The following is a 144,179-nucleotide window of genomic DNA, read 5'->3' on the forward strand; positions in this document are numbered from 1 at the left end:
TATACAGCAAAGTGATTCAGTTTTATATATATATATATATATATATATATATATATATTCTTTTTTTACATTCTCTTCCATTATAGGTTATTACAAGATATTGAGTCGAGTTCCCTGTGCTATACAATAGGTCCTTGTTGGTTATCTATTTTATATATAGTAGTGTGTATATTTTAATCCCAAACTCTTAATTAATCCATCCCTACCTCTCTTTTGGTGATGATAAGTTTGTTTTCTATGTCCATGAGTCTATTTCTGTTTTGTAAATAAGTTCATTTGTATCATTTTTTTTGTAGATTCCACATATAAACAATATCATATGATATTTGTCTTTCTCTGCCTGGCTCACTTCACTTAGTGTTATAATCTCTAGGTCCATCAATGTTGCTGCATATGGCATTATTTCATTATTTTTTATGGATGAGTAATATTCCATTGTATATGTATACCACATCTTCTCTACTCATTCCTCTGTCGATGGATACTTAGGTTTCTTCCGTGTCTTGGCTATTGTAAATAGTACTGCAATGAACATTGGGGTGCACATAGCTTTTCAAATTATGTATTTCTCCATATATATACCAAGACTGGGATTGCAGGATCATATGGTAGCTCTATTTTTAGTTTTTTAAGGAACTCTAGCCTCTTATTTTCTTAACAGTCTTTTTTGAAGAGTAGAAAGTTTTAATTTTGATGAAATCCAACTTATTTTTATTTTTTATTTTATTTTATTTTATTTTTTGCGGTACGCGGGTCTCTCACTGTTGTGGCCTCTCCCTTTGCGGAGCACAGGCTCCAGACGCGCAGGCTCAGCGGCCATGGCTCACGGGCCCAGCTGCTCCGCGGCATGTGGGATCTTCCCGGACCGGGGCACGAACCCGTGTCGCCTGCATTGGCAGGCGGACTCTCAACCACTGCGCCACCAGGGAAGCCCCCAACTTATTTTTTTAAAATAGAATCCAGTTTATCAAGTTTTTTCCTTTATGGTTATTTGCTTTTGGTGTCATAACAAAGAATCATTGCCTACCCAAGGTCAAAAGTATATTCCTGTTTTCTTCTAGCAGTTTTATAGTTTTAGCTTTTACATTTATATCTATGATTCATTTCTATGTCTTTGTTTTGTTTGAGATTGAGGGTTTTGTTTTGTTTTGTTTTTTGTGGATATGGATATCTAGTATTTCCAGCACAATTTACGGAAAGAACTATCCTTTTCCATTGAATAACTTTGGTGCCTTTGCCAAAAATAATTGACCATACATATGAGACTATTTATGGTTACTGTAGCTTTAATATAATGCCTTGAAATCAAGTAGTGTAAGTCCTTCAGCTTTGTTCTTCGTTTTCAAGATTATTTTAGCTAGATTTAATTCTTTGCAATTTCATATGAATTTTAGAATCACCTTTTCAATTTCTATAGGAGTCTGCTAAGATTTTTAGATAAATATAAGGAGAAGTGACATTTTAACAGTATAGAGTCTTCTAATTCATGAATATGGCACCTCTCTCCATTTATTTAAGTCTTCTTTAATTTCTCTCCATAATTATTTTAGTTTTTAGTGGAGAGATACTACATATTTTTTATTTAGTTTATTCCTAAATATATTAATGTTATTCAAAATGGAATTGAACATTATTTTCCGATCAATAGTTTCTAAGATATAGATATACAATTACTTTTGGTATATTGACCTTCTATCTTTTGGCATTGCTAAATTTATTATTCTAATAGTTTGTATTATAGATCTTTTAGGGTTATTTAACATATAGAAGCATGTCATCTCTGAATAAAGACAGATCTACCTCCTCCTTTCTTATCTTTATGCCTTATATTTGTTACTTTTTCTTGTCTTATTGTGCTAGCTAGAACCACTAGTACAATGATGAATAGAAGTGGTGAAAGCACACATCTTTGCCTGTTTCTGATTTTAGTGTGAACATATTTGAGGTAACACAAACATCAGATTATCAAAGCAGACACACCAAATCAGAAATGTTAAGCAGTATTAAACTTTACTAATAATTTAAAGGCTACAAGTAGTCAAATTACATGAATGAAGCAAGCACAGTTTCAGAAACATTGACAGAATTTTCTAGGTACTTTTTTTTTTTTTGCGGTATACGGGCCTCTCACTGTTGTGGCCTCTCCTATTGTGGAGCACAGGCTCCGGACGTGCAGGCTCAGCGGCCATGGCTCAAGGGCCCAGCTGCTCTGCAGCATGTGGGATCTTCCCGTACTGGGTCATGAACCCACGTCCCCTGCATCGGCCGGCGGACTCTCAACCACTGCACCACCAGGGAAGCCCTCTAGGTACTTTTTGCCGCATTAGATTTCCTCTTGTGCTTTTTAAAGTAATGAGTGCCATTCACATTACTTACACATCAGTGCGCCATTTAAGTCATGAAATATGTGCAAATATTTTCCCCCATTGTGTTGTTTTTCATTTTGTTTATGGTTTCCTTTGCTGTGCAAAAGCTTTTAGGTTAAATTAGGCTCCATTTGTTTATTTTGGTTTTTATTTTCATTACTCTAGGAGGGGGATCCAAAAAGATATTGCTGTGAGAAACATCTCTATTTTATACTCAGATAGTTATATGACATTTTCCAGAGAGCAATGCTCCATAAATCCATAGGCTCTAGGCTGTTTACTACAACCTAGTAGTAAACTACTATCCATCCTTCAAAATGTATTCTATAGGTAAGGATTTCCCTGTCAGCAAATACCATTAGATTCTTTGTCAGGAGTTTTGTTATTTTATGTTTACAAGGAAATTGAATTAGGTCACCTGTCTTCTGTCTTTTCCAGGGGCTTCTCCCAGGTAACAGGGAAGAATGGATTAAAGATGCCACTTATTCCTTTCCTTTTCAGTGTTCTATATCTCATGATTAAGTATCATGTTAGCTGAAGGGTTTTCTTTGGTAGATCCCTTTAATCAAACTGAGTAAATTTTCTATTTCTAGCTTGTCAATAGTTTTATTATGAATTATTTTCAAATGCTTCTTCTGCAATTGTTCATATGATCAAATAATTTTCTCATTTAATTTGTTAATGTGGAAAATTACATTGATTTTCAAATGTTATCTCAACATTGCATTCCTAGGGTAAACCCTATTTGGTCGTGAGATTCTCACCATTTTATACACACACACACACATACACACACACACATATACACACATGTATATGTATATACACACACATTTTGTCAATACACATAATGTACAATTTACCATCTTAACCACTTTTTAGTATATAACACAATGATGTTAACTATTTGCACATTTTTGTGCAACAGATCTCTAGAAGTTTGTCATCTTGAAAAATTGAAACTCTGTACTCACTAAACAATAGCTCCCCATTTCCTCCTTCCTCTCAGCTCCTGGTAACCACATTCTACTTTCTGTTTCTACAAGGTTGACTACTTTAGATACCTCATACAAGTGGAATCATGCATTATTTGTGTTTTTATGACTGGCTTATTTCACTTAGCATAAGTTGTCAAGGTTCATCCATGTCATATAGTATGATAGAATTTCATTCCTTTTTAAAGCTGAATAATATTCCATTGTATGGATATACCAAATTTTCTTTCTTTATTCATTCATTGATTGACATTTAGGTTGCTTCCACCTCTTGACTATTGTAAATAATGCTGCAATCAATATGGATGTGCAAATATCTCTTCAATATCCTGTTTTCAATTATTTTGTATCTATACCAAGAAATGGGATTGCTGGATCATATGGTAATTCTATTTTTAATTTTTGGAGCAACCTCCATACTGTTTTCCATACCAGCCAAACCTTTTCACATTCCCACAAACAGTGCACAGGGTTCCAATTTCTTCACATCCTTGCCCACACTTGTTATTTCTATTTTTTAGATAGTGAGCATACTAATGGGTGTGAGATTTTGATTTGCATCTCCCTGATGATTAGTGATGTTGATGATTAGTGATGTTTTCATATGCTTGTTGACCATTTGTATATATACTTTGAAGAAATGTCTATTCTAGTCCTATACCCATTTTTAAATCAGGTTATTTGTTTGTTATTATGGTTGAGTTGTAGGAGTTTTAGTATAATCTGGATATTTACTCCTTATCAGGTACACATGATTTGCAAATACTTTTTCCCATTCTGCAGGTTGCCCTTTCACTCTGTTGAGTCTTTCCTTTGCTGCACAGAAATTTTTAAGTTTGATGTAGTCATATTTGCCTAGTTTTGCTTTTCTTGCTGCTTATGGTATCATATCTAAAATTCATTGCAAAATCCAGTGTCCTGAAGCTTTTCTCCTATATTTTCTTCAAGGAATTTTATAGTTTTAGATCTTACATTTAGTTCTATAATCTATTTTGAGTTAATTTTTGTATATGGTCTAAGGTGAGGATCCAACTTCTTTTTTTGCATGTGAATATCCAATATTCCAAACACAATTTGTCGAAAGAACTGTCCTTTCCCCAGTATATAGTCTTGGTTCTCTTGTCAAAGATCATTTGGTTATCTATGCAAGGCTTTATTGGTGGGCTCTCAATTCTGTTCCATTGGTCTCTATGTCTGTCTTTATGCAAGTACCACACTGTCTTAATTACTGTTGCTTTGTAGTATGCTTTGAAATCAGGAAGTGTGGGTCCTCCAACTTTGTTCTTTTTTTTTTTCTTTTTTTTTGTGGTATGCGGGCCTCTCACTGTTGTGGCCTCTCTCATTGTGGAGCACAGGCTCTGGACGCACAGGCTCAGTGGCCATGGCTCACGGGCCTAGCCGCTCTGTGGCATGTGGGATCTTCCCAGACCGGGGCATGAACCCATGTCCCCTGCATCGGCAGGTGGACTCTCAACCACTGCGCCACCAGGGAAGCACCTTCTTGTCTTTAATTATAGTCTCCATGCAGTTCTAAAATTACTTAGGTCAACAAGTTTTCTCCCCACTGATTTGCTAATATTCTGCTAAGGAGTTTTGTATCTATGCTTGTGAGACATATTAATATGTAATTTTCTTTCTTTATATTATCGGAGTCAGGCTTATTTGCTTATTTGTTCATTTATTTATGATTGGGTTTATGCCTTATAAAAATAGTTGGGAAGTATTTCTTCTTTCTCTATTTTCTGAAAAAGTTCATAAGTTTGATATTATTACTTTTAAAAATTTTTGACAGAATCTACCATAGTCCAGAGCTTTTTTTGTCTGGGAAAGTTTCCAATTTCCTTTAAAGATGAAGTGCTGTTCAGATTTAAATTTCTTTTTGTATTAGTCTTGTATCTGTGGAGTTAATTTTTCAATTTCACTGGAATAAAGGTCTTCTGCTATTTCTTTAATAGCCTTTCAATGTCTGTAGGATCTGTTGTGTTGTCTCTTCTTTTATTTCTTATGTTTGTAATTTGTGTTTTGTTTTACCTTTTTAAAAATTATTTTAGCCAGTTATTTATTAATTTTCTTAAACTTTAAAGAAAGCCAGGTTTTGGCTTTGTTGTTTTTCTGTTTGTGTTTTTGTTTTCTTGACTTCTGTTCTTATCTTTATTATTTCCTTCTTCCTACTTACTTTGGGCTTAGTTTATACTTTCTTTATAGCTTAAAGTGAAAATTAGATGCTTGATTATCTACCTTTTTCTTCTAATATAAACATTTAAGGCTTTTAAGCTATGAATGCTTATATTAAATCATTATATTTAAAGGGTGGTTATATTCCTCAAATTTTGGCATACTGTGTTTCATTTTGAAATATTTCTGGATGTTTGTTGTGTTTTCTTCTTTGACCATGGGTAGTTTAGAAATGTGTTGCTTAATTTCCAAATATTTGGAGATTTTTCCAGATATACTAGTGTTATTTATTTCTAATTTAACTCTTTTTCTTTTCTTCCTTTCTTTCTTTTTTTATTTTTTCCTAGTCCTTTAAAGATTATTAAACTCATTTTAGGTCCCAGAAGATGATCTTTCTTGGTGAGAAAGTTCTATGTGAACTAGAAAAAAAATAAATGTGTATTCTATATGTGTTTTGTGAACTACTCTGTAAATGACAGGTCTAGTTGGCTTTTGGTGTTGTTAAAATATTCTATAGTTCTATTCATTTTTGCTTGCTTACTTTATCAGTTTCTGAGAAATGTATATTAAGATTTCCAACTATCACTGGGATTTTTTCTGTTTTTTTCTTTTAGTACTCTCAATTTTTACTTCTGCATATTTTTATTTAAATAGCATTCTATTCATGTTTTGTGGACTCAATGTCTTATCTCTCTGCTCATATCAACTGTATTTCTCTTTTAGTTTTCTTCAGCATCCCACATTTTATCTTTCCCTGTAATTTTTTTCCAGTTTGTAGGTTTTGTTTAATGTCTTTCATATCTTCTCCAAGGTCTTGACTTAAGAGTGAGGTACAAAAATGCTAGTTGGAACATGTATGTTTATGGGTGGGACTTCACTGTAGCATGATAGAGTGGGGATCAGGCTCTTTTGTTGGGGACCAGCACATGCTAGTATTTGTGGCAGAATTAATCTGTTCTCTTGGTTTAGGGTTATGATTCTCCTTCTCCTGGGAACAAAGTATTTCAAACGGGTTGGAGTTCTAAAACTTTGGAATGACACTTTCACTTAAACCCTATTTTTCAGCACAGCACACGCTTACCATTTTCAGCAGTATCTTGCATGTATTTTTTGTATTTAAATATTTTCTGAACATTTTCTGTAGATGTATTCTCTGGATGGACACCAGGGTGAGTGAGGAATAGTAGCCTGGCTGAGGAAGCCTCTGGTTTCTAGGGGAGGGGTGTTGATTAAAACTTATAATGACCATCAGTGAATCTCCTTTTCACCCAAGTCCCTTTACCAGCATTTAAGTGTTACCAGTGACTTCAATTTCTGAGCCTTTCCAGATTTTTGTAATGGAAATGTGGACTAAGAACGCTGCCTACCACATCAATAAACAAAGGATGCTGCAGTCATCAGCAATTGCAGCCATCCCCAACAGTGAACCCTGAGGGAGCTCAGGATGGAAACCAGGAATGCCTGCCATTTGGCAGTCAAGTGCTACAGCACCCCACCCCACCCACACCCCTCTCCCCGCAGTGTACCCTGAGGAGACTCAGGATGAGAAAACACAGGATACTGGCCCCAGACAGCTGAGGTGCATATCAAAGGGATGGTTTTAGTGAGCCTGGACTCTTTGTATCTTCCCATACACAGAAAAGCGCTAACTTCCTTAACTTGAGACGTCTGGTTTTCTTTTATTAACAGTAATCCTTTGCTCAGATTACCTGGTGTTGTTACAGAAACTCCTGTATATCCTGGCATCCCCCCTTCCTCCTCAGAACAGTTTTCTCAGCATTATCTGAGAGGCTGTCTCCCGGGCTCGAAGTCCTAAGAATGTCTGCCGAATAGGTTGTGCATTTTTTTCAGTTGACAGAAACCAGTTTGTTTCTTGTTGAATTGCCTCCTAGCAGGCTTACATTTTAGCTTTTTAAAGTTTTGTTAACTCAGTTACTATGCATTGTCCATTTAATTTCTCTCATCTGAAATTTTGTTGATGTCTTTCTTCATCTGTCATATTTTTTTCTATTCTTTTTATCCTATGTTCTTGCCTTTTCAATTTATTTATTGTCATTAAAGTGGTGTTTCCAGAGAGATGAAAGATAAGTTCATATATAGCCATGTTTTAACTGGAAGTCTTATTGCAGTGGGTACATATTTTATATTTTACTGAATACTGTGAAATTGCTTTTCAAAGTGCTGCATTGATTTATGTTTGTTTTGGGTTGGTCTCAGCCTATCCATACTGATGCTATTTTCTAGAAATGGCAGAGGGCACTCCTCTGGGCTACTTGTGGCAAGCCTCACAGACATGTCCCCAACTGAAGCCAATGCTGAGGCTGGACCAGCCCTTTTGGTTCTTATGATTGCAAGACACACCTCAGCAACTACTATCAGGGAACTTAGAAGAAACAAGGTTTATTACTCACATGTCCTGGAGGGTACAAGCCATGTCCTGCACCACTTAGCAATGTTCAGGGGGCAGGGGGAGAGGTGGGAGAGAGAGAGAGAGAGAATATGAATGTGTGAGCCTGGTGTTGCTGGTGAATTTAAGTTTCTTTCTTTGTAGCGAAGGAATTCGGAGATGAAGTGATAGGTAAGAATCAGATTTATTTAGAGAGAAACACACTCCACAGACAGAGTGTGGGCCATCTCGGAAGGCAAGAGGCAAGAGGCCTTGAAAGATGACATGGTTAATTTTTATGGGGTGGGTAATTTCATAGGCTAATGAATGGGATTATTTCAACTATTTTGGGAAAGAGGCGGGGATTTCCAGGAATTGGGCCACCACTTTTGGACCTTTTATGGTTGGCCTCAGTCAGAACTGTCATGGCACTGGTGGGTATGTCATTTAGCAAGCTAATGTATTACAGTAAGAGTATAATGAGGCTCAAGGTCCACTGGAAGTTGAATCTTCTGCCATCTTGGACCCAGTTGGTTCTAACCAGTCTTTGTCATGTACTATGGCTATATCATTCTTTTAAAGGTTGTGCCCTGCCCCCTTCCCTCCTGTTTCACTGGTGCTCTCTCTGCCTTTATTGGGGTTGATGGTGGGGTACTGGGGTTTTGAGGGTTCACTCTTTATTGGTGAAATTAAAACATAAAAGCAGGAATTAAAGCACAGGAAGGGAAAAGCAAGCAGTGGGTCAGTCAGTTATCTAGGTCCACCAGAGCTTTCCAATGAGGAAGACTCATGCGTGGGGCAGCCTGGCTCTTTATCTAGTTGTGTAGATGGAAATGTGTTCTTTCCAAGATGGATGTCTTTGAAATGGATGCCTCAGCAGTCAAAAGCTTAATGTCAGGCACTTACATTATAATCAAAAAAGCTAATTGTCAGGTACCTACACTACAGGGTTCCAACTAATAGTTGAAATTTCCCCAGAGCCACTTAATAAGTCATTTGTTCTTTCCCCAGGGAAGCTACCTCTATTTCTATTGTGTTCACTTACCCATTCAACAGGTAGTCACTGCTTCAGTAGTATAAGAATGACCTAGAATAGTGCCCTAAAGATAAGAGTGCTCAAAAACAAACTGACAAGGTTTTTGTAATTCTAAAGCTTGCAGTCCTAGGGCCATCCTTTAGCTCTCTACTTAGACACATCCCCTGGGCAGTTTTCCCTGATTACACCCTGCCCCACACATCCAGGCCTACCAATGCGATGGTGGTACGAGGGAGAGAATTACCAAATCTATTATTCTGCACTGCATGATTTTAATGATATGTGTATCTTGCCTGCTAGGCTCTTAGCTCTCTAGCACAGGGATTAGGTCTTTTTGGCCTTTATCTCCCAAATCCAGCATATGCTTGTATGTCAAAAATTGTTCAAGAAACTTTGTCATAAATTAACCCAAAATTTGATTTCAAAAGGGCGTTAGAGGTAATAGAGCATGACTCAAACAAAATTAAACTGTATTTTAAATTTATTTTAATACTCAGTTTCAGATATATTATGACATTTAATTACTTATTTGCTTTAATTTAAGTTAGAGCCATAATGTGCAAAAAAAGAAAGGAAATGTGCTTAGCTAGAACAAATATTCAGGATAAAAAAGTAGATACAGAAATATAGTGCTAATCATATACTGCATAGACTATCTTGTAAAAAAATGCATGTATGTGTACACACACACACACACACGCAGAGCAATGAACTAAATTTGGCAATGGGGTAAAATTTGATTCCTCTATAGTAATTTGAAGAGAAGATTTAATTGATTTCAGCTATGACATGGTTATTCACACACACATACCCCCAAGAGAGGCAGTTTTCCAAGTAACTTTGGGAAAATTAAAAATTTTCTGGTTCAAAACTTTTTAAAGCCAATTCAATGAGCTTCATCAAAATATCTAATATTGGCCCTGCTCACAAGCACTTAGTGATAAGTGTTAAAGAAATACAACAAAGTAATGGGAAACCAACTTAAGATTGTCTTATTCATTGTATACTTATTTGTTGTCTGTTTCTCCCACTTAATTCACTGCTATTATTCTAATATCTACAAGAATGCATAGTAATGAATACATATGCAGTACACAAACAAGTGCTTATGACAAGATATTATTAAATATGAGGAAGATATAAACTGATCCAGAATGGAAGTTATTTAGTCAAATGTAATATCTTGAATGAATAGATGCTATAATCAGATAAAGGTAAAATTCCACTACTATATTGAGCCTAGGCAAGCGACACTTTACAACTGAAAATGAAATAATGGTTGAAAAGGGATTAAAACTCTTTGGAATTTAGGCATGCCAAGCCCAAATCACTGGACTTTCAATTACAGATTCAATGACCATCTAGACACTAAACAGAAAAATTGTGTATGAAGACCTTGGTTCCAGCCACAAGTATGTCACTCTAAGATTTTGGCCAAGGAGACATAGTTTCCTCAATTATAAAATGGGTTATGAATACCTGCCCTGCCTTCTTTACAGAATTGTTGTAAAAATCAAGTACAATTGACATTTATATATTCTTATTCTTTAGTAATCAATTACAAGCAAAATGTCCTTATTACAATCAACACTGAAAATTAGAATGTCACTGTGGCAGACATGGAGGTGGGTCCCTTGAATCTCTCTTGAAATAAGAACATGCTGATCAAAAAGTTTTTTGTCGGCCTGCAGCTAATAGCACCTTCTGGGTCTCCCAGAGCATGTGAAGGTCATGTTTTCCTGGGCAGCCTCTGGCAATGACTTGGCATAATGGTGACTAAGACCTGGCCATTTCTGCACAACACGGGGCACTCTCCTCTGTGGGCAGTCTTTGCTCTGGATCTCACCAATGGGCTAGCCAAGCCTTTCCCAGAGCTGCATCTCAGTCTGATGCTTTTCCTGCCCATTCCTCTCTCCTTCCCTGTTCCTCTCACAGGTGTCTCTCCTGTCTATTCCTATTCCATCTTCCCTTGATCTTTCTTAGGCATTGCCTCCAATAAATATTAGCACTTGTAACTCTTGTCTTGGCATCTGAGTTCCAGAAGACTCAACTAACGTGGCCCCCCCAAATTGTCACTATTATGAATGTTATATTTCTTTCCAGAGATTTTCATATGTATAAGCATTGTGAGCATTTTAAGATGGCTCTACTTCTTTTTCCTTTATCATCATCTCATGCACTTATGAATAATAGGTGATAAAGCATTTTTTAAAATGTAAGCCTCATACAGTGCTAACCACCACCTGATGTTCATGGACTTTAACAACAACAGTGCCTGAGGAAACTCTGAAACATTTCTTGCGAACACAGCATTGAATGGCATGGCCCCGGTGAGAAGTGCAGCAGAGTCATCTGTAATCTTTCAATAACTTTTTAGGGTGAGGGTCATATTCTTTCTGCCCTCAAGCCTGTGTCCTCTCTGCAGAGTCTGTTTCTATGCTGGTCCTGGGCTTCATTTGTATTGTTTTCATTGATATCTCTTGCCTTCTCATTCTTTCTGGCTTTACTTCTGCATTAAAGCTACAATTACATAAATACTCCATATATTTCACATGTAGGCTTTGGAAACATTTGAAATCATTGTGTACTATTAATTTCAATCAGCACTTTTTTGTTTTTAAACTTTACACCACTACAAGAGTTTGTTTATTTATATATTTTAACGTGGGTAAATCGGCATTTTCAAATTGTTTCTCTCTGTCTCTTTTAAATTTAACTTTTCAACTTGATTATAAAATTCCCTAGGGCAGAGAATGTACAGGGGAAGATATGCTTGGATGAAACTAGGCACATGGATAAAAATCTGGGATCTCTTCTTATATTGAGTAAGATCAATGACGTCTTTGAGCCTGTTTCCTCATCTGTGTTGTGAAACAGGAAGAAAATGTAATCCTCTTAGCTTTGAGTGGGGACAACATCATGACATGTGTCAAGTTCCTGCAAGACACTAGCACTAATTCGAGGACAGTTCTTTTCCTTTGAATGGAAGTCCACAAATGGAATTAAAAATTTATACTTTCACTCAGACTTAAGCTTCCTCCCTTTCTGTGAATTTGCTAATTCCACTGGGCTTAAAGCTACTCTAAACAGAGTAGGCTGGAGATGGTCCTATGGCCATTTCACACCATACTAAAAATATTTCTGATTTCTATCTTTCAAGTGGTGTTCACAAGTGATTTGTTTTTCCATACCACACCCTTCACTAAAATTGAATTTCCAGAATTACAAATAAAATAGAGCTAACATTCACCAACATCTTTAGCATAAGGAATCATGAAAACATTGTAAATGCACAAGTCCAAACAATTTTGAAATAAAGAAAGGCAGCACCGAGTCCTATAAAAATCACAGATTTGGGACTCTTACCTAGACTTGTCAGTTGCCAGCTGCAAACATTGAAGCAATAGCTTCCTGTAACCTTTGCTGCTCATCTGTAACATGAGCATAAGGACCGTGTTTTTGTTTTTTTCTTTAGAAGATATTTTTTAAAAGCCAGTTTTTATTTTTTCATCTTATAAATATTTCTTCTGCAATTAGAGCTTTCAAAACCACAATTGATTTTCCAATTTCCATGATAGAATGTTTTTCTTTTCTACAGAATCAGAGAAGTAATCCCTTGAAACCACAGAAAACAATCTTTTGAAATAAAGGAAAAAAATGATAGAGGCATTGGATCCACTGAACTGAAGATGAAACAAAGACCAGGCTACACAAATGAGAAGTGTCTGTTGAGAGGGAGGGGCTGAGTCAGGTAACACTGTTCCCTGTGGATCCCAGTTTTATCCTTCCCGTCAATGAGTATAATAGGAAAATACTTGTAGTGTTCGATGATGTCTTCCACTGAGTCAAACTTCTGAAACACAGAAGAGAAAGTTAATGAAAATTTAGGTACCTTTGTGTCTGTCGATTAAAGTGCAGCCTAACATGCTTCGTTTTATTTAGGGAAGAGGTTAACTCATTTAATGTTTTTTAGATTGTAAAGGGGTAACAGAAAATGTTTTTATGTTTTTTTTTTTTTAATGGATGTGACAAAGAAGCCCTTGAAGGATCAGTGATAAGATTAAGGTAACGAAGGTGACCAAAAGTGAGCCCTCCGCAGCTCTCGAAACTTCCCACCCACGGAATGTTCACCAGAATCAGGTTACACTGGACAAGCTCCACTCTGTGGTTACATGTTCCTACCGTAAGCAGTTCGGATGGGTTAATTACACAGCAGTCAGCCACAGAGAATCCCTGGTGCCTCCCTTACCTTGTCCCCAACTGTGACATACTAAAATCTAGAAGATCAGGGCTTGACCTTCACTTCGTAAATTAATGGGGAAGGTCTGTGGTGAAATCTCTCTCCTGTACACCCCTCTTGTTCTAAAGCATTCTAGACTAATCAGAAAGAACACTGATGGGCTTCCCTGTGGTGCAGTGGTTAAGAATCTGCCTGCCAATGCAGAGGACACGGGTTTGAGCCCTGGTCCGGGAAGATCCCACATGCCACGGAGCAACTAGGCCCGTGCGCCACAACTACTGAGCCTGCACTCTAGAGCCCGCGAGCCACAACTACTGAGCCTGTGCCCTAGAGCCTGTGTGCCACAACTACTGAGCCTGGACTCTAGAGCCCGTGAGCCACAACTACTGAAGCCTGCACGCCTAGAGCCTCTGCTCCGCAACAAGAGGAGCCCCCACAGTGAGAAACCCTCACACAGCAGCGAAGAGGAGGCCCCGCTCACCCCAACTAGAGAAAGCCGGCATGCAGAAACGAAGACCCAACACAGCCAAAAATAAAATAAATTAATAAAAAAAAAAAGGAAAGGATACTGATGACCACAGGGCTCCTGGTAGTTCTTGGCCAACTTAGGTTCCTTCCCTGGGCTTCTTGTGAAATAATGAGGTGACAGTGAATCATTACACTTTTATGTTTCTAGAGATGTACAGATAAAGTGCTGGGGTGATTTAATGGAAAGTAAGATGATTTCAAGTGTAGGGGAATCAGGAAGTGCTTTGTGGAAGATACAGACTTGAAATGGGCTACACATTCTGGGTGAGCCAAGTGGACAAAGTGGGTTTAAAGATCCTAAGAGCAGAGGAAGACGAGTGTGCAGGTGTTGAGAACATGTGGGCACAGATAGGAATTCTGATGAGTTTGGCTGAGTTCTTGAAAGGGGCTATTTGGAGATGATCAGGAAGAAAGAGCTTGCACGACCTGCCTTTTGTAACTTAGGGCAACACTGTGAAGTGAACAGGGAGGGAAGAGCGGACCTTCCCTGAAGAGCCAAGGGAACTGCAGCTCAGAGTGAAGACTGGCTTGCTTCACTTGTTACACAGCCAGAGGGCAGGACCAGGAATGCAATCTGGTTTTTCTGGACGTGTATCAGTTTCTTCCCTGATGCAGCTTTGCTTGTGGCTTGTGAACCCACTGTTCCAACAGAGCAGTGTCCAGATGATGCAGCCTGAAGGAGGGAGCTGCATTGGGGACGACTTTGATTCTCTTTAGTTTTGTACATCCTCCCTCTGCCCAGCACAGAAACGTTTGCAAGCCTGAGGGATACTCAAGAGGGAATGAGATTGTCAAGGTCCGTGTCCTCATGGGGATTCATGCATTGCATTCAGGCGGGGGCAGACAGAAAGTAATTCCCTATCCAGATAGATCATTTCATTTAGGGTTAATTTGCTGTGGAAATAATCAACCTGGGGCTTGAGAACCTCACACAGTCCTCCCGGGGCCTTCCTGATATTGACCAGTCCCTGCATCCATTCCATTCCTGTTCTTCTTGGGAACTGAGTCAACAAACCTCCGCCCACACCCTTAAGCTCATTGAGTTGGTTTGTCTTTTCATCTGAAAAGAGTTCTGATTAAATCTGTAAGTAACTTGCCCCTCTGAGCCCGATACTGGATCTGTGGCAGAGTTTTCAATGAGATAACCTATTTGACCACCCCTAGTAAGTACACAATCAATACTAGTCTCTACCTGATGCTAAGGTAAGGTGGTTGTCCAGCAGGGACAGTAATTGTTCTGCTACAGTAGTTGTAAGTGGAGGGCTGTGGAGCCCAAATGCCTGAGTTCCAAGCAAGGCTTTCCCACCCACTAGCGGTGTGTCCTTGGGCAAGTTTCTTACACTCTCTGTCTCAGTTTCTCTGTCTAGGAACAGTGATGGTAATATTAGGACCTACCTCTGAGGGTCATTGTGAGGGTTCATTGAGTTGACATACACAGCATTTAGAAGGGAGCTCTTTCTGCAGTGACTGCTCAGTAAATGTCAGTCATTGCTATGACCTCCTCCCTTCCAAGTTTGCCAAGAACATGATGAAAGAGCCATGAAATCACTGTAGAAGTTTATAGACTCTCATTGTAAGCCTTTAGGAAGAAAGGAAGGACATTTTTGTATTTCATTTCTAGTCATAAATTAAGGATAGAATTTTCTTTCTCTTTCTTCATACTTGGAACAAAAAATAATTTATGAAAAGAGATTTTCCATGCAGAACTCTTCTACAAAATTGGGTAACCCACATGGCACAAAGGAAATTCTCTATCCTGGGATTAATCTTTAGAGGGAAAAAGATTAATCTTGCTTTATAATCTCAGTCCTGTTTTCTTTAGGATGGTCCCAAAATAGTGAACTCAATACTAATTATTTACAGTTACTGCAGGGATGATATTTTATATGAAAGTGTAATTTTAACAAGTAGTAGGAAGCAAACAAGGAAGGAATAAATAAGTTATTCTGTCATTTCTTATTACTGACTTCTAGTGATAGGCTAACAACTGGTATATTACCCTAAAGATTATTTTTAAAAAGATTATAATTAAGCTCTTACTTTTATATTAAATTCCTTTTTTCAGGAGGACAGCAAATACCATCCTAATATTAGATCTTAAAATTTGTTTAAACCTTTTGTGATTGCCCTAAATACCAATGATAGGCAATGTTTCACTGCCAGAAAGCTTAATCAATCTGCTTGGATACACACATGGGAGTGAAAGAAGAAAAGAGAAAAAGAGGAAGATAGAGAGGTGCAAAGACAGAAGGAGGAGAGAGAAGCAGACTAGGGAAGTGAGAAATAAACTCATTGGTTAATTGTCTCTGCTTCCTAGTCTTTGAACTTGAATTTATCAACTAAACGTCTATCATAATTTTTTAGCAACTTATCACAAACACTTGCAGGACAAGGAACGGTCTGATTAAAATTGCTCGCTTCTACTAGACTCCACAGAAATGTTGACAAATGTGATTTCTAAAACTTGGCAGCAGGTAAAGCTCTGCAGGTTATTCACAAGCAGGTGCCCTGCTGGCTGGTCCAGAGCCGCCAGTGTTCTACCAGGTGATAAATAGGTGCGTGCATAGATGGGCAGAGATTAACAGAGTATCCCCTGGATGGCAGGGACTCTGCCTTGCTCTGCTCTGTGTCCTCAGAATGAAGCATTGAATCTAGCATAATGTAGGCATAAAATTAAGGCTTGGCCCCAAAACTGAACAAATGAGAGACCCGGGCTGAAAGGTGGCCTCCAAAAGATATCCCATGTCCTAATTCCTGGAAGCTGTGAATATGACCTTCTAAGCAAAAGAGTGAATATTACTTTACATGGCAAAGTTAGGATTACATTAAGTATCTTGGGAGGAAGGTCTTGAGAGAGGGGCTGATCCTAGGTTATCTCTAAAAGCAGATATCCTGAATCCTGAATCCTCGTAAGATAGAAACAGAGGGAGATTCACATGGAGAAGAGGAGAAGGCGTGTGACCTCAGAGGCAGAGATCAGAGTGATATGGCCACAAGCCAAGAAAGCCACAGTTTGCTGACAGCCACCAGAAGCTGGAAGAGGCCGGAAGGATCTTCCCCCAGAGACTCCAGAAGAAGGGTGGCCTGTCAATACCTTGATTTCAGATTTCTAGACTCCAGAACTTCAAAAGAATACATATTTATTGTTTTAAGCTACCAATTTGTGGCATTTTGTTACAGCAATCTCAGAAAACGAATATACTGGGTGCTCCCTGAATCTAAGTTCAGACACGAGTTTCTAGCCACATGGCTAGCAGAATGACCCAAATTTATAATATACAGCAAAATGGACCTTCCCAGTCTCATTCTTTGCAGGCATGTGTGGATTTGCTGGCCTTCTGTGCTTGTGACAGGTGTCGACAAGCTGTGCCTTCCCAGGGGACCCGTCCAGGTTTCTCCTGCAATTCTCATGGCTCCATGTGAGCTTTTCATCTGTGTCCGGGACACACAGACCCAGTGAAAGGGCTTTAGGGTATCATTTAAGAGAGAAATGATACTTAGCACCTGCCTCTATGTATCTGGCACTCTCTTTACAGCATCTCATCTTACACTCAGAATACCTCCCTTGGAATAGGTGTCACTGCATTGTATGTGGGGATAAAGTCTAAAGTTTGAAAGACAATCAAAAAGCCACAGGAAATCAAAATTATCCTTGAAAACCCTGTGCCTCATTACGTTTCTCCTGCAGAGTTGGACTAAGATGCTACTTCTTTATTCAAACACCAGATGAAGTAGCTAGTAGTACCTGGCTTGCATTTAGCAGAGCCTTGCTGTAGCAAATTCTTTATCTTTTCTTAGAGATGGGAGATTCTTCCTCAGCAAGGCAAAGGGCTCGAACTGTGAAAGGTGTGCAGGAGCTGAGAACAATCTAGATCATCCCCCTCTTACACCAGGGCACGGCTTGTTCAGAAGAGAGGCAGGAAAAACTACCTGTAAATTGTGATTTTTTTCACCCAGGGCCTGGCACACAGTAAGCTCCATGGAAATCTTAGCTTTTTTTCAACTGAAATTCTGGGCTGTTTTCAAATGGGCTGGGGATCATTTGCATTTGCTATGATGCTATCTGAGACTATGTGAGAAAGTCAATATTTTTGCAGACTATATTAAACCTCAGCTTTGGCATGTACTAGCTGTGGCTGTGGGCCAGTTACTTCACATTTCTGTGCCTCTATTTCACCATCTGTTAAATGTATCAACAGCACCTACCCCACAGGGTTGCTATGGGATTAAACCGATCAAGTTAATGAATAATTGTTAACTGCACAGAATAGTGCCTGTGCATAATAAACGTATGTAAGTGTTAAATAAACATATGAAAAGGAGACTTTTGCTTGGGGGTTGCATGAGAGGAGAAAATTCCATAATAACACAAAAAGTGTTAAAATAGACATTTGAATTCTTTTTTTTCTTTTTTTTAGGTTATATAAATGAAAATTTATTTAGATTGAGAAAAAAATCTCAAAATATTACAATATTTTTGGCCTAAAAATACTACAAATATAAAAATCTAGGAAAATGATGTCTATTTTATTTTTTTAATTTTTATTTTTTAATTGAAGTATAGCTGATTTACAATGTTCCAGGTGTACAGCAAAGTGATTCAATTATACATAGGCATTTGAATTCTTAAGGGGTCCTTGGTGACAATAATTAGAGCAGCTCACCTGAAAGCTGGTGGTCTAATCCAGGGGCTGTCATTATGACAACCGGCTGAGGCCTGCAGGGAACTGGCTGGCAATCTGATTCAACACTATTAGGAAGTTATCACAGGGTCACTGTTTCTTCTCTTTTATAAGCAGACCAAAGTATGGCTTGTTGGGAAAAAAGCTTTTTGGTTTTTTTTTAATGAGAACGTCTATGAGCTGGAAGAAAATACAGGAGGATAAAGGGATACTGAGCTGGAAATTCCATTAGCCATATATATCTGGACCTAAGGGGAACCATGTTTTAGTTATTGCCATGACTCAGTGATAATAATGAAAAAAAATCATAACTAACATTTAGCAATATGTCAGTAATCAGTGTTCTGAGTGTTTTACATTCATTAACTCACTAATCCTCATCACAAAAGAAAATATTGGCTACTTCTCTTTTTAGTTTTGCTGTAACCCTTTCTTACTGTGGCAATATTTGACAGATTTATGTATTAATCTATTTATTCACTCATGTTCTCCTTTATGCCAAAACATTCTCAGGCTGGAGCAAAGAATGGTGAACTGATCCTATGGTAGGTAGCCTAGCGGGTGCTGACCATACCTCTCCAGCCACATATGAGTCTCAGAAAAGGACTCTGGGTCAGACCCTGGTTTTAAGCTGGAATCCTCACACACATGCCTTCGTGAAGCATTTTGGTAGCCCTGGCAATAGTCCTTATTTTGATATCTATTGAAGAACAATAGATATTTGTGTGACAGTTCTGGTTTCATACTGTTCCAGTTTTCTTGGGCCTCCATAATAAAGTACCACCGACCGGGGTGGGGGTAGAGCGACTTAAATGACAGAAATTCATTTTCTCACAGATCTGGAGGCCAGAAGTCCAAGATCAAGGTGTCAGCAGGGTTGGTTTCTTCTGAGGTTTCTCCTTGGCTTGTAAATGGCCCTTTTCTCCCTGTGACTTCACATCTGTGTGTGTCTGTGTCCTAATCTCCTCTTCTCATAAGGGCACTACTCATATTGGATCAGGGCCCACCCTAGTGACCTCACTTTACCTTAGTCACCTCTTTAAAGACCCTATCTCCAAATACGGTCACATTCTGAGGTGCTGGGGGTTAGAATTTTTACATAGGAATTTGGGAGGGGCACACAGTTCAGCCCATAATATATACCAACAGATAAAATTGAGGTCTGGAGATGCTAAGGGAGAATCACTGAATTATAGAAGTCTAGACTTGAAAAGAACATTTACAGTTGAAGAAACTAAAGCTCAGACAAGTTAAGTGACTGGCCTGAGCTCACATACTTAGTAAATGGTGACAGAATTTGAGCTCTGCCTTTCCTTCCCTCCCTTTTTCCCTTCCCTCCTTCCTTCCTTCCCTCCCTCCCTTCTTTCCTTCCTTCCTTCCTTCCTAGAAGAATTGAAAGACCAGCCTCCGTTTGCCCTCTCACTACCTGTGCATCTCTAGCCATTTACTTAATTTTCTAAGCCTCAGTTTCCCTACATCTAAGATAGGGATGACCATTATATCGAAGAGTTGTTGAGGGTTAAAATAAGATAATGCAGACAGACCAAGCCTAGCATAAACACAGCGAAAATCAATCTCCTTTCCCTGTTCTCTCTGATTTATTTATACAGTTATTAATTAATGCTTTAATTGAGTCATTCTTTCACCTAGCCACCTGTTAGCAGATGTGTACCAAGCACAGGCATGCTCAGTGTAGCACTGGATGCTGTGATTGAGGTCATATTCAATGTAGGGACACACACCTACCTAACGCCATCAGATGTCATCAGAAATGGCTGCAGTGGGAGTTCAGCGATGGGTGGGGAAGGAGTGTGGCATTAACGTGGGGCTCAGTGGAGGCTTTCTGGCAGGCAGAATGTAGATGTGTTTTACAGAATGAGTTGTCTTTAATGGGCAAAGCAGGATAGAGGGTGCATGGAAGGGTCAGGATTGGCTGCCAGCCCCATGAGCTAAGACATGAGCGGGAATGCTTGTGGAAGGGGCTGGAAGGATTAGATTACATTCTGCACCTCCAGGGTGGCTCTTTCCAGTGCTGCAGTCAGGGGGATATGGGGGTGACTCGGCCAGCATCCCCTAGTTCTCCCCGTGTTGTTGTCCTTAGCCTGGAAAAGGGAAATCATTGGGTTATACACACCTCGTCTCCTCTGAGCCCTGTTCCCAGGGCAAACTGCTGATTCCTCTCCAGGAAGCGGATTTTCACATTGTAGACTTTGTTCCCATAAAACACCACCAACACATAGGGCTCCGCCCTGGATTTTGTGGAACAGTCTCGGACCAAGAAGGTGCCATCCTGAAGCAAAAGGAAGAACAATGATCTTCTCAGGCATCAGAATCAGAATCCAACCTCCCAACCGTGGCAGTAGTGAAGCTTGTATGCCTGAGATTCCCAAATGGCTTTAGTGTTTGGCAAACCAGTTCTTTATTCAATTTAATTCAGTAAGTATTTATTGAGGGTTAGTTTGCCTAAAGGGTTCTTAATTTTCTGAGAAGTGCACCAGTCAGATTACAACACCCCCTACTTCGAAATCTTCCAATATTCCCTACTGTCCTCAGCAACACGCCGACAACTGTAGCATGATGTTCAAGGATAGATGCACCGGCATCTTCCCTCCTTGGGGGTGCCTCCCTCCATCTGCCAATGTTCCCATTTCCTGTTCTGTTGACGTTCAGGTTATTATCCTAGAGACAGTGGGAGCCATCACAGGCTTTGAGCAGGAGAGGCTTTGAACATTATAAGTTGCTACTCTGCGTGGGGAGATGTCAACATAGGACTAGGGTCCCCAAAACAGATGTGGGGCTTCAAAGTCACTGGTGTCAAAATGAGTGAAGAGACTGTATGAAGGAGAAGAAAATATAGGCTGAGGTGAGGTAAAAGGATGTTCAGGGTAAGCAAGAAGAGACAGGAAGTATTCTAAGGAGATGTCTCAAAGACAGACAGAAACCCAGAAGCTTCAGTGTCATAGAAGTGGAGGGGGGGGAGAGCGAGGGTTTCCAAAAGAAGGTCAACAGTATGAAATAGTCTGAGGGATGTGAGTAGGCCAACTATAAATATAATATAAAATAATCAGGCACACCCTGGAGAGTAGCTTAAGATGAAGGTCTGGTCGTAAAAGGCTAAGAAATGGAGCAATCCTCCTAAACATACACACACGTACAAGGTTTAGTTTTGTGGTTACATTGTGTCATTTATATGACGAAAAATACTGAAAAATCTGTAACTGTAATTGCATAGATTTCTGTGTAGGTGGTTATAAATAATCCATAAAGAATAAATCTAATTAGGTGTGTGTGGTACTTACTATCTATTCTTTATATAGATAGATATTATATATGATAATTTATATTTATAATAGCTGTTATATATATTATCTCCTCTATAGAATATATTTCATATCTATATGTTTATATATATCTGTAACTAATATTTATAGATATTATGTGTACATATATAATAATGATTATAATACTGTATAACAATACTATAAGTATATTAAATTTATAAACAATACTATAAAACTACAGTGATGCCATGATGATGCTGGCAGCTAAGGTTTACTGAAAACTGCTCTCAAGATGCCATGCACTTTACACACATTTCATTTGATCCTTACATAAAATTTGAGGAGGTATTTTATCCCCATTTTACAGGTAAGGGAATTAGGGTCTAATTGTCTAAGTGGATCCTCTCACACATCACAGCTAATCAATGGAATACCTGAAAGTCAAGGTGAAATTCTTTCTATAAATATACCAACCTCCAAGTACATAAAGTGGATTCAAGGAATTTTCTGGAACCTGTTCTGCCAAAAACATTCAGCTGTAATTAAAGCCTTAAGACTCAAGCACATTCTTTTTTTTTTTAAAATTCTTTTCCGTTATGGTTTATCATAGGATATTGAATATAGTTCTCTGTGCTATACAGTAGGACCTTGTTGTCTATCCACTCTATACATAAAAGCTTACATCTGCTAACCCCAACCTCCCACTCCATCCCTCTTCCATCCCCCTCCCCCTTAGCAACCACCAGTCTGTTCTCTATGTCCCTGAGTCTGTTTCTGTTTCATAGATAGGTTCTTTTGTGTCATATGTGTATAACTGAATCACTTTACTGTACAGCCGTAATTAACACAACATTGTAAATCAACTATACTTCAATAAGAAAAAAAAATTAAAAAAAAAAAAGACTCAAACACAGAACATTGCCAAAGATCACAAAGGGAGAGGAGGCCAAGACATGTGGCCAGTTTTGGGGTTTATCATCTTAGACTCTGCAATGAGTTTGTCACAATGAATCTGGGCAGTCCTGCAATTTGAATTAAATTATCTTACATAAATGGGAAACACGTTTTGACAAAACTAACTGAGACAAACAAAATAGGAAAATATGAAGTCATTCAACTGAGTTTCTGTTTCTCAGTGCTTTTTGGGAGGAGGCAGAAACAGGCACAGAGAATAGGGCAAGGGAGCGTTGAGAGTGCCCAAACATAGCTGGAAGGACATTATGTGGCATGTACATTGCCCTTTTAGTACCGTCCACACAGGGGCTCCCGGAAGCAGGTCTTCTAAGAGCTATTTTCCCTTGGGAAAGAGGCTAAGAGAGTGTGACCGACCGCTGATTAGCCAAGAAGAGACAGGGTCGGAGCTGGAACCACTGTGCCACCATTAGACCCAGCAGAGGTCAGTTGTGCATGAGATTCCCTGGGGAGAGGGAAGGGAGGGTGCTCCAGCCAAGGCACCACCCAGCCACCTATGACTCCCCTTCCAGAATGTAAAGAACTCTAGTGGCTACTAGAGGCAGCTGTGACTTTGTGAAAAGAGGACTGATCATGAATATAGATTCTGCCACTTTCTCTACCTTGTAATTGAAACCTTAGCATCGGTTTCCTTATCTAGAGCATGACATAGTTTCATTAATTCCTAATGTGTTCAAGATACTTTAACAACTGTATTAATTTCCTACTGTTGCTATAACAAATTCCTATGAACTTAAAGGACTACATCACAAATTTATTCTCTTACAATTCTGGGAGTTGAAGTCCAACATGGGTCTCACTAGGCTAAAATCAAGGTCTCAGCCAAGCTGTTGTGTTCTTTCTAGAAACTCTAAGGGAAAATGCATTTCCTTGTTTTTTCCGGCTTCTAGAAGCCACCACTTGTGCCTTTACCTGTGGCCCTCTATGTCTAACTCTGATACTGCTGCCTCTCTCTTATAGGGACCCTTGTGATTATATTAAACCCTCCCCAATAATCCAGAATAATCTCCCTATCTCAAGATTCCTAACTTAATCCCACCTGCAAATTCCTTTTCCAAATAAGGTGACATAGTCACAGGTATTGGGGATTAGAATGTGGATATATCGTGATAGGGGGAGCATTTTCTGTTTACCATAGTAACTTACATATAATTTATCTTATTTAATTTTTTAATATTAATTCTAAAAGCTAGGCTTTATTAAAATTTTTTGAGGACCTATCATTTATTCAGCCATCCACTAATTAACTAACTCATTCATTTTTGTATTTCCTCATTCAGCAGTGACCATTGTATTGGTTAGTTGAGGATAGGTTTTGGTGTCGCATCAGTCTTGAGAGCCTTTCTACCATTTCTAAACAATCTAGTATAGGTCTCTGCACATAGTAGAGTAGTTGCTTAATAACTATTTTCTATTTGTGATGATGGTTGCAGTAGTCATTTGCTCTGATCACAAATATCACAGGTTTCCTCTTTTTTTGGTCACATGTAGCTTTGTACTTTTTTCACCCTCTTTGAAGTTAGGTCTGGTCATGGGACTTACTCTGGCCAATGAAATGTGAGCAAAGATGTGGCATGTTAAATTTGAGAGGATGTGTTGAGAGGCAGTATGTGATTGGTGTGAGCATACATTGAGATGGAGCCTCTAGCAGTCTGGGTCTACCCACCCAAACCTGTCTTGAGCATGGAGCTTAAACAAAAAATAAAGTTCTGTTATGCTAAGCAACTGAGATCTCAGGGCTGTTTGTTACTACAGCATAACCTATCACATACTGACTATTACAGTATTCACGATCCCTGCTCCTTTCCTGAAGAAGTGAGACATAAAAACCCAACTGTACCTTGGGCAGACATGTAGGAAGGAGATGAAATTTGAACAAAGCAGAAGGATGGCACCTTCCATTGCAACCTCCATTTATACTCCAGCTTCCACATTTGATCTCCAAAATAGTTCCTTAGGGTTGATTTTACTATTTTCATTTAACAAAGAAAGAAACCTGCATTTACAGATATGTAGGAACTTGAGAAAGTCACGCAGCTGATAAGTGGTACAACCAAGTCTCAAATCTAAAACTCTGTTTGAAAGCCCACTTTCAACGACAACCTCCCCAACGATGAGAAATACAGGGTGAGGCAGGAACTACATCAAAGCGCACTGCTTGTTACATCCTGTGACCTATGGGCAGAAAACCATAGGATGACTACAGAAACAACAACAGGAGAAGCCATTACCTTGTTCTTCTTCATCAATGCCTCTTCCACTGCCTGGCGACTGTATTCTCCAATGTACCATTCGTTGTGCCGGATATCCTGCAGTACAGGTTTAAATGATGAATATTTTAGGGTCAAAAGAAACGATTAATTATTAATTAAAATTTGTTTTTATTCCACTAGTGCCAAATCACAGTTGGATTTATGGGAGATACGCAGTATAAAATTTCTGTCCCCGGATCTTGAGTTAGACACAGAAAATGTAATGGCAGCTTAGGAATTACAAAATTGGCATGACAAAATCTGTCTGTCATTGAGAGTAACCAGAAATGTCACTCCATCTACTGAGAAAGGTGCTTTGGCACCAAACTCAAAATGGATAATAAACCATTTATCTGTCAATGCTGTCTGAACCTGTACCTGCTGAAGCTTATTGAGGTAGGATATATATTGTTTATGATCCCTGTGAGGCCCTAGGCACCATAGAAACAGCAGGGGAGGGGAAGACAGGTACAGATTGAGAGCATCTTTATGCCAATTGCCTAAAGTCCCATGTAGTAGTACTGGGATTTGAACCCTCATCTGTCTGGCTTTCTCCTTGTGCCATACTACCTTATTTATACTAATTTATTTCTTTTGATTGTAAAATCCACATAACAGAGAGAAGGAAGGGCAGTCAGAGATGCACCATGGATCTGCAATGCCTTTACCGAGTCCCAAGGATAATAATATTAAATAATCCTTTGCATGAGTCCAACGTCTCCAAGGATATCCCTCATTCATTATCCCAGTCCATGCTTGCAAGAATCCTGTGAGGCAGGCATTGCCAGGACAGTGGAGGCTCAGGAAGTCAACTTCTGTTACATGTGGCAAGAACTAGGGATGTGACATCAGGTCTTTGGTCTCCCAAAGTACCTGGTCCTCCCAGCACAATCTTGATCCTTCCAATGATGGGTACAGCAAACATATGTGAGCGCCACTGGGAAAGGCATGAGTTAGCTTCCCTCCCAACTCTCCAGCCTCACTTCCTCTCCCTGCCCTGCTCCCCAGTCTGAGGACAAGCCAGATGTGCTTGCTGTTGTCTAGACACACACAGCTTCAGGGCTTGGCATGAGCTAGCCCCGCCGCCTGCCTGGAATCCCTCCTTCTCCTCACTCTCCTTCTCCCTGGCTCTGCCATGCTCTTCCATCAAGTTTTGGGGCAAAGTCACCTCTTATATGAGGCCTCCTTTGGAATGAATTCCTTTACCTAGTCCCTACCCCTAGCAGAGGGTTGGTGCTGGAAGGTCCAGAGGCAGGACCTGTTCCACTCCAGCAAAGCCAGGCAACAGGCTCCAGAAACAAAGGGCAGCTCAGAAAGGGCATCTCTCTGCAGAACTGGCAGCTCTCTGAGCTGATAGTGGTCTGCTGCTTCTGGGGGCCTCTCTGCCAGTCCCGGGGCTTGGCAGGGCTCCGTCATGGTGTGCTTCATCTACTCTGATTTTGTTTATTTGTTCAAGCTGGAAGACACTTAGAGGTTTTATAACCCCGTAGTTCTCCAGGTGTGATCATGAGTGCTGGCTGGTGAGTTTAGGTGCTGCTCAAACACAGAATTAGATAACTCTGAATTACCTGGGGCGGGTGGGAAGTGGTTCCCTTTCAGTTCTCTTTCTAGCCCTTTGAATAATCCAAGAGGGGCATTTCATTTTGGTGCTATTTTGTCCTTAATATCTCTCTGGTATTTCTAATCTCTCCTTATGCTGAGACTCATTAGCAAGTGATGGCATCCTGCTACCATTTTTTTTTAACATCTTTATTGGAGTATAATTACTTTACAATGGTGTGTTTGTTTCTGGTTTATAACACAGTGAATCAGCTATACATATACATATATCCCCATATCTCTTCCCTCTTGCATCTCCCTCCCTCCCACCCTCCCTATTCCACCGCTCCTGCTACAATTTAGTAGCCTTGTTTTGTTTGAGCTACAATAAATTTTTTTTCAAAAATGTGATAAAATATACACATCATAAGATTTACCACTTAACCATTTTCAATTGTTCATACAATGCAGTGGCATTGAGCACATTCACATTTCTTTGCAGCCAGCACCACGATCCAGCTCTAAAATATTTTCATCATCCCAAACTGAAACTCTGTACACCTTCAACAACAACTCCCATTATCTCCTCCCCTAGCCCCTTGTAACCACCATTCTACTTTCTGTCTCTATGAATTTACTTATTTTACCCTCATATAACGAGAATCATATATTTGTCCTTTTGTGTCTGACTCATTTCACTTAGTATCATGTTTTTAAGGTTCATCTATGTTGTAGCACCTGTCAGAATTTCATTCTTTTTTACAGCTGAATAATGTTACTACATTTTCTGTATCCATTTATTTGTTGATGGACATTTGGGTTGTTTCTACCACTTGGCTATTATAAATAGTGCTGCTGTCAACATGGATGTACAAAAATCTGTTTGAGTCCCTGCTTTCATTTCTTTTGGGTATATACCTAGAAGTAGAATGCTGCAATTAGTTTTAATATTACTTTCTGGGACTTCCCCGGTGGTGCAGTGGTTAAGAATCCACTGCCAATGCAGGGGACACAGGTTCGATCCCTGGTCTGGGAAGATCCCACATGCCGCGGAGCAGCTAAGTCTGTGTGCCACAACTACTGAGCCTGTGCTCTAGAGCCTGCGAGCCACAACTACAGAAGCCCGCGTGTCACAATTCCTGAAGCCCGTGTGCCTAAAGCCCGTGCTCCGCAACAAGAGAGGCCACCACAATGAGAAGCACGTGCACCACAATGAAGAGTAGTCCCTGCTCACTGCAACTAGAGAAAGCCTGTGGATAGCAATGAAGACCCAACACAGCCCAAAATAAATAAATAAAATAAATTAAAAAAAAAGATTACTTTATATGTATGTAATACTGGTTTTCTATTTGGAATAGTGATATAAAATGTAAAAAGTTAACTTGATTAAGTATAACATTATTATTGATAGTACATGGATAGGCCACAGATCATAAAGGTGAGTTCAAATAGTTGAAATCAGGGCAATCCTTATTTAGTGCAAGACTTTCCCATGCTTGAGGAATCCAGGCTCTGGGAGGGATGTAACTTTTGGATAGACATCTAGTTAGGACCCTGGGATTCCAGCGCTTATGAAGGAGATGATGAGGAAAAGGAAACCAGGTCTGTGAGAAGGGGCAACAAAAGAATTATGTGCAAAACATTCCCCAAAGTCAAACTTAGCTGTATGAGACTTCTTTTAGAATTAAGGTCAAAATTAATGTAAATATAAGGACAACCAATGGCGCTTGGGACGCTGTAGGGATTATGAGCAATTGACCACAGAGGTATTCTATGTACTCTGCTTCTGCTTAAAATCTTTTGCAAGCTCTGTAGCAGAACCCTGAGCATATGAGGATATGGGATGGAGACCCAGACGAAGCATGTCTTTTTGTGCCTTATTGTGAAAGACTTTAATAAGTAATGTTGCAAGATGATTGAGGAAAGAGCATAGAATTTACAAAGAAAGTTTTATCCCCCCATATAGGTAAGTATAAGTGCAACGTGGTCTGAGAACTGATTGTAGGGATGGAGAATATTTTAGAAAGAGACCAGGAAATAAATGAAGGGCAAGCAAGAATCCATCTACTATCTATTTTCATCTCTCCCTCCTCTGTATGTCTCCTCTGGGGCAGAGACCATAGCTTCTAGCAGGTTGTCTGGTATAGAATAAGTGCTCAACACATGCTTCCTAGACTGTTCAAATGAAATGAGCATACAATACGTGGATCTTTTGTTGGAAAAACAATTGCAATATGTAAATACCCATCAATTCTAAAAGATTACTGAACAGTCAATAAATATAAAACAGTCCTAAATCTCTATTTTTTGGATTAATTTTAAAAAAGCACTTTTAGAATCTGGAAATATGCAAGTTAAAGAATCTAGTGAGGGCTTCCCTGGTGGCGCAGTGGTTGAGAGTCCGCCTGCCGTTGCAGGGGACACGGGTTCGTGGCCCAGTCCGGGAAGATCCCACATTGCTGCGGAGCGGCTGGGCCTGTGAGCCATGGCCACTGAGCCTGCATGTCCGGAGCCTGTGCTCCGCAACGGGAGAGGCCACAACAGTGAGATGCCCACGTACAGCAAAAAAAAAAAAAAAAAAAAAAAAAAGTTATATAGCAAAATACTTAAAAAAATATTAAAGCCCAATAATACATAGCCAGAAGGGGAACACTCAGATCCAGTCATAATGATCTCCTTTTAAGCACTGTTCAAGAAAGCTCTCTTTAGATGCTAAGTTCATCTAGAAAAATATTGCAGAGAAGTGTCTGTTTTACCTCTTCGTCAGACCTTGTGGGGAGAGGTTTCTTCCTGCTCGTGTTTTTACAACGTAGCGAATTTTCCAGAGGGCCATAGCTGGCTGAAGACGGACATCTCTGAGGAGGATAGGACTGCATGCTTTCTTTACGATCTGGAAAAATAAATTCACATTTAAATATGACTGCGTCCCTCTGACAAGGAGCTGGAACCCATCCCTCCCTCCTGTGTCTATGGCAACCTTGGTCTGTACCACCATCATCTCACTACAGACAGCAGTCTCCTCTAGACTGTTCTCTTGCTTCAGCTTTTGCCCCTGTCTCTTTAGGGCATCCAGAGTCATCTTTAAAAAATGTAATTCTGACTTTGCCACCTCCCCGCCCCCCAGTACAAATCCTTCCATGATTTCCTTTACACCTGGAAGAAAATCCAAACGTTTTAACTTCTGTCAATAAGGTCCCAGATAATCTTTCTTTTATTTCTTCATCCAGCCCCCATCCTCCACACTGTTTTAACCATAAAGAACTCTGTTCAGTTTCTTTAACAAGCCAAGCTTGTTCCCAACTCAGAAAACACCATTTTTTAAATGTAAAAGAATAAATTTTTGTTTTAATGGAACATCATTTTTAACCTGAAAGAATGACTAACACAGACTATCATTATTCAGACTTGGGCACTTGGCAGATACTTTAATAAAAATGAACAAAGTAAGCCTGTCACTTCATGGAAAGCAACTGGTAGTATTTGTGGCCAATTTTAAAATTAGACTTTTCAAGTGCAAACTGGAATTTGGAAAAACTTGTATCTGCCACCGTGACTGAACAGCATATCCACAGTTCGACTTTTCTGATGAGATTGGAGGTGGTACGTGCAAATGTGATTTAAAACAATATTATGTACTAAAATAAGTTAACATAGAAAATAACTGCTCAGGTCTGTGAACCACTGTTTTCCAAGTGACTAATGTATGATGCTACAAAATCATGCCTGTGTAAAAGATTCTTTAGAAGGGAAGATAGATCGATGGATTTTAAAGTAACAGAATACAACAAGTTCATTGAAACACTTGTCCAGTTTTGATGTGGTATTTTCTCACGTACTTCAATAAAAATAACATTTCCACTGTGTCATTCCAGTAAACACTAATAAAACATGAATTTCAAGAAATTAAGCCCACAAGGAAGGAGTGAGGTGTTAGAAGGAATACTTAAAAAAAGATATTTATAAATATATTAGTAATTTAAAGCAAGGATTAAGTGTATACAAATTATAAGGCTTTGAGGGTATAAAAACAATATCAAAATAAAATATTAGACAGTAATAACATATAAAATGGAAAAGGGGTGATTAGTATTAAGGCAGAATAATAAGCTATTTAGTCTTAATTCAGTCTAGAAAACAGTCTATTACCCAAGTTATAGTTCTGGTTAGTAGATTAATAAGAGCATTGAAAAAAATGGAATAGTTATATTCACACAGTATATTTTTGAGACAAAATACTAAATAAAACATTAGCAAATTTTTATATGCCAGTTATTGTAATGCAAGTTATGTATGTATTTATTCTGCTCTTTGTCATCAAAATGCCAAATTTCTCTGTAGGCTTACTAAGAAGAGCAAAGAATACTCCTGCAACATTGAAAGTTCTATTTCAAGGGTTCCAAGGTTTGTGGCTTTTAATGAGGAGTCTAAGAAGATAGGGAATTACATGTATCAAAATGTTTGTTTTAGATAAGTGTTTGATCAATTAAAGTTGAAATTACATTCATCATAGTAAGTTAATTTCACTCACCAATTTATGACTAAAAATAGGAATAATGCTAAAGACATTTCTGCCTTTTCAAATTTTATTTTATAAGGAAAAGAGCTCTACTTTCAAACACAGTACAGCATCCATACCATCAGAGCAAAATCATCTTAAGTTTGCTGTATTGTTGGGAAGAGGATATGAACTTCAGAGTTTTAAAATTCAAGCATACTATTTATTTATTTAGCTAAACACTGAAGGTAAGCAATGGAAGAATAGAATTTGTATAACTTTCTAGAAAGAGAAAAAAAGAGGAGTAAAGAAATGAATCCAATATATGGCAGGAAAAGAAAAAAAAGTCAATAAAATTGGCAAATAGGAGGCACAACAAAATATAAAAATTGATTAAAAAATATTAGTAATTACAATAAATATCAATGGTGTAAGTTTAACACTTAAAACTCAGGTGCAGATTGGTTTAAAAATTCCAGGTCTGTGCTAATTACACATCTGAAATATAATGGCACAAAAGGATCACTAATGAAAGGATGGAGAACCATAGACCAGGCAAATCCTAACCAAGAGAAAACTAAAAGAGTTATTGAAATATAAAAAAAAGACTTTAACAACTTTATTTTAAATCATAGTGAATCAATACATAAAGACATTATTTAAATGGCCATAGCTATCTTTTCAACATGGATTGAAACAGTAAGAACATACTTCAGAGTAAAAAAATAACCATTATCAGCGTTTCGTATCAGTTTGTGTGGCATATGTAATAAGAGTTCAGTGATTATGAATTTTTCTTGATATTGTGGCAACTGATTTAATATATTTCAACTCTGAGGGCCTTGCTTGAATATTTAAAAATCCTACTTGAAAAAGAATTTGGAAACAGCTATGTGCATTTGTAGTCTATTCAGAGAATGAGTTAAAAAAAACAAAACAAACAAACAAAAAAACAACTTTGCCATGCTATTTCCCCTGAAGGCCTGGATGGATTTTTGCTTAATAAATGAATAAAATTCTGAGTATGTAATCCCCTACAAGTATTTAATTGATTTTGTTCTTAAGTAATGGCAGTAATCTTTGGAAAGTTTTCTTTATATAAAACATTGCATTTGAGTTTTATAACTGCAAGAAATAGGACTGTCCTACTTGGAGAATAGAGGCTTACATTAAAAAAGAGGTTGACACAGCGTAGATGGAAGAACAATAAAGAGAACAATCTGTAGGTGGGCAATAAAATTAGGGTAGTCTAATAAAAACGGTATGGGTTGTAGAACCATACTGATATCAATATTTACTAATATTTGAAAATTCTCATGTATATAAAACTCTTAGTACAGTGTCTGATCCACACTAGTCACTCAATAAATGCTACTGCTGTTAGTGTTATTAAACAGCTCTAGATGTTTCTTTTGAAACTTAGAATAAAACCATTGTTTTAAGCAGCTCTCCATACTTATTAGCAAATTTTAACCTTACCCTTACATAAAATTTAAAAAATAATTTTCTAAGTAAAGAGTCATATATTTCAAAGAACATTTATAAAATGCAGATAGAAAGGAAAACATTAATGAACAAAAACTAAAACAAACAAAAGAGAAAAGAAATCATCCACCACCCCAAATTTAGAGAGTAATGTTACTATTTGGAGTATCACCAAACCTTTCTGGATTCTCTTCCAATATATCAAAATCATTTTCTTTTTGTCCTGAGATCCATCTACTTAGCCTCTTAATAGCTTAGCTTGAATTCATTTATCAGAGAATTGAGCAAAGTCTGTTTATCAAGTAGTAACTTAGCTATCAAGAGTAACTGAATATTTTCTCATTTGTTGGATAAGGATAATGATATCTACATTGACAGAGAAGTAGTTATCATGAGTCTAAGTGAAGAGTACTGTCTCCCTCATCTGAAGTGTTCAACTTAAAACCAGTAAGCTTTAGCGAGCCCACTAGACTCAGAACTCTATGTGTGCCTGGATTGTGTGCTATTTTCTGTACATCTAATTTCTGCAAAGCACTGGTGACCCAAGGGTGAATTTTTACCCAGGAGAATGAACATCACTCAGTAAGCTGATAGCATCACAGAGTTCAAGCACTGGGTAGTTAAAGGATGGGGCTGTCTCTATTCTGTACACTTAGGGCCCAGCCCAATGGGGTATAAACCATGTGCTTGATGGATATTTGGGGTTTTTTTGTTGTTCTTAAAATATTTTTAAAAATTAATTTTTATTGGAGTATAGTTGATTTACAATTTAGTTTCTGCTGTATAGCAAATTGAGATATTTGTTGACTAAAAAAGGAATTAATGGTATTTGAAGGCACTGGAGGCCAAAACATTTCCTTCGTCCACCCCAGGCCATTTCTTTAAGCAGCCTGTTTTTTCTAAGATGAGTAGAGAACAATCTACATGACCCCAGTACTAATGATCCACTCCAGCCAGAGGGTACTTGACTGGACTCATGACTTTGAAGACCGTCCCACTTCACTAACACTGCTGTTCCATTCCTTAATTGTTCTTTATTTTTAGCAATATTTTCTTTTTAACATCTTTATTGGAGTATAATTGCTTTACAGTGTTATGTTAGTTTCTGCTGTATAACAAAGTAAATCAACTATAAGTATACATCTATCCCCATACCCCCTCCCTCTTCTGTCTCCCTCCCACCCTCCCTATCCCACCCCTCTAGGTGGAGACAAAGCACCGAGCTGATCTCCCTGTGCTATGCGGCTGCTTCCCACTAGCTATCTATTTTACATTTGGTAGTGTATATATGTCAGTGCTACTTTCTCACTTCGTCTCAGCTTACCCATCCCCCTCCCCGTGTCCTCAAGTCCATTCTCTACGTCTGTGTCTTTATTCCTGTCCTGCCCTTAGGTTCTTCAGAACCTTTTTTTTTTTTTTTAAGATTCCATATATATGTGTTAGCAGGAAGTATTTGTTTTTCTCTTTCTGGCTTACTTCACTCTGTATGACAGACTCTATGTCCATTCACCTCATTACAAATAACTCAATTTCCTTTCTTTTTATGGCTGAGTAATATTCCATTGTTTATATGTGCCACATCTTCCTTATCCATTCATCTATCGATGGACACTTAGGTTGCTTCCATGTCCTGGCTATTGTAAATAGTGCTGCAATGAACATTGTGGTACATGACTCTTTTTGAATTATGGTTTTCTCAGGGTATATGCCCAGTAGTGGGATTGCTGGGTCATATGGTAGTTCTACTTTGTTTTGTATTGTTGGTAGTTCTATTTTTAGTTTTTTAAGGAACCTCCATACTGTTCTCCATAGTGGCTGTATCAACTTACATTCCCACCAACAGTGCAAGAGGGTTCCCTTTTCTCCACACCCTCTCGAGCATTTAGTGTTTGTATATATTTTGATGATGGCCATTCTGACCAGTGTGAGGTGATACCTCACTGTAGTTTTGATTTGTATTTCTCTAATGATTAGTGATGTTTAGCATCCTTTCATGTGTTTGTTGACAATATGTATATCTTCTCTGGAGAAATGTCTATTTAGATCTGCTCATTTTTGGATTGAGTTGTTTGTTTCTTTGATATTGAGGTACATGTGCTGCTTTTATATTAAAATAAAACATAAAAAAAAAGAAGAGAGCAACCAAACCAATAAAGAAATCCACCAATGATAACAAGCACTAAAAAGCACTAAAAACTATACTAAGATAAACATAGAAATCAGAAACAAGTCAGTCGCAGACAGCAAACCCCAAGTCTACAGTTGTGCCCAGAATATACCGCCTCAATTTTGGGAACATTCATTGTCTATTCAGGTATTCCACAGATGCAGGGTACCTCAAATTGGTTGTGGGGATTTAATCCGCTGTTCCTGAGGCTGCATTGAGAAATTTCCCTTTCTCTTCTTTGCTCGCACAGCTCCTGGGGTTCAGCTTTAGTTTGGGCCCCACCTCTGCATGTAGGTCACCCTCAGGCTTCTGTTCCCACCCAGACAGGATGGGTTTAAAGCAGCGGCTGATTAGGGGTCTCTGGCTCACTCATGCCGTGGGGAGGGAGGGGTACTGTAGTTATAATTGGAATGCAGGTTGAGCCTGAGGTGGCAGAAACCAGTGTGACGTTGCAAAAGCCTGAGGAGTGCCATGTGTTTTCCTGGGGAAGTTGTCCCTGGATCACGGGACCCTGGCAGTGGCAGGCTGCTAGGCTCCTGGGGTCGGTGGGACAGGTGGCACATGTGGATAGTGACCTATGCTTGCACACAGGATTTTTGGGGGCTGAAGTAGCAGCATTAGGGTTTCATGCCTGTCTCTGGTGTCTGAGTTGATAGCTATGGCTTGCGCCCATCTCTGGAGCTAATTTAGGCAGTGCTCTGCCTTCTGTGGACAGACAGGGAAGGAATCCCCTCTCCTCGCACACCCCAAAACAATGGTCTCTTGCCTCTTAGGTAAGTCCAGAGCTTTTTCCACACTCCCTCCCAGCTAGCTGTGGTGCACTTGCCCCCTTCAGGCTGTGTTCACGCAGCCAACCCCAGTCCTCTCCCTGGGGTCTGACTTCTGAAGCTGGAGCATCAGCTCCCAGTCCCCACCCGTCCCAGCGGGTGAGCAGACAAGCCTCAGGCTGGTGAGTGCTGGTCGGCGCTGATCCTCTGTGCAGGAATCTCTCCGCTTTGCCCTCTGCACCCCTGTTGCTGTGCTCTCCTCCATGGCTCCGAATCTTCCCCCCTGTCCATCCCCAGTCTCCGCCAGTGAAGGGGCTTCCTAGTGTGTGGAAGCTTTTCCTCCTTTACAGTTCCCTCCCAGAGGTGCAGGTCCCATCCCTATTCTTTTGTCTCTGTTTTTTCTTTTTTCTTTTGTCCTACCCAGGTACGTGGGGATTTTCTTGCCTTTTGGGAAGTCTGAGGTCTTCTGCCGGTGTTCAGTAGGTGTTCTGTAGGAGTTGTTCCACGTGTAGATGTATTTCTGATGTATTTATGGGGAGGAAGGTGATCTCCACGTCTTAGTCCTCCACCAACTTGAAGGTCCCGACTCTCTATTTGTGCAAGATTTTGTCTTTCAGGTTAAGACTCTGGATTCCTCTTTGATCTATGATTCTGCTTCTCTATCTCTGCAACATTTCCATTCTCAAAACCCCCATCAGTAAAGCCCTTTCTGGGCCCATTCAGGGCTTGAACCTTCCACCTGGATACTCCAAGTCTTTTCATTTTCATACACCAAGATATGGCCTCTAGGACTACTGTTCCTATCATTTAATTTCCAGGGATTGAGCCATTGGGTTAATCACAGCCCCCTTTGTTCATCGCACTTTAGAAAAAGAGTTCTTTCTTGGGAAACTCTTATTAGAAATGTGTACATGGGCCAAATTAGTTTTCAACCTAAGGCCCAGATGGCATAGGGTAGAAGAGAAATAAAGACATGATGGAGGCCAGGGAGGAAACTCTTGGTCTCACAGGATCAGTTAGGTGGAGAATCCCTGGAGAAGGAAAGGGAATGCAAAAAAGAAGGAAGGATATTAAAATGTGTCAGTTGCCTACTATGTGCAAAGTGAGGGCTCTGTGTGTGTGTGGGGTGTGTGTGTGTGTGTGTGTGTGTGTATTAACTCTGAGAGTTAATATCATTATTTGAATTTTATGGATGGAGGAGGGTGAAGCTCAGAGAGGCAGAACTGGGACCAAGGTCAGTAGAGCCCTCGGTCTTCCCACTGTATCCCATGGAGTTCATTTTCTCCAGCCCTAAAGCCCTCTCTTGTGGCTCAGAAGAAAGAGATCAAAAGATTAGACCTGAACACAGAATATCCATGGCATAGGATTGAAGAAAGAAAGAAAAAAGAACATGACAGATCTAGTTTGGGCCAAATAATACTAACAATATCAAAACCCATCATCAACAGTAATATAACACTATATTTATATGCTGCTTTTGATATCTCCATGGACATGGTATGCTTCTGATTTTTATCTTTACAATCAATTAGTAAGAGAGGTCAGTTTTATTTTCTCCATTTCACAGACTCTTCTTAAGATAAAGTTATTTTACACCGAATGAATTGACAAAAACTAAAAGTTTGCCAAAAAACAACTGTTGGAAAGGATGGGGAACGATGGGGTCTCACACGCTTTTGGTGAAACAAAGTGATACATCTACTTTGGAAAATACATCTAGTGCCATTGAAGAGAGGAATATTCTAAGACATGGCCATTTCACTCTTAGAAAAAGAACTTATCATATTAAGTATTTGGGAAAACATGTACATATTATACACAGGGGAAGACATCAATGATATTGTTCACAACAAACTAACATTCATAAGAGGAAAAAACTGGAAACACCTAAGTGATGGTATTTAACTATGGATAAACATTATATTAATGCGATGCAATGTTGCCTATCAATGAAAACAAGCGAATTATATCTACATGCATCAGCTCAGAGACTCTGAGATTCACAAAAGCTAAGTCACGATGCAGGAATATAGCAGTGTATGACTTAACCTACTTATTTCTATAATTCTTTCATAAAGTGTTCTTACCTCTGTTTTGTACACTCTGGTTGTGAGTCACGAATGAAGAGCTAAAGGAAATGTTACAATTGAAAGAACGTTAGTATTTCCCACGCTGGGTCAGTACTCATGGCCTGTCATATTTACAGAGCACTTTATATTTTACTGGATGAAAAATTGTCTGTTTTGTAAGGTTGATAAAATGCTGGTTCCTTCCTTTCTCAATACAGATGAACATTAGATATGGAACAAAGCAACTTAACCACATAAGTTCCTTCCATGTCACTTCAGTGAGCACACATCAAAATTCTTTACTTTTGGAAGCTATGAATTTAGACTTGCGTTGTAGCTACAGTCACTATAGAAAATGCTATGTAGCTGGATGGGGCTCCTACTCTATAGTAGTTGTTTACCAATTGAAGGAGAGTCAGCCATAGCAAAGAAGAAAAGAATAGAAATTATTTTATTCCTTCTTAATGTGAGCTAGGTAAGAAAATTGTGGATTATTACAAGGAAATTGATAAAGAAAAAGGGATTATAAAAACATAATAAAAGGCAATAAAATGATATGCATAATAAAAGGCAATAAAATGATATGCATTTCTAAACACACAAAGACTGTTTACTGGGACTTCCCTGGTGGTGCAGTGGTTAGGAATCCACCTGCCAATGCAAGGGACATGGGATTGAGCCCTGGTCGGGGAAGATCCCACATGTCGCGGAACAGCTGAGCCCATGCGTCATAACTATTGAGCCTGTGTGCCACAACTGAAGCCCATGTGCCTAGAGCCCATGGTCTGCAGCACAGAGAAGCCACTGCAATGAGAAGCCCGCATACCACAGCGAAGAGTAGCCCCTGCTCACCGCAACTAGAGAAAGCCCACGTGCAGCAATGAAGACCGAACATAGCCAAAAATAAGATAAATAAATAAATAGATTTATTTAAAAAAAAGACTGTTTACCAATGGCTTTACTTGGTGCTTTACTTAATGTTTGGCTTTGTGTAACATGCAGCTCTGATTTTCTGGTTCATTTTGTATTGTTGTTGGCATTGTCATTTTAAACTTTAGTTGCTCCTACAGTTAAATCTAATTACATGGAGCATGTTCTATGCCACGACTGTACAATTGAACAAAGCCTCTGGGTTAATTCAATGAAATCTAGCCCTTTTCCAGCACCAATGAAATCAACTGAGTACATATCTGGTTTTTGTTATTTCCACGGAAGCCTGGGGTCTTATGATTTGCTTGGTAGATAAAAATGCCATTAGATCATTGAACCACCACACTGTGCTGTCATCACTGGTTAGACTTCTCCTGCTATCTAAGCCTTCGATTCTGTTAAAATCAGGATCCCTTTACTAGGAGCCAGTGTACAATTTTTTAAATATCTGGAAAAATAATCACAGATAGCAAAATTTCACTGCCCTAATTTTTCAGGATTTTTAGAAAATATTGAGAGAATAGGGATATCCTCTGAGGATATTCTAGGTTTTGTGTACAAAGTTTATAAAAATATAAGTAAAAAAAAAACTACCTAAACTGAAATAAAAATAATTCTTTCATTTTGTAAACATTTATTGAGCATTTACCAAGTACGTGATATGTTTTGGGGGATATCAAATGAATAAGACATGGCCTCTATCCTAAAGCAGCTTAATTTATGGAGGGAAGACATGATTATACCATAATCACAATTTGGGGTAAACACCACAATTGAGGTGAGCACAGCAGAAGATCCTGTGGTAGCAGAAGAAGGTCACAATCCAGACAAAATAGATTTGATTCTCAGGAAAGTCTTCCTGGGACATATGCTAACTGAGCTGACTTCTGAAAGGTGAATAGGAGATTGGTGAGGCGTAATGGTGTGTTTCAGGCAGAGGGAACAGCAGGTGCAAAGGCTCAGAGGCAAGAAAACATGGCTTATTCTTCAAGAGACCAGAAAGTAGTTCCTTATGGATGGAAGGTAGGGTATGAAGATGTATCATTAGAAGGCTACTGTTTCATTAGAAGGCTACTGTTTAAGCAAGAGTTGATGGTGGCTGGTTTATGTTGGGAGCTGGGGAAATGGGTAGAAATGGATAGACTCAAGACCCATTTTGAGTTGAGATTTGAGAATTTTGGGAGTTTTTAATGATTTGGATGGGAAGAGTGAAGATGGGAAAGACAGTATACCATTTACTGAGGTGAGAAAGTTTGTAGGAGGAGAGCGTTGGTCCAGAAATGAAAGTAGAAATGAAGAGTTCAGTTTCTAACACTGAGTTTGAGATATCTGTCACTGATTTAAGGAAAACTGCCCATTGGGTAGCTGGATATATGGGTCTGGGGCTAGGAAGGGTGGTTGGGGCAGAGAATAGAGAGTTAGTAATTATCAACATAGAGTTGACCCTTGACACTGTAGGGATGGATGAACTGCCTACACTCTTACTGATAGAAAAAAGGACATCAGAAGGATCTGAGGAATACCAACATTCAGAGTTCAGTTTTGGAAAAAGCCTAAAAGGGAGACTTAGAAGAAGCAGCCAGTTAAGAGAGGAAGAAAAATCAGGAGACTTTGTTCAATTAAACAAACAAACAAAAGAAGCCAAACCACACTGAATAACAACTACTACAGATGTGGGCCCAACTAAAATCTCATCTTTTCACTATAATATGATGTGTTTTTGTTTCCTTTCAGAAAATTACATTAAGAAAGAGTATGTACTTATTGTATGGGCAAGAGTTTTGTGTCAGATTGGGTCTTAAACTGAAAACAGCCTAATAAGAGTTATGAAACTGCAGTCCTAATGTCCACAGATCAAAGACTGAGAACAAAGTTGCTGAAGGTGTGAAATAGGACAAGAAAGTGAGAGAGAGGAAGGGAGTGGGGGATGGAGACCATGCCCCTGACATACAGGGCCTGGCAATGGCATTGAGAGCTGGTGGTTAGCGGGCACATGGGCAGGTTGAACAGGTCTGGCCCTGCTCTCAGCTTCACATGGAAGGTGAGTGACATTGCCCAAGGCCACACGGTTTGTAAGTGAGGAAGCCAGGCAGTATGATTCCAGGGGCTCCCTCTTAAGCAATACTCTATTCCATCACAAACAGCGTATTATTAAATAATAAAAGAGCACCTTAACTGTGGGCAGGCACTAAGGAAAGTCAAGATTTATGGGCTGCATTTTTAAAATCAAGTCAGTGTAGGCATCATGGGCTACTGAAGAGTGGAGTTGGACTTGATTTCAATGGCAAGAGACTCAGTCTCTCTGGGCCTCATTTATTCCCTTTGGGGAATGGGTCAGAACTACCTCTTGTATTCAGGGTGGCTTTAAGCTGTGGTCTGATGGATAAAGAGGAGTTTTCCAAGTAGGGAGAGGGTGGAGAGAGGGAAATATGGGGGTGTGCTGTTATAGGCAGAGGAATAGCACATGCAAGTGTCCTGTGTTGGAGGCGGTGGAGAGTAACATGAACTGAGCTGGAGCCACTGGTCAGACTGGGGTCACGAGGGTCTGATAGCACTAATTTTGGAGACTGTATGTTAAGGAAGCTACCACTAATGTACGTGACCTTGGACAATGAATCACCAGCCTGAGCCTTACTAGTCTCCTTGACTCTTCTGTTGGGATGACATTTGTCACAATAACCTGATCAGGCAAGATTTTAATCAGATAATGGCATTTTCAACCCCTGGCCATTTATAAAGTGCTTTTCCAAAGTAATCGTCAGCTTCTGTGTGTCATCCACTGAGACTAGTTAGAAAAGCCAACTTTTCTTCCAGGGTTGACTAGCCTCCATTCCAGTTAATCCTCCCTACTTAATATCCATGTTTTCAAATATCGTCTCTAACATGCAATCAATCGCTTATAAAGTGCAGGAAGAACAATGTTATTAACTTCAACAACAACAATGATTCACAGGTTTCCCTGGGGCCTCAACACTGGGCCTCATTATGAAAGGCCAGAGTTTCTCTTTCTCAGGAAGCCTCTGTGAGTCATCATCCCAGACAACACATAACCTGACCCCCAAGCTGGGACCCAGCAAGGGATTCCTGGCTCCTTACCTGGTAATGGCAAGAGAAATCTCTTGAGGACTTTGGTTTTGTGACAGGTGAGATAATTCAGGCTTCATCTGATGATGAGGAACTGTGTAAAGGCGTCACAGAATTTGGGCAGGTTGCAAAAGGAAAATGATAGGGGACCATTAGAAGTCTAGCGGAACTGCTATAATTTCATCCAAGTAATCTCTGATTATTAAGAGTAAGCTGTTCATGGTTAGTGGAAACTGTAACCCACGTGTTCTGCAGTAACCGTGGCTCCTGGGACTGGCTTCTCCCTGAGGCTATAAAAATTGCTTTGAATGTTGAATATTCAATAATATTATAAAAAATATTAAATTTGGAACTCATCCTTGAACTTGCCAATATATAGAATATTTCATTGGAAGGTATTTGGTATTGGAAGGGCTTGAAGTGGAAGTGGACTGAGGTTGAATTCTCCATTCAAATGAAAACTTACATAGAAACATAAACAAAAATGTTAAGCTTAAGAACTATTCTGAGCAATGTAGGGTAGGGGGATGCCTGATGCTGGCCCAGGCACACCTGAATTCTCCTATCTCTGCGGTGATAGGGCAGGAGAGCTCCCAGGATTCTATTATAGACCAGCGGTTTCCACCTGGTTCCCACCAGACGTGAGTTTTCTCAGTTGTTCCCCTTTGATCTTCAAGTTTTGAAAAGTTTTGACAACCACAGGAACTGGACTTATTCAGTAATTACATATGTCATTGGTGTTACCACTTTTTATTTCCTTTTCATCCTGGATAGATTTTAACTAGCCATCCAGAATTACCAAGGGCACATAATAATACTATGATAGGGAATCCCATAAAACACTCTTCTAGTTGCAGTGGTAAGTAGTAAAGTTAAGGAAGCATAAACACTGACATGTCTTAATTTTGGCTGTTACTCTGTGCTGTGTCCAAGGCTGATCACAAACTCAACACCTTTGACAGAAGGGCTGTCATTACTTGAAAAGTGATTGGAGTCAGTGACTGGTCCACTAGTCATACATCCCATAAAATCATTTCAGGTCATCAACAGCCACCTCTGTGAGCTGATCAATGTCACGTTGCTGGGTTTATAATCACTGAAGCCTGAGGCGACAACTCCTCAACATTTCAGTAGGATGCTGAGCTTTATTGTGGAAAAGGGTACAGTTTCCTTTAGATTTTAAAATTATTTAGAATTGCCAACAGACCCTCACTCCTCTATCAGAAACCCTTGGGAATCCACAAACCCAGGTTAGGTCCCACTCCAGTCTAACTTTCTCAATGTAAAAAGAGCAGACTTGAGACTCACAGAATCAGTGCAACTTGGTCAAAACACGCAGTGAGCTGGTGGTGAGCCTCTGAAATCTTAGCCCAATGTTGCTTTGTCAAACTAGGCTGCCTGTGTTAACTCTTTGGGCCATAGCTCAGGTCCTTTGGCTCTGGACATAACTCATCATTCTAAGTGAATGGTGAACAGTATCCCAAATGTGGGCATGAAGGTATCACCAGATTAGCATCCTGCCATCTAGCAAGTGTTGGATTGCATGCTTCCACAACAGTGACATCCGCAGTGTGTATGCGTGCACGCATGAGGGCTTATGTGTGTATGCACGGGTGACATCAAAGATGGAGAGACCAAGAGCTTCTCTGGAGCAGCAGGCCAGCAATGTCTTTCCCAAGTGGCAGGGGGTGACAGTGTGCCTCCTTGTCAGTAGCCTGTAGCTGAAGAAAGACCTCTACCCCACCCCCAATTTAAATCACCCTGTTCAGACCACAGGACTCCTGAATAGACTCTGAGGTCCTGGAACCATCTGGATCACGTCATCATGCACCCACGTACGTGTCCATACAGCCCAGGCCCTGAAACAAGTAATCGTTTAAAAAAATGACTAATGCTATTAACCTGGAAATAGGACTTAACCTAATGATATTAGAATAAGAAAACAAATATAAATAGTTCACCTTTCTCTGTTCCAAGAACCTGTATTGAATTAAAAAAAAACAAAACATTGAGTTACTCTTAGTGACAGAGAATTTTACATTATACTATGTATGTTTTTAGAGCAGTTGGTTAGTTTTTTTAGGATAGATTTTAAAAAATCTACGAATAATCCTCCAAAAGACTAAGCAAAAATAAAAATTTTATACTCTTTGTGTGATGTAACAGGCAAATATACAGTCTGCTGATGGGACTATAAATTGCTTTGACTCTTGGAAACCAATTTAACCATAGCTATTAAGAGCCTTAGAAATACTCTTATTCTTATCCCCAAAATTCCATTGATGAGTTTCTTTTTCTTAGACAACAACCTGAAATCTGGATCAAGTTCCATGTACAAAGATGTGCAGTACATCATTACTTATAATATTGAAACACTGGAAACAATCTACATAAGCCTCTAAGTGAGAACTATTAAGTAATTTTTGGTGCTATACTCACTATTGGAATGTTAGAAATGCATTGCAAGTATTTATGTAGAGTATGGAATAAGATTACTCTGTAAGTATATCTCAAAGTTACATAAAATTGTTCAGGATTAAAAACTGGGCTTATGACATATTTTGTAGAAAAAAGGATTTGAAGAGATATGATAAAATATTATATTAATAGAGGTTGTGTTTAAGTGATGAAAGCCATAGTTAATTTTCTTTATACCTGTTCTGGAATTTTTATTTTTAAAAATTAGCATGAAAATATTCACAGTATTCTTGTTAAATGTAGCCATTTCTCTTCTCAAACATTTTCATTCTCTTTTTTTCCTTAATAGTAGTAGAATTCTTGATCATTCTTCATTATGAAAGTCTATGTGCTTATGGGACTTGTATTCTTGAAGAATCAAAATGCCGCAAGAAGTATAGTATTTGCTGAAGTATTTACTTAACTGCAAATAATTTTCTAAAGTCCATTTCATGCATTGCATCAGCTGAGAAAGTCCACAGGTATCATTTGGACTAAAGCTTCTTAACTTGGGGGATGTAAGAGGTCCTTGGATGGCCTCGTGGGGTCCATGAACCTTCTGACATGAAAAGCTAAATTTTTTTTCCTCTATAAATATGTGCATTTTTTTTTTCTGGGGTGAGGAAGTTTTATTATGCCTTTCATCAAAATTTCAAAGGGGTCTGAGGTCCATGAAAAGTTAAAGTCAGTGGTTTGCAGATGAGGTCCGAAGAGGTGGTGCCATTTGCTCAGATTCTCAGAGTTATCTTGTGGCTGAGCTGACCCTGGAGCCCAGGTCTCCTGACTCACATTGACTTCATAGACAAGAATCACTTATCAATAAATAGCTTAGAGAGGCATTGTACATCTTTTCTAAGGCTAACCAACAGACAAGCCCTTTTTTTTTTTTTTTTTTTTGTGGTACGCGGGCCTCTCACTGCTGTGGCCTCTCCCGTTGCAGAGCACAGGCTCCGGACGCACAGGCTCAACGGCCATGGCTCACGGGCCCAGCCGCTCCGCGGCATGTGGGATCTTCCCGGACCGGGGCACGAACCCGCGTCCCCTGCATCGGCAGGTGGATTCTCAACCACTGCGCCACCAAGGAAGCCCAGACAAGCCCTTTTGTTTCAAAGAGCTTGGCATCCCCTAGTTTTCTGGAAAGAGGACATACATTTCATCATGGACAGCAAATAAAGGCAAAACTATAGGCTATGTAAAAAGGGTAATGAATGAATCCATTTTTATGGGTGTTTTGAAAGCTTCCCCACTGAGTCTTCCTCAGGACTTTGAACCTGGCAGTTCAAAGTGCTCAATCATTTGCGGCTGTGGTTCTCAGGCTTGTCAAAGGAGGGGAGAAAGCCTTGCTGTAAAAATAGCCTGGAAGCCATCTGTCTGGGGGAGCAATTTTTTTTTTATTGAATTGAGACCCAGCCAATATTTTGCTTGAGGGCTCTGAATTTAAAATCAAATGCAATTAGAAAAATGGAGTGAAATCTCTCTAGTTTCCCTACTTTAACTTTTTTTTGGTTAGAAAATTAGCATATTCAAGTTAAATAGTAATGCCTTCTTTATTATTTCTCACCTTCCCTCCCTCTCATCCTTTCCTCCCTTCCTTACTTCCTTTTTTCCCCACTATTTCACCTCAGGGATGCCTCTGTATTCTCTAGGGCAAAGTCATGGGCATGGGGCTTAGATCGGGACTCTGGGCTTTCTAGGGTGGCTCCATCTGCCAGCTGTGGGAACCCTGGCAATTCTTGTCACCTCTCTGAAGCTTCTTTTTCTCTTAGGGTTTTTTTTCTTTCCTTCTTTAAGAATTAAAGGAGACAATAAATTTCTACTTTTTGAAAACTATAAAGTGCTATGTGAATTTGAATTGGGGCAGATGGCACATCATTTCTGCTGGAATGAATTCTGGTCCCCAAGATATAATTTGAGCAAGCACTTAACACTCACACAAGCATGGCATGTGCCCTATGAGATGGGCTTTTGGAATAGAGAAATGGCCTTGACTCTCAGCACAAACAAACAAAGAGGAAGTGTCTTGGCAAAAGATAAGGAGGAAGAACGTGTTTTTCCACTAGGCCTTGTTGTTCTTTAGATAATATCAACTTCTAGCAGAAGGCCAACCAAAGTTGCAAGAAAAACAAAGAGTCCTGCATGGTCCCTGCTGTTTAAGACTGACCTCTCCATTTCCTTCTTGCTTGTTTGTGATTGGTGGGGCTATTGTCCTTTTAGACTGACTGGTGAGTTATGGATATAAGTCATCTTGAGTAGCTGCCTACTCGGGACACATAAACCAACCCATAGGAAGAAAGAGGTGGAATTCTTCTAGATGTGTGGGTTCCCCAGCAGCAGAGAACCACCCCAACTTTCTCCTTCCTGGTGGCACTTGGGAAGTCCAGCAACTCCCAGAAGAGGGTAAGCTGAGTGAAGTCTTGAACAGCGCCTCTCATTTAGCAGTCACGTGTTTTTCTCCTTCACATGATTGTCTTGTGGATTAGAGGTCATAAATATCTTGTTTGACAGACAAGCTAGAAATGTGACTCTTAATTTTAACATTGTCATAACACCAGAAAGAGAGAGAGAGACAGAGAGAGAGAGAGAAAGAGATAGAGAGAAAGAAAGAAAGAAAGAAAGAAAGAAAGAAGAAAGGAAGGAAGGAAGAGAGAAAGAAAGAAAGAAAGAAAGAAAGAAAGAAAGAAAGAAAGAAAGAAAGAAAGAAAGAAAGAAAAAGAAAGAGGGAGGGAGGGAGGAAGGGAGGAAGGAAGGAAAGAAGAAAGGAAGGAAGAGAGAGAGAGAAAGAAAGAAAGAAAGAGAGGAAGAAAGGAAGGAAGAAAAAAGGGAGAAAGTAAAACCGAGCAGGATCCTGTGGGGCTCCTGGGCACAGAAGCCTTTCTGTGTTCCCTGTTCCTTGTTCATAGGGAACAGACTCCAGACTCCACGACCTTCTCTGAGTCCCAAAGGGCAGATTCAAACAATTGCTAATCAGGGAAGGGAGGAGATACCGAGACAAGGGAGGAGCAGTCAAGAAACAATAGTGCAGCCTTGGGGCAGGGTCCTGGTTCCCCTTCAAGGGATACACATAACAATATCTTTGAGCTCTTCTGCAGAGCTAAAATCGCCAACAACTGGAAGATGTTAACTACTTGAAGGAGCATTCTTCATTCCAGAGAGAAGGTCACAGTTTGATAACCTTGAAAACCACAGAAACATATCAGGAGACCACCTGAGGCCCGGTTAAAGAAATGCAGGCCCTGCCCACACCCTGATCCTTATCAGCAACCCTGCCCTTGAACTATTGCTATAAAAACTCCTCACCAAATCCTCCGGCGTTGGGACACACAGTTTTCAAGGGCAGGAGCCCACTGTGTCCCCCTTTGCCTGGCAAAGCAATAAAGCTATTCTTTTCTACTTTACCCAAAACACTGTCTCCGAGATTCAATTTGGCACTGGTACACAGAGTCTGAGTTTTCAACATCAAAAGAAAGAAGGAGAGAAAGAAAGGGATCAACCTTTACGTTCTAGATGATGTAAGAGCAAAGGTCAAATACTAAGATAAGAACCAAATCCCTTAGGAGGCCAGTGGGAGTGAAGTGAGGACCTACCATCTGCTTAAGGAACTTCTCTGGGGGCTTAAGAAAGTAAACATCTAAGAGGGCTCTAAGATAGTTCCATCTTACCTGATCTTCAGGCCATTTACTGGGCCTCTACTGCTCGCCTGGTCATTTACGTGCTGACTCTGACTGACTGACTTTGTCACAACAGCTTTGCCAAGTTGAGGATATCCACCTCTATTTTTTTATTGGGAAAACAGAACAGAACGGGGTGGTTGGGTGGGGGCAGGAGGATTTGCCCAAGTTCACAAAGTAGTTGGTGGCAGAGCGGGAATCTAACTCAGGTCTGTGCAACTCTGTATCTCATATTCCTTCTACTCTGCAGTCCTCTCTCTCTTGTGAAGAACAAATAGCAAAGTATTACACAATTTCCAACATTTATTTCTGAAATGCTAGAGGCTGGAAGCCCTTGGTAGAAACCTGATGTCCTCCATGGATCATGGACATGGTCTTCTCATCACTGTACCAATAAACACAGAATATGGTGGCAAAATGGAATTTGATTTAAAATCTTGAGCTTACTTTGTTTTGCTTTAGTTTTATCACCTTTAAAATAGGGATATTAATACATATTGAGCATTTCTATTATGATAATTAAGTATCTTGCCAATCACAGACACTTTGCACAAAAATTCCCTTCTTTGTTTCTTAGGACACAATTGCTACTTACCTCACTTAAGTTCTTTAAGCTTATCTGTCTGCAAGGAAAAGAAGTATGGTGTTACATAAAATATAGTTCATAATGATCAAGATAAAATCATTCTGAGTCCTTAAAAACTCTTTGATTACATTTTCATTGCCAAATTAATAGCCCATAGTCCAGTGTGATATTTATCACTGTTCTATAAAATTAAACCCTGTTTATTTTTCTCATAATTTTCTAAGCAAAAGGAGAAGTTATGAGCCAATATAAAAGGTGGTGACAGAAAGGACATGAATAAACTTGCTTCTCACTTTAAGAGAATTTAAATAACATCATCATTTCTCCTGACATTTGGTTTTCTATGTCAAGTTTCATTAGCACAGAAGGACCTGCTATTATTACCTTCATTTTAAAGCTCTTCATTTTTTGCTTTGAGGGAGTATAAAAGGTTTTAAATGTGAAGTTGTGGTACAGCTGGACCCCAGGAAGGCATGCATGAGAGAAAGGATGCTGATAATTAAAGGAGATCTGAGACAGGAAAAACACGAAACTGCATGATAGGGAAAGAATTCAACATGGCATTTGATAAAGTGGACATCAGACCATTGGAGGGGTCTCAGAAGAAACTCCAGAAACCCAGTTTCCCACAAAGGCAACATCTTGCAAAACTATGATGATAATAAAGTTTATACTTTAAAATCAATAGTTTCCATTCATGAGTGTGAATTTGTCTACCTTCTTTGTAATGCATACTTTCTCTCTTTTTATGGTTTCTTGACATGTATAATGATTTTTTCCACCACCCAAATCATCAGAATATGCATTTTTGCCACTAAGGTTGCTTGAACTGATGCAGCGTCAGCATTACTAGTTGAAAAGGTAAAACCTTAGTTAGGCAAGTAAGTGTTTTGTTGGTAAAATATCACACACTTTATTTAAATTTTGGCTGAATCCCCCACCTTGGGCCACTGAATTTGCTGAAGTTTAAAGGAAATTTCATGGCTCGATGACCAGTCTGCAGTTCTATGTCCTCATCAGAAAATTAAGGTTTGTAGCATTGCTTTTTGCACAGCGCTGAGGACTCTAAAGTGGGCCATGTGTAGCTAGACCTACAGCAAATGATGATTGCTCTCATGATTTCTCAGGGTGAGTTTTATTTGGTGCATGGACCATGGTATTCAAATTACAATGGATACATAGTTGGAAACTTTTTTTTTTCTTCTTTCTAATTATGTCAAGGAGACAGTTTCCATGTGGCGGTTAGTATATCCTAAACATCACTCTAACTTTACTTTTCTTCCCTTCTAACAGAGAAAACCTCCCCCAGGCTGAAAGTTTTGCTCTGAAATTATGTTGTGGTTGTTTATGGTGATGATATGTTTCCCTCTTAAATACATCTATTTAAGTAAAAAAAAAAAAAATAAGCTGACAAAATATATAAAGTACATCATAATAATGACCCATAAGTGGTTGAGAATGTCTAACCAACATTCCCCAAATGTCAACATTCTCTCCTAGTTTCAAGTTGTCAATGAATGTTCTAAATGGCGTTTTCCTTAACTGAGGTGCTTCAATTCAGCAATTGTTTTGTGAAGTCAAGACTTAGCTATAAAATAGAGAAGGGCAGAGCTGGCAGAGACCAATGGGGACTGAAACACAATAGCGGGGACCACCACTGTCATCCACAGTGAGCACGGCCAATTGTAAGGCTGCAGCTGTCTTCACTGATGCAGTTGATCCCTGGACGTAAATCACAGCCTACCAGGGAGGGCGATTCATCGCAGGGGCCTAGGGAGCAGCTGTTAGGAAGGCAGCGGGCACTATTCTTCCTGCGTTGGCCAAAGAAGCTCAGATCTCCAATCTTCTTTCTGTTTTCATGGAAAGTGAACCTTACAGCAGCCTCACGTGGTCATTCACATGTGGTCATTAGTAACGGCCATCTGACTACCTAGATGGGCCCAACTAAAAATGAATTGAAACCTCTCTTAAAGCAAAGCTCTCGGTTTCTTCGTTGGCAAATATTTTCTCCCATTCTGTGGGTTGTCTTTTTGTTTCGTTTATGGTTTCCTTTGTTGTGCAAAAGCTTTTAAGTTTAATTAGATTGCATTTTTAAAATTTTTGTTTCTATTTTCATTTCTCTAGCAGGTGGATTAATCTCCAACATATACAAACAACTCATGCAGCTCAATAACAAAAAAAACAAACAACCCAATCAAAAAAATGGGTGGAAGATCTAAACAGACATTTCTCCAAAGAAGTCATACACATGGCCAAAAGGCACATGAAAAGATGCTCAGTATCTCTAATTAGTAGAGAAATGCAAATCAAAACTACAATGAGGTATCACCTCACACCAGTCAGAATGGCATCATGAAAATATGTACAAACAATAAATGCTGTAAAGGGTGTGGAGAAAAGGGAACCCTTCTACACTGTTGGTAGGAATGTAAATTGGTACAGCTACTATGTAGAACAGTAAGGAGGTTCCTTATAAACACTAAAAATAGAGCTACCATATGACCCAGCATTCCCACTCCTGGGCATATTCCCGGAGAAAATCATAATTCGAAAAGATACATGCATCCCAATGTTCATTGCAGCACTATTTACAATAGCCAGGACATGGAAGCAACCTAAATGTCCATTGACAGAGGAATGGATAGAGACGATGTGGTACATATATACAATGGAATATCACTCAGCCATTAAAAACAACGAATTAATGCCATTGGAAGCAATGTGGATGGGTCTAGAGATGGTCATACTGAGTGAAGTAAGTCAGACAGAGAAAGATAAATATCATATGATATTGCTTATATGTGGAATCTAAAAAACATGGTGCAAATGAACTTATTTACAAAACAAAAATAGAGTCACAGATGTAGAAAACAATCTTATGGTTACCAGGGGGGAAAGGGGGAAGAGAGATAAATTAGGAGCTTGGGATTGACATATATACACTACTGTATATAAAATATATAACTAATAAGGACCTATTGTATAGCACAGGGAACTCTACTCAATATTCTGTAATGATCTATATGGGAAAATAATCTAAAAAAAGAGTTGATATAGGTATATGTATAACTGATTCACTTTGCTGTACAGCAGAAACCAACACAACATTGTAAATAAATTATATGCCAATAAAAATTAAACAATAAAATAAAATAGAATAAAGCAAAGCTCTCTTAGCCCTCATGGCATTCCCAGTGTCTTGCACTGGGCTTTGCATGTTTTTGCCCTCTCAACAGTCATATACCAACCCTATAGTTTTGACCGAGTCACCTAACTTCTCTGAATCTTAATGACATTTTGTGCCCAGTGGGTAGGGAAGTGATTTTTACCAGGTTCTTATTATACGCCTCTATTGGGCTGGGCACTTTGGCCTTTCCAAGCCTTAGAAAATCATACTTTATTGGGCTGCAGAAAGGATTCAATGAGATGAAATGTAACTATCCTCTGGTGAAGAGACCCAGCACAGCTCTCATCACATCTAAGCATGATTAAACACTGTAAACTACAACTAGAGACACTGCAAAGTTACAAAACACGAAAGTCTAAAGATTCCAACACCACTGACATGGCTGACAGTAGGCTGGTGTGATCCAGACAGCAGAGGGGCTCATCTGGAAATCTGGAGAGTATTATTTTAGACATTAGAAGCTTGGACACAGGCAGGTAAGGCCTAAGCACCTTCGAAGCTTGAGTGGCAGAAATATCCCTCGAATCTGGGTCCCTCTGGGCGCCTAGCCCTGGATGTACATCAGATTCATCTGGGGAGCTTTGAAAAATACTAATGCCCTATAGTGATGCTCTCAATTAAAACAGATCCTGGAGAACAGTAATTTTTAAAAAGTTTACCTAATTATTTCAATGTAAAGCCAGGATGAGAAACATTGCCCTAGAATCTATAGCTTCTATTTCAAGACAAAATAGGGTTATGGGTGCCTAATTCTGTCGGGTACAGATGGGAGATGCTGTTTAAGTGTTTTTCTTTCTTCTTTCCTATGCTGTGACAGATATTATCCTAGTACTTTAGAAAAATCACATACCTCCTTACCACAATTCTATCTCATGGGGCTGGTTATTTTCTTTTTACCAATAAGGAAAGCAGGACTCAGAACTGTTTAAGAGCTTCCTGAAATTTTACAGCCAGAAGTGGCTCAGCAGGGATCCAAACCCCGTCCTGCTGGGTTCCCATATCCTACTCTTTCCAATGTAAAGAAACAGAAAGAAAATAAAAATCCTCTCTTCTCCACACTGAACAACCTCATCATCTTTGATATTTATTCATCCTATTTTCTTTTTTTTTTTTTTGCAGTACGCGGGTCTTTCACTGTTGTGGCCTCTCCCGTTGTGGAGCACAGGCTCCGGACGCACAGGCTCAGTGGCCATGGCTTACGGGCCCAGCCGCTCTGCGACATGTGGGATCTTCCTGGACAGGGGCACGAACCCGTGTCCCCTGCATCGGCAGGCGGACTCTCAACCACTGCGCCACCAGGGAAGCCCCATCTTATTTTCTATCTCCTTCTCTGAGTTTGGGCCAGTTCTTGTCATATTAGACGACTTGGTCAGGAATTTTAGGGACAATGCATTTCACATTTCCAATTCAGATGATGTTCTATTACTGTTGTTGTTTCCAAGACACTCATTCTTTGAAAACAGAAATCAAAAGAGAGGAAATCTGGTGACTCTTGGTCTGGCTCAGACCCTCTGGAAACTGCCTCGCGGGGTTCTAGGACGTATGCATACTGCAGTGAGTTAGCCCCTCCTTTTGAGGTCAAAGGGACAGACTTCTTTCCAAATATATTATATGCGGTGGCAAAGGCACCAATAGAAAATGGCTCAAGGTAGTAACTGTAACACATGTTGGTAATAAATATGTGCTAGGCAGGTACTGATAAGCACTTGATAGAAATCATCTTATTTAATTCTCACATTAGCCCAGGAGGTAGGCAGTAGGCATTATTCTTAACCTCACTTTACTGCTGAGAAAAGCCTTGGGCTTAGAGAAGCAAGTCATATGCCTTGGGGCAGAGTTTCCCAGTCTCTGGCCCACTGACCTTTTGGGTCTCATTACTCTTTGTTCTGGGGGAGTTCAGCACACTGCAGGGTGTTTGGCGGCATTCCTGGCCTCTACCCACTAGATACATCCCCAGCACTCAAGCTGTCACGACAAAATGTCTCCAGACACTATGAACTCCCCTGGGAGCAAAGACATTTCCGCCCCCCCCCCCACCCCCGCTGCCCTTCCTCTGCTAGTTTATAAGAAGGAGAACCTGCGTTTCGAGATGGGGACAGGGGAGAGAGGAAATTGCACGAGGAAGAGCAGGAGAGGTTTCTGCATGGAAGATGTATGTTTGTGTGGGCTTCTAAAGGACAGAAAGGGAAGAGGCATTTGCCAAAAAAACTAAGGGGGAAATGGCATTTTCGGCTCTTTTACGTTCCGCCATCAGAACCAGTGATGAAAGGGTTTTCCACAGAAATGCCAAATGTGCCTGATATTTTGAATTTCTGTATGCACGAGAAATGCTCACGGACGAAATAGTGCCCTGCACCTCACCGGCTGATCCAAGCTCGCAGTCAGAAAGCATCACTCACTCTGGGCAGCAACACGAGGGAAACACCAGTCTCTGTTTTGACTTCTAAAATAAGGTAATTTTGGAAATGTAAACTCTCTCGGGGAAAAGAAAAAGAGGTCCTTTCGTGTTTGTGACATTTTTTGATCAGAGCTGGCTGCTCGGCTGCCCGGTGCCCCATACATTTGGGAGCGGGGCTCTGGCATCAGCACTTAATAACAGAGGGTTGGATTTTTTATATTTCTTTGTCAAAAAGGCAATCATGTTTTTGACAAATGGGTTTTCACGTGCGCGGTTATACTTCTCCGGCCTGGGAGATGGGAAGCTGCGTGCCAATATTGGTCCTCATACAGTCTGAACCCCTTTCAGTTCCGGCAATGATAACATTTTCTTTAATAACTAATTCACATCGTAAGTGAGCCATTCTTCCAGTAACTGATTTTATTACAAAGAAGGTGTATTTTCCATTAAGGAGTCAAACTACAGGTTTCTGAGGTGCTTTCCCTCAAGGTATGGGATGGCTGTCCCCACCACGTTGGGCAGCCCATTTAGAGAGGCGACTGGTTTGGTTATTGTTGCTCTCGTCCCCCTGCCCACCCGTTCCCTGGTCATCTCACCACCAGCAACAGCAAGACTCTCACCTGGACTCTCTCTGGACTTCGGCAAAGGTGCACCTCTGAGGGAAGAGTGGCTTGCTGCTCGCCGGCTCAGGGGGCAGGGGCTGGTACTTCTTTGGAAGAGTGATGGGCGGCCTGTGTGAAGAGTCACAGTGGGGACCTGAGAAGGTTTGCTGCACAGATGGCTCCTCAGACCTGGAATTCACACAGCCCTGCCCGCTGTGCCCTCAGCTTTGGGCTGGAAACATCAGTTTTGGGGGCGGGGGGTGGCAGCTCTCTATAGGGAGCTTCGAATGTCAGAATACTCATTCTTCTAATCAGCTTAAATCTCTCTCTTTGCAACTTGCCCTTTGGTCTGGTTCAATTTTTTAGAGTGTTATGTACTTTTCTATAGGGTGTCATAGCTTTATCAATCTGCCATCTGTTGAAGTTTTAGGAGGCCTGGAGTAAAAATATGATTACAGCCTTTCCTTTGCTCCAGACTAGAAGACATGAGCTTTTGAATCTCCCCAAAGAAATAGGAAAATGTTCCAAAGTCAATGGGTGCCTCACTCACCCATTTATTCACCCATGCCCTCACTCATTCACAAAGTGTATCGGGCACTGTTGGTAGATGCTGGAGATGCAGAAAGGAAAAAGACAGTCCTTGGCTCAAGATGCTTCCCTCTGGGAGGGCAGAGAGAGAAGTGGTGAGAAGATGACCAGCCAGGGAAGTAAGTGCTGTGATGGAGGTCCTCACGGGCCCAAGCAGAACAACAGAGTGACTAACTCAGAGCCTAAGAAATCAAGTCTGTTGCTTTTGCCTCCATATATATAAGTATAATAATATTTGCATTTGTATATGTATTATATATATAAATATATATATACTTATATGATTATATACTTATGTACTCTAGGTCCCTTGAAGGCATTTCCCAGTGCTAGGACTCTCTGGCAGATTTCTGTACTAAAAGGAAGGAGAGATTTCTGTACTAAACAAAGGAAAAGAAACAGGAAGCAGGGAAGCAAGGCATTCATTAAAGATCGATAAGTGGAGGTAGATTGAATAGATGACTGTGAATGAATGAATGATTAAATGGATGAATGAGGCTTATTTAATCTTGGTCATTGACCAACTCATTAGCTTTCAGTATCAGATGTTTGTGTTTCTCTTTCTCAAATGATAGAACTAATCATTTAAGTATATAGCAAAACAAAGTTCTATTTTCAGTGTCTTACCGAGGAGGTGGTAAAGGAGTCTGCAAAAGGAAAGAGAATCAGAAATTAAAGTCCTGGTTCTTTGAGCAGAGCTAAATGGTTAGTGATTTTTTGGTTTACAGGTAGACATGACAAATCCCAACCAAACTTCTAGGATATATATTTCAAGTGCCACCTAAACTTTCACATTGTCCATATTCCTGTGCTTCTAAAACAAAGGGTGGGTAACAAATGCATTTCAATGCTTTTTCTTACCTTGTTTCCCTTTGTGGGTTTGTCTCCTAAAACATAAGAAGGAACATCAGTGAGTTTATGGAAAATGTCAACAAGCTATTTTCACATATGTTTAAATGGAAATCATTCCTCTTTGAATAATTTTGGTGATAACGCCAATGAACATTTGTTGAGCTCTTATTAGATACCCAGCACCATGCTAAATATTTTAGTTATGTGACCTCATTCAATGCTTGCCTTTGTTCTGGATGCAGAAACTGGGGTGTGGAGAAGTTAAGTACCTCACCTCCAGTCCCCCAGTTAGTAAATTGTAGAATGAAGATTTCATGGCATGTGGTGTGACCCCTAAGGTCCTCTCTTAACCATTAACTCTTGATTAGCATTCTTTTATATATACAGTCATCTTATTAATTCAAGTCCCTGCCTCACACCTTCATCGGACATTTCCAAGCAGAGGAAAATAGCATCACGAAATTTTCCAGATGGAAGGGTTTTCTAAGACGCCAGAAAACAACTGTTTTATTTTACGAATGATAAAGTTAAGGACAAACTCGGTAAGACAATTGCCCAAGACCACCCAATCCTAGAACAGCCTGAATGAGGCCCGGAAAGGATTTTCCCAACTTCTAGGTAGTTTTATTTCCACAGTTCAATTCTACTCAAAGACAGTTATTGAGCTGCTACTCTGAACTGTGCACAGGACCAGGCACTAGGCACAACACGATCCTTCTCCTCAAGGTGTTTACAGTTGTTCTGTTTACAGGCCAAGTTCCAGGTTCTGGGGACATAATTGGAAAGGTGAGAGGCACTGTCCCTGCTGCCATAGGGCTTATAACTAAGAGGGTAGAGATGCACTGAAAACACTATTAAAATCGTGATGATAATTTCAAGAAGAGAGGGCATGGTATTGAAGGAACACACAGGAGACAAGTTAGTCTGGGGTGTCAGAAAAAGCTCTTTGAGGAAGTAATGCTCACTTATCTGTAAAAATGGATGTGACCAAATAAATGCTGCTTTATAGGGGGTGGGAGGAGTCAGTGAGACAATGTCTGTATCTTATTGTAGGAGACTTAAAACTCAACTGAGCACTGGCTGAGCCTCCTTTCCTTATTTGTGAGACAACAAGGTTGGATTAAATCTGTGTTTTTTAACTTTGCTATGAAGAGTCCATTGTGGTCCCCCTGGGGACTCCCAAGGAAACTGCAGGACGGCAGGATGGGGCGGCTGGTTTCTGGTTCATCACCCCATGTCACTGGCGGGACTCTACCTCCACTCACTTCCCACTGGATCTCCTCTTAAGATTTCTTTTGGGGAAAGGTCCAGCTGGCCAAAAACAGCATAACACAACATATACTGTCCTGGATGATTTTAAGGGTTCTTCCAGGTCTAAAAATAACTACTTCATTGAACAAAATTACCACTCTCCCTATTTTGTTCTTGGAAAACACTTTTAAACAGATAGGATAGACTTCTCTGCATGAATTCAAACACTGATGGAAGACATGAATCGTAGATGTTCCAGGCATTGTAAAAACACAAAATATGACCCAGAACGTATTTCAACAACTGTGGCCACCTAGTTAATGTTAGATCTTTGGTTATTTCAATGATATTACTAAAAAACTTAGGCCACAGGATGCTTCTTTAAGGCATGAAATTAGAAAACAAAACTAACTTGCCCTCATTTTATTGTGCATTGGCTTCAGCAGTAGAGCTCCCTGTGGAACTACCTTATGGCTTATTCTGATGACTTTCCCTGTGAAGCTAGATGTTGGCTGTCTAAGACATCTTTTTTCATAGCTACCACTATAACTATTGGAGATCAATTCAATTCACTGGAAAAAGAATTCAATAAAAAGACTGAGCATCTGGAATTCAATAGGAACATTCCATTTATTGCTTCAGAGATATGTATCCCATTTGCTTCAGTGACTGTGAGTTTAGAAAAGGACATCTATCTTGCTTTTATTCATTTACTTATTATTGAGGTTTTAGTGTATGTCAGGCATGGATTCATTTTTAATACATTTATTGATGTAGGTTTTGGGGAATATAATGTCAAAAAAAGTTGCTATTCTCATGTAAACTTACATTCCAGTGGTAGGAGATAGAAAAGAAATAAACAAAAGTATATGTTGTCAGGTGATGACAGGTGCTACAAAGAAAAATGAAGTAGGGTGAGTGAGAGATGGCGGACGGGGCTACTATTTTTCAGACAGACCCCAGAAGGCCTTTGTGGATAGGTGATGAGAACAGAGGCTTGAAGAAAGTGAGGGAACACACCATATGAACACCTGGGCAAGAGTATCACTGACAGGGGGAGCAGCAAGTGCAAAGACTCAAAGGTGGGATGAGCACAAACGGGCACTACTGTCCCCACAGTGGTGGTGGAGGTGGAGGGGTGCCCAGATCACACAGGGTCTTGTAGGCTGTGGTGAGAACCTTGCCTTAACGGTGGTGCATCTTTTCCCTACACCGTCTGTGAGTCGTGTGCCTTCATTATAATGTAAGGTTTTCCCTGGCATCAGTTAGTATCCCCTTCATTTAAAAACTGTGTGTGGGGACTTCCCTGGTGGTGCAGTGGTTAAGAATCCACCTGCCAATGCAGGGGACACTGGTTTGATCCCTGGTCTAGGCAGATCTCACATGCCGCAGAGCAACTAAGCCCGTGTGCCACAACTACTGAGCCTGTGCTCTAGAGCCTGTGAGCCACAACTACTGAGCCCACGTGCCCTAGAGCCCTCACGCTGCAATAAGAAAAGCAATGAAGCATGCGCACCACAACGAAGAGTAGCTCCTGCTCGCCGCAACTAGAGAAAGCCTGCACGCAGCAATGAAGACCCAACATAGCCAAAAAAAAAAAAAAAAAAAAAAAAGTTAAAAAAAAATGTGTGTATGCAGATTCCACTCCTGGGTATATACTCAAAGAGAAATGCAAACATACATCCATACAAAAACTTGTACATGAATTTTCATAACAGCCGTATTCGTAAAAGTCAAAAGGTAAAAAAAACACCCAAATGTCCATCAACTGATGAAAGAATAAACAAGTATGTCTGTACTATGGAATGTTATTTGTCAGTAAAAAGGAATAAAGTACTGATACATGTTACAACATGGATGAACTTCTAAAACATTGTACTCAATGAAGGAAGTCAAAAGACTACATATTGGATGATTTCATTTATATTTTAAAAATCTAGAATGGGCAAACCCGTAGAGATCGGAAGTATATTAGTGGTTTCTTGGGGAAGGGCAAGGGTTGAGGAACGGCTTCTAATGGATACAGGCTTTCTTTTTCGGTGATAAAATTTTCTAAACTTAGATTGTGGTGATAGTTGCAGAATTCTATGAATATACTAAAGTCATTGAATTGTACATTTTAAATTAGTGAATTTTATAGTATGTGCACTGTATCTCAATAAAGATGTTTAAAATATTTTTTAAAATGTGTTTCTGATATTATATGCAATATCAAAAATCCTGAAGCCTTCAGCTATGTCAAATATATCTAACAGCAGTAATTTATGCCATGAGCTTCTCTTATTTATTGCTTAGATAACTGAAACGTTATAGACTAAGAGGTAGAAATGAACTTCAGGGACTCCACGAGGGAGAAAACTAGATCAAACAGGTGAAATAACTTGTCATACTGTCATACAGCTTTGATAATAATTCAGATAAAATTCAACCATATTTTTTTTTGCAGGGGTGGGGCTTTTTCAAGAAAGTAGTAACAACTCAGGTATTTGACATACTGGAAGAAGATGAGATTTGGAGCTGAGTTTCTTGAGTTTGAACCTTGATTCTGCTACTACTATGGGTAGGGTCATGGCAGGATCTCAATAAATATTAATGAAATAAACAAATGGATTGAGGAACGGTTGCAATTTCTCATCTGGAAGAGTGAGACATGGTTACTCATACTTCATGGGACTTCGTATGTGGAATAAATGAATTGATGAAGTTCACGTGATGGCTTTGAATGCATCCCCACTGTAACTAGTATTATTGTGTAATGGAAGATTAGAGGGAAAATGGCAATCGACCCTCCTGAGGAGGTACACAAATACCCCAAATGCTATGAAAAATTCCCTGTCCCATCAGAAGACCCAAACAGTTGTTATTCGAGATAGTTCGCATCTTGACATTCAGTCAAGCAGTTTTCACTAGGAGGAGGCTGGCATGCTCGCCATCTGTTGGCTGCATGTGTAATTAGCACCATCTGCCGAGACTGTGTCCTTATTTTGCTCTTCAGTCTGCAGTAAGGCAGTTTTCACTTCTGCTGAAAAATGTATTGCTTCTTGGGAGATAATGTAGTGAGCTGAACACAGCATTGCTGTAGAATCTATTACCTCCATAACTTGTTAGGGTGAAGTCATGAACAAGTTCTCAACCTCACAGGGTTCTGTGAAGTTAGAGTATCGCGAGACCTGCATGTGGCATTTCGGGGTGGGGGTGGGGGGCTGGGAGGGTTACTGGTGCCAGCTTATAGGAGCTGGTTGTTAATTTTTCAAGATTTTGCCATGCAGGTGTTAAACACGGCCATTATTAAAAAAATAATTATGTAAATGTACACTTAAGTTATTTCAAAAACAAAGGTAGCATCTGCTCAAAACTCATGACTTCCTAGTTATTCTACCACATTTATCTATGCTGTTGAAGTTATTTACCTCTACTGTGTCTATGATGGAAATACTAAAAAATGGTATCTCTTCCCAACTACCTGTTCAATGATCATGTTGGTAGCTTGAAATCTGCTGTAGGGGAAGTATTTACACCATGGAAATTGGCAAATGCTGCAAATTAGGGTTTGATTTATTGCTTTACTGCTTGTCTATACTTAAAGAGATGGAGAAAATGTTGACAAAGCAAATTAAATATAAAAGTGTGTTGTGTCTGTACGTTGTCGCATTACATTGTAAAAAGAGGAAAATTGAGGAAATATACTTCTGATATTGAAAAACTGTCATCTGACTCAGCTAAGAAGCTGTTCATGTAATTACATCAATTGCAGTCATCGTTTGGCTGCAGATACAAGAGTTTAGAAAAAATCAGTGAAAGCACTCTGTGAAAATCAATTGGCTATATAAAATTTATGATAGAGTGTTGTATATTTTATTATTATTTTAAAACTGTGTGCTATATACATCCTTTTATCAGTAAAATTTATAATAGGTCTATATATGCATGTATGTACATACTATTTTTTGAGATGCGATATTTTCTTTAATATGTCTGTGGTGAGCATAATTACTTTTTTAAAAAATAAAGACTATTTTTTTTTAGAGCAGTTTTAGGTTTATAACAGAATTGGAAGGAAGGTACAGAGATTTCCAATTTATCACCTGCTCCCACACATGCATAACCTCCCCCATTATCAACATCACTAGTCCAAATGTTACATTTTTTACCAAGGATGAAGCTACATGGATACATCATAATCGCCCAAAGACCATAGTTTACCTAAGGGCTCACTCTTGGTGTACATTCTATGGGTTTGGACAAATGTATAATGTACTCATCATTATAATATCATACAGAGTATTTTCACTAAAAATCTTCTGTGCTCTATGTATTTATCTCTCTCCCCAACTCAGACTCTTGGTAATCACTGAACTTTTTACTGCCACCATAGTTTTGCCTTTTCCAGAATGTCATATAGTTGGAATCACATAATATGTAGCCTTTTCAGATTGGCTTTTGTCACTTGGTAATATGCATTTAAGTTTCCCCCATGTATTTTTGTGTTTTGATAGCTCATTTCTTTTTAGCACTGAATAATATTCCACAGTGGAATGTCTGGATTGTACCACAGTTTATTTATTCATTCACCTACTGAAGGACATCTTGGTTGCTTTCAAGTTTTTGGTAATCATGAATAAAGCTGCTATAAACATCTGTGTGTAGGTTTTTGTGTGGACATAAAATTTCAATTCCTTTGGTAAATACCAAGGAGTGTGATTGCTGGATCACATGGTAAGAGTATGCTCAGTTTTGTAGGAAACTGCCAATCTGTCTTCCAAAGTGGCTGTACTATTTTGCATTCCCACCAGCAGTGTATGAGAGTTCCTGTTGCTCCACATCCTCACCAGCATTTGCTGTTATCAGTGTTTTGATTTGGGCCATTCTAATAGATGGATGGGGTATCTCATTATTGTTTCAATTTACATTTCCCTGGTGACATATGATGTGGAGCATGTTTTCATATTCTTATTTGCCACCTGTATGTCTTCTTTGGTGAGGTCTCTGTTGAGGTCTTTGACACATTTTTTTTTTCCCAATTGGGCTGTTTGTTTTCTTATTGTTGAGCTTTAAGAGTTCTTTGTATAGTTTGGAGAATAGTCTTTTATCAGATGTTTCATTTGCAAATACTTTCTCTCAGTCTGTGGCTTGTCTTTTTATTCTCTTATATTGTCTTTTACAGAGCAGAAGTTTTAAAATTTTGATCAAGTTCAGCTTATCAATCATAGATCATGTCTTTGGTGTTGTAACTAAAAAGGCATCACCATACCCAAGGTTATCTAGGTTTTCTATGCTATCTTCTGTGAGTTGTATAGTTTTGATTTTTAATTTAGGTCTATGACACATTTCAAGTTAATTTTTGCAAAGGGTGTAAGATCTGTATCTAGATTTATATTTTTGTAGGTGGATATCCAATTGTTTTAGCACCATTTGTGGAGAAGACTACCTCTGCTCCATTGTATTGCCTTTGCTTCTTTATCAAAGGTCAGTTGACTCTATGGGGGTCTATTTCTGGGTTCTCTGTTCTGTTCCACTGATCTATTTTTCTAGTCCTTCATTAATACCACACTGTCTTGATTCCTGGAGCTTTATAGTAAACCTTGATGTTGAGTAGCATCAGTCCTCCAACTTTGTTCTCATACCTTTTTTTCAGAGATTTGGATATTACACATTTACCACTGCTTGTGATCTGGTTTTAGTGCTACTACTGATGTGCCACGTGACTTAGTACAAGTTGTTTGGCTTCTCTGAGCTTTGGTTTCCTCATCTGTGATTTAAATGGTTGGAAGAGAAGATATGCGGGTTCCAAGAATTTGTTTCTTGATAGAAGGGACAATGATGCAATAGAGTGGTCACAAATGGGATCTTTGAAATCATTCGTGTTGGGTTCTAATCCCCCCTCAATCACTTACTGAGTAATCTTGGGCACATTATTTAAATGTTCTGGGCTTGTTTCCATGTCTGTAAAATGCAGATAATGAAGTGCAGTTCCTTGGATGGCCAAGCTTAAATAAAATGATACTTGTTTTTCAATTAGCTCCTAGTCAATTTGTGCTAAATATACGCAATACCCTTTATCTATGAAATATGATCATCACAATCAACGCTTTTGGAAACATACCATCCGTGTAATGTTCTGTAATTAGAGACATAGACTCTGAACAAAATTGGATAAAACCTGGCCTCAGTCGCCGTATTTATTATGTCTAAAAGTTTTATGATGTATAAAAGTGAACCTTTAGGATTTCACGTCCTGATGATTAATTGCAGAAGCGTCCAAAGAAGCAACTTACGATCCAAGTGGCTAGTGCATATTTCACAAGGCCTGTTTGAGAAACCTCTCCACGTCTGTGGAAACTTTCAGAAATTAATTCCAGCAGTAAATTGCTGAAACCATTCTTTGGGTTGAGTGGGGAGGGATTAAGTTAGGCAAAGCCAAGGATGTGGGAGGGACCTGCCAGATTTAACAGTTCCTCAAATAAGGTTGGAAAGTGCAGTTTCTTAGGAACATGTATGTCAACAGCTGCACCTTGTTAGTGACAGATGTGGGATAGAAGCATCTTTCCTAAACAAGCCCAGGAGACATCTTTTCCGCTGACCTGGGTGTCTCAGGAAAGGTGGGCAGGCAGGGTGAAGGGAAGGACTGAGGTTTCAGAGGCGATGACATGGGCAGTGGGGTGGGTGGATTTGTATGTATGGACCATATCCATGGATACACAAAATGCTAGAGGCCGTTGTGTTCTCCCACATTTCTATAGATGGGATATTAAGGGCCAGTAAGGGAATATCATTTGCCTAAATTTGTAACGGAGCAGGACCCTATGGGATCTTCCTGGGACAGGCCTTCCGCCATATCCTCTGCTTTATCTTCTCTGTGAAGTACATAGATAAGTGTATTTGATGCACATTTCCTGAGTTTTTTTACGGATGTGAAAACCCTGCACCACATGGAAGATGTTAACTACTTTATGACCATGAGCACACAGCCCCCAGGCCTCCTGGAGCCTAAGGACTGATAATGTTAACCCCTGTGACACTGCCCTGTTCCTTCACCATCAGCCAATCAGCGAACTGTGCATGAGCTGATCACATACCCTGTGACCGCCACCCCCTCACCTGGCTTTTAAAAATGCTTTGCTGAAACCCTTCAGGAGCTCGAGATTTTTTACAGGATGAGCCACCAGTCTCTTTGCATGGCCCTGCAATAAACTTTTTTCTGCTCCAAACTCCTATGTTTCAGTTTGTTTGGCCTTCCTGTTCATCAGACATGTGAACTTGCACTCACAAATTCATAGCACAGACAGAGACAGAGCCAGAAGCAACCAGGCTTCTTGACTTGCCTCTTGCGGGCCTCTACCTAATGGGATCGCATGGCTGAGGATCACAGGCTCGTCTCTAGTTGGTCCTATGACAGCCTGCCGTGCTTATCTAATACGCTTTTATTAAAATGGGTTAAATTTTAGAGTTGCTTTAGTGTTTACCATGCATCCACTATGTGCTCAGCACGGTGCCATGTGTTTGCTGTAAGGAAAACAATGTCTAGTAAACTTTGGTCTTTGTGATTGAGGAGCTTATTTTTATATTCATTGATAACAGATTTATTGTGTATGCTCCACACCAAAGTAGATAGAGCATGAGATAGTTTCAGCCTACACAGAGAGGCAGGAATGCATTCCAGTGTAGGGAGAATGGCAGAGGGTAAAAGAGGGAGGAATGAATTCCAGAAACCATTAGTTCAGGTCAGTATCCCTTTGTCAAGTGTCCATCACGTGTCAATAACCATGCTATAGGATTTGCGTTGGTTATAAACTTTAAAACAGACAGATGTATTACAATGTAGGTGCGTTTCCTCCCTTTTAGAGATAAGGAAACAAACTTAGAGAGGTTACGTTCCTTGTAGATTTCACATTTGGAAAGCGGTAATGCTGGGATTTGAACGCAGGTCTCCTTGTCCCCAAATCTAACATTCATGCAACCATATTTTAGCTGCTGCTACATCTCAAACATAATTAACTTCCCCTAAGGTCATTGTCTCACACCTCAGCCCAATGTCCGTTGCTGTGTGAATCCTTCCCAGGATTCACAGTTCTTCTGCAGGGGCCGAATTAAGTATGTATGTACTTTTTTGAGTTCCAACAACACTTCGTATAGACCCGACCAGACTGTGGACTCCTCGTGGTCTAAGGTCTTCTGTGACTCAGTGCCCTGGCACAAAGTGAATAGAAGTGGCATTCTCCCCTGGCAGTTATCACACGATGTTGTAACTGCCTTGTTTTCAATTCTTCTAATTGTGGCTACTTTATATTTCACTATTGAAGAGTGTATTTGCTACTCAAACGCTTTTTCTTTTCTCTGTGTGTTGGTGAGACAAAATACTGTCCTGTAGTTCCATTAATGAGTGATTTTACAACATTTATAACATTGGCTTTGAACTGAATATTGTATCAATGCCTCTCTCACTTTTCTTTTTTATTTCTTTCTTTCTTTTTTGCTCCCAAATAAAGGTATATGACCTCTATCACTTTTGAGCCACTGGCTGTGTCTGAAATAAATTTAAATCTAAAATAGTAGGAGAATAATCTTAAATTTATTTCTTATCATTTCTAGGCCTGGGGCCTAAAGCTTGTCATTCGTTAAGGAAATAATCTATAGGATGGCAAATTCCACCATTTTTTGTGATGTTTTGTGTTGCCGTGTTCTGCCACTAGAGGACAGTATCATCCCTCAATTCATGTCTTTTGCACAAAAAATTGCATAGTTTGGATGAGTGGGAAATCAGGGAACAGGGAGAGTTTGCAGAAAAAATTTTAGATACTAGCAAATATAGTAAAACCATGGAAACATTGCCATAGTTGACAAAACTTGAGTTCTGGTCCAGGCTAGGACCGCTTGCTCTGTGACCTTGAGTGAGCCCCTTCTCTTGCCAGGCTTCTTGGCATAAAATGAGGGGGTAAAACCAGACTAACTCTAAACTCTTTGACATCTAAATTCGAATAAAATCAAACTAGTAGAAGGGTCTTTTGATGGCATTATGTAGAATTCTATCTTGCTTCTTTTCAACCAAGCTCATGTTTCTGGATATCCGTGTTTAGCCATCTATGCATAATTCCTTCTTCTTCTCATGGATAGTTCATTGTATTTCATTATAAATTCATTCTTGTATATGATATGCTTTTTACCTCAAAGGAAACTGGTTTAAAGTTTGTGCTTGGTTCACATGGAAGCCAAAGAGAAACTCATTTTAAGCTCACTTATTCTCAGCATTAAGAAGCTATGACACACCATTTTTGAATATTACAGCTATCTTCACCTGAAGAGACAATTTCTTCTGCAACTGTGGTTAATGCTAATTAATGGTTCATCATAAACAACTTACACTATATACATACTTTGCCTCCAAATAAACTTTTACCCATTTTTAGGAATGAAAAAAAAAAAAAGAAAAATACCAAGCTTCAGGGAAGATAAGTTCTTGAAATCTGACAGTTTCCAGATAATGTCAGAATATGATTGCAAGAAAAATAATATGAAATGTACATTAACATAAATCTACAACTGCTCAACTTGATGAAAAATATCACCATAAAATTCTGCCATTACTGAACCACGCAATATGTTTTTCTCTATGACATTTTGTGAGAATGAATAAATTATCTGAGAATGCGTTTGCATCAAAAATACAGAATTTTATAATAAACACATAAATCATTCAAGCATTTTCCAGCAAGATGCCTGATCCAAAAAATGGGGGTATTCATATTACTTTTCCCCTTTCCATCTCCTTTCTCTGTACAGTACCTTAGAGCTCTGGGTGGTAATACAAAACCATCAATTATGGAAGTGCAGGAAAAGAAGACATAAAGAAATAACTCTTATTGAAGAAGTTTTCCATGCAACCTACAAGCTCAACTCCTGTGAGTCTTGCTTTCACTGAGGTCATCTCTGCAGTTATGATTTCAGTTTACATTGGGGTCTACTTTTAAAAAAGTCATATTTTATAGCCATGCTACTTGGATATCAGCCAACAACCCTTATAAAATTGACAACACTAACTTAGCTCTGAAAGATGTGTCTTTCTTGCACTCCCGGAGGAATTTCTTTGCTCTTTTTTTATTTTGGGTAATTAATTTCACATAAAAAAAGCGTGATCGCCTTTTTGCTTAGGTTACCGGGAAGCTTAGAGAAAAACTAGCAGTTTAATTGTGATAGAATGTAGTGATGTGTGCCCGAGCAGCCTGAATTTTATCTTTGCCTTAGTCTTACAGTCCATCTAGATACTTCCTACGATTTAAAAAATTTTTCTTCCATTTTACCATGCAAGTTTTTGTTGACTACTCCAAATATTTGTAAGCTGAGGCAAAGTGTAGATGAATATATGGATGAATAGTTGTGATGTTGGGATTTATAATAAGAAATATATATTTGGTCTTCGTCCCTGTGTCTGGCACAGAGCTCCTAAATCCCTTGGAATTTCATAGTGATGAGAGCTATCAAGGTGTCTTTTGTTACGTTAAGGAGGTGACTTACTTCTGGACTCCATCTAATGATGGGGACTGTTTGTCAGTTGTGGTTAGCCGAAGACCACGGGATCAAAGGGTTAGAAGAACTTACAGTCCCCTACGTCTACCCTCCCTTGCCCCCCCCCCGCCCCCGCCACCGTCCCAGGGAGAGGAGAGTGGCTTGAGATTGAGTTCAGTCCACAATGGCTAATGATTTAATCAACCATGCCTATGTAATGAAGCCTCTATAAAACCCCAAAAGTTTGGAGTTTGAGAGATTCAGGAAGCATGGAAGATCCCTGCACTTTCCTCATACCTCCCCTTATATGTCTCTTCCATCTGACTGTTCCCGAGTTATATCCTTTTACAATAAACTGGTAATTTAATAAGTAAAATGTTTCTCTGAGTTCTGTGAGCCACTCTAACAAATTAATCGAACCTAAGGAGGGAGTGGTTGGAACCTCCCATCTATAGAAACACAGGTGACAATCTGGGCTTGTGACTGGCATCTGAAGTGGTGGTGAGGTACGGTCTGGTAGCACTGAGCCCTTAACTTGTAGAATTTGGTGCTGTCTCTGGGTGGATAGTGTGAGAATTGGGTTGAATTGTAGGATACCCAGCTGGTATCCAGAGAATTGCTTGATGGTGCGTGGGTGGAAACTGCCCCCCTGCATATGTTGGAATTGGAATTAGAACCATCCTGATAGTGACACAGACATATTAATATATGTAGAATAGTGGTCAAAGAAGATTCTGCAATCAAAGAAATGAAGGTGCATGTCTATAGTGAACTATTAAAAAAAGAGGGGAATTGTGAAATCCATTTCTTGTCTGCTTTCTCCCCAGGACTCATTTCTCAATAAATTGCCTATAAAACTTCTATTAGGACCTAAGACATTTATATATCAAATGATTATGATCTGCTCTGGGATGCCTCTGTGCTCTGCTCCTTTTCTCTGTCAAGAGGCATGAAAAAACTTCCTCTACATAATTCATGTGGTCTTCTAAGGATTAAAATACATCAGTTAATGGAGAAAAGCTCTGAATCAAGTGCTGTGTGCATGGAAGGCATTTCCATGTTTAAGGACTAAAGAGGCACTGATAGGAAATCTCCCCTATTTTGAGGGGTTTAGGAGTGGTCTAGAGGGAAGATAGACAGGGATCTGTCAGGCTGTGAAGGATGGAGAGGAGAGATGGAATAGGGAACAGCTCTTGTTTCCTGCCTCTGCTAATTCAATTGAACTGATGAGTCAGAAAAGCCCTGCCCACTTCCCATTTCAAGAGGAGGAAAGTAAGACTCGGAAAGGTTAGGTGCCTTACTTAAGGTAACACAGCCAGGGAGTAGTAGAGCCTGGGCTTGGGCTCCTCTCATTGCTCCTTCCACCTTGCTTCCCTTTGTGCATATCTTCCCTTTGTGCCTCCAGGTCCACTGTTCACCTTGTCTGCCCTGCTCCACCTCACTCTCCATCCTGGGAGACCAACCAGCACATGCAGGCTACCTTGCCCCGTGGTTTCAGGTTGGGTTCAGCCATTAGGAAGTCCGAACAGGAGATCAGAGGAAAGTTGGAGAGGGAGGTTGGGGCATGTATTCCCTTGAGTCCCACCCTGGGAGGTCCACATGGGCTGGTGGTGTTTCCTCAACCAATGGTCACTGCTCCTCTCAAGGTGGTGAGCTCCTTCTGGTTTTCTGTAGCTGTCCCCTCATCCTTTTGGGCTTAGGGGTGGTGACAGCACCACTGCTGTTGGCCCCAGTTTCTGCATCACCCCTCATTCTTCTCCTACACCTCACACACCTTAGTCAATAGTTCCTTTGTAAATAAACCTCCTTAAATTATCCTAATTTGGGTGTGTGCCATCTGTTTCCCCTTAGGACGCTAACTAGTACACTTTCCCGTTAAAGAAAATGTGATGTTAATAATATGTTATAGAATATAGCATCAGACACATAAAAGATGATTTCGATGTTTCAGTTACTGGGAAATGTAAATCATGGGATTGTCATCTTTTCTAACTGAACATTGTAAGAGAATATGGGGACATTGGGGGAAGTGGTGAGAGAAGCTATAATGTATAGGATCCAATTAAATTTCTTTGGCTGTCCTCCATTTGTGCTTCTAGCACTACTGAAATTGATTATTTCCTTTCAGGTTCTTACCTGTATCTTTATCTCCAAATTGAGTTGCTTTGCCTGAAGCTTTAAAATCTATTTTCATGTTAATTAATCAGCATTTTAAAATTAGATTTCTATCTTGCAATTTTACAGAGAGGTATGCTTAGAGAAATAACTTAGTTATGTATCTGATGCAACCCATATGTTTCAAAACAATCTCTTTCCCAAATTGCACAACATGGAATATGACTTTTCACGATCAATTTCTTCATTAATAAGGTAAGGTGATAAAAAGGCATAAGACGTGAGAGACTCTTTCCAAAATTAGTTATTTCATGAAGGTTAAGTCAATAGATAACCTTGTTGAAGAAATCTGTGACCACAGGCAAAAATGTAAGAGGATCTTGGAAGCAAAGAAAGATGCAAATATACTTATATTTCAAACTTTGTGATTTGACTTTACCTTTAACATGTTGCCTTCTGATATCCCTGGAAATGGGTTGTTCCACCTGTAGAAGACAACGTGGCACCATTATTTCTTAAATTGTGACTATATCATCTCATGACCTGCCACTCAGTATATAACTGTAATCTGATGATTCCCAAGGTAAAGGCATAAGTCCCTGGACTCATCATTCTTATAGATCACCCTATGAGTATGGGAGGCAATCAGTCAATACGTGTAAATACGTGTAAATACGTGTAAATACATGTACCACTGTGCCAGCAATGAGGGTAGTGGCCTCAGGTGGTAATTTGGCATAAAAATACTTGGTTTGAGATCCAATTGAGATCCAATCCAATCTTATTGCTGTGAAACTTTGGAAAAGCATTTACCATATTATGAGTCTTAGATTTTTCATCTTTTTAATAGGGAAAATATTTAGTCAATCATGTCATTGAATTATTGTGAAGCTCAACATTCATGATCAAGTCCATGAAAGCGATGGAGCAGGCAGTTCAGTGTGTGGCCTCGTGTGGATGCCCGTGTTGGGATTTCACGTCCATCATGTGCTGGCTATGAGAACATGGCCAGTCATTTAACCTTCTAAGCCTCAGTTTCCTCATCTGTGAAGTGGAGGTAGCAAAAGAACTGATACCTCACAAGGGTGGCAGGACTCCATGAGACAGGCAATGTGCCTAGAACGGGAAATGACACAAATGAAGCTGAATAATTGTTAGCTGTCATTATTAATAGTATTAAAGGTGTTGCTGAACTATTAAGGGATGGCTGTACAATTATTAGGCATGAGAGTGAAGAAGATGATAGAGACATCTTAATGATGTCCAATGCCTTTGAAAGCCTTTAAGCCTAGATCAGTATTGGGGTCTACGATGGTTAGTTTTATGTGTCAAATTGACAGGGTCACAGGGTATCCAGATATTTGATTAAACATTATTTCTGTGTGTCTGTGAAAGTGATTCCAGATGAGATTAGAATTTGGATCAGTAGACTGAGTAAGGCATATTGTCCTCCCCAATGCCAGTGGGCATCATTCAGTCCATTGAGGGCCTGAATAGAATAAAAAGGCAGGGGAAAGGAGAATTTGATCTCTCTGCCTGACTGTTGACCAGGGACGAAGGTCTTCTGTCCTCAATGACTGAGATTTACATCATTGGTTCTCTTGGTGCTCAGGCCTTTGGACTCAGGCTGGAACTTATGCCACTGACTTTCCTGGGTCTCCAGCTTTCTGATGGCAGATTGTGGGACTGAGCCTCCATAATCACTAATTTATTTATATGTATGTGTGTATGTCTATGGCTATATATGTCTATATGTTTCTGTCTTTCTATTGTATCTATCCTATCATCTATCTATCTATCACCTATCTGTCTATCTATCTATCTATCTAACTATCTATCATCTACCGCCTATGTTTCTAGAGAACCCTGACTAATAGAGAGTCTCAGTGTTACACTTTATTGGTGCCAAGTTGAGTTGGCCAAGGTGAATGGGGAGGAAGGGTCACTGAACGCCCTGTTACCTCATGTCTTAATGTTCAACGTCCACCTCTTCCTCTGTGGAACATTGAAACACCTTATTTATGCTTGGAAAGTGGTGGCTCTTCTGCTGGCCAAGTTAGTCAAGGCTTGAGCGTGGTTTGGGTTTGCTGTTGTTATGGCTTCCTTCGTCACACCATCAGCTTCCAATTCCACCAGGGTATGGAGGCTGGTGTGCTGGGTTTTTATTTTATTTTTTTATAGTAGCTTTTTTTTTTAAACATCTTTATTGGAGTTTTGCAAAGTTCTTGTTGCATCCTCAGCTTTCAGCCTTCCCTGTGCACCTGCCCTGCAGAGCGGGTCTCTCCCAATGCCCTTGCCCACCTGCCATTGCTAGCCCGGAGCAGGAGAGGTTCTCCATTGTCTCTGTCTCAGCTGGGCCGTGCGTGATTACGGTATTAGGGATGGGGCTTCCTTAGTGTTTCTGTTCTTTTCCCCTTTGGTGGCCAATGTCCACTTTCCCTTTTGAACATTTGGATCCATTTGGATCTTTCGCATGAGAGAGTTTCTTTGCATTGCATCTTCCGCAGGGGGAGGTACCCTCTGATGATATTAGCATAGGATCCTGGGCCTAGAAATATTTCCTGCCCCTCCCCCAGCACTACTCCCATTTTTCTATCAAATAAATATTTACTAGTGCCTACTTTATACCTGTATCAATGCTGGATTATGTGGGAACAAAGAGGAATAAGAACTTGGATGGTGAAGGAAGACTCAGACATGCACGCAGTTCTGAGTTTACAACATATTATAACACACGTTTAATTACAACAGAAGTTTTTCAGCCTTAGCATCATGAGAGTTGGGGTCGGATGATTCTCTGCTGTGAGGGCTGCCCTGTGTTTTTGCATTATACTGAGCGGCATCCCTGCCCTCCACCCAGCACGTGTCAGTAGCACTCCCCAAGTCCTGACAACCAAAAGTGTCTCCAGGCATTGTAAATGACCACTAGGGGTCAAAATGGTCTCGGATCAGAACTACTGATTACAGTGCAATATGTTACTGATGTCAAAGGCTGCTTTGCATTGCTTCCTCCAGAAGGCTTCTTAAAAGCCTCTGGCTGGACTAAGTGATGCAGCTCCCTGCTCTTTGCATCCTGTGTCACTTCTGTCTTAACGCTTTGTATTACATCAAAGCTGCCTGTTTGGGCCAATGCCTCCTCCATTAGACTGTGGGCATTGGCTAATTTTTTTTTACCCCCATTGTTGAGCGTAGTGCTTTGTACACAGCAAGAGCTCAATAAATGAAAAGTTGGACAGTGGTCTAGTGGTTTAAGACAGTTGTAACCAGTCTAAGGAGTCATCGTAAGAACTGGTCCCTGTAAGGATTGTTGAAGATCCATTTCACAGAGTTTAATCTCAACATAAATGTGCAAAATGAATTAGAATTAACTCCTGAGAATGAGGTTATAATAAAAAAAATCTGCTTACCATAAAAACTTGATTATTCAAACATTGATTATAAAAGCAAAATTCCTTTTTTATCTGAATCGAGGCCAAGTCCTTATATAATTAATTTATAAGACAACTTCCCTCCTGGCCAAAATTGTGCTCAATCTCCCATATCCTTTTACTCACAAGATTTCACTTGACTTAATATGTTGGGATTATAGTTCCACTTGCAAAGTGACCTAACTAAAAGAAGAAATTTGTAACAGAAAGCTACAAAGATAATATGAAAAGATATAAAGTAATACAAATGGAGACAAATTCTGGCATAGTTGTTTTAAAAAAAATTAAATAAGAATTATTATTTTTTTAAAAAGCATTCTTCTCATGAAGGTTTACTTACATGGAAGGGGGGATTATCAGTGATTTTTAGGGAAAGAAAAACTTAACTTTCTAGGTCAGAATTTTCTATTCTTTATAACCAGATAAGAACTTGTGTCTTTAGCCTCTGGCCCAATGACTCTAAAATTCCTATTGTTCCCTGAATATGCTTCATGCTTTAGTGATGAGAGCCCTGAAGTGTCCTCCTCCCTGTCAAACAGCCCCCTGTGGGGCTGCCCCAGTTTTACATCTTGGGAATAGTAGCAAATATTCACGTGACAACTTTGAGGAACAGACTGGAATAAGGGTTCCATGTGAATAGAAATCAAACTGGGAAAGAAGACTGTGTCTCTTTTCCTGTTAATATTTCGGGCTATTCGTATTTCAAGGTTCAGATCAAATGACTGAGAGTTTGTTTGTTCATTTCTATCCAATTAACCCACATCTGTTGAAAACTTCTTACATAAAGGCACTGTGCTGGGTACTGGGGCTAAAATGGTCCCTGTCCTCATGGAGGTGTCATTTAGTAACGGATTGCTTTGTGCCAGGCACTGTGTTTTGTATGTATTATCATAAAGCTATGAGTTTTTATAGCTGAGACAGTAAAGGCTCAGAGAAGGTAAGTATTGGAGCCATTAAAATAGGGATTATAACATTTGTCTTGCAAGGTCATTTTAAGGATTAAATGTCATTCATTCATTCATTCATTGCCATCTATCCTCCGAAAGACCTTCCATGAGTGCCCTGCTTTCATTATTTTTTCAAAGCACTCATCACTTGACATACTGTCTTTGTATCTATTATTTACCTATTTATTTATCACAGGCCTCCTCCCACTAGATGTAAGTTTCACGAGAGCAGGGCCTTGGTGGTTTACTGATGCCTATAATTTTGTCTGGTCCATGGCAGGCACCCAACACATATGTCTTGAGTGAATTTGTTGAGTGAATGATTCAAGTGTTTAGCTTGGTATCTGTGTAAAGAGGAAGTGTTCAGTATTTTATCCCTCATCTTGCTCTCCCAATCTCTATTGGCTGTGTTCTGTGTAAATGACATTATTTGGTAAAATTTGTAGTTTCCTTTTCTTGTCAATATTTAACAGAAACCCTCAAGTTAAGTGGGTAAACTATTTGAACAGATAATGCACAAGGAAGATGTGTTATAAATATTCAAAAGCATGTTCACACTCACTAATAAATGTGCTACAGATTTAAAAAAAGAACAGTGAAGTCTCTTTTTTGTTTTTTTAAATTATGATTAAAAATGTGATATCCAGTTTGGGTGAGAATTCTATGAGGTGGAAATTCCAACATAGGGCTTCTGGGAGGGTAAATTGAAATGATTTTTCAGGAAGAAATTTAACAATATGTACTAAAACCATTTAAAATGTTTTCACTCGGTGGTTAAGTAAAATAATTAAAAATCTTATAATGGGGAGTGATGTATCTGTAAAGATTATGCTTATTAATGCTTGTTTTGTCACATGAGAGATTGTTTTATGACTGAAAGTTAATGTGAAAAGGAAAGAAAACTGGTGTATGCTATATAATAAGGACTCCCTTGTGCAAAACTTATCAGCATAGAAAACATTGACATGAAATGTACCCAAAATGTTATGACTAATAGCCCTGCACCCCCAGGGATGATTAATTTGTATTTTATGCATTTATGCATTAAGAAAATTAAACATTAGCAAAAGTGTTATTACAAATAAAATTCTATATGTGTTTAGAGCATTTACATTTACAAGATATTTTCATAAGATTATCTTTTGTGGTCTCAACAGCTTTTTGAAGTAAGCATGGCAGAGATTTTTATTCTTATTTTTTAGATGGGTTTACAAAAAGGCTCAGAGAGGTTGTTTGACTTACTGTCATCCCTTGGTATCTGTAGGGGATTGGTTTCAGGAATCCTCATGAATATAAAAATCTGTGGATGCTCAAGTCCTTTATATGAAATAGCATAGTATTTGGAAATAACCTACACACATACTCCTGTATACAGCTGACCCACGAATAACACGAGTTTGAACTGTGTGGGTCCACTTACACTTGGATTTTTTTCACTAAGTACATACTATGGTACTACTCAATCCTTGGTTGGTTGAATCATCTCCAGATTACTTATAATACCGAATACAATGTAAATGCTATGTAAATAGTTGTAAATACAATGTATATACTACGTAAATACTTGCTGGTGTGTGGCAAATTCAAGTTTTCCTTTTTGGAACTTTGTGGAATTTTTGTTTTTTAAATCCTTGGTTGAATCTGCAGATGGGGAACTGGCAGATATGGAAGGCTGACTGTACTTATTACCACATAATTAGCAGTTGGAATCTTTGGGCCTAAAATCTGGGCAAAATGATGTTATTATCAAAAGCTTTGAGTTTAAATTCTGCTTCCGGAGAACAGGATGAGCATTAGATGAGGTGCAGGGGAAAGCCTGATGCCTGGCTCACAGAAAATCTTCAACAAATGTTCTTCTCCCTTCTAGGCTTACTCTACAGGACGATGACCCCACCAGTCTAATCCCCCTGCACCTCACTGAGCTTGACCTGCTCATCACCTAACAAGATGCCTTGGGAATGAGAGATGGGGAAGCTCTAGGCTGCTAGGATGTGCTCTCCATATGTTTGGTTCATATGGTCAAGCCTTTACTCACTTCTTCCAGCCTCATCCGGGTTTGCCTGTCTGTGGGGATAGAGGTCTTGGCATCTAAGGAAAGGGGTGTGTCCATCACACCCTTGAAATAACGTGTATCTGTGAGAAGAGAAAAAGTTTAAGTTCATACTTTACATGGCTCAGCATATTATAATTTATAAACTATTTGCCTATCTACAAACTCATTGAATCATCACAATATAGGTATGAGGCAAGTAATTCTACTTCCACTTAACGGATGAAGAGACTGAGGTTCAAAGAGGAGAAGTCACTTCTCTTGGTCCATACACGTAAATGTCAAAGTCTGGACCTGAACATTCTTCATTCTCTTATCCACTTGGAGAATCCTACTCATCTGTCAAGGCTTGGGCTGTGTCATACCCTTCGAAAATCTTCCTAGACACCTGCACACCACCCTGGCTCTCTTTTCCATGTCATATACTTAACATATGCTTAATTATATACTTAACATAATTATATACATTATCTACTTAACTTATTCTATCATACTTATCTGTTTATCTGTTTTTCTGCCATTAGATTGTGACCTTCCTGAGAACATGGATTATGCTTTGTTTATCTTTATGTCACTTGATCAATCTTAATGTGATAACTGGCACACAGTACATACTCAGTAAATGCTTGCTGAGTAAATGAAGAAAGGAATATCATTATTATTTACAAGGTGATTCTCCCCAGTAGAGTCATTTTAGTAGATCAGGCTCTCAGAAATCACAAATGCTTTCTCTTTTCCCTTACAGCAGTGTGCTTTACCTAATGTTCAGAGAACTTGCTGGAGCTGCCCAAAACACCCCAGTTAGAAAGAGGCAAAGGTGGATTTGTAATAAGCTCTTCTTTCTCTTAAAAAGCTTGGTTTTGTTGCCATGCCCTAGTTGCACTCATATGCTGGTTACTGGCAAAACAGATCAGCCATATTAAAAAGTCTTCCCTTTTACTGTAATCTCCTCTATGCAAACTTTGTCTTAACAGGGATGTTGCCCACATTCCTGCTGGTCAATGTTCTGTCATGCTCATCAGTTGTTTCTAGGACTCAAGATGAGCATCATGATAATAATAACCAATAGTCACAGAGCTCTGACTCTGTGTTAAGTCCTCTGGTGAGAACTCAGCATGCATCATACATGTGATCTTCAAAAAACACGCTGGGGGTAAGTTCTCTTATTATGAACCCTGTTTTCTGATAGAGAAAATGATTTTTAGATGCTTGCTCAAGGTCACACAGCTAATAAGACATAGAGGCATGATTTTAAACTAGAGCTGTTTAATTCAGAACCTGCAGCTTTAGTTGCTATGCATTATTGCAGCACGGACATGCATTTTTAGATTTCAGCCCCCAAATGTTACCTGCATATTCAGATTCCTTTATAGGCCTGGCTGGTAAAATTTTCACTGATTGCTGTGCTTCTACCATGTGAAACTCAAGGTCTTCATAGTCCTCGTCTGTGTGGCCTTCTGCTCCATCGAGGACTGCTGCTAATTTCCTTCCCTAAGGAGGGAACGTTTGAGTGAGTCAAGGAAAGGTACAATAATGACAAAGATTATAGACTACCATGCTAGCTAGGGGAGTAATACGGATTCTCTTAGCTTGGAGTTAAAGATTTGAGAGTCTGGGATCTGAGGCAGTTAAATTCTTGTAGTAGGCAGAATTCTAACGTTATCCCTAGAATGACATCAGCGTTATGATGGTGTGAGACACTCCCTTTGTCTCTCCCCTTCAATCTACAACTAGTAAAACATCCATAACTCAACAAAGGTTCCTCTGCCCAAGACACCAGGACTCCAGAGAGATCCACATGTTTGTACATCTGAAGGTAGGTAGATCGGAATACATAGAGAGAGTATAATCAGGGGAACAGTAGAGGTGGTGCCCATAATCCTGACCCCCAGAAAACCTGGTGGCAGCAGCAGAGGTGGTACACGACTCTTATTTCCTGGCTACAGTGGTGCCCATGGCCATAAGGAACTGGGCAGCAGCAGCAGCAGCAGCAGGACCTGCAAACGCCAGGTGTGTGTGTGATTCTGGCACCCCCTGCCCATGGCTCCCCATCCCTTGCTACAGTAGCATTGCTGATAACTCAAGCAACACTGGACATGAAGATGCCAGTAGCAGCAGTGACATTGACATCAGCAAGGCACCAGTGATCCCAGAAGCATAAGCTGCAATGACAAGGGCACCAGTGAAATCTCTGGTAGAGGCAGTGGAGGGTGGAAACTGCTGATTCTCAAATAGGCAGCTCAGATAAGAAAAAACAAAAACGTGCTATAGCAGCACCTACTGAAAAACAAAAGAAAGGTCTCTAATTACCAATCTGTGGAACTCTTAGAATCAAAGTAATCAAAGCTTTACCTAAACAAGAGAGGTGTTTACTATTTCAAATGCACTGGTAGAGGAACAACTCATCAAGCACCATGAAAAACCATGGTAACACAGTATCACAAAATGAATATGACAATTATCCAGAAACCAAATTTAAGTCACAGGAGACTGTGATCTAACTGGTCGAGTTAAAAATAGCTGTCATGAGGAAACTCAACAAGCCATAAGAAAACTCAGAAAGGAGTTCAATGAGCTCAGGAATAAAACCAATGACAGAAGGAATACTTTACCAAAGAGACTAAAACTCTAAAAAATAATCAAACAGAAATTCTGGAGCTTGAGAACTCAGTAAATGAGATGAAGAATACATTAGAAAGCACTGGGAATAGAGCAGATAATGTGGAAGAGAGAATCAATGAGCTCAAAGATAGAAATTTAAAAATGATTCAGGTAGAAGAGGAGAGAGAACTAAGATTTTTTTAAAAAATGAAGAAATTCTATAAGAATTATCTGATTGCATTAGAAAAAAGCACCATAAGATAGCGGGTATACCGGAAAAGGAAGAGAGGGAGAAAGGAGTAGAGAGCTTATTTAAAAAAATAATAGCTGAGAACTTCCCAAACCTGAGGAAGGAACTGGATATACAAGTCCACGAAGCTAATAGAACACCTAATTATCTTAATGCAAAAATACCTTCTCCAAGACACATTATATTAAAACTGTCAAAAGTCAATGATAAAGAAAGAGTAATAAAGGCACTCAGGGAAAAAAAAGACAGTAACCTACAAAGGTACTCCCATTTGGCTATCAGCAGACTTCTCAGCAGAAACTCTGTAGGCCATGAGAGAAAGGAATGACATACTCAAAATACTGAAAGATAAAAACTGTGAGCCAAGAATACTCTATCCAGCAAAGTTATCTTTCAGATATAAAGCAGAAATAAAGGCTTTCCTAGACAATAAAACCTGAGGGAGTTCATGACCACTAGACCTGCCTTACAAGAAATGTTGAAAGGAGCTCTTCTACTTGAAACAAAAAGGTAAAAGTACACAAAACTTTGAGTAATGTGATAAAGAGAGAGAATCAGAAAATTGCAACTCTATATCAGAATAGGTTGTTAAACACTTAATTATAGCATAAAGGTTAAAGGAAAAAACATTAAAAATAACTATAGCTACTTAAATTTGGTAATGAACTCACAACATAAAAAGGGAAGTTTTTGTGGCAACAAAAATATGAGGGGGAGAAGAAAAGGATACAACCTGTATAGACAAATGAACATAAGACTAAACAACATGCTACTGAACAAATATTGGGTTAATGGAAAAATTCAAAGGAGAAATAAAAAAAAAAAAACACATGAGGACAAATAAAAATGAAAATATGACATACCAAAACCTATGTATGCAGCCAAGCAGTACTAAGAGGGAAGGTAGCAATACAGGCCTACCTCAAGAAATAAGAAAAATCTTGAATAAATAATATAACCTTGTACATAAAATAGCTAGAAAAAGAAGAGAAAACAAAGCCCAAAGTCAGTAGAAGGAAGAAAATACTAAAAATTAGAGCAGAAGTAAATGAAATAGAGAAAAAAAGACAACAGAAAAAGATGAATGAAACTAAGACCTGCTTCTTTGAAAAGATAAATGAAATGGGCAAACCTTTAGCTAGATATACTAAGAAAAAATGAGAAGGCTTAAATAAATAAAATCTGAAACAAAAGAGAAGTTACAACAAATACCACAGAAATACAAAAGATTATAAGAGACTACTATGAATAGCTATATGCCAACAAATTGGATAACCAAAATGAAATGGATATAAATTCTTAGAATTATATAACCTTCCAAGATTGAATCATGAAGAACCAGATTTTCTGAATAGACTGATCCCTAGTAAGCAGATTAAAGCAGTAATCAAAAACATTTCAAAAACAAAAGTCCAGGAGACATTCAAGATGGAGGAGGAGTAAGACGTGGGGATCAGCTTCCTCCCCACAAATGCATCAGAAATACATCTATATGTGGAAAAACTCCTACAGAAAACCTACTGAACACTGACAGAAGACCTCAGACTTCCCAAAAAATATATACATTTTTTCCTTTTCCTCTTTTTGTGAGTGTGTATTTGTATGCTTCTTTGTGTGATTTTGTCTGTATAGCTTTGCTTTTACCATTTGTCTTAGAGTTCTGTCTGTCATTTTTTTTTTATTATAGTTTTTAGCACTTATTACTATTGATAGATATATTTTTTGGTTTGGTTGCATTTTCTTTTTTTATTACTTTAAAATTTTTTAAATTTAAAAAATTCTTTATTTTAATAACTTTATTGTATTTTATTATATTTTCTTTCTTTCTTTCTCTTTCTTTCTTCCTTCCTTCCTTCCTTTCCTTCTTTCTTTCTTCTTCCTTTCTTTCTTTCTTTCTTTCTTTCTTTCTTTCTTTCTTTCTTTCTTTCTTTCTTTCTTTCTTTCCTTCCTTCCTTCCTTCCTTCCTTCCTTCCTTCCTTTCTTTCTTTCTTTCTTTCTTTCTTTCTTTCTTTCTTTCTTTCTTTCTTTCTTTCTTTCTTTCTTTCTTTCTTTCTTTCTTTCTTTCTTTCTCCCTTTTCTTCTGAGCCATGTGGCTGACAGGGTCTTGATGCTCTGGCCAGGTGTCAGGCCTGAGCCTCTGAGGTGGGAGAGCTGAGTTCAGGACATTGTTCCACCAGAGACCTCACGGCTTCATGTAATATCAAATGGCAAAAGCACTCCCAGAGAGCTCCATCTCAATGCTAAGACCCAACTCCACTCAACGAGCAGCAAGTTACAGTGCTGGACAGCCTATGCCAAAAAAACTAGCAAGACAGGAACGCAACCCCACCCATTAGTAGAGAGGCTGCCTAAAATCATATTAAGGTCACAGACACCCCAAAACACACCACCAGACGGGGTCCTGCCCACCAGAAAGACAAGATCCAGCCTCATCCACCAGAACACAGGCACCAATCCCCACCACCAGGAAGCCTACACAACCCACTGAACCAACCTCAGCCACTGGGGGCAGACACCAAAAACAACGGGAACTATGAAACTGCAGCCTGTGAAAAGGAGACCCCAAACACAGTAAGTTAAGCAAAACGAGAACACAGAGAAATACACAGCAGATGAAGGAGCAAGGTAAAAACTCACCAGACCAAACAAATGAAGAGGAAATAGGCAGTCTACCTGACAAAGAGTACAGAGTAATGATAGTAAAGATGATCCAAAATCTTGGAAATAGAATGGAGAAAATACAATAAACGTTTACCAAGGACCTAGAAGAACTAAAGAGCAAACAAACAATGATGAACTACACAATAAATGAAATTAAAAATTCTCTAGATGGAATCAATAGCAGAATACCTGAGGCAGAAGAATGGATAAGAGACCTGGAAGATAAAATAGTGGAAACGACTGCCACAGAGCAGAATAAAGAAAAAAGAATGAAAAGAATTGAGGACAGTATCAGAGACCTCTGGGACAACATTAAATGCATCAACATTCGAATTATAGGGGTCCCAGAAGAAGAAGAGAAAAAGAAAGGGTCTGAGAAAATATTTGAAGAGATTATAGTTGAAAAGTTCCCTAATATGGGAAAGGAAATAGTCAAAAGTCCAGGAAGCACAGGGAGTCCCATACAGGATAAATCCAAGGAGAAACACACCAAGACACATATTAATCAAACTATCAAAAATTAAATACAAAGAAAAATATTAAAAGCAGAAAGGGAAAAGCAACAAATAACATACAAGGGAATCCCCATAAGGTTAAGAGCTGATCATTCAGCAGAAACTCTGCAAGCCAGAAGGGAGTGACAGGACATATTTAAAGTGATGAAAGGGAAAAACCTACAACCAAGATTACTCTACCCAGCAAGGATCTCACTCAAATTTGATGGAGAAATTAAAACCTTTACAGACAAGCAAAAGTTAAGAGAATTCAGCACCACCAAACCAGCTTTATAACAAATGCTAAAGGAACTTCTCTAGGCAGGAAACACAAGAGAAGGAAAAGACCTACAATAACAAAACCAAAAAAGTTAAGAAAATGGTAATAGGAACATACATATTGATAACTACCTTAAATGTAAATGGATTAAATGCTCCAACCAAAAGACACAGACTGGCTGAATGGATATAAAAACAAGACCTGTATATATTCTGTCTACAAGAGACACACTTCAGGCCTAGGGACACATACAGACTGAAAGTGAGGGGATGGAAAAAGTTATTCCATGCAAATGGAAATCAAAAGAAAACTGGAGTAGCAATTTTCATATCAGAAAAAACTGACTTTAAAATAAAGACTATTACAAGGGACAAAGAAGGCCACTACATAATGATCAAGGGATCAATCCAAGAAGACAATATAACAATTGTAAATATTTATGAACCCAACATAGGTGCACCTCAATATGTAAGGCAAATGCTAACAGCCATACAAGGGGAAATCGACAGTAACACAATCATAGTAGGGGACTTTAACATGCCACTTTCACCAATGGACACATCACCCAAAATGAAAATAAATAAGGAAACACAAGCTTTAAATGATACATTAAACAAGATGGACTTAATTGATATTTATAGGACATTCCATCCAAAAATAACAGAATACACTTTCTTCTCAGGTGCTCATGGAACATTCTCCAGGATAGATCTATCTTGTGTCACAAATCAAGCCTTGGTAAATCTAAGACAATTGAAATCATGTCAAGCATCTTTTCTGACCACAACGCTATGAGAGTAGATATCAATTACAGGAAAAAATCTGTAGGAAAACTACTACATAACCAAGAGATCACTGAAGAAATCAAAGAGGAAATAAAAAAATACCTAGAAACAAAAGACAATGAAAACACGATGACCGAAAACCTATGGGATGCAGCAAAGGCAGTTCTAAGAGGGAAGTTTATAGCAATACAATCCTACTTTAAGAAGCAAGAAACATCTCAAATCAACAACCTAACCTTACACCAAAAGCAATTAGACAAAGTAGAACAAAAACCCCTCCAAAGTTAGCAGAAGGAAAGACATCATAAAAATCAGATCAGAAATAAATGAAAAAGAAATGAAGGAAACAATAGCAAAGATCAATAAAACTAAAAGCTGTTTCTTTGAGAAGATAAACATAATTGATAAACCACTAGCCAGACTTATCAAGAAAAAAAGGGAGAAGACACAAATCAATAGATTTAGAAATGAAAAAGGAGATGTAACAACCGACACTGCAGAAATACAAAGCATCATGAGAGATTACAACAAGCAACTATATGCTAATAAAATGGACAACCTGGAAGAAATGGACAAATTCTTAGAAAAGCACAACCTTCTAAGGCTGAAGCAGGAAGATATAGAGAATATAAACAGACCAATCACAAGCACTGAAATTGAGACTGTGATTAAAAATCTTCTGACAAACAAAAGCCCAGGACCAGATGGCTTCACAGGCAAATTCTGTCAAACATTTAGAGAAGAGCTAACACTTATCCTTCTCAAACTCTTCCAAAATATAGCACAGGGAAGAACAGTATCAAACTCATTCTATGAGGCCACCATCACCCTGATACCAAAATCAGACAAAGATGTCACAAAGAAAGAAAACTACAGGCCAATACCACTGATGAACATAGATACAAAAATCCGTAACAGAATACTAGCAACAGAATCCAGCGACATATTAAAAGGATCATACACCATGATGAAGTGGGGTTTATCCCAGGAATGCAAGGATCCTTCAATATATGCAAATCAATCAATGTGATATACCATATTAACAAATTGAAGGAGAAAAATCACATGATCATCTCAATAGATGCAGAAAAAACTTTCAACAAAATTTAACACTGATTTATGATAAAAACTCTCCAGAAAGTCGGTATAGAGGGATGTTACCTCAACATAGTAAAGGCCATATATGACAAACCCACAGCCAACATCATTCTCAATGGTGAAAAACTGAAACCATTTCCTCTAAGATCAGGAACAAGACAAGGTTGTTCACCCTCACCACTATTATTCAACATTGTTTTGGAAGTTTTAGCCACAGCAATCAGAGAAGAAAAAGAAATAAAAGGAATCCAAACTGGAAAAGAAGTAAAGCTGTCACTGTTTGCGGATGACATGATACTATACATAGAGAATCCTAAAGATGCTACCGGAAAACTACTAGAGCTAATCAATGAATTTAGTAAAGTAGCAGGATAAAAATTAATGCACAGAAATCTCTTGCATTCCTATACACTAATGATGAAAAATCTGAAAGAGAAATTAAGGAAACACTCCCATTTACCATTGCAACAAAAAGAATAAAATAGCTAGGAATAAATCTACCTAAGGAGACAAAGACCTGTATGCAGAAAACTATAAGACACTGATGAAAGAAATTAAAGACGATACAAATAGATGGAGAGATATACCATGTTCTTGGATTGGAAGAATCAACGTTGTGAAAATGACTATAATACCCAAAGCAATCTACAGATTCAATGCAATCCCTGTCAAACTACCAATGGCAATTTTCACAGAACTAGAACGAAAATTTTCACAATTTGTATGGAAACACAAAGACCTCAAATAGCCAAAGCAATCTTGAGAAAGAAAAACGGAGCTGGAGGAATCAGGCTCCCAGACTTCAGACTATACTACAAAGTTACAGTAATCAAGACTTATGATATTGGCACAAAAACACAAATATAGATCAAAGGAACAGGATAGAAAGCCCAGAGATAAACCCTGACACATATGGTCACCTTATTTCTGATAAAGGAGGCAAGAATATACAATGGAAAAAAGACAGGTTTTTCAATAAGTGGTGCCGGGAAAAGTGGACAGCTACCTGTAAAAGAATGACATTAGAACTCCCCCTAACACCATACAGAAAAGTAAACTCAAAATGGATTCAAGACCTAAATATAAGGCCGGACACTATAAAACTCTTAGAGTAAAACATAGGCAGAACACTCTATGACATAAATCACAGCAAGATCCTTTTTGACCCACCTCCTAGAGAAATAGAAATAAAAATGAAAATAAACAAATGGGACCTAATGAAACTTAAAAGCTTTTGCACAGCAAACGAAACCATAAAAAGACGAAAAGACAACCCTCAGAATGGGAGAAAATATTTGCAAATGAAGCAACTGACAAAGGATGAATCTCCAAAATTTACAAGCAGCTCGTGCAGCTCAATATCAAAAAAAACAAACAACCCAATCCAAAAATGGGCAGAAGACCTAAATAGACATTTCTCCAAAGAAGATACACAGATTGCCAGCAAACACATGAAAGGATGCTCAACATCACTAATCATTAGAGAAATGCAAGTCAAAACTACAATGAGGTATCACCTCACACCAGTCAGAATGGCATCATGAAAATATGTACAAACAATAAATTCTGGAGAAAGTGTGGAGAAAAGGGAACCCCCTTGCACTGTTGGTGGGAATTTAAATTGATACAACCAGTATGGAGGTTCCTTACAAAACTAAAAACAGAACTACCATATGACCCAGCAATGCCACTACTGGGCATATACCCTGAGAAAACCATACTTGAAAAAGAGTCATGTACCACAATGTTCATGGCAGCTCTATCTACAATAGCCAGGACATGGAAGCAACCTACATGTCCATCAACAGGTGAGTGAATAAAGAAGATATGGCACATATATACAATGGAATATTACTCAGCCATAAAAAGAAATGAAATTGAGTTATTTGTAGTGAGGTGGATGGACCTCAAGTCTGTCATACAGAGTGAAGGTAAGTCAGAAAGAGAAAACAAATACCGTATGCTAACACATATATATGAAATCTAAAAAAAAGTAAAAGGTTCTGAAGAACGTAGGGGCAGGACAGGAATAAAGATGCAGATGTAGAGAATGGACTTGAGGACATGTGGAGGGGGAAGGGTAAGCTGGGATGAAGTGAGAGAGTGGCATGGACATATATACACTACCAAATGTAAAATAGATAGCTAGTGGGAAGCAGCCACGGTGCTTTGTGTCCACCTAGAGGGGTGGGATAGGGAGTTTCGGAGGAAGACGCAAGAGAGAGGAGATATGGGGATATATGTATAGGTATAGCTGATTCACTTTGTTATAAAGCAGAAACTAACACACCATTGTAAAGCAATTATATTCCAATAAAGATATTAAAGAAAAAATGAGCAAATCAAATACAACAATACATTAGGATCATACACCACGATCAAATGAGATTTATTCCAAGGATGCAAGGATAGTTCAATCTGCAAATCAATCAACACGATACACCACATTAACCAAACGAAGGATAAAAAAATCACATATTGACTTCAATAGATGCATAAAAGTATTTGACAAGTTTCAACATCTGTTTATGATAAAAACTGAATAAAATGAGTATAGGAGGCATATACCTTAACATAATAAAGGCCATATATGACAAACCCACAGTTAACATCATACTCAACCAGAAATGTCTTAACTGAGATCATGAATGTAAAATTTTTAGCAAAATACCTGATGGTCAGCACTCACTAAGCACTAGTTGTAAATATTATTATGACTGCTACTGTAATAACAACTACTATTAAAAAAAGCTTGAGATAAGAGAAGGTCACCAATCATGGTTTGTTCTCCTCCCTTTAAAGTCTCTCTAATATTTGTTAAGTACTTTATATGTGTTAGGTGCTTTCTGTACTCTATTTCATTGTATAAGCAGAAATATCTATGAGGTGATTTTACTATAGTGTAGGAACCTGGAATTAGATAGGCTTGAGTTTAAATTCTAGGTCGGCATTATTCTCATTCTGAAATATATTTAGACAAGTGCTTTTGTAGTCCCAAGCTTCCAAGTGTATGTCTTTTTTTTTATCGTCACTCTATCAAAGCAGTTTGGTAAAAGTAAAGACTAGTTACAGGATGAGTCTGCTTTCCAGGTAAGCAATAGCATGGGGGGACCTCACCAGGCCCCTATCTGGAGGACATTTTGGGCTCCACTTCGGCTCAAGGCAACTCTGCTCATTCAATGAAGAGGTATAGAGTGCAATTTAGTAAATCTGTGTTCTTCATGGGACAGCATGAAGAAGGAGATGGACCCACTGAAGACAACAATTTTGACTTTCAATGTGCTAGCCCTTGATTTTCCCAAGTGCTTCCTATGGAAAGCAAGGCTTGAGTCTTACATGAACAGAGGAATTAGGCAAGTTTTGAAGGGCCCGTTTATCAAACGTAAGGAGTTCAGGTGCAGGAGACCAGGGAGTGACATAGTGATTTAAGAGCAGGAACAGGTTAGAAGGGGAGAGCTTGGTGACCCAAAGGAAAAAGATTACGTCACTGAACACAAAGTTGGAGTAGAAACATTTGCATATTTGCGCTCATGCTCTGCCCCCAGCAACAGGTCATTATAGCCCTGAAACCCTGCCTACTTGGTCAGGTCTCAGGAGGTAAGCAGGGATCAGACTGGGAGTCCTTGGATGGGAAACCAGGTGAGACTGGTCTGCTTAGTGTTAGCATGGATCCAAGATGGAGTCGTCCTATCCTAGATCTAAACTGTGAGTCCACTTTATGACCTTGGGGAGGTTACTTAACCTCCCTTACTTCAGTCTGTAAATTGGAGAAGGCTAAAGTTACCTTATTTGGTTGCAGTCAGAGATTAATTGAGCAAATTGTATATAAAGGTTCTACTTTGGTGCCTGCCCATGACAGGAGCTCAGGACATGTTAGATCCCTTCTCTCTAGTTGACGTGCTGAGTATCAGCGGAGCTGAGTGCCCATGGCAAAGCAAAGATGCTGGGAGGTGCACTCCAGGAGTTTTCACAATTGACCTGGCAAAGTGAGTGAGGTGACTGGGCTGTTCTCCTCCAGAACTGCACACAGAAGTGAGCTCTGAGTTGAAGCACCAGTATTTGACTCCTTTGGGATTTGACAGATAGACATTTTTGCAAGGACATCATTTTTATACTATTATGGCAACCAAGACTCCTCAGAGCATAGTCTCTTTGGGAAAGCCTTGGACCTGCTGGAAGAACTGGAGATGTGAGACAGAGCCCATCTTTAATCCCGTCACCTTGCTAGACTTCATGGGCTCAGGGCACAAAGGGACGCCAGCAGGAACAGCAACCACCGCTCCAGGTCTGAAGAGAATCTACATCAGACCCTCAGAAACTTGTCCCCAGGACCAAATATAAATATTTTGGTTTATTTTTTCCCAGAAAGAGAAAGGGACAGAGTTTTATTTTAAATATAACGCATTACACCTATTTATCTGTTAACCTATCTAGTATCTGTCTACTGTCACTATCAGGGTTCTTACTAAAAGCTCAGTATATATAAGCCTTATACTTTATAAAATATTTTGTGACTGATTGATTCATCGTGTGTATGTGTGTGTGAGTGTGTGTCCTGGGATGAAGAGCCATAGCTTTAATTTAATTTTTTTTTAAACTTATTTATTTTTATTTTTGGCTGTATTGGGTCTTTGTTGCTGCGTGCAGGCTTTCTCTAGTTGATGTGAGCAGGGGCTACTCTTTGTTGTCATGTGTGGGCTTATTGCAGTGGCTTCTTTTGTTGCGGAGCATGGGCTCTAGGCATGTGGGCTTCAGTAGTTGTGGCACATGGGCTCAGTAGTTGTGGCGCACAGGCTTAGTTGCTCCAAGGCATGTGGGATCTTCCCAAACCAGGGCTCGAACCCATGTCCCTTGCATTGGCAGGCGGATTCTTAACCACTGTGCCACCAGGGAAATCCAAATTCTTAAAGAAGTCTTTCAAATAGTAAAGAACCAATGATTTTACAGGTAAGTCCTGTCTGTCTATCTATCTATCTATCTATCTATCTATCTATCTATCATCTATTTATCATCTATCTATCTCTATCATTTCTATCTATCCCATTTATCATCTATAGATAGGTTAGTTAAAAGTATTCAAATTATGTAAATTATAATTTAACAATTAAATTATTTATAGTATTAGATATCTGATTTCATGTTATAAATTTAAAATTTTCTTGTCATTAAACTTCTTTGTAAATATTATTGACTTCATAATATGAATATATCATAATACATTCAATGATTCTTCTATTATTGAATATTTAGCATGATCCTAGTGTATTGCCATTTAAAATATATTATAAAATATAAATGAGTATTTAAATATTAATCCAAATTTTAGCTTAATTCTTTAATTTAAATTCCCAACCATAGAATTATGGGACCTAAGAAAATGGACACTTTTATATTTGTTAGTTAATATTATGAAATTGCTTTCCAAAGAGTTTCTTGCAATTTAAAATTTCACCATGAGTTTTAGGAAGTGATTTTCTCATCACACACTTGCCAGCACCATGTGTTGGTATTTTCACCTTATTCAATCTTCACAATGGCCATTGTGAGTTAATTTTTGTCTTTATTGTATAGTTGAGGAATGGAAATGTAATGTTTTTCCCTTTCTCTATATTAATGCCTCAATATTTATTTATTTTTCCAGTTTTACTGAGAAATAATTGACATACATCACTGTATAAGTTTAAGACATACAGCATGATGATTTGATTTACATATATTGTAGGAATACAGTTTTCTACCCAAGAACTGAAATGCAGTTTTCTCTGCCAGGGAATTATGCCATTTGGAAAAGTTTAATTGTTTTAAACTCACTAAGTACCTTGATAAAAGCCACTTACTTTGTAAATATCAAACACTGACAAAATAGGTAAGGAAAGCAGCTGACTTACGCCATCAAGAAGAGGCTCATTAATAGTCTGGTACTGGCCTGCCAACAAAAAGAGACCAAAATGTTATTGCAAAACATTGGGAAGACTGGGCCCTTGTTTTTCTCCAGAAATCTTGTGCTCATTTCAATTAATTTTTCTTGACTGTAATTGCTCAAAATGAAGTGCACATTTCCATGCTTCTCATTCTATCAGCTGCTCTTACATAACAGGGGCGATGGAAAAGGAGGAAAGAGAATCAATTCCCGACTAAGAAGCCTTTCCACAGCAAGCTAACCTTCTCGTTGAAAGAGAAACAATGTTAGAAGGAACGCTGCCCCCCAATCAGTAGCACCCAAAGTGATGACTCAGCAGCATCTCAGCCAATGACCACATGTGTTTCCCCTTGCCCTCTGGCACACATTGTATTTGCAATAATCTGTCCACACATTGTCTTCTTGAACAGACTCTACATATTTTAAGAGTAGGGACCATATCTACTTATTCATCTATCCCTGGCTTGAGGTGCAGGGCACTCTTCACCAAATCAGTTTTTTTTTTTTTTTTTTTGCGGTACGCGGGCCTCTCACTGTTGTGGCCGCTCCCGTTGCGGAGCACAGGCTCCGGACGCGCAGGCTCAGCGGCCATGGCTCACGGGCCCAGCCGCTACGCGGCATGTGGGATCTTCCCGGACCGGAGCACGAACCCGTGTCCGCTGCATCGGCAGGTGGACTCTCAACCACTGCGCCACCAGGGAAGCCCCAAATGAGTTCTTGATAGGAGTTTGATGAATAAATCTTGTTCAGCAGATGTTTCTTGACACTCAACTTCCTCCCTTGGACTTGTTCTATGAAAGATTGCCAGAAGGTCATCTGGTGTACTCAGTGCTCGATGTTTTACATTTTACCCTCAGATTATGCAAAACCACCAAAGAATTGCTCACATGACCTGCAGGTTTTTTTGCTTCCTCATACACTTCATTTTCCTAAATTGCAGTATAATTTCACGCTGTTAGTCTGAATTTGGGAACATTGTAGGCAGAAAATGTTCTTATCATGTTCTCTTTATTAGCACATATATGAGAAGTTTCTAGTAGGTCTCAGGACCAGAAGCTGCACACTTCTTTGCTTTGATTTAATGGAAAGCATCAATCTTAAAAGAGATCACATTTCCCTTCCTCCTTTAGCTGTTAAGACTCTCAGGGCAAATCTCTAGGCTGCGTCCAAATAGTGCAGAGGACCATGGTATGATGTGTATTTCTACCTTTTGGTCTGGCTTCATCACGTTCTTAAATTTTGTCCTTTCACCCTGAATTCTCTTCCCATACCAAAATACAAAATTAATAGCTGTGAATTTGTGCCAGCATGCCAAAGTCTTCTGTAGGGTGTAATGTATAAATTAATGAAACTTTGGCTCAGTGGAAACACAGTTCTATGGAATTTTCCTAGGACCAGTGCATGGGGGAAATGTTAAGCCAGAGCTAATCTCCTTGAGATAATGAGCCAGGAGGAGGAGAATCCTGTCTGCACCTGCCACCAGTTACAGTCTATTCTGGTGGTAGGACCAGCAGCAAACACTACCCCGGGGCACTAATAACATCTCCCTGTCCCAGCACAATTACACCCATAGTGAGATCCCTGGCAGAGAAACCTACAGGTTTTCCAGCCCTTTAGCAATTTGTACTCTCTCATGAATTGAGTTAAATTAATAATGTCACCCATTAAACACCAGCTGGTCTGGCAGGCACAAATGAGCACAGACTTACTGGGGATCCGCTCTGGCACTTGTGATCTAGGAGAGCAGCTCCACTGTCTAATTCAGGGTTCAATATCATTTCATTTTAGGATATTGGCTTCATTGAACATAGTCATTATACCCACATTCTCATGCAGAGCTGTGAGGATCTCTTCTTTCAGCAGCATTGCAGTCTCAGACCCTCCTGGATTCCCCAAATATGCTGCGTGCCACTTCTGGGTCTTTGCTCGTGTTGGTTCCACCTGGAGTCCCTGCTTCCTCCATTTTGTTTTCCAAAATGCTCAGTAAACTTTGAGATCCTCCTGGGGCTTCACTTTCTGACCACTACAGGTCACTGTAATCTCACTGAATCAGTTACAGCCGTCATTTTCTGTTTTACTCACCGTTATGCAAATAAAAAGAAGCAGCGTCTGATTACTTCTTTGCTGTTTAAGTCCACTGCCCTTCTATAGGGAAGGAATGATCTTTTATCTCTATCTCCCTCAGTACCTACCTGTGTTATGAACAATGCAGAGTTCTGCAAATGCAATTTTAAAAGCATAGTTTTAAAACTGTAAATCAGCACATGTCATTCATGGCCCATGAAACATAGTCCAGATTCCCTGCCGTTGCTCCCAGAGGCCAGCACAGCCTGCCGCCTGGCCTGTCTCTGATCTCATCTCTTTCTAGTTTCTTCCTCCTCTGAGCTCTAACCATATCAGCCTCTTTTTAAGTTCATCCAGTACATCTACCTCAGAGATGTCGCATGTGTCCCTGAGTCCAGAAAGTTCTCTCCTCAGCTCTGCCCAGGCCTGGATACTTTTCACCCATCCTACTGTGTCTGAAATGTCATCTCCTCTGGAGGACACTCCCTGACTACCAATCTCAGCTAAAAATTAAAGAGCACCTTCCAGCCCCGGTCATCACTAGCTCAGGCGCCTGGCAGTGGTGAGAATGCTGTGTGCTCACCGAACCCCCTTTCCTCTTCCTGTGGGCGCTCGGCTGGCGCACAATTCCTGGCATCCCTTGCACTGGGCGGTCTTGGCATGGAGCTATGGACACTGGGATGAGGCAGGTGTGACGGATTCCACTCCAGGCTGGCCCGCTTACTCTCCACCTCTCATTCCTGCCTCAGTGGCTGGCCAGAGGCAGAGGACCCCAAGGCCCTCAGGGATGATGGAAGCCACTGGGTAAAAGGAGAGTGAATCCCAAATGAATGTTTGGAAAAAGACCTCCTTCAGTTTACATTGGATTATGATGTGAGCAAGAAATAAACCTTTATTTTATTAAACTACTAACGTTTGTAGTTTATGCATTATAGATGTTAGTCCTCCTTGATGAGTACACCCTGCTCAGCTTCTCCTTAGCAGGTAAGAACAAAGCAAGCCAATGAATATATCACACAGTTACAGATGGTGGTGCTTGTCTCCCCCGAGGCAGTGGTGAGATTCCAGGCTCTTGATCACTCCTGTAACCCTGTGTATGGTAAGTGACAATAAATGAACAGTCGGCTGTGGAAACACCCAGAGCTTGGAACCAGCGACAGAACTTTCAGTAGAACCTGATCCCCTCCCTTGCTGAGCGAACTTGAGATTGGCGCTCCCTCTTGCTGGGCCCAGATCCTCACCATAGTAACAGTCCCCCAAATTCTTCCCAGTCTTTGAGTCTTCCTGGAACTGAAGGATAGATTGGCTTCTCAGAGAGAGCCGTTTTTTAGAAAGATGAGGGAAGCTGCTTAGTAGCTTTCCACATCACCATCCTGGAAGAGTGATGGTGATGCTGTGACAGTGGAGGGTCCCTCATCGCCCTCTGGAACCAAACAGCCACAGAGAACAACTGATTTCTACGTGACCCTCAAGGAAACATCTTTTTACAAAAGGCAACATTTCCCTAACAGTTATTTTTAAGGGGGAAGTGAAGATGAATATGTGTCATGTAAAGCTCGGGGGGTTTCCTGACTGACAGAGGCAATTACCCCAGACTTTAGTCGTGAACATGGACACCTCATGCCTGCAGAGGTGTGACAAAGGTGTACAACAAATGCCCATCAAATTTAGGTCCCCTGACCATTGGCATCTTGGATGCTTTATAAAAAAGAAAGAAAGAAAGCAAACTTGGGCCCCAGAACAAATCAATTGCTTTTTACACAAGCTCCTATGGTGATACTTATTCTGGTCTCAGAAGTCTGAGAATTAGTGACATAGAAGCTCTCACTCTTGTCCAGTGGAAGGTGAGCCATGTGAGTTAAATAAAATGAGGAAGAGAGACTCTCAGGCTATTTTCACGTATAAACACTACCATGAACTTAAGCCCCTGGAGGTGCAAGGCTGGTGCCTTGTCTACGTCCCCATTTAGTACCTTTAAAGGGGCAGGGTAGCTGGCTGAGCACCCAAGTGCCATTGCCATGGGATAGGCAAAGGTGAAGAAAATCCCGAACTAGTCCCATGAAGAGAATATGCTTCCCTGGTGTGAGAAGAAGGGTAAAAGTAGGAAGCCTGCAGAGTTCTAGAACTTTCTGTTTCTCTAGGAAGGGAAATGAGTTAACAGGCCTTTCAGATGACTGTATTTCTAAACCAGACAGGTTCCCCAAGCGAAACCCGCTTCTGCTTTCATTTCAGTCATGAAACTTCAGAGGGAGAGGCACAGGGGGAGAGAGGAATGGTGAGGGTTAGGGTTGCCTCCAATTCCAGAGGCTGCCAGCTGGACTTATAAATATGTAGAAAAAAACAAGAGGCCAGTGAATCCCAACTTCCCGTCACTAAGTGCTCCAGAGCAGAGACCACTGTGTCTCCGCATACCCATTTTTCCCTTGCTTCTCTGTACTAGAACTCCTCCTGGTTGGCTGGGTACATGGCCACCTTGAGTACGTCCTTATTACCTGTCCTAATCTTCATGTGGGCATGAGTTCAAGTTTTGGTTGATGGAAGAGGTGGAAAATCAACTCACCATTTCCAGGAAACTTTCTTGAGGGAAGTTACTGTGCAGCCTTCATTCCTTCTTCTCCTTCCCTTCATCCCTCCTGCAGCCCAGAGCGCAGACATCACTATTTTAGGCGATGGTATGGAGGCCAACTCGAGGCGGGGAGGGATGCAGGAGGGGCAGGGTCTCTGAGGACCCTGAGGAGAAGAGTTGCCAAACAGCCTTAGACTGCTTGCCTCTGGTCTTGACTTACATAAAAAAAATACATAAACATGTGTCATGTTTCAGCCCCACGATTTCTTTTTTAAAGTGGCTTGCGGCCTTAAATGTTTTTTTTTAATCAGTCTTGGTGCTCACCAATAACGTAGCAGAGCCTCTGAGCAAAGGCATGGACACATGTTTCACAGAAGCTGAATGAGAAGTTCTAGGTTCAAATCCTGGCCGTTTCACTTTCTGGCCGTGTGACCTCAGGCAAGCTTGTAAGCCGGGTGGGAATAAGAGTATCTACCCCAAATAGCTGTTGAGAAGCGTATATAAGTAACTCCCTGGCTCAGTGCGCCACTAAGGAATTGCTGTGTTCTGTGTTTCATGTCTTCTCAAGTTCAACTTCATGGCCAAATCTTTTTCACTCAATCCAGATCTTTAGATCTTCAGATCTATATCTTGGTCATTATTTAGTGCCCATTTTCAAACAAAGTATGTGCCTTTTCCAACATTCAGCTGTGTTGACGAGCACCAGTCAGTTCTTCAGAAGGGTTCTTCAAGCTGAGGTCCCTTCTAGCCATGAAGCTCTGGGATTCAATGACTGAGAAAACCGAGGCTGACAATATTTGGTGCCTAACTTAACACGTGTGCTATGATGGATCTGAGCTCTACACTACTGGTGTCTTTGCAAGTTCCCTAACTTCACTTGGGCTTCATTTAGCTGATCTATACAGCAAGGATAATAAAATCTGTACCTTACAACTAAATTAGATAAGTTTATAAAAGGTCTGGCACAAAGTAGAGGCTCCATATATGTTAGTTTCTTTTCATTTTCTCTCATTCACAGATCCTAGGGCTTGCTGGTATCATGAGAGAACCCGTATACAAACTCTGAGCTCCACACTTACAGCCCTTGGTTCTTTCCTCTACAAGATGCTGCCTTTCTCCATTTTTATCTTTTAAAAACTTGAAAGTATTTGGGGATGGAGGGCATTGGCCTGATCTTCCTCTCACTATGGTGGAGTAGGATAGTTTACACTCTTTACCCTGGCAGTTCCCAAACTTTAGAACATCTTCAGCTTGGCATCGATCCATGGTTATAGGGAAAGGCAGGAAGGAATTTGCCTAGAGTTATTTTCACTGCCTCTGAGTAAAGGATTATGATGTCCAATAAGCCTTGACTATGACTTGTATAGTCAAGGGGAGCAGAGAAGGAAAAGGGAAGAAAAGAGGGAAGTAGGAAGGGAAAGAAAGAGACAGAAATAGAGATATAGAATATATATACACACATACAATGTATGTATGTTATATATCTATTATATATTGACTTTGTCATCTATCATCTATCTGTCTGTCTATCTATCTATCTACCTATGTATCTATCAGCTCAGTCATCTAGCACTTCTGGGAATTTCGGTTTTATTCACTGAACCACAGTCTCTTGATCTGAAGATTATAAACTGTGAATTCCAAGTCACAAATAGTCTAAACTCACAGTTACATGGGAAACATGTATTGGGAGTTGTGAGAACAGGCTTAATGTTCTCACTAGATGGCTCTTGGAAATTCACTTCCCTTTTCTAGTTCTTAGTTTCCTCATCTGTAGAGCACAGTTTTAGAATTTCAGACTAGCTGAGTCCCCAGAAATTTTCATTTTTATTTCCTTTTTTAAAAGCTTGTGGCCAAAGCTGGTTAGAGTGTCTGTCACATTAAGAAACTACCACAATTGGTTGCATGAATGGATGGATGGATGAATGAACAGTGATAGTTAAGGCAGCTGCCTCTTGGTGGAGACAGCTTTGATAGTTTTCATCCACCTATCTATATATGTTTTTGCTTCAGCCAATGATTCTCAAAAGACTGTCCTAGAACTACCTGAATTAGAATTATCGTGTTAAAGGTAAGGATTCTCTGGCCTCACTATAGCTCTACCAAAGCATAAACCCTGGCGTGGGCTTGATGAGACGCATTTTTCACTGCTGTCATTCTGATACATGATGAATTGTGAAGACATTGTAAATCCTTGGGCATATCAACCTTAGATGATTTGAGTACTGGCTTGTGCTTATAAGAACTGGGTGGACACCTTTTCCCTGCAATTCAACTGTTAACGTTTCAATTTGTTTCTGTTCACCAATTTCCTCAACATCTTGGAGAGAACCAGCCTCTGATAAATTAACACAGGTACTGAATTATCTAGAAATGGCCAGAAGGAGGCACTGGATGCTCACATATTACATACCCGCCTTTCCTCCCTCTAGTCCTAAAATTTGTATTAATTTTTCTTTTAGAAGTGGGAAAAACCAACGTTTAAGATTGATTTCCTGGGCTTCCCTGTTGGCACAGTGGTTGAGAATCCGCCTGCCAATGCAGGGGACATGGGTTCGAGCCCTGGCCCGGGAAGATCCCACATGCTGCAGAGCAATGAAATCCGTGTGCCACAACTACTGAGCCTGCACTCTAGAGCCCGCGAGCCACAACTACTGAGCCCATGTGCCGCAACTACTGAAGCTGCATGCCTAGAGCCTGTGCTCCACAACAAGAGAAGCCACAGCAATGAGAAGCCTGTGCACCGCAACGAAGAGTAGCCCCCAGTCGCCGCAACTAGAGAAAGCTGGTGCGCTGCAACAAAGACCCAACACAGCCAAAAATAAATAAATAAAATAAATAAATTAAAAAAAGAGAGATTGATTTCCTTAGGAAAAAACAAAACAAAACAAGTGTTCCTGGACAAAATGAAATTTCTTGTCTGTCTGAGTCAACCAATATACATCTTTATCAGTTTTTATTGTGTGTGGTAACTTAAGACAGAAAGCCTCACTTTCTAAATAGGGCTATCCTCTCAATTTCATTTTTTATTAAGTGGAAGGAGAAAATCTCCCGAGTTTATTTTACGGAAAAACATGACCCTGTTCTCTATATATCAACTTCATAGAAGATGTTGGTATTGACAGACAGATTGTTCAAGTTTGAATATGTGTCTCTCTTCTCCAGGCCTAGAGAATTTTTTTTTGATAGATTGTTTTTAGTATACAAAAAAATGCTGCTGTAGAAAAATTATAAGATACAGGTAAGCAAAAAAGAGGAGAATAAAAATCACTATAACGTCCCCACACCAAGATAACAACTATAAATATTTGATTACAGAAAATCACTAACAACACATACACACATGACATAATCTATGTATATATGATCAAAATGTATGCACACTGTTTTCTTGCCTGCCCTTTCATATAATAGCATGCTATAACATACCCATCACTGAATATGCTTCAACGTCATCATTTTTAATGGCTATGTAGTATTCTTTCATATAGATGCCCTACCACATTTTCAACAAATCCCATGGTAAAAAATTGCAAACAACTTTAAAGTATCTGGGAATGTTATAAATAGCACCACGATGAGCAGTCTCTTATGTAAATCATCATGTGCATCTTTAATTATATCAGTTTTGTTATAGTGTAGTAGACACTGGTATGGCGCCTAAGCTTGCATAGGCTGGGGTGGTGTGGTTTGCTAAGTATTTTTGTCAGGGTACAGATCTGAGTGCCTATGGGCAGGTCTGGGCAGCTTTATCTCAGTTGACTTTTGGGGGGTTTTGATTTGTTTTCTTTTCCCCGCTTGTGTCTCTAGAATGTTGTTAATGAAATGGAATCCCACCTGTCAGTTTTTTTTCTACCTTAAGGCAGGTGGAGAACGAGCCCAAAGGGGGAGGGGTACAGGTCACATTTATAATTCACCAGTCACCGAATCAGGTTAGCAACCTCATTTCCAAGCACCATCCCCTTTAGAATTCTCTACAGTCCCCCCAAGACTTTAAGTGGATGGTAGGAAGGTCTGAGAGGTGACAAGTAGTTGGAGGGGGGCTACTTTTGACACCAAGGACTCAGTACAGTTTGGAAACATCTACCTTGAGAGAATGTAACATTTCTTAGGACCTGAGAAGCTTCAGAAGAAAAACACGTTCTGCAAGAGGGATTAGAGCTGGGTGCTCATTTGTCTCTTATTTATATTCCTACTTGCAGCATTGATTTTGCTTTTTCCTCCTTCTCCTCCCTGCTGTGCAAGCCACGCTGGGTGGCTGGGGGTTGCTTATATCCTCCAACATGTGCTATAATGAATCCTGTGAATTGATTTGCAGATGACATCACTCCCAATGCATCTATTGCTTCTTTGCACACTTCCTGTATTTCTCTCTCTCTTTTATTTATCTCTCTTTTATTATGTGCCACACAGCTTGTGGGATCCTAATTCCCTCACCAGGGATCGAACCCAGGCCCGTGGCAGTGAAAGCGCAGTGTCTTAACCACTGGACTGTCAGGGAGCTCCCTATTTCTCTTTTTTTATGTCTCATTCCAGTCATTATTTCTAGCCACCAGTTTTCTAGTTAGTCCTATGGGACTTTCCTTGATATAATAATACTCCAATATGAGTATACTTTATTTTACTTTACTTTATAAAGTAAGTATATAGTTTATTCAAACTTTAGTGGCGTCTTACTCTGTGTCTAGTAACAGGAACTGGGCTCTGAAAAGAGATGCAGGAGAGGCATAAAATGTGGTTTCTGACCCATTCACTCACTCAACACATATTTTGGGGGGAGCCCATTATGTACAGTTTAGTTGAACGAACACTAATGGGTAGCCACAATACTGGCATTCAGGCAGACTTATACCCATTTTGCAGTTGAAGGAACTGAGGCCCACAGGGATCTGTGCTTCATCCAAGGCTGCACAGCTAAGAAATGGAGAGCCAGGATTCCCGCGCCGTCTGCCAGCCTCCAAAGCTGTGGATGTCACACACTTCCAGCCCGGGAGCCACCAGAGGGAAAGACCCTAAGTCACCAGTGTCACCTTGAACCGGCCAATAGTTTTATCCAAAGAAAAACAAAAGAATGGAAAGAAGAGTAACAGACTCCTGCTAACATTCCCACTGCTTAGGTGTCTGGGGGGCCCTGACTCACCTGTGACACTATGGATTCGAGGCCATGACCTAGGACAGAAAAGAGAACCAAGGTAAGCGTCAGTTGCAAGCGATTCACCATCCTCCCCAGAGGAGTGGGTAGTCATCAAACGCAGATCACAAATCAACTTATGGGACACTTCCTTTATGTTTGTGCTGTTCTAGACCGAAAGGAACATCTCATTACAGAGAACATAGAAAACTGCATGGAGAAGAAAATAACAGTCAACACCAGAGGTGATATTTTGGCGAGCCTCAGGCACATATGTGAACGTGTATATGAAGATGTCTTCATGCATTTCAATATACAGATGTCTAAAAATAATATAAAAGAATGTATAGGCTCCTGATGTTAAAAATGCATTGCAGATCTTTGTTACTCGAAAACATGGTATTTATCAGCTGTGTGATTTTTGGAGAGGGAAATTAGGTTCCTGCTCATTTTTACAATTGTAAATCATGTTGCAGTGTGTACCTTTGCTGCAACATGATATCCTTTTTAATCTGATCTCTGAGTGTTTCCATGGAGAGACTCTATCAAGTGCAACTGCGATGAAGGTGTCTGATAATGATAATGTGGGTCTCCTAGGCCCCTTGTTTCATATCACTCAGGTGCCTTCTGGATGGGTTGAATGAATTTATATTCTTATCTACAGAGTGTGAAGTGACCATCTCAACATATCTTACCACCATTAAATCTACGACCATTTAAAACAACTTTTCCTACTTGATTCCTTATTTTATCTGTTTCACTTCCCTGATGCCTAGTTAGATTAACTATTATTTATTTCAAATGGTTTTGGGCCGTTTGCATTTCTTCGGTGGTAAGTTATCTGGAAAGACCAACGAGGTCTTCTCCTGGCTGCCACATCCCGCCTTGGACAGTGTGATTTTGAAAGCACATTTCCCCTAGATCTGGGGCAATGATCTGAAAAGCCCTGGGGCAATGGAAAGCTCAGAAGGATGCGGCTTCTGTGAGCTTACTTGTTTGTGCCTTTAATAATCCCTTTGCATGGCACCTATCCTCTGAGGCTCTCAAAGTGCGTCACAGGAGCAATTAATTGAGCATCACAACACACGCCAGCTGTAAATATTTATGAGGCCTCATTGGTGGCTGCGACACCGGGCACAGAATAGTTAAACTAGGAGATAATAGTTACCAGGAGATCACAGCCCACGTGTCCCACTTCCAGCTCAGACTGTTGCTCTCTGCTCACCACGTTAATACTCAAAGTGATTCTGTTGGGTAGCTCTCCCTGTCCCAAGTTTATAGACGAGGAAACAGAGGACTCGGAGGGCTCCATGACTTGCCCAGTCCCATGGGAAGCAAGAGAATTGCCACCAGCCTGTTGGACCCGCAGATCCTTGTTGCCTCCTGGGGCCCTTGCCTGCAGGCAGTGGAGAGTCATGCTTTGGAGGAATTTTGCAGCTGCCGTCTGGGATGCTTTGTGGTTAGCTCTTGGCGCTCTTTCAAGTTGCCTGAGATGCTGCAGAAATTAACAGTAAATCGGTCAGGAAGGAGCAGATCATTTATCTGGGTCCTGAGAGATCTCTTTTGACACTTTCCACTCGCAGCCCCTTCCCTGACATCTTGGTCTTTGATTAGAGCCTCAAAAGACTCCCCAGACTTGCAGCTCCTGACATGTGACATGGAAATGATATGTTTCTGCGACTGTGTACAGGGAGCTTGATGCAGGCAGGGCAGGCCAGGCCACGGACAGAAAGCAGCACCTCAGAGCAGGCAGGATGCAATCCTGAGCCCAGGGACTTTGAATACGAGGCACCCTCTTCCCCGGATCCTAGGAGGAGCTTCAGGGCTTTTGTTTGTTGTTTGTTTTTGTTTTGTCACATTTTATCATGACACATCAATACATCCAGGATTTATTTTTCAATCCATTGACGTATATCAGAATCATGTTGAAGATTAGACATGAATTGAGTTTTAAATCTGCTTCCACCACTTGACCTTAGTCTATGTTATTTCAAAGTCATTGTCGTTTCCTTCAGCATGTCAGCCCTATCACAATGCCCGTACTTTTCCATTGGATGACCTGAGATCATTTTTTTGTTTGTTTGTTTTTTCCTTAACTTTTTATTTTATATTGGAGTATAGTTGATTAACAATGTTAGATTAGTTTCATGTGTACAGCAAAGTGATTCAGCGATATATATACAGATATCTATTCCTTCTCAAATTCTTTTTCCATTTAGATTGTTACATAATATCGAGCAGAGTTCGCTGTGCTATACAGTAGTTCCTTGTTAGAACTAATCTATTTTAAATACAGCAGTATGTACATGTACATTGCTTATATGTGGAATCTAAAAAAATATGTTGCAAATGAACTTATTTACAACAAATCAATAGACTCACAGACTTAGAGGATGAACTTATGGTTACCAGGGGAGAAGAGTGGGGGCGAGGGATAGATTGGGAGTTTGGGACTGACATGTACACACTTCAGGTTTTAAATTAGGATTTCATCCTCCTTCCGACCTTGGCCTCAGCTGACTTTTATTTTTATTTTATTTATTTTTCCCCTCACCCGATTTTTAGAATCAAAGATCACTAACGTTGAAAGTGTGTTGGAGGTAATGTCCAATTCGTGGTTCCAAGTTTCAGATTCTTGGAGGTGGGACTGAGGTCTTTGGACAGCTTAAAAAGGGTGGATCTGAAGGGAAGAATGCCTGTTCAGGCACAAGCAAGGCTCAGTTCTGGCTGGTGGGATTTCCCCACTTTGCAGATGCAGCTAAAGCTTAGAAGAGAGAAGTGACGTGTCTAAAGTGGCACAGCAAGCAACTGAGCACCGGGACTGGCCTTATTAATTACTAGCCGATGCAACAACTCAGCCCACTGAGTTCCCTGCATCTGGAAGCTTCCTCCTAATTGTAAGGCTGTCTGGAAGCGGTTTATCTGCTGACTCCTCTTGGCGGGGCCCCAGAGCGATGGTGCTCATTCATATGTCGTATCCTCTGGGACGGTGCACCCCAGGGCCCTCTGTGTGTCACTGCAAGCCAAATGGATTAGCAGAGGAAGCAGTGGCAGAGCAGGGAACGATGTTGTTATTTCAGCTGAGCCTGAAAGCGGAGAGGGAGGCTGGAAGGAGGGGTCTGGGGAGGCGTGCCGGACTCCACGGCTCTGTCTGGCTGGAGTGCAGACAATATCTCGACACCGGCAGCTGACAAGCACTCTGAAAAGGCTCCTGTGTTAACACTCTTTGCAGCCTGACAGCCCAGGGTGATTAATGAAAGATGCTGCTTGCAAACTTGCTGGAGATTTGATGTGTTCTCTCAGTGCTCAAGGAAGGCCCATGTGTTAGCAAGCTGCCTCTTGCCAGGGAATTACAAAGATGCTCCCCGGCTTCCTTTAGTCAACAGCATCCATCACACGGCCACACGTGAACGAGCTGCAGCTGGATGGTGTGTAGCTTGGCAGCCATCCTTCTGCCCTTCCCATCCGCTTGCTCCTTTCTGCATCTGGGCCTGAGTGAAGCAGGTCTCCCTCTCTATTTCTGCTTGGACAGGCAGCCGTCCACGTGGTAGGCATGGAGCATGAACTGAACAAAGCTGGCCTCCAGAGGTTTGTGGTTTTCAATATTTAAGGCTCATTTTAAATGAAGATGTTCAATTTCTAAATTATTTTGAATTTTTAATACTTCTTAATAATTTAAAAGGTTTAATAATTTTTAAAGGGTACTAAATTAAACTCCCCCCACCCTCGCTGCCTGGGAGAACTTGATCTGACGGAATGGGCAGAGTGCACCCATGTTCTCTTATCTATGGGAACAGAGTTTGGATGGTGTGTTATTCCAGTCCCATAGAGATGGGACTTGGTCCTGTCTCCAGGGTCAGGCTCCTGGCATGGAGACTAATTCCTCATCACATCCTTGAGTCTGGTGTGTGTGGGCCCCTCTGGGTCTCCCCAGGCACCCGCCACTGGTCCAGAATGCGGCAGCAAAACCCTTGGGGAATGGTTGGGGTGATTTCATCCCCCCCTCTCAAACCTCCAAGATTAACTGGCTCAGCTTCATACCTCACTTTAAGCTCTGCCCCTGAAAGGAAAAGACTAGAATAAAATTCTCTCATTTGGGGGAAGATGATTGATCTTTTTAAGAGTCAGTAAACTCATTTTCAATATAAACCAGAAAGAAATGAAAATGGAGGTAAAGTTTCTAAATTCATTCTCATCTTCCTGCTCTTTGAACATTATCTACTCCATGTTGGGAATTGTGCACTTTACAGAAATCATTTCACCCAAACTTCCTAGCAATTCTTGTTGGACAGTATCTTTATCTCAGTGTTAGGGCTATGATGGGATGTTTATGCTGGATGGGACCACAAACTGGCCTTTTCATTTTGCAGATGGATTGACAGAGGCCCAGGTCAATCTCATGGGGGAGTCACTGGTGTCATGCGTCCCATCCAGCCTGTCTGATGGCAGGCTCACCCTCTTCTCTCCACCTCTCTGAGGGAAGGGTAGGGTTTGCATCAGGGAGCCATGGGAGCTAAGGTGTGGAAATGCACAGTGAGCTTGGAGAGTAGGTAACCTGAAGGATAAGCTGGAAGGACTGTGTCAATCTCGAGGTGTCCTGGAGCTTTGCAAGGCAGAGGATAAAGGATGCTCAGAGCCACATGTTAGGAAGGTGATTCGGGAGCGCATATGATGGAGTGGAAAGGGAAGGACTGGGATGTCACAGTCTTAGTAAGAGGTAGTGACAGGCCTCAACACTGGGTGTTTTTCTTCCTCCCCACGTGGCCACCAAAGCTCTCTTCTGATCACCTAGCACCTGCTTGGTGGAACTCACACTTGTATCACCAGAACAGAGCACAACGCCGTTTCTCAAACCTTCTACACCAGGCCCCCAACTCCTAAAAGGGAGACCAAGTACGTAAGGCAGTGCCTGGAACATGGCTCGTACACAAAAACGTGCTGTTGAATGGGCATGAGGGAGAGGATGGATGAGTGGATGAAGGCAAAGTGCACAGGTGCAGGGAAAGCACAGGTAAGAGGGCATCCCTCGAGTAAGACAGCCTTGAGCCACACCGCAGTCCCTGTCTGTGTCTATACACAGACTCACGCTCCCCCAGCAAGGCCTGGAGTGTGCCCAGCACATTAGGAACCTGATACACGGGTGTGCATACCTCCCACACAAAACCCCCTGGGAATAGGTTCTTCACTTTCACTATAGATTCAACGTTGGAGAACATCTCCCAACTCCATATTCCTTTGAAGCAGATGAAATTCACACCAAGGTGGAATCAGATCAAGACTCATATTTAATAAGTGAAAAGTGGATTCATTCTCTTTTTGGAGGGGTGATGGAAATATTCTTTTTTAAATTGTAGTATAGTTGATTTATAATGATTCAGGTGTACAGCAAAACGATTCAGTTATATATATTCTCTTTCAGATCCTTTTCTATTTTAGGTTATTATAAGATATTGCATATAGTTCCCGGTGCTATACAGTAGGTCCTTGTTGTTTATCTATTTTATATATAGTAGCATGTATCTGCTAGTCCCAAATTCCCAATTTATCCCTCCACCTCCTTCCCCTTTGGTAATCATAAGTTTGTTTTCTATGTCTGTGGGTCTATTTCTATTTTGTAAATGTTCATTTTATCATTTTTTTTAGATGCCACATATAAGTGATATCATATGATATTTGTCTTTCTCTGACTTATTCACTTAGTATCTCTAGGTCCATCCAAGTTTCTGCAAATGGCATTATTTCATTCTTTTTTATGAACATACAATATTCTAATGTATACATGTACCACATCTTCTTTATCCACTCATCTGTCAATGGACGTTTAGGTTGCTTCCATGTCTTGACTATTGTAAATAGTGCTGCGATGAACACTGGGGTGCCTGTACCTTTCTGAATGAGAGTTTTTGTCTTTTCTGGGTATACGCCCAGGAGTGCGATGGCTGGGTCGTATAGTAGTTCTATTTTTAGTTTTTTAAGGAACCTCCATACTGTTCTCCATAGTGGCTGCACCAATTTACATTCCCTCCAACAGTGTAGAAGTGTTATGGATTCATTTTTTGTGAAAGATGTCCTTGACTAGTTCTAAGAATCTCCTGAGTTCTATTTTGTTTTTACAAAAAAATATTTGGGAGGATGCATCTCCCTGAGGCGATCCCGAGGGAAACATTGACAGTGTTTGGCATTATTCCGAACCGTAAAAAGCTCAAACCCCCCATGACCCTCTTGGCTGGGGGAGGTCCAACCCCACGCCTACCCCCTCAGCATCCTGCCCTGCAAAGGCTCTTGGGTCTTCCCTCCTCTGAGCTCCTATGGCAGCACTGCTGGCTCTAATAGCATACTTAGTATAGTTAAAAAGCAGTGTAGAGTTATTAATTTCTTATAAAAATTTTATCTTAAATTTTACTTGGGTTTTTTCTTTCTTCAACTAGATTTTAAGTTTTTTGAGGACAAAAAGCATGTCTGGTAAGCTGTAATCCCTGTGCATGAGCTATCTGTGTTCCTGACAAATATTGAAAGATGAAAACAAAATTATTTGGCAGTTTGATGGATATTCAGCAGACGAGTGAGTGGAGCAGAGCAGGATGCCTTGCTGTTCTACTCTAGCTGCAGTGGGCAGAGCAACTCCTGAGTCCACCATCCCCTCCACTCTCTCTCTGTCTCTCCCCTGCTTGTTCTGTCTTCTCTCTCTTCTTCCATTCTTATCCCTCTGTTAAAAGTTTCTTTTATCATCTATTTCAGGATCCAGTCTATGCCAGGCACTGGGAGTAGTACAATCTCACAGCATCCTGGTGCGTCCCGCTGGGTCCTGACCTTATTCTTCCTCCTTCCCCACTTTGTACTCCCCTCCTTTCGGCAATGTTTACGGAGGATCTCCTGCATAGGAGCTCCTTGTGGACAACCACAGAAAGATGGCGGGACACCACCCTATTGCATGCATCCTCTGAAAGCACTTGGCACCCTCTGTAAAGCTCTAAGCTTGTGAACTCTTTTGGGAGGACACTTTCTACAGGGGTCCAGAGGGAGCAGACACCCAGGGCAGCTGCAGAGAAGTCGAGAGAAGACCAGCAGCTGTGGCCACCCGGCACGAGCTGTGACCTCAGGTGTGCCTGGTCAGGAAGGCTGGCACAGGGGCCTCCCTGTGCACGGAATAGAACAGGGAGGCCGTCTCCTTGAGGAGTGGCCTGCTGGGATGTGAGAAATGACAGCCACCTGTACCTTGTCCTCTGGAGTTAACTATTGCTGCAGGTCTTAGTGACAGCAGGGAAAAATCAATAGTCCATGAGATGATGAATTGGGAAGGGTCTGAATGTGGGAAATGTGAGTGACACTGTTAGGAATAGCTCCAACAGGAATGGAGGAGAAAGAGACTTGTACTTGGAGTGTGAACCTTGGCTTTGCTCCGTTCTCGAAAGTGGCCTTGGGAAAGCCCTTCCCCTTCCGTTCCTTAGCCTCCTGGTTGGGCTCCCACAGGCCTGCATCTGCTTCTGTCCCACATGTGGCACAGTATCTTGTGATCTATTATACATGCCTTTTTATGTTTGTCTCCACAAGAGGCTGAGCATCTTGATGGCAGGTGCTATGTCTTCTTTATTTTTGATTTTCCTGGTCCCCAAAGCAGGGATCTCTCCCAGGTGGGGACAACATTCTCTCCCATCTCCCTCCCGCTCTCTCACACTGGGTCCCTGTCTTATATCGTCTTCCCTCCGTCTCATTTACATAATGGGAAGAGGCAGAGCGAGAGAGCTGGGCCCAGAGGTCTCTTGCTCCAGCTCCAAAGCTTGCCCTCTTGATAACGATGCTTGATGCTGCGGTTCTCAAACTTGAATGGGCATCATAGTCACTGGGAGAGCTTGTTTAAACCCAGGTGCTTGGACTCCAACACCCAAGTTTCTGATTCAGTAGGTGGGGCCTGAGATCCTGCCTCCCTAAGCAGCTCCCAGGTGATGCTGACGCTGCCGGCCCAGGGACCAGCCCTAAGAATCGCCGCCAGGAGGCTTCGTAGCTATGGCTGTGGATGTTCTTCTCAGGAGTTTAATGCATGTGCCCCTGCTTCATAGTGGAGAGTCTTGACATGAGTAGATTTGAGACTCATAGGATTAGAAAACAAAATTCACATGCGGCAACTTGGAACCCAGAAGAGGCCCTCAATCTGAAGTCAGACTCGGAATGCAAATCCAGCTGTGAACGGTTACCAGCTCTGTGACTGTGACCAAGACATGTCACCTCTCCCAGGCTCTCTTTCCTCATCTGTGAAATGGGAACACTATTACCTACTTCAGAGAATTATTGTGAGGATTAAATGCCACAGCTCCTCTCATGGTTTCTGGTACTGGTTAGGCATTCAGCTATTGATAAAAGTTTGGACTTGACTGGAAAACATCCATCAGGATGTTTCTGTTTCTTTCCACATGGGCACAGGGCACAGAATAGAAGTGGGTATTGGGGATTTAGCAAGAGAGATTCCATGGGACATTCTAGGAAACATTCATCATAATATTGTTGACAGGTTGGGGGTAATGGATGTGCATGGGATCGCGTGTTTTTCTTGGTTAGTCTCCTGGGCTGTATCATCTGTGTGAAACCCCAGCATGGAGCTTTATATTTTCCTTTGTACCTTACGGGGAGGTCCACGCATGTTTGAGTTTGGGGGTGGGTGGGGAAGGACAGCCCTTCTGCCTCTGTCGCCAGAGTTGACCCCTACACGTAACTAAGGGATGGCAGTAGTGAGGGCAGTGACGTGGAGTGCCCGGGTTGTTTCAGAGATTAGTACTAACGATTATGTCCACTGTTTACTATATACCACACCCAGCTATTCAGCTTCGAGGAAGTTATTTACCCTCTCCAGTCTGCATTCTTCTCTCCTATAAAAGGAAACCTAGTAAGAATGTGATCGCTAGGATGCAGTGAGACACTACCTATTAAGCTCTTTCTTTTTCATTTTTTTACTGGAGTATAGTTGATTTACAATATTGTGTTAGTTTCAGGTGTACAGCAAAGTGAGTCAGTTATACATATGCATATATCACCTCTTTTTTAGATTTTGTTCCCACATTACAGAGTATTGAATAGAGTTCCCTGTGCTATACAGTAGGTTCTTATTAGTTATCTATTTTATATACAGTAGTGTGTACATGTCAATTCCAATCTCCCAATTTATCCGTCCCCCTTCTTTCCCCCTTGGTAGCCATAAGTTTGTTTTCTACATCTGTGACTCAGTTTCTGTTTTGTAAATAGGTTCATTTGTACCATTTATTTTTAGATTCCACATATAAGTGACATCATATGATATTTGTCTTTCTCTGCCTATTAAGCTCTTAAAACAGCGCCTAGCCCGTGGTGAGTACTCAGTGGCTATTAGCCTTTGTTATTTATTGAGAACCTCCTATTTTCCAGGCACACTACAGAGGTCATGCATTTATTTCCCAAGCACAGGAACTGTTTTAGGTCCAACAGATCCCTGGTGGTCAAAATAGTCTATTCTTGTATTTTTTGTTTCCTTTTGGCTGTGCTGCGCTGCCTGTGGGATCTTAGTTCCCTAACCAGGGACTGAACCTGGGACCTCAGCAGTGAAAGCACAGAGTCCTAACCACTGGACCGCCAGGGAATTCAATCTACTCTTGTTTTTCTTTTCTCAATGTTTCATTTTTATTTGTATATTTTCTTTTTTTCTTATTAGTTATCTATTTTATACATATTAGTGTATATATGTCAATCCCAATCTCCCAATTCATCCCCCCCACCTTTTCCTCCTTGGTTTTCAAATATCATTTCTAAAATACGCAAAGCATTGAGATGGTAATGGGTTGCCAGAGTGAGGTCGCTGCTGAGCTAGCAAACAGGTCAGCTGAAATTTCAATCCAGCACCCACAGACCCGTTCTGTTCTGCTGCCCTGCCCACCTGTAGCACTGTCCTTACTTGATCATCATCAGATGCTGATAAGAATTATAATTTGTGTGGAGAACGAAAACATCAATTTAATAGTTATGAAGGTATGATGGTAGATCCAATACGTAGTTTTCACACATTTTGATTTGATTTATAGATCTCATTTACTAATTTATATTCCTATAATACTTTCATTATAAAATATGCAAAGGTACAGAGATTTGTGTGTATAAGGGATTTTTTTTTTAAAATTTGGGTTTATAAATAGTTTGGAACAGGTTGCAGAAACATCATCTGCTGCTCTTTTTAATATATCTTGAGCATGCTCTGATGTATCCTGAAATAATTTGCTTTGGAAACAAGCACTGTGCCCTCTCTCTCTCTTTTTTTTTTTCAAATGTAACTGTAAATATTACTTTGATGTATGTAATTGCTGCAACCATTTCCATTTGAAGGAAGACTTCTAACCCTTCCATCTCTCATCTCTTGCTATTGTCAAGAAATAAGAAAAACCAACTTAAAATGCAGCATTCAACTGTTTAATGTAAACATTGAAGAAGTCTGAGAACAGCCACAAATTTTCCTTTGCTTAATGCAATCTTGAAAATATTTCAAGTATTCTGTTTTATAGGCACGTGTCCACTCTGCTTAGGGAAAATATTTCTTCAGGCACATCTTAGCATGTCAAGATTGCTTCTGGTACCTGGCACTTAGTAGGAACTGAACAGATGTTTGGCAATTGACTTGAGCTGAAGTTCACTGGGCTGCAAGGGTTGGTATAGCAGTCAGAGACCCTTGCGTCCCTCTAGGCACAGAGACAGCTCTGGAGGGCTCGGCAAGGGGGTTCTGGCTGGGTGAGGGAGGCCTGCAATCCCTCTGACCATTGGGGTGCCGTCCAGGATCAGACCTTGGCCAGTGCAGAGCTGGAGCTGGCTTCAGGATTGGTCCCTTGTCAGTCATTTCATCAAGTAGCTTTCCTTCTAAGCTCTAAGCCTTGGTTGTGAGCCCCTTGGAGACAGGACATTGCCTCTCATCTCTGCATTTTCAAGAGCCCGTGCAAGTCTTAATGCCATAATTGCTCAGTAAATATTTTGCTCAATTGAAGGACAAAGAAAAGAAACCAAATGCGCACAAGGTTCCCTCTAGTCTCCTCGCTTCCGAGACCTGGCTGTGAGCTCATGGCCTGATCCATCCATGATTCATCACTTAAGTCATTCAGCAGCTGCAGGATGTAAGCTTCCCCCTGGCTGTCTCTTGGGCTGTTGAGAGACCTGGGTGGGTGGTGGAAATAGCCCTGGTCTGAAATGCTGTGGACACCTGGGGGCCTGTTTTTAAAATTTCTTTCAATTAAAAATTTTTTTTATTGGCTGTTTTTCCTTGCATCTGATCTTTACTTTTTTTAAATTGAAGTATAGTTGATTTACAATGTTGTGTTAATTTCTGCTGTACAGCAAAGTGTTTCAGTTCTACATATATCTACATTCTTTTTTTATATTCTTTTCCATGGTGGTTTATCACAGAATATTGACTAAAGTTCCCTGTGCTATACAGTAGGACCTTGTTGTCCATCCATTCTATATATAATAGCTTGTATCTGCTAACCCCCATCTCCCACTCCATCCCTCCCCCATAGCCTATATCTGCATCACATACTTGCTGGCAGTTCAACCTGAGTCAAGTCCCTTCTTGTTCTGGGCCTTGGTCATCGTGTAACCTTTAAGAACAATGACAGCAATACAATTTTATCCCATTTACATTTCGTGTGTGTGCGTGTGCATGCGTGTGCGTGCGTGTGCGTGTACGTACGTGAGTGTGTTTGTGAGGGTGCGTGTGTGTGCACGTGCTGGTCAGCTAATTTGCCGCAGCATCAAAATTTTTGCTCCTCTATTAACAAAGAAGGAAATATTCTGACCTAATTTCTGGCAGAGGAAAGTTCTGGAATTTCAAATCACGGGATTCTTCTTTTGTTGTTTTTCTATTGCCCCTGTGATGAAAGAAAATAGATTATAGTCAGGAAATTGTAAGAAGAGAGGGGAAAAAAAAATAATTAAGTGCATTCCTTCATAGAAACAACCACCCAGTCAGATGTAAGCAATTAGCATCTCGCACGAAATTCGAAATCTCTCTTTGCATTTCCACTGGGGTTAAACAAAATCTGAGTTTAAAGTAATCCAATTACTTCTAACTTTTTTTTTTAATGTAAGTGCTTTATTTTACAAGTGGCAATAGCATGGGGTAGAATAACCGCCCCCATCAGAATGAGGACGTGGGCACTCCCACATCAGGGAGGTCACGGCGGTGCCCTCCTTAAGCTCTCTGATTGTCCATGACATCGCTCTGTACAGCGAAGAGCATCACACCTGGTTAAAGGGGGGCTGTCAAACAAAGACAGTGCCTATGTGCTAAGGAATGTCCTAGATGCTTTCCTATGTTAATTGAATTCGGCCCCAAACTAGCAAACATCATCCGGTTTAGGGAGGCAGATGATTTAGAAATAGCAACTTGGATTAAAATAATTTGTATTGAACTTCTGTATAATTTAGTCATTTTGTGATGATATTTTCTATGAAGAGATTAACTTATTTTAAATTGAGTTAATTTGTTTAAATTCAGTAAGACATTCTATCATAAACCATCTCTCGTTCATTTCATTAGCCAAGTTTAATATACTTCCATTTCTTGTGCAGGCATTTCGTGAGCTTTATCAGACATTTAAGGATGATCCTTTCCTCCACAAATGTTCCTGGCAGCTACCTGGGTAGCTCCTCTGACCCCTTTGCCCCCCTGCTTCTCTCCCCTTGGGCCACACCTGCTACTTCTTGGTCCTTAGATTTTCTCTCCTCCCTCCCCCAGGTCTCTTCCAGGGACTGGTCCCTCTTTTTTCAAGCACCTGTTGTCTTCCTTCTTCTCCTGCATCTAACTCATGCTTCTGAGTTCAGCTCACATCACTTCCTCAGAGAAACCTTCCTTCCCCTCTGAGACGGACCCCTTCACAGAACTTGTCTGAACTTTCATTGTCCTTTGGTTTAACACGTAGCTTGTATTCATGTCTGCTAAGCTGCAGAACTGCCATCTCCATGAGGGCAGGGACTGCAGGGCTCTGCATGCCCAGGGTTTGGGTCAGTACCCGACCTGCAGTGGATGTACATGGCTGCACATGTGAACAAAGGTCTCCAGGAAATACCAAAAGATGACTTGAGACTCTATCTCCAACTAGGATTTTGTGTGAAGCCTAATGATTGCAGCATGATAAATACAAAAAATAGTGAGTTGTTTGGATATATTTTGTCATTGTGTAAATTGATCATCTAGAAAGATGATGGCATTATTCTGTTATTTTTCTTTTTTTTTGTTATTCCATGATTACACAATTATTTCATCATTGTATTATTTCATATATTTTATTATTTCATTTAAAAAAAATTATCTGTGTTAAAGCTCTAGTCGTAAATCTATGTCTGCATTCTGACTTAATTTCTAAGTTCTAAACATGAACACCTAACTATTTTTGGGACCTTTCTCACTGGTCCTCTGGTCCTCTGTCAGACCCAGGCCCTTTTCCTAGTGAGTTTTCCTAGGGAGCAGCTCCATTGCTCACATAGTTTCCCAACCAGCAGCCTGGGGACTCACCTTAAGTCTTCTCTTTCCTCTCCTCTCCATCCTCACCATCTCAACAATTTGTTACCAGGTCCTAACAATCGATTCCCAAACACCTTCTCTCTCCACTCCCATAAGTGATACCCGGTCTTAGTTCTACTTTTAGAACTAAGTTCTCTCCAGTCTGGACTTTGGTGTTGGCCCCCTAGCCACCTGGGCTCCAATCCACCCACCAAACTGCAGTAAGAACAACCATCTTTCTAATTAGCAGAATATTATTGAGTCACCTCCCTGCTTGAAAATCCTCACCACGCCTCTATTTCTGCAGGACAAAGTCCACACTCTTTACCATGATAACCAAGATCCCTGCCCCAGTGGCCTTGAATACAATTTCTGTTGTTTGCTTTCTCATTTCCTGCCACCCTCTCCCTCTGCCAGGCCCCCGCGTTGTCCTCTTTCTGCGTCATACTTTTGTATGCTCCCAGATGATTGATTCCATTTTTCTTTTGCCTCCATTGGATCTGGCAAAATACTTTCCATTCTTTAAGATTTAGTTCAAATATTAATTCCCCATGAGGTCTTCTGTGCTGCTTCCTCTTTCAACCCTTTTAGTATTTTTGGTATATCTCTGTTTTACCATTCATTCATTTGTTCATGAATCCATTCATTCATTAACTCAGCAAGTAATATCAGATCTATCTTGTGCCAGGCTGTATGCAGTCATTAAAGAAGACACATGAAGTCTGCCTCGTGAATCTTTTATTGTTGTTGGGAGATAGGCCATAAACAAGTAAATAAACAATCATATTTTTATCATATTGCCTTGTATGTGCCTTGTATGTGTTCATGTTCCCCCAGAGTAGGGGAAGGAACACAGGCTAATTTATTACACAGAGAACTCAACACATCCCAGAAAAGTGGGAAGTGCTGTAGGTTTGTGGGGAAAATGAGGTACAGAGTGTCAATGGGTGAGCCAATGAATTGTTCTTGAAATCACCTCTTACTCCTCTGAGAAAGAGCATATCACCTCACAGGAACCAGCTTCTCTTCTTAACTATACACCCAACACTTCTTGTTCTACACTTTTCGGAGATCTCTGATTTCCTTTTTCTCTCTCTTTTTTTTTTTTTTTTGGCTGTGTTGGGTCTTCGTTTCTGTGTGAGGGCTTTCTCTATTTGTGGCGAGCGGGGGCCCCTCTTCATCGCAGTGCGTGGGCCTCTCACTGTTGCGGCCTCTCTTGTTGCAGAGCACAGGCTCCAGATGCACAGGCTCAGTAGTTGTGGCTCACGGGCCCAGTTGCCCCGCGGCATGTGGAATCTTCCCGGACCAGGGTTCGAACCTGTGTCCCCTGCATTGGCAGGCGGATTCCCAACCACTGCGCCACCAAGGAAGCCCTCCTTTTTCTCTTTGACACCTCCCTCCTGCATGGTCAGTTGACAAAACCCATCCAGTCCTCCTTCACATGTCTTATTGCTCCATCCCTTTCTTACACCCCCTCTGAGTCTGCCCTCTCCAGATCCTCTTTACTTTTCAGGTAGATCTAACAGAAGCCAGTTCTGCGTAGTTGAATCAATACATACTGACTGTAGTGTGTTGAAGAGGGTCTATAAAAAAATGTGTCTGTCTAGAAATGGTGAATTATTTGGGAAGAGGTTCTTTGAAAATGTAATCAAGGTAAGATCTTGAGATGAGATCGTCCTGGATTAGGGTGGCTCTATATCCAAGGACAGGTGTTCTTAGAAGAGGAGAAGACATGGAGGAGAAGGGCATGTGAATGTCCCACGTGAAGACAGAGGCAGATGTTGGAGTAATGCTGCCACAGGCCGAGGAGCATCTGGAGCCACCCAAAGCTGGAAGAGGAAAGGAAGGATGCTTCCCTAGAGCCTTCAGAGGGAGCACAGCCCTCTGAATTGATTTCAGACTTCTGGGCTCCAGAACTGCGAGAGAATACGTTTCTGACGTTTTAAGCCCTGGTTTATGGTAATTTGTTACAACAGCTCTAGGAAACTAACACACAGGACATCTAACCTGTCCCAAGGTACAGAAGATGCATCAGACCCAAAGCTCAAGCAGGTCAAGACATTAGGTGTAATGATAAAAGGAAAAAGAAAGGAAAAGAAATGGGTCATATCTTTAAGTGAGGGGGTAGTCAAGGAAGGCTTCTGCAGAGTGATGAATGAGGATGTACAGGCATTTGCCAGACAGATGACATGGTGAACTGGGAGGTGGAGAGTAAGGCGGGGCAACCTATTTTGAGAGTTAAAGATGCCTGCTCCAAGCTGTCCTGGCCATTTTCCTCTAATTTCTCACCTTTACCTGTACTCCCAGGTACACGCAACATGGCAGGTACAGTCTGACCAGAACAGAAAGAGAACTACCATTTCTTCTGTTGTGAAACTACACTTCTCTAAATAAACTTTCAGATCAAGTTCAGCTTTCTCCAGAAGCTTCTCATTCTATACACTCCCATTGAGCTTGCAGATTTCTGAGAAATCACACAAATTGCTCTTAAGCCATAATTCTCTTTCAAGGGCCTGTGCAGCTGGATTGCTGACTCCAAGATCATGAATAGCAATAATGTATAATGTTATAATTATGATAATAACAACAGCTTGAAACTGAGATAAGATTTACAATTTACTAACCATTGTTTGCCAGTTCACACATATTAATCCATCAAATGCTCACAACTGTCCTATGAGGTCAGTCCTAGTCTTTCCCCAGTCCTGTTGGATTTCTTTATCTCATGCTCTGTTTATGCTCCATCTCCTGAGGAATTGCCGCATATTAGGCTCCTGAGGAAACACTCTGAGAAGGAGATGATGGTGCAGGAAGTCCATTAGGGTGAGATCTTGGGATCCGCCCCTGTGGAGGGAAGGGAAGGAAGCAGGATTGGGCACGGGGAAAAGTTGGGCAGTGCTCTTGGATTGGTATGATGCCCCTTCAGAACTACTCCAAGTTGTGGTGGGGCCTGTGTTTTGGTACTCCCAGGTGGACCAGTTAGTGGATGTGAGCTGCCCCAGGTGAGGCAACTCCATTCAACTGAGACAATTCCCAAAGGAGGTTGCTATGGTGAAACTCCCAAAGTCTAGTGTAACATCATATTGCATTCTGACTCTTTAGAGTCTGAGGTCCTATGATCAACATAGGTCTTGGCTATATTTTTCATTAGGAGAGAATGAGGATGGAAGGAGGAAGGAAGGAAGGATGTGGCCAAGGGCAGTATGATCCTGAGGGCAGGTTGTCCCCTAGGAAGGAGTGGATAAGCAAGTCAGAGAGATGCTAGTCTCTGTGGAATGTGATGAGGTGTGGACACAAAGGTTAAGAGCACACACTTGTACTTTATCTGAATAAGTCACTAATTTATCTCATCATCTCCATTTTACCCACAAGGAAGGGCAGAGTTATAATAACTCCCTCCCTCACATGTTGATTGCATGTTAGTGATCATTTTCATTATCTAGGACCCAATTCTTACTCAAATAATTAAGGAATAGCAGAGGTGGACAGCCAGAAGCACCAAGAAAGACAGTTGATAATGAAAGTATTTCAGCCAGGGCAAAAGTGTGGGTTATTAACTCACAGTTTTCGTGGGTCAGGATTGTAAGTGTGACTTTGCTGGGTCCTCTGTTTTATGGTCTCCGCTGAGGTTGCAGAGACCTCACAGTGTCAGCCAGAGTTGGAGTCTCATCTGAAACCTCAACTGGGAAAGGATCTATCTGGTCCTAAGCACATGTGATTGTTGGCGGAGTTCAGTTTCTTATGGCCTATTGGACTGAGAAGATCACTTCCTTGGTGTCTGTTGGTGTGAGGATGCCCTCAGTTCCTTGCCACATGGGCCTCCCTAATACGGCCACTTGCTTTATCAAAACGTGCAAACCAAGAAGACAAGAGGAAAGTTGCAATCTCATGTAATGTAATCACAGAGATGACGTCTCATCACTTTTGCCATCTCCTGTTGCTTAGAAGCAGTCACAGGCCTCGCTCTCAATTAAGAGGGATGGGGATGGATTATACAGGGAGGGACATAAGTACCAGGAGAAGAGGTAATTGGGGGCCACTTTAGTGTCTGTCTGCCACATAATATTGCTCCCTCAATGTAGAAGTGTGAGTAGAGGCGACAACAGTTAGTAACATTCAGAAGGTATTTGGCAAACCTGCAAACCAAATAAGCTAGAATCTTTCTGCAGCCTGTTTTACAACCTTCTGTGACTCCTGAAAATGTCAGGCCTGTTTTCAAAAGTTTTTCAGTTAATCCCAGAAGACACTGGTTCTCCAGTTCTTTGCTGTTGCATGTGAGGGGTCATTGTAATTATTTTTGCAGCAGCATGCTATACTTCTAACTCTCTTAAAATAGTCACTGCACTAGTTGTCACAAACAACTTCTCCAAGTGATGGATATCTATTTTGTTCATTCTATTTGGTCATTAAGCCAAGGGGGTGGTATGGACAAACTTCCTTCAAGCTGTGTATTCCTGCACACAGTTTCTTTTAAACCTAGGAAATGTTTAACACTCTCTCTGAGCATCTGAGGAAAGCCCAGGTTCTTGGGGATTTGACATGCCATAGCCTGGATGATGGATACCTTTTATGTGCTTGCACTGCGGAACCCAGAAAAGTTGAAGGACATACGCAGGCTTCTAGCCACACAGATTTTTTTTTTTAAAGTTAGAGTTTGAATATATTTACATAGGGCTGATTTTCTCAAGCTCATGCAGCCTCCCCATTCATTCCCGACTCTCTTGCACTTTTAGATTGCTTGAATGAGCCCTGAAGATTTGAGCTGGTGACCTCCCCAGAAGAATTTGAGAGGAAGGTCCATTCAGTAATAAATTGACCACAGTGGAGAGTTGAAATGAGAGAGTTGCTATTACTCATGACTTTGTGATGGTTAATTTTACCTGTCAACTTGGCTAGGCTATGGTGCCGAGTTGTTTGGTCAAACAGCAGTCTACATGTTGCTGAGAAGGTATTTCTTAGATGTGATTAACATTTAAATCAGCAAACTTGGAATAAAGTGGATGACCCTCCCTAGTGTGGGTGGGTCTCATCCAATCAGTTGAAGGCCTTAAGAGCAAAGGCTGAGGTTTCCCTTCCTGAAGAAGAAATTCTGCCTCAAGGCTACAACATAGGAACCCTGGCTTAGTTTCCAGTCTGCTGTCCCATGGAATTGGGTGCAAGACTGCAACATCCACTCTTCTTACCTGCCCTATAGATTTCAGACTTGCCAGCCCCCATAAGCATGTAAGCCAATTCATTAAAATAAATCTCTCTCTCAATATATGTAAGCTTGACTAATATACTTCTAATTTAATCCTCACAACAGTGCTTCATATCAGATACTCATGTTATCCTTATTTTACAGATGAAGAAACAAAGACTCAGCACCCCGGTTATTGAGACAAATCTTGGTATGAAACCTGTTCCTTCACGGAACGGACTCCATATAGAAAATAGATGGTTCACTCCAAGCCACAGTGTCTGAGGAGCAGGGAAAGATGTACACACAGAAGACTCTTTGTCCTAAAGTGTCCCTCTAGAATTGAGCACGGCTTTGAGTAAGTTTCTGCAGGAAGCCTGAGTGTGAGATGGTCCTGGCAGGTTGCCCTGGCCTCCACTGTGGGACATTCTCTCTCTCCTGGTGCCTGAGTCATAGTGGAATTTGAGTTGCCAGTGAAGACACAGTGGATGCTGTTGTCCATGGGATGTGGCCTAATTGCCTATCTGGATTGTTGCAATAAACCCATGCCTAGATATCTCATGGGAAGCTACATTTACTTGGAAGCAGACGCTGATGATAAGGCATGATTTCAAACTCTGCTCACAGATGGGGATGCAGTAAGATCCTGTACTTCCTTGTGTCTGTACACACCAGGAGATAAAAACACACCAAATTCGGAGGTGTCCCTGCCCTGCCTGACAGTATGTGTATAGTGGAAAGTGAGGGGAATGACCCAGATACAAGACAGACTTTTATTCCAAAGCAGCTTCAACGTTGGGGGCATTGCTCAGAGCCTTCTGTCTGTCTTGTCCAGTGTCTCCCATTTGTGGAACTTATAGCTACAACCTTGGACAATAATGTCAGGGACAGCCACCTGGAGAGGAAAGAGAGTTTGGTCCAGTGACCTTAGGGTTAGGGTTAGGGTTCGGGCCCTAAATATTTCACTGCCTCACTGTGTTATCTCAATCATGTTACTTAACTATAACCCGGTCATGGTTATGCCATGTGTAAAATCGGAGTTTGGGACTGGTTGGTGTGTTCCCTGAAGCATCATTACTCTGTGTATCCTGAACACTTTCCTGTCCCTGCATTAAACAAAGGGGAATAAGAGTCCTGATTCATAAGCAGATGAAAGTCTTGTGGCAAAGTCCTAAAAACTATGGCATAAGAGGGGTGTGTGTATAACATGCTTTGAGAACTTAGTGGCAGAATGAATTAACTTAAGGGTCCTGTGCTCACTGAAGCTCCCTAGATCTTTCGCCTGGGTCTCAAGAGCTCCTTGTCAGTTTCCTTGACATCAGTCCCTTTCTACTCAAAGATCCTCTGCTAATTTTATCTCACCCATCATTTCAACTCTCCAGTTTTGTTTTACAAACCTATGTTCCAGGCAAACCGAACCTCTTGCTACCTGAAACACAGCACACTGAAACTCTCTCTTCTCATGTGTTCTCTTCTACCTGAGATTCATTTCTCTCTCTTTCTCTTCTCCTAACTTTTCCATATCATCAAATTCTCCTTGTTCTGCTGGGCCCAGCACAGATACCATCTTTTCCAATTATGTTTTCCAAATGTGACTAGGCAGATGTCCTAAGTCCCTCTGTGAGCTAGAACGGTGCTTGTTCTCTATCTTAGTGGATGGCAGCCATGTTTCCTAAGCCCCCAGCCCATCCTGGACCCGGCCCCTCTCCTCTTTGACAGCTCCTGAAAGGCTCTGTCCCATGGTCTTGTGAACAAAATCCTCTCAGACTTAAGTCCTCTACTGAACTGAATTGAAATTGAGCAGTGGGCCGTGGCGCCATCCTTCAGTCAAATATTTATTGAGTAGCTATTATGTGCTGGTTATTGTCTTATGCCTGGAGACACAGGTGGACAAGACACAAAAGGTCCTACCCTTGTGAAGCTGGCAGCCTGTGAGTGGGAACCAAGCTAATGAGCAAGAAGCTCACCTCCTCTGTCTTTCTTTCTTCCCCACGGCTTCCTATCTTTGTTGACTCCTGATTTGAATGGCTCCCTGGCTTCAGGACAGTCCACCAGGCTCTTCCCTGAGTTTCTCTTTGTACACAGCTATGACAGCTGCCCGTAGATTCATACCTGGCCAGCTACCTCTGGGCTTCCTTCAGGCCTCTGGGAGCCGCTTGGGCTGCACTTCTTCTTCCCGATTCTCTGGACTCAGGAAGAGGCTGTGGGTTCTCTGATGAAATGGATCAGGCTTCAGTTTTCAGGGGCTACCACCTGCGTGATCATGATCGGTGTGTACATCCCCCCACCAAAGCTCTTAATTCCTGCTATTCCCCTCACACAGACTAGCAGCAAACAGTTTCTCATGAGAAGATCCATATATGGAGGCAGGAATCTCTGGAGGGAATTACTAATTCTTGCTTATTAAGGCAGAAAATGGAGCCGGAATATTCTAGCATAGACCAGCTCTGCCTGTGGGCTGCAGGTGCAGAGTGGAGGGTGGTGTCTGAATGTAACTCTTTGCTCTCCCAGAGTTACAGCTTCAGAGAGTCCCAGAGCATGGGGCTCCATGCTTGGCGTCGCCTCTGTGCTCTAGAATCTGCAGTCCCTTACGCATATCATCTGCTTGAACCTGTTAATGTTACAGATGAGAAAACTTGGGCCCAGACAAGTAAAGTGGCTTGCCCACGCTAACCAGAGGCTGACACAGAAGATTCTGGATCTGCTCCTGTTTCCATGCGTGGTGCCTGAGGTCCCTTTCATTTCGTCTGGGCTTCCTCAGTGCTTGTCTTCTAATTAAGCCTCTTTGTGTGCCTTCTAAATAAAATCTCTTTTTCTTTTGAATCTCCTTGAGGCCAGAAAGACAAAAGAAAGATAACCTAATTTAGAAAACAAGAAAGTAATCCTGAATCCTTTTATGTTCAGGTTTCAAGAAACCCTATGAAACCTTTTCTCCTGTTTTTTTTTTTTGGTTGTTGTTGTTTAAATTTTGATTCAGCAAAAGGAAACAAATGAACCAAGAAATAGAAGCCTTACATATCTTTTCAAATGCTTTCTCCTTTTTCCCCCCACCTCTGTCTTGATTGTCAGAGGATGTAGCTTCTAATAGGCCATCAATGTATGTAATGAGCAAACACAATAACAACAGTGAATTACCCTTTTTATATGTCCATAGATGTATTCATAGTGGAATTTAATTTATAGATGGTCATGCCTGAAAGATTCTGGATGCATGATAGAAAGCAACAGGAAAAAGCAATATGTTTATCTTTTAAAAACCTTCAGAACAAAAACTCGATGTGTGCCTGGTTAGTACACACTCCATAAAAACCCAAGAGTAAAAGGGTGGTCGGCAGGGGCGCCAGGGAGGGACCTTGTGCTTAGAATGTAGAGAATGAGGCTCCTCACGACAGTATCTTTTCCTCCATCTCCCAGTCCAGCACTTCCTGACTCCAGAGGGCCAAGAAAAAGGAAGGGAAATCAAGGCACAGAAGGGAAATGGGGTGAGAGAGGAGGAAGTTTTATAATGTGACAGTTCCTGGGCTTGGCGTCGCCTCTGTGCTCTAGAATCTGCAGCCCCTTATCAGTAATCACTCTACTTCCATTACATCATTTCTCCTTTTCTTCAACCTGTCCGCCAAGCTGCAGCTGGAGTCCTCATTCTAAAATCTGGTGTTTCCACTGCCTAAGGTTACAGTCTATGTTTTGAACGTGGCACATAGGCCTCTCATGGTCTGGTCCCTGACATTCTCTCCACAGTTCTCTCTCTACAGCCCCATCTCTGCGCCCTAATGGCAGCTGTCATGCACCATTGGCCTGTCCTTGAATGGGCCTGACCCCTCAAATCTCTGTCTGTATGCAGAGAAAGTATAAACATCTCCAACTTTCTACACGAGGTCCACTGATGAACACAGTGCCAGGTCTCGTTCCACACACATCTTGTTTTATCCTCTCAGCAACTGAGTGTTGACAGAACTCAAGGACCCTGCCCACATCTCTCAGTGAGAAGATGGCATTCCTGTATTTCCTGCTCTTAGTACGGAGCCCCACCCACAGGAATGGTTCAACACAGCTTGGAGGGACGTGACAGAGCTGAGCTTTAACACCAGATCTTTCCATCAGGGTCCTGGTGAGGGAGCATGAGTTTGAAATCAGGAATAGTGGACAAATTGACCTAAAATACTACTTAGTGTTTCAACCACTTTCCTCAATTCTTCCTGTTGATACATTATATTTTACAGGTGGGAAAATAGAACACCCAGAGAGGCCAAACACGTTGCCCGTGGCCACATAGCTATAAGTGCCCAAGCTGGGATTCAACGTCAGGCCTGTCTGACTGAAGGACCATTTCTTTCTAGTACATCGTGCCAGGATTCATGGAAATGGGGGGTGAGCACGATCCACGATCCCAGATTTACCCTGGAACTCACATGCTGTCCATTGTACCCAATTGCTTTCCCACGTTGATGAGCGCTGAGCCCCAGCAGAACTATCTTAACATATTGTCTGGTGACACTGGTTTCCAAAGCACTTATCAAAACACAATCAAACATGGAAAAGTCAGGGTGGAATCTAATTGTTATAACACATCCTCTTATCTGTGCTTCCCAGGGACTCTTTAATGGCATCACTTAGCACTGGGAGGTGTTTAGATTTTGCTATATTTTGAGAACATTGTGAGAATTAAATGAGAGAATGCATGCGAAACACTTAGTGCTTGAATCCAATACTTCCTCAATAAATATTTGGGCTGCAAATCTTTCTCAAAATTAATTCAACAATACGTTTTTTTTCCTCTGAGTGCAGGATATGGGCCAGGGATTGCTCTTGGTGTTGGGATATATCAGTGAACAAAATAAAGATTCCTAACTTTCCTGGAACAAAACAGAAAAGGAGTTTTACCCTTGTGGGGGAGAAAGCTGACAAGCACCATACACAGAAAGACATGTGGACAGGTGTGACTATTCCATGGGGTGGTCAAGGTGGGCTTCCATGAGGAGGTGTGCAGGTGTCAGCTCTGGGGTATCTGCAGGAAGAGCAACCAGCCCCAGGGATGGCTGGGGTGAAAACCTGAAGACAGAAGGCCAGTTGAGCAGTTGAGTCAAGGTGAGGGGGTCAGCATGGCTGAAGAGGACTGAATGCAGGGATGGATTGGGAAGACCATCCAATGGCCTTTTGGTGAATGAGGTCAGATGGGGTGAAGCATTAAATTTTTTCTCCAGCCGAAGCCTGGGTGAGATGTAGGCAGGGGCCTAGTGGTGGGGAATTTGTGTGGGGTATTAGTCATCTTGGGTGTATGGTGTGTAGCACATTGGTGAGTGACTCAAATAATGGTAAACACTGTCATCATGAAGAAGACAGGTGCCCTGGGTATGTGAAGCTTATTTACAGAGGTTCCTGGAGCTGAGCTGCCTGTCTTGTTCTGCAGACATTTCTGATACCATGTGCCCCCAGGAGCCCCCATCAGAAGACTCCTGCTTGGCACAGAGCTCTAATTTTCCAGGAAGTTGAATATCATTGGAGATAAGCACATGAGCTTTGGAATCACCTAAGTGACAGTGCCTCCTTTTCAGCCTAGCAGTCCAGTTCGTCCCCAGTCAAAATGCGGTCCCTAGACCAGCAGCATCCCCCAAGAGCTTGCTAGAAATGTAGAATCCCAGGCACCACCTGAGCCCTACAGAACCAGGATCTGCATTGTACCAAGAGGCCATGGGATCTGTGTGCACTTCAAGTGGGATAGGTTTAATGTGACCTTGGGTAAGTGACCTGATCCCTCTGTGCTGCATTTTCCCCATCTGCAAAACAAGGTGGATAAAAACACTTCCATCATAGAACTGTTATGAGAATCAAATGAGCTAATACATGAAAAGCCTTGTTACTTACTATTGCTTGTCACGTGTATGCATTCTCCTAATCAGGAAGGTCATGTGGTCACTATTAGCTCTGGGCACAGAACTTGGAAATGATAGTGACGGAGATGGGAAGAGTGAATGGGGGCCAGTGCAGCTGTCTGTGCATAGAGCCCCGGGAAGTATGAAGGGGGAAAACTAGGGTGCAAACTTTTAGTTACTGAGCAGGTTTACTGTCTTGTCACAGGGCTGGTCACTTTATCAATCCTCACAGTGATACTATGATGAAGGCATGACCATCCCCACTTGAAAACGAGAGGAATGATCTCGAGGTCAAACAACTTTCCCAAGGTCATCTAGTAACTGTCAGTGTTCAGAGAAAGCCCTAAGTCTTTAAACATAAAGTCAGTAATGACGGGACCTTCCACACACGGTGATGCACTGGAGTTGGCTCACACTACACAGCAGAGCTGAGTGTTAAAAATGTCATGAATTTTGAAAGCCAGCTGTTAACACAGTCTTCTAAAAAAATTAAATAAAATTACAATTGAATACACATATTAAAAGCAAATGTAATAAATACTTAAAATGCATCATTTCCTAATTATTTTACCACACTTTACTACTACCTGCAGTCTTGGTGCTATTTTTGTCTGTCATATCTGTAGGATGGAAATATGTTACTGTGCATTTCATGACCTCACATTGGCATTGATTTTGGCCATAGTTGGAGCATATATACCACAGACATTGGCATGTGCTACAGATCAGGGTTTGACTTACTGCTTTGTTGTTAAATTAACTTAAAAAAATGATGGAAGACATGTTGATAAAGCAGATTTAATTTAAAAGTTAGGGACTTCCCTGGTGGCGCTGTGGTTGAGAGTCTGCCTGCCAATGCAGGGGATACGGGTTCGAGCCCTGGTCTGGGAAGATCCCACATGCCTCGGAGCAACTAAGCCCGCAAGCCACAACTACTGAGCCCACGTGCCACAACTACTGAAGCCCGCACACCTAGAGCCCATGCTCCACAACGAGAGAGGCCACCGCAATGAGAAGCCTGAGCACCGCAACGAAGAGTAGCCCCCGTTCGCTGCAACTGGAGAAAGCCTGCAGGGAGCAACGAAGACCCAACACAGCCAAAAATAAGTAAGTAAATAAATAAATAAAATAAAAGTGAGTCATATCTGTAGTTGTACCATTGTGAATAGCACAAGAACCGAGAAGATATTTTCCAGTATTCAAAACTAATTTCGAATTCAGCAAAGAAGGTGCTGACATCATTGATGAATCAGTGAAGTTCTGGCATCCTTCTTTGTGGTTTCGCTTCTGTTTTACTCATTAAAGTAAAGGAAAATATTAATCAATATTGATGTCCGAACTGTAGTCCCTTGTCAATTGCAACCAGAGGTTGGCTAGAGATATGAGTTTAGCAAAAATCAATAAAATCATTCTGTGAGAATCAATTGGCTATATGGGATGTATTTTAAGAATACTGTATATTTGATTACTATTTGTAAATGGTATTCCATACATCTTTATATCAGTAAAATTTATAACACAACTTGTGTACATATATAAGCATACATTTTTTCCCCCAGGGAGCCGTTTGACAAACATTTACTAAAATTTACCAGAACACCACTGGCTAAGCCACCCTGAACCGTCACCATTTACGGTGTCCTAAGGCAGAAGGAGTTCAGCTTAGGTGCCAGAAATAGCTGGTATGTGGCACATCTGTGATTAGACCCTAGGTTTCAGCCCGAGTCATTGATTTTACTGTTCTGAGTCACATGTTTTTCATCTTGAAAGTGGGAACAATAATAATGCCTTGGCAGATGGGATGGGAAGCTGGTGCCCAGTAAAAGTTAGTTCTATTCTCCTTTCAAGTGTAGGAACACAAAAGGAACAAAAGCCCATAGAATCACGTCGCCTTCCTCTCCTCTGCCCTCCCAAAGTGAATGTAAATCAGTGGGCTTCTGTATTCCCTCCCTAATACGTGGATGACTTCAATACTTGTTCCGCTGTGCTTCGAGATCAACCCCCCTGCCCCCAGCATCTTTGTTTATAGCTAGAGGAGCTGTTAATTCAGGGCAGATCTAAGTTCAAATACCACTTTCTTTCATCCCCCTTAAAAAAAATCTTTGTCAACTGATTTGGGAGCAAAACAGGAGAAAAGTCCAAAATTCCCTTGTGATCTACAATGTGATTACAAAGGAATTACAAGGTGTGGGCTTCCCACCGGTGGGACCACAACCTGTTGAAGTGGCGAGGCTGCTGATTGGAAACTACTTTCCTATTTTCATCTTTTTCTGTACTAGGCACTTAGTAGCTACTCACAACTCTCCAGTAAATTAAATTCTAATTAGGTAACAGTTAATGTTTGCTCAGAGCATTGCAAATAAAGACTTTAACTAGTGATTCAGGAGCCAAGCCAATCTTTTAAAGTGGAAGGTTTGACTTCCCAGTAACTTCTAATGTGTTTTTCTCCACCTGCACCATGTAGGCAGAAAAAAGAGAGAGGGAAAAAATACATTTTATACTGCTCTGGCAGGCTCATTCTGTGGTTTGAACCTTTCACATCTCTTCTGTTATGTATCCAATCAGGAGAAAAATAATAGCTTTTGTTTTTGTTTTTAATCCTGGGCTGTAAGAAGAGGTGTTAGCAGAGAGAAAGGATGAGCAGAGTAGGTTCCATATGGTAGAATCACTAGCTTTTTAGTCATGAAGGAAAGAGTAAAAGAGTTTATTCAAAAGAATCAAGATTCTCAAGACAGTTTCTTAAAGACGTAAACACAAATTTATCATATGACCCAGCAATTCCACACTTAGGTATCTACTGAGGGAAATATCCACCCAACCCAAAAACTTGTATACAAATGTCCTTAGCAGTATTTTTCATAGAGCCAAAAATGGAAAAAAACAAAAACAAAAACTAAACATTCATGAATTGGGGAATGGATAGACAAAATGGGATATATTCACGCAATGGAATACTACTTAGCAATAGAAAGGAATGAACTATTGCATATGCTACAACTTGGCCAAACCTCAAAAACATGTTAAGTGAAAGAAGCCAGACACAAGAGATTACATATTGTATGATTCCATTCAGAACCTAGATGTGAGGTTGTCTGGGGCAAAGGGCGTGGGCTGGGAGACTGGGATTAATAGTAAATGGGGACAAGAAAATTTGGGGATGATGGAAATGTTCTAAAACTGTTTTATGGTGATGGTTATACAACTTGGTAAATTTACTACAAACAAATCATTAAATTGTATACTTGAAATGGGTGAATTATGTGATATTCTACAGATAATGATTTAAAATTTAGAAAACAGTAAGTTTCTATTTAAAAGAAGGTTTAGGAGAAAAATGACATATTGCCAGCATCCTTAAGCTTTGATCATCAGCGAATGTCCCAGGCTCTGTCCTTGTCCACAGAAAACCTGTGAATAGGTCCATGCTCTGCACCACCGCTCACCTCAGCTGAAACTCCCTAAAGGCTTAGTCTTTGTGGTTGTACCTGTCGGTAGGCAAACAACCATGGACCAAGAGCTATAATTCATTCTAATAACACCCAGCTATCTCTGAAGGCAATCGCCCGGGCTTTCATGCTAAATTAGAGTTAAGCATAGTAATCAACTGTAAGGAAAATGAACTTACTCCTTTTTTAGGAGTTTTGTGTTTTCAAAGCGGTCAGACTCCTCCAGCTGCTGCCAGTAAACCAGGGATAGGTATCAGTGGGAGATAGCATCTTCGGGACTGTGTTTAGGTAATAATGATGTGGTCAAAACCTTGTTGGAATAAAATTGAATGTTATGGGTTTCCGTCCTTCTCAGAGCACCTTGGCTGTTCTCTGTGTGACAGTGACCTCACTAATTAGTTATTAGAATTGACTTCATCTCTGCAGGAAACACAGACGTGTATGTGATGGTAAGGGGGGAGGTATAAAGGGAAAAGAAAAGAAAAGAAAGGAAGGAAATAAAAATGAATGCATTATAAATGCATTGGAATAGATCTCTACGATACTAAAAAATACCCCACAAAAAACCAAAACGTAAACAAATAAAAAGGTGTTTAACAGTATGCTGTGTGTATAGAGTCACAGGGAGTCCTCTCAGAGGACTGGTGTTCTTGTCCCCATTTTGCAGATGCAGAAACGGAGGCCAGGAGGCACGCACACCTTGCCCCCTAGTGATGAGTGGCAGCCGCCGGCAAAACTTATTCCTGTTTAGCCCAAAGCCCAGGATTCTTTCAGCAATGCCCTGTTTTTAGTATTCACTGATGGATTCTAAGTGGCACAAAAAGAAGGAGGCTAAATCACCAGCTCTCATTTTCTTTGCACACAAGAATGTGGGGAATCTGTACCTGGACACTCCTTCTTCCCCTTGGACGTCCCGGCTAAGCAGGAAATTCTATGTATCAAGTTAAAGGGAAGCATGCATCCATCTTCTTACATCTACCCCCCTTAGAGCTCACAACTCCTTACTGCGAAAACGAGAGACTTGGAGATCAGAAATGGAAAGCCGTACACCCAACCCGCACAAGGCAGAGCTACCTCCATTCCTGAGGGCACCATTTTACTGGGCATCTGTGCCTTTTTTGGGGGGAGGGGGGATCAACTGCTTTATCCTTTCCAGTGGAGTTTTTGTACCCAGAGTATCCATGTTAACATTGATGCCAGAAGCCAGGTATTGTAAAGTCACCTCACTCAGACACTGACTTAACTGTCCCAGAATTATCGCTTATTACGTCTGGAGCTGCTCTGTGGGGCTCTCTCTAAACTCAGTGTCCTCCCCTCTCGTTTTCCCATAAAGGTGCCATGCCCTCCACCCAAGGAATGTTGCATCTCATACCAATAGAGTTTCTCCTGCCCAGCTTGTAAGGCAGCCGGCTGATTCTTATTTTCAAATCTTTCAAAACTAAGATCCAGTTCTGCCTTCTTTAGTCTATCTTGCCAGCTTGCCCTGTTAGGTGGTCTCTCTCCTGGATCTCATGGTCTGTGTTTGTTCCCTTATCATGTTTACCATACTGGATTGTTACTACTGGTTTCCTTGTCTGTTTATCCCTTGAAAGAGAGTAGAAACATCTTCCTGGAGAGGGCAGAATAGTAGCAATACATCTGAGACAGGGAGATTCTTCAGGATGGGGACTGTATCTCATTTTGTTTCTAATTCACAGCCCCAAGCATGGTTACTGGCAGATAACTGATATTTATTAAACATTTGTGGAATAAGAAATGGATGAATAATATAAACACTGACCTATATAAAATAGATAACCAACAAGGACCTACAGTATAGCACAGGGTGCTATACTCAATATTTTGTAATAATCTACAAGGGAAAAGAACCTGAAAAAGAATATATATACGTGTATATATATTCACACACACATATATATATATATATAACTGAATTACTGTGCTGTACACCTGAAACTAACACAACATTGTAAATCAACTGTACTTCAATAAAACAAAATAAATAAATTAAAAAAAGTAATGGATGAATGAGTCTATAACTCAATATAAGAAGGCTAAGTGTCATTGAGGCCTTTCCATTTAGGGGTGCTTTGAGTCAAGGGCATAAGCTTTGCTCGATAGAGTTGCAGCCAGAAATGTGGCTCATGTCTGAAGTGGACCACATCTAATGAAGACCTACAAAGACCCACAAATGTTAGCCTGGGATCTCTAGCCTTTGAGTTCGTTCTACCCTGATATTCCCTAAACCAACGTTAGATTCACTGTTATTATTCTGTCTCCTCCAGGAATATGCTAAAAACAAAATGCCAAGAGAAGGATGTTGCACGTGTTGAAAAATGGACCACTCACTTTGCACCTGGGGCCTGGAGCCTGTGGCTTCTCAGGGAACTGCCTTTGTGTGCAATGAACAATTTCCCAATTGCAGCCTCTTGTTCATGATTAGATGATGGGGCTCCATGGGTAAGAGATGAACAATTCTAAGGATAATTGAACACTCCACAGATTTTCACAGTGGATCAGCACCGAGCCGTTTAGCCCAGGTATTTCTGTGTTCGTGACGCTGAGAAATGTACACCGTTGAATGATTCTCATCTGGGCCAAACAAGACTTGGTATTGCAGTCCGGGTCATCAAAGCAAGTGGTTTGAGAGCAATGGCTGCTTAAAGACTAGAAAAAAAAAGTTTTTGTTTGGAAATTTGAGTCCTTAAATTCTAGGCCTTGGAAGGTTTCAAGGAATAGAAAATAATTAAATGTCTTTGAGCTCTACCCCTTTGTTTGATAAATGCTGTATAGATTGTTAGGGGCATAGCCAGCCTGGAACCCATAGGTATTATTTCCATTCTACAGCTGGGGAAACTGAGGTTTCGGGCCACCTAGCTTAAAAATGGGTGATGTTGGGAAGGAAACTTGGGTCACCTGATTTCAAGCCCCATGTTTTTTCTAGACATTTATGTTACTTTGTTCATTCTTGGGTTCATCCTCGGAGAGCTTACAGTTCATGAGGAGACCTGACTGTGCAACAGGTCAAGGTTCACTGTGACACAGGCATGAGGACACAGACCCAAGTAGAGAGTCTCTTTATGATCATTGGTCCAAATGATGTGGGACAGAAAGGGGCCTTCATACCACAGCAAAGATGTCTCCAGTCTGGCTGCGTTTCCCTCAGCTCTTTATTGAGAAAGAGCATGAGTTTTGTATCAAAACCCCTTGTCATGGTTTGGTAGAGGGAACCTCAGTACAAATACATAAAAAAGTCTATACTATGAAATTCACCTATTTTAAGCATATGATTCAGTGACTTTTATTCTGTAGGTTATACCTCAATAAAGATCTTAAAGTATTATTTAAAAAATCTATACTATATACGGTTCTCATCCTGAAGAATGGATCCTCCTTAACTCAATTAACTCATTGATTAGTTTAATGAGCTCCTGACAATAAATCTCTCTCTGAGTTTTTAGAAATATATACCTGGGTTGAAGAGGGTTAATGGACCATTTGCTCCAAGTTTCAGAGTGTGCAAAATTGGAGAGGCAGCCCCCTTACAGAATGATCTTTTAATACAGCTTTGTTCATTTCTTACTTCAACAAATCTTGTCAGTGCCTCTGGGTAATTTAATATGATGGTCAGTCTGAGAGTTCTGGAGTCTGACTGCCCAGTTTAAATTTCAGCCTTTAATTTTGTAGTTGTGTGGACTTAGAGTGAAGGTCAGAACACACTTCTAAACCTCTGGTTTCTTGTCTACAAATCAGGTGTAGTACCAGTCTCTACTTCACTGGATATATAGGACTAAATAAGATGGTGCCCACACGATATAAACACCCAGTGCATTTTAGATACTATTATATTTAAGTGTCAGGCACACAGTGATATAATACTTAAAAATAATTGTGCATTGACCTCTAGGGATTCTCAATTTAGAGGAGGAAATAAGCAAATGCACAAGCAATTTCAATGCACTAGCAATTTCAATGCACTGTGAAAGTTCTATGTATGGAAAATACAGCTGCTATGGAAGGAGACCCAATCTTAGAAAAGCTTTTGTGGAACCTCAGTCAGGATGGCAATGTTTAGACTGAAAGGATAAAAAGGCAGACCAGTGAAGAGGGGTATGGGGATGTGTTAAATGTGACACTTGCAAGGTATGTGTTTAACTTGGAACATTGAGATGTGCTTAAGACGTGAATTCCTGTGAAATGAGAATATCCCAGTGATTGCAGCCAACCAGCATTTGGAAGTGCTTTCTCTCATCTCCACCCCCAGGTGGAAAAGTACAGAGCCCAAGTAGTTTAGGCTTACAGCATTTAAACAATGCAGAGCATTAAAGCTAGAGGGATGTCAGCAATGCTGGGACAGGTAAGCGCTGATGTGCTTTGCTGGACCCTAATCTCAAGACATCTTAAATGATAGACGTTCCATGAAGAGAAGCAACCTAATGTCAGGTGGTTTTGTTTTACCAATTGGATATGAAACACCACAGGCAGACCTCCTGCAGGACTTCTCAGAGACTTCATTGTGTAAACTTCAAGCATCATGAAACTCAAGAGGGAGGGTTTGTCTTGCTTTCCATAGCATTTGGTTATAAAGCAACTCTTTGTTCTTCAGCAGATCTTTAGTGACTGGTATCCAAAGGAACACATTGGGAAATGGTGAATCTGCCCAAATTCCTTGTCCTATGATTAAGGAAATAGTCCTACGGTGGGGAAGTGACCAGCCTGACATCTCCAACCAAGCTGGTGGCAATTCCCTGCTGCGCTCAAGACTTTCTTGATTTCACTTCACTGATTACTGGGTGGAGAGATCGAGATGTCCTTCTTGGTAGTTTCCAAGAAGAACGAATTGCAGTGGTTTCATTGGGCAGTAAAATAATAACCATCATAACACTGTGAATGCGAATGAGTCTTTTATGCCCAAAGCCCCAGGCGCACAAGGAACACGCAGGCATTGCTCTCCAAGAGGCCTTTGACTTGGAGATCTCCTGTGTCTGGAATCATAAAACCACCCAAGATTTTAACAGACAAATCAAGCAGGCTCTGGGGATGTCTGATGGGATTTGAAGATCGCTATTACAGGGAGACATTAATCAACGCAACTGAAAGCGTTCTGCGCATAAAGGAGAGAGTGGAAGCAGACGTGAAAGGCCGAGGTCACCGTGAGGCCATTTTAACAAGTTGTGTTTGCTTTTCTCTCTGCTTCTACATGGAGTTCAGCTCTTCTGGGCTCCTTTCTCTCCTTCCAATCTACTGTTTCCTTTAGTCCCAGTGAGATCATGTGTGAACTTTGGAAATGAAGAGAGAGGCGTTTATTGTACTAAGGGTGTGTGTGTGTTGCTTGTGCTTGTGTGACAGAGAGACAGAGAGAGAGAGACAGAGAGAGATGGAGATAGAGAGACAGAGGGAAAGAGACAGCCAGAAGGAGACACAGAGACAGAGACAGAAACAGAGACAGAGATACAGAGAAACATATACAGATAAAGTGAGAGAGAAAGAGACAAAGAGACACAGACAGAGAGAGAGGCACCCAAACCAAGCCTCCTTTTGTTGACTCTGTACCAGGTCTGTTCCCTGTAAACTCCCAGTGACGTATCTGAGGGCTAACGTGGTTCAGGAGAGCGGGGTCCCATCTGGGGAGAAGGGTCATTTAGACCCGGAAAGGAAGCCAGCATTCGTGACCTGCCCTGGACCAGGCACACTCATTCCTGCTGCTCATTCCATTTAACCTTCATGGTTCAGGCATAGGAAGGATTCTTCTTATCTTCCAACTCTAGCCACTGAATGTTGGGGGATGCCCTTGACCTGTCTGTACCTACCTGGCTAGTAGGTAGCAGTGCTGCCTTCACACTCAGGTCTCTCCACCCTGAGCCCATGCCTTTCCCACTGGGCAGTGACCCATCCTCTAGGGTCAGCTCTGCCTCCTTCCTACAGAGTCTGGGGGAAGTTACCCTTGAACACGGGACTCAATCTGTACATCTATGGGATGAGGATTTCTCTGCGGGCAATGGTCTGATTAAGGTTTTTTATTTCTAAGAGGCTTAGATTTTGGACAGACAGCTCCTGCCTCCACCTTGCTGTTTCTCATTCATCCTCTTCCCACCTATCTTCTTACTTCATTGACTTGCATCAGCCCATCTTACTTCCTCTGAATTTCTTGAAAGGTCTTTAATTTACTCACACATTCTTTCTTTCCCCTCCCGATAACTGGAGGGCCAACTCCTCCCCCTTCCCCCTCCCCTTTCCTTTTCTTTAAAAAGTTAATTTATTTTTGGTTGTGTTGGGTCTTTGTTGCTGCGCGTGGGCTTTCTCTAGCTGTGGTGAGAGAGGGCTTCTCTTGTGGTGGAGTATGGGCTCTAGGCATGCGGGTGTCAGTAGTTGTGGCACGTGGGCTCAGTAGTTTTGACTCACAGGCTCTAGAGCGCAGGCTCAGGAGTTGTGGCGCACGGGCTTAGTTGCTCCGCAGCATGTAGGATCTTCCCGGACCAGGGCTTGAATCTGTGTCCCCTGCATTGGTAGGCGGATTCTAAACCACTGTGCCACCAGGGAAGCCCCCCCTTTTTCCTCCTTTTTTTAAATTTGACTTTTAAGTTTTTATTTATATAACAATTTAATTGCAAAAATAATTCATGGACGTTGTAGAAAATTGAGTAAATAACTACAAGGGAAAACAAAAAAATAAAAATCACGCAGTGCAAATTTTGACATATTCTGGCTTACAGCAGACACACGAATAAATGACAATTATTTTTGGTAAAAGATATGTGCATAATTAAACATGCCTCCATGAAATCATACTTGATGGCTGCATAACATTCCAGAAAATGGCTTTTAGACTATATTTTAACAATTTCCCAGATTCATGATGTGTGCTTTCATAAGTGCCTTTGTCCTGACACTCATCACGTATGGGTTCTTTGAGCAGGCTTTTTGACTTCTCTATGCCTCAGTTTCCTCACCTGCACCACAGGGAGAGCTTTGTGCCACTTTTCTTCCATAGAACCAGGTCTAGAACCCAACTTTCATAGTTTCTGGTTTTCTTGTGCTGGGTAAATGTCACCTAGTGTCAGAGGCATGTCTGGGACAGCTGTGCCTTCCTCTTCCAAGGAGCTTAAACATTTTTTTTCCCCTCAGTTGTTGGCTGGAAAGTTGACAGGCACAGGGAATGGATTTGTTTTACTGGTGATGTTATGACTTTCTCAGGGGCCAGGACCAGCCCCAGGAGTGTGGAGCTGTATGCGGCCCCAGGCTGTGGAGCACAGTTACCTTCTTTATGTAGAAGAGGAGGTTCACCACACACACACTTCTAAGACTGGCCTTGTGGCCAAAGGCCTGTGAATGCCCAGTGTTCTGAGCCTTCAGAGCCTGGGAAAAATGAGAATCCTTTTCTGCTAGCCTGGTCCTTCCTCCCTTTGCTCGGGCTTTTGGAGAAAAAGTCAATTATCCATGTAAACCTCTGTATAGTTACCTATTAATAACCTCTACCTAGTTTGCTAACATATAGTGTCATATTGATTCATTTATTCAAACAGTATGACCACTTGGGTCCTCGGTTAGAGGTGTAGCGGATGCTATTGGTGCCCCCAGTGGACCCCTTTACTGCAGCAGTCCCCAACATTTTTGGCACCAGGGACTGGTTTCGTGGAAGACAATTTTTCCATGGATGGAGGGGCGGAATGGCTCAGGTGGTAATGCTAGAGATGCTTTTTTTTTTTTAAACATCTTTATTGCGGTATAATTGCTTTACAATGGTGTGTTAGTTTCTGCTTTATAACAAAGTGAATCAGTGTCTTCCCTCTTGCGTCTCCCTCCCTCCCACCCTCCCTATCCCACCCCTCCAGGCTGTCACAAAGCACCGAGCCAATATCCCTGTGCCATGCGGCTGCTTCCCACACTAGAGATGCTTTGATCGTTCGCCGCTCACCTGCTTTGCAGCCCGGTTCCCAGCAGGCCGCGGACTGGTAGCCGTCTGTGGCCCGGGGGTTAAGGACCCCTGCTTTACTGGACCAGTGCACCCTTCCTCCTGCCACTGAGAGGTGACTGCTAACAGTTAAGATTTGCACCTTTTTGGGAGGGTTGCCTCTGACTGACAGGAGGCCCCTGGCCTGCTGATGCCTGAGAGGTTGGGTTCCCCACTCCCACCCCCATGGGCAACCTGAGCCACTGACTGACTCAGCTCCCTACCTCTTTGTTGAACAGTCTCTATGACACTTACGCTTGGGAGTTTCCTGCGGGATCAGGGGTCAGGCAGATTTCCGCATAACTCTCCCGGCCCCTCCTGGTTTCCTCCCTGCTGCAGGATGCACTCTGTCCCTAAATCACTCACACATGAATCCCTGTCGCAGGCTCTGCTCCTAGAAACCGATATTCGCACAAGGTTTGGCAGACAATGAGGTGGACTTCAGCACCGTCTGTCACTTGGAGAGGATCCTCTTAAGGGCCTTCCCACACCCCTCTTTCTTGTGCCCCTCCAATATGTTTCCAGAAAGCAGCCTACGGATACCTTAAAACGTATCTGTTTATGTCCACCCCACTCCTGAAACGTTCAGTGTCTCCTTGTACTCAGAGCAAAGACCACGCGGACCACACTGCTTGGCTTTTTCAGTCTTCACAGGCTGACCCCTATCTTCCTCCCTAACTCAGGCCATACTGACGTTTCATTTCCTCAAAGAGGCCATTATCCCTTCAAATTCAAGGTCTTTCTCCATGTGGTTCCCTCAGATGGGAAGTTTACTTATTTATTTATTTTTCTACACTATTTGTTTAGTTTTCCAATTGTCCTCCAGATTTCAGCTCAAGGTGACAGTCTAACTCAGATGACATCAACATAAGTCACCCCTGGACTTCATGTAATTTGGAAACATTCACTTGTGAGATTATTTACTCTCTTTTTCTCTCTGAATTAATGTTCATTTTCAAAAAGGCAGGGTTTGTTTCTCCATTGCTCACCAGGATATGACAGCCCCTAGAAAGGTACCTGGGACATTGCAGAATGGAACAGAGGGGCAGAGGGGCTTTGGAGGCAGGGGGAGATGGATTCAGTTCCTAGCTGCTTGGGACAAACTGTATGGTGTTGGCCATTGTCCTTCAGTGAGGACAGCAGTGCCAGCCTCCCTCACAGGCTTGTGCACAAGGCCTTGCTCAGTAACTAGTGGTTATAACCACTAGTGGTTTAACTAGAGCTAAACTGGCCCTTGCTTTAAGGAGGAGGGGTAAGGTGGGCTCACCTTCCCAAAACATACCAACAATTGAAATCCAAGACAATAGAGTGCTCTCTTGGGAGATCCCTGACAGTTCATCCGTTCTGGGACCCAGAAGTGAACTCTGACCCAGAGGGGTGAGAAGGCACTAACAGCTCTCAAGGCTACGAGAGAGGATGCCTAGAACTAGAAAACCTCAACCCAATATTTAGAGTTTCAGCCAACCTCAGAGAACGTGCACATCCTATTTCCTATTCACACAATCTCACAGGCTGGGCTGAGCATCACTCCTTTTCATTCACTCATCCATTCATTCATTCATCTATTTATCCACCCTTTCATGTTCATAAGCTCATATGCTTCTTTATTAATTACACCAGTAAATCATTACTTATGGGGAGCCTACCACAAGCCAGGCAGGCACTATTGTCCTACGTATGTTATAGTGGGCCGCCCCTTAAAATAGGTCAGCAGAATTGAGGGTGATGTTTACGCCCATGCACATTTATCTCCATGCACATTTGTTGAATAAACGGATGGGAAAATGAGTAAGGGCTGTGATGAAGGTATTTACAGAAAGTGTAGATGAGAAACACAAAAGAAAATGCCCTCTCCCATATTACATCAATCTTGCCAAATGCCAGAGCCGTTTTAGGGAATCAACGTTTCCTGACCCACTCTCACTTCCCATCAGAGCATAATGAAAGCCTTATTTCCGGCCTTCCATTTCCCTCCTGCTCCTCCTAGTGTCTACTCATCTTAGAGTCAACATGATGAGGTCAGCTCCTGAAGGACTCTAAAGGATTTAAGTACCGTCTGAGTGACCCCTGCCTGGAGCATATTGATTGAAAAGCATTTCCACGCTGTCTAAGGTACGCATCATCTCTCATAAAGGCTGAGCTCCAGCTGGCTTCTGCAGGAAGTAATTTAATTGTGTTCTGTTCTAGGATGGGCAGCAGTGGGTAAAGCAGAAGCCTGGAGACTGGAGACAGGTGGGAAAGGATATAGATATTGTCTCTGCCTCAGATGCTCAGATGAAGAGAAAGAAAATGAAATGGCTGGAGAGGAAAGATCACAATTAAAGGGAGCTAGAAAATTTCCAGATCATGTGTAGTTGGAAAATAAGATGAGAACACTTGGTATATCTATATCTAGTCTATCTATGCCTATATCTATATTTATATCACCTAGACATATAGATCTGTACAGTTATTTATACCTATTATCTATCTATATATCTAATCTATCCTCTATCTATCTCTATCTGAAATTGTCAGGAACTTGGGGTAAGGCAAATAATTTTTTAACATTACATAACAATTTCAACAATTTTTAATTACACATCTGATAGTAATTTACTCCAGTCCCATCACCAAGTAACAGGGCAATAGAGGAGAGAAAGAGAAATGAAAAAATGAAAAGGGAAACTATAGTGTCTGGCAATTAAAAAACTTCTATCTCTTTTCATTCTCAAAATCACTTGGTGACACGATAATTATTTCTACATTTTAGCAAAGCTCGAACCACAAAAGGATTTTCCCAATTGTTCTTCAGATGTCACACAGCTAATGACAATGGAATAAAAACTCCAATGGTCTGCTTCTGAGGTCTTTCTATTTGAATCCCTAGCCTCTTTTTCTGAATAGAGAGCTCGATACATATGTCACTTGATTCACAGATTGCGTTGCAACATTAAACAGTAGTTGACAGCATGGACGGCCCTTGTGTAGGGTGACCACCTGATATCTACGATTAAATGCCTGACAGGCATCTAAAAATTAAAACATTCAAAATGTGACTCTTATTATTCACACCTCTATCTCCACAGGCTTTCTTGGTTCTATAAATGTCACCTTCTTTTTCTATCTCCATTTTGTATTCTATATGTAGATCAAATCTAGCCAAGACCGAGGTCAGGATCATCCTTGCCATCTAATACCCAGAGCAAGCCTTCACCATTCTTGGAGAGTTTCCCTCCAAACCAACTCCTGGATTGGTCCACTTCTCTCTATCTGACCTCCTCCACACCCACCATCATCTTTGCTGGTCTCCTGGTCCACCAAGTGTTCCCACGGCATCTTTAACCCTTATCAGAGCTTCGTGTAAAGGAATACAAAAGAACAAGGTGCGGAACTTCTATTCTGTCCTGGCAATCTGTGTAGCATTTCAGACATATCACGATATACAACCTTCATTGAGCATATCTGACCTTCGTGTGACTATTTGCGGAACATTTGTTTCTTTCACCATATTGTAACACTGAGAGGGCTTGGGCTGGCTCTCTTTGTGTACCATGCATCCTATGTTAGACCCAGCCCAGCCCAGTGTCTGACAATCATGCTCCTCTTTTTTTGATAAATGTTGTTGGTGCACATTGACTGCACTTTTCAAACACAACAGGTTCACGGTTTGTCCTCCAGAATGTTCCTACTATTGAAAGAGTCATGGCACATAAACCATAGGACATTCATCATTTTTATTCACTTCTCACATAAAAATTTTCCAATTTTATTTCCACCACTTTTAATGTTCTCACGACTTTTGCATTCATCACATATCATGAACTAAAGAATATTTAAAAAATACCTCAAACCTAGATCCAGATAAGCAAATATGGTGAGGCTACTCACAACAGAAGCATTTTAGATCTGGAACTTCTTTTCTTTTATAGAATGAAAGCTAAGTTAAAGGTTCTTAAGTTGAGGCATGCACATTATCTCAGGTTGAGAGCATTGTCATTTGTGCTGTTAATTATGATTATCATCCTCACCATTGTTACTAGTGGCTTGTGGCTTTCTCAGAGGATCTGATGAGAGCTAGTGTTTACTTAGTACTTATTTTGTGCACGGTGATATGTTAACACTTCATCTACATTCCCTTCTTTAATTCTTATTCCCTATGTGGGAAGTTTGATTGTGATCACGGTTTGCAGGTGAGGGAAATGAGATAAGCAATTTGATGGAAATGGTACACCTGATCCAAGAATATCTGGCCTTAGCACTAATGTCCTTTCCTCTTGACCGCAATGCCCTCTTGGATGTCTGCAAGTTCTCCAAAGACTAAGAATTCAGTCATCTTTCTACTCCAAGTTTTTATAACTGTTCTATACCATACCACACAGTAGGAATGAAATTGGCCTGAAAGACATACATACAAGAAGCAGACATAATTGTTATAGGAGCAGCAATTACAATATAAAAAGTGCTAGACATCATTATGTGCCTTCACGTACAATATTTCATTGACTCCCAGGGTCAGTCCCATGAAGTTGGTTGAAGTGGGACAAGTCAAACAATGTTGGGTGCTCTGTCACATAAAGATGATGGCCACGCATTGTGTTTACATATTCCCATGAATACTTAGAACAACCAGTGAGGTTAGAATTAGAACTTCCATTTTACAGACAAGGAAAATGAGACCCAGGATGGTTAAGTTATCTGCTAAGATCACACAGGTTGAGCTGGGTTCAGACTGGGTCTCACCCTGAGCCCTGCCCTTAATCCTTGTGTGACAACCCCTCTCCTCGGCCAAAACTTATTCTTGAAGGTGCCAGAGCTTAGAAAAGGGAGTCTGAGCCAGTGGAAGGCTTCTGAAAAAATAGGAGACACTGTGGAAAGACTAAGGAGGAAGGATGAATAATCGTCTTGAAAAATCTTCCCACTGGAGGCTTTGGATATAAAAGAAGACAGGGGAGACCCTCAAGATGGCAGAGGAGTAAGATGTGGAGATCACCTTTCTCCCCATAAATACATCAGAAATACATCTACATGTGGAAACACTCCTACAGAACACCTACTGAATGCTGGCAGAAGACCTCAGGCTCCCCCAAAAGGCAAGAAAATCCCCACATACCGAGGTAGGGCAAAAGAAAAAAGAAAAAACAGAGACAAAAGAATAGGGATGGGACCTGCACCTCTGGGAGGGAGCTGTGAAGGAGGAAAAGTATCCATGCACTAGGAAGATCCTTCACTGGCGGAGATGGGGGTGGCAAGGAGAGGAAGCTTCAGAGCCGCAGAGTAGAGCACAGCAACAGGGGTGCAGAGAGCAAAGTGGAGAGATTTCCACACAGAGGATCGGTGCCGACCAGCACTCACCAGCCTGAGAGACTTGTCTGCTCACCTACTGGGACAAGTCAGGGCTGGGAGCTGAGGCTCAGGCTTCAGAGGTCAGACCCCAGGGAGAGTACTGGTGTTGGCTTCGTGAACACAACCTGAAGGGGACTAGTGCACCACAGCTAGCAGGGGGAGTCTGGGAAAATGTCTGGATATGCCTAAGAGGTAAGAGACCATTGTTTCAGGGTGCATGAGGAGGGGGGATTCAGAGAACAGCCTAAACAAGCTCCAGAGACGGGTGTGAGCTGCATCTATAAGTGCGGACTCCAGAGACAGGCATGAAATGCTAAGGCTGCTGCTGCAGCCACCAAGAAGCCTGTGTGCAAGCACAGGTCACTATCCACATGTCCCCTCCTGGGAGCCTGTGCAGGCCGCCACTGCCAGGGTCCCCTGATCCAGGGACAACTTCCCTGGGAGAACACATGGCGCGTCTCAGGCTGTTGCAATGTCACACTGGCCTCTGCCCCTGCAGGCTCACCCCGCCTTCCATATCCCTCCTTCCCTCTGGCCTGAGTGAGCCAGAGCCCCCTAATCAGCTGCTCCTTTAACCTAATCCTGTCTGGGTGGGAACAGGTACCCTCAGGCGACCTACATGCAGAGGTGGGGCCAATACAAAGCTAAACCCCAGGAGCTGTGCGAACAAAGAAGAGAAAGGGAAATCTTTCCCAGCAGCCTCAGGAGAAGCAGATTAAATCTCCACAATCAACTTGATGTACCCTGCATCTGTGGAATACCTGAATAGACAACAAATCATCCCAAATTGAGGTGGTGGACTTTGGGAGCAACTGTAGACTTGGGGTTTGCTTTCTGCATCTAATTTGTTTCTGGTTTTATGTTTATCTTAGTTTAGTATTTAGAGTTTATTATCATTGGTAGATTTGTTTACTGGTTTGGTTGCTCTCTTCCTCCTTTTTTTAAAAAAATATATATATATATTTGTTTTCCTTTTTCTGTTTTTGTGAGTGTGTATGTGTATGCTTCTTTGTGTGATTTTGTCTGTATAGCTTTGCTCTTACCATTTCTCCTAGGGTTCTGTCTGTCCTTTTTTTTTCTTCTTAAGTATAGTTTTTAGCGCTTGTTATCATTAGTGGATTTGTTTTTTGGTTTGGCTGCTCTCTTCTTTCTTTCCTTTCTTTATTACTTAAAAATGTTTTTTCAATAATTTATTTTTTTAATTTTAATAACTTTATTTTATTTTTTTCTTTCTTTCTTTTTTTCTCCTTTTTCTGCTGAGCCATGTGGCTGACAGGGTCTTGGTGCTCTGGCGTGATGTCAGGCCTGTGCCTCTGAAGTTGGAGAGCTGAGTTCAGGACATTGGACAACCAGAGACCTCCTGGCTCCATGTAATATCAAATGGTGAAAGCTCTCCCAGAGATCTCTGACTCAACACTAATACCCAGCTCCACTCAATGACCAGCAAGCTACAGTGCTGGACACCCTATGCCAAACAACTTACAACACAGGAACACAACCCAACCCATTAGCAGAGAGGCTACCTAAAATCATAATAAGGTCACAGAAACCCCCAAACACACTACTGGATGTGGCCCTGCCCACCAGAAAGACAAAATCCAGCCTCATCAACCAGAACACAGGCACAAGTCCCCTTCACCAGGAACCCTACACAACTAACTGAACCAACCTTAGCCACTGGGGGCAGACACCAAAAACAAAGGGAACTACGAACATGCATCCTGTGAAAAGGAGACCCCAAATACAGTAAATTAAGCAAAATGAGAAGACACAGAAACACACAGCAGATGAAAGAGCAAGGTAAAAACCCACCAGACCAAACAAATAAACAAGAAATAGGCAGTCTACCTGAAAAAGAATTCAGAGTAATGATAGTAAAGATGATCCAAAATCTTGGAAATAGAATGAAGAAAATAGAAGAAATGTCTTACAAGGACCTAGAGAACTAAAGAGCAAACAAACAGTGATGCACAACACAACAAATGAAATTAAAAATTCTCTAGAAGGAATCAATAGCAGAATAACTGAGGCAGATGAACGTATAAGTGACCTGGAAGATAAAACAGTGGAAATAACTACCACAGAGCAGAATAAAGAAAAAAGAATGAAAAGAATTGAGGACAGTCTCAGAGACCTCTGGGACAATATTAAACACACCAGCATTCGAATTATACAGGTCCCAGAAGAAGAAGAGAAAAAGAAAGGGACTGAGAAAATAACTGAAGAGATTATAGTTGAAAACTTCCCTAATATGGGACAGCAAATAGTCAATAAAGTCCAGGAAGCACAGAGAGTACCACACAGTATAAATCCAAGGAGAAACACGACAAGACACATATTAATCAAACTATCAAAAATTAAGTACAAAGAAAAAATATTAAAAGCAGCAAGGGAAAAACAACAAATAACATACAAGGGAATCCTCATAAGGTTAACAGCTGATCTTTCAGCAGAAACTCTTCAAGCCAGAAGGGAGTGGCAGGAGATATTTAGAGTGATGAAAGGGAAAAACGTACAACCAAGATTACTCTACCCAGCAAGGATTTCATTCAGATTTGATGGAAAAATTAAAATCTTTACAGACAAGCAAAAGCTAAGAGAATTCAGCATCACCAAACCAGCTTTACAACAAATGCTAAAGGAATTTCTCTAGGTAGGAAACACAAAAGAAGGAAAAGACCTAAAATAACAAACCCAAAACAATTAAGAAAATGGTAAGAGGAACATACATATCTATAACTATGTTAAATGTAAATAGATTTAGTGCTCCAACCAAAAGATATAGAGCGGCTGAATGGATACAAAAACAAGACCAGTATACATGCTGTCAACAAGAGACCACTTCAGACCTAGGGGCACATACAGACTGAAAGTGAGGGGATGGGAAAATACATTCCATGCAAATAGAAATCAAAATAAAGCTGAGTAGTGATACTCATATCAGACAAAATAAACTTTAAAATAAAGACTATTACA

The 144,179-nt window shown here is 40.8% G+C and overlaps 1 protein-coding gene across 1 annotated transcript; it reads right to left on the reverse strand.

Moving 5' to 3' along the window:
- Positions 1-12,590: 12,590 nt before the first annotated feature.
- CLNK (cytokine dependent hematopoietic cell linker) lies at positions 12,591-113,878 on the reverse strand. Its single transcript, XM_067734619.1, has 19 exons — positions 113,721-113,878; positions 111,727-111,798; positions 99,938-99,966; positions 90,136-90,173; positions 77,428-77,569; positions 76,064-76,161; positions 70,093-70,138; positions 55,797-55,822; positions 55,563-55,582; positions 54,366-54,476; positions 48,170-48,197; positions 43,411-43,429; positions 41,462-41,543; positions 37,454-37,494; positions 29,456-29,605; positions 29,209-29,342; positions 24,893-24,970; positions 20,543-20,698; positions 12,591-12,811 (listed from the first exon to the last, which is right to left on the reverse strand). The coding sequence occupies exons 1-19, from the start codon at positions 113,876-113,878 to the stop codon at positions 12,665-12,667; spliced, it is 1,575 nt and encodes a 524-aa protein (XP_067590720.1). The 3' UTR covers positions 12,591-12,664.
- Positions 113,879-144,179: the final 30,301 nt, after the last annotated feature.

The sequence above is a fragment of the Pseudorca crassidens genome, chromosome 4, assembly GCF_039906515.1.
Source record: "Pseudorca crassidens isolate mPseCra1 chromosome 4, mPseCra1.hap1, whole genome shotgun sequence".
Classification (NCBI taxonomy): domain Eukaryota; kingdom Metazoa; phylum Chordata; class Mammalia; order Artiodactyla; family Delphinidae; genus Pseudorca; species Pseudorca crassidens.

Coding starts and splice junctions, on each gene's coding strand:
- CLNK (XM_067734619.1), bottom strand. CDS start 113,878: ATGACGCAGAAAGAGGACAACGCGGGGGCCTGGCAGAGGGAGAGGGTG. Junction 70,139..76,063: donor CCCGGATGAGGCTGGAAGAA/GTGAGTAAAGGC, acceptor TGTCTTCTACAG/GTGGAACAACCCATTTCCAG. Junction 55,583..55,796: donor AACCCACAAAGGGAAACAAG/GTAAGAAAAAGC, acceptor TTCCTTTTGCAG/ACTCCTTTACCACCTCCTCG.